A 110,129-nucleotide genomic window follows, 5' to 3' on the forward strand; every position below is an offset into this window, starting at 1 on the left:
GTGCTGGCGCACATCACTGGAGGTGCCAAGGTGAGCCGCGCCTTCGGCTTGGTTGGCTTCTCGGTGTTTCTCTTGGCTTTTACCCTCCATCTAGCATCAAGGAGGCACCCCTGTTTCTCACTCAGCACAATAACATTACAAGAAGGCAGAGAACCCCTCCATTCCAGCCTCTCAAACAAGCAGGCTGAGATTCACTCTGATTGGAACTCCGTCAAGTGCTTATCTCTGAAGCAATGACTGTTGCAAGGGGAATGGAATGAAAGATATTGATTATCTGAAGCCAGTTCCAGAGCCTGAGATTGAAGATGGTGCAGCTTCCCTCCTAGGAAGTGGGCTGCCTGGGGAAGGAATGAATCTCTGTTAGGAAAGAGGAGGGAGCAGATGGAGATGGGTAAATAACCAGAAAAATTTACTACCTCATATCCAGCTCAGACATATTGAAAAAGTTTTCCAGGAGATGTGAAAGCCATCCATGGAGGAGAAATTAATGTGTGTGCAAGAGCAGATGGGTTTTCCTTTCTGCAATGCTTCTCAGGATCTGCTAACCTGCAGACTCTAGTACTTTCACACATAGCTCATTGGTTTTTTTTGGAGACATCTAAGCAAATAACTTTTTCCTTGGGGTATAGTGATATTTAATAATCAAGATGTTACACTTCATTTATTCAAACAGTTATCAAGACCGACGTCATGTCTTTCAGGCAAAGGGAGCAGCGTGTGCAAAAGAAAAGATGTATGAGGAGAAAAGTGACAAGCTCCTCATACAAGTAGTTCGATGTCACTGGAGCATCACCTGTAGACAAGAAGCGAGAAAGATAAAATGGGATAGAAACATAAAGGTCTTTGGCCAGGCAGTTCCTGTTTCAACTTATTTATGGAAGTAAAGCACACACAACAAAGTGCGTAAGGTGCATAAACTTAAGTCAATATCAAAACAAATTTTTACGTATGTATACATCCATATACACCCAGATCTAGCGGAACATTTCCAGCATTCCAGAAGGTCCCTTTATGTGCCTTCCCAGTCATACCCAGAGGGAACTACTGTTTTGGCCTCTGTTGCTATTAATTAGTTCTACCTGTTCTTAAACTCCATGGAAGTGGAATTATACAATACATACCTGGCTTCTTTTACTCAATATAACGATCATGAGATGCCTCCATGTTGCTGTTTGCACCAGTTTGTTCATTCCATTCTCCATAGTATTCCATTGAATGAATATTTCACAATTTGTTTATGCATTCTCTAGCTGGTGGACATTTGGGTTATTTCCAGTTCTCTGCTTGTATGAATACAGCTCTTCTGAATATTCTGGTGCATGTCCTTTGGTGCACATATGCACTAATTTCTCTGGAGTGCATACCCAGAAGTGGGGGGCACATTTTCTACAGTAGATACAGTCCAACAGTTCTCCAGAGTGGTTGTATCAAGGGAGTTTTGACTGTAGCTCAAGGAAGACTGGGGGCGGTATGATGAAACTGACATTTCCCTCTGGCAGCCACTGTGGAAGACATGCCAAAAGGAGGTGAGAGTCTAGACAGGGAGATCAATAAGGAACCATGACAAGGAACAATGGACCGGGTGAGCGACGACGAGGCCCTGAGCTCAGGCAGCTTACAGGGAGGAAAAGGGTGGTGTTGAGAGACGGTAAGAAGACAGAGTTGATGCTAGTGTTTGGATGTGGTGGGAAGGGAGCGAATGAAGTCCAGGATGCCTGCCAGATCTCTGAGTTGGTGTTGGCAGAGAGGAGGTGGACTTCTCGAAGAGAGAGAGTGCAGAGCAGGAGCAGGTTTGAGGAAGACAAGCTCCCTTTTGAACACATTGAATCTGAGGGACCTGTGGGAGAGCAAGGTAGAGGCAGCAAGTAGGTAATTAGATGTTACAGGGCTGAAGCTAAGGGGGAGTTCTGAACTGGAGATTTCTATTATGGAATCAAGCAAATAGGTGAACCATGGAGAAGAGAGTGTGGAAGGGGGATCCCAAGATGGTCAAGAAGGCTTTTCCTGAGAGGTCGGAGGAAAACCGGGAGCTTGCCTCCTGTGATGAAAATGCAGGGGAGGGAGGTTTTCTAAAAGCAGTTTCCAGAGGCTACTGAGGGGGAAAAGAGATGGTCATTGAAAGGTGTCCTACGGATACAGAGTTTAACCTAGTCACTCGCAGTACGGGGCACCCAGGATTCTCTGTTTCAAAAGTCTCTCTGGTGTCAGAAGCCCACACCAATGAGACAGGGCTGGCTGGCCGGGCTGCCTCTCCCCTTCAGCCAGTTTCAGGGAGAGGGAGATTGAGCCTCAGTCCAGGGGCAGTGCCTGGTGGCCTTTCAGAGAAGTTTGTGGGGACCTCAGCTGGACGATAGAGGGCAGATAGCCACTTGTGCGTGGCCCAAGTCCCTCCTGACATCAGAACACTGAAAACACTGACATCTGAACGCAAATTTCCCCTGCAGCCTCTCCCCTTTGGAAATTGCCAGTTGTAAACCATATTGACTTTAGTCTGAAGTGTCAGAAAGGTTGTCCAGGAGTCTGGGGGCCACCCGGCTGAAAGCCCGTTTGTATGAAGGTTAGCGCAAACAAAATAGAATTCAGAACACTTTTAAAGATCTGTGCCAGTGGTGAATTTTCCAGGAAACATGACAAAAATGGACCCTCTTAGGCAAAATACACTGGATCTTATCATTATTCACTTGTATTCTTACTGAAATATAAACTTGGGGAAATGCTGAAGAGAAAGAACAGCACATATCTTATTTCTTTACCAGGCACAAGGGGCTGGAGGAGGCTCCCGTCGAGTTTAATGGGTGCTTTATATATTTATATGCTTTGACTGGAGCTAAAGAGCTCTGTGTCACACAATGGGCAGTTTCTAGTTGGATTTTAAAAGAAAATAACTTTGATCATTTCAAAAGCAATGAAGCCTGATGCAGTGAAGAGAAAAGAGGGCGGTAATTTATGGCTACCATTAAGGACACAAAGACAAAGGCAGAGAGAACGTTTCACTAAGTGAAGATTTACAAATGTGTAAAAACCACCCTTCTGCCTAGAAATAGCTTAGTGTCTCTCTCTCTCTCTCTCTCTTTCTCTCTCTCTCTCTTTCTCTCTCTGCCTACGGAACAAAAGGGGAGATGAGGGAGGGGCAGAAGACAGAAAAAGGGATGTAACCTGCCTGCCTTCACTGGGGATGGAAAGGTCAAAAGAAAAACACAGAAAAGCACAGAAAAGTTATTTTCTCAGGTTCTCTCCAGCAGCAGCACTAGCACGAAGGCCCACAGAGGCAGTCCCCGCCGGACACCTGGGCAGGGGAGGGACACCGACAGCGGCGGCGAGGTGCGGAGGAGGGAGCTCTGGGAAGGGGCGGACCCTAGCAAGATGTTTTTTGTGCATGAGCTAGGCGGGGCCTTTTTTGTGATGTTTATTTTTTTCTGATTGTCAAAGGAATGACTAGCTAGCTATAGATGCAGGCACATTATAGAAACAAATAAAGATACATAGAAATGCACATGTATGGATATGCAAATATCCACAGGAGAAAACAACAAATACAGAGAAGCTCAAAGGACACCAGAGTCCCTGAGTGTGGTGCGTGTGGCCTCTAGGAATTGTTGCTACATTTGTTCCTAGAGTGATGCTGAGTGTGGTGGGATCCAGCCACCTGTGCCTAGGCTGGTGTGTCCTCTTTTAAGGATGTCTTGCTTGGTAGGCCGGGTGACAGGCACTCCCTGTGTTTGTAGCTGGCCAGACCTGATGTTGTTGAGTTTGGGTGGTCACAGATACCACCTGCGCCCCAGGCAGAATCAGGGCTCTCTCTTGTCCCTTGTGGCTCGCCCTTGACCTCTAGCCCCCTTTCCCTTCGCCTTTTAGGCTGCCCCGAAGATACATTTAACTGGTTTTCCGTGAAGTGAACATTTTCTGCTGCGATTCTGGGGGCACTAAGGTACCATTACAGCCTCAGCGTGCCCCGTGGTGGGACTAGTGGGCCACTGCCTTCAGAGGGCTATGGGGTGGGCAACCGGGGGCCCTGGGTTGGGTAGAATGAGAAGGGTGCAGAAGGTGTGCTGGGGTGAGCAGAGAAGCTGGGGTTACCCTCTTCAGTGAGTTCTCCCGAGGGTCAGATGTCCGTGGAGTCCCCCGCCCCCCCCTTCCGTCCGCACTTGCCCCTCCCAAGAGAAGAGGCGGGAAAGCCCCGTAGGTGGCTTTGGGGTTTGGGGACTCTAGGACTCTGAGCTTCCCAGGATACTTTCTGGGTGCCCCATGTCCTAATATTTCAGGCTAGAAGGGCGGCTTGTCCTCACAAGTGGGACTGGGTCAAGTTGCAGGACACTGCAAACTGGCAGAACCAGAGGCTCTCGGAGGGCTGGAGCGGGATAGGCGTGCGGGAGCAGCGGGTTTGGCGCGGGGGCCTGCGTTGGGGTCGAGGCCCGCCCCCGGCGGGCTGACAGCAGCCCTCGGGCCACCTTGGCCGCGCCTCCTGTGCCCCGACCGAGGGGGAAGGGAAGGGGCCGGGAGGGGCGGCACTGCCCCCGCGCCGCCCGCCCCCGACCGGGGAGGACCGTGTGAAAATGAGGCCGGGGCTCGGGGGCCGGGCGGGGCCAGGCCGGGGGTGTCAGAGCGCGGCGGGCACGGCGCCCGCACACACCTCCCGGAGCCGCTGCCGTGCTCGCCGCCCGCGCACCGCAGCCTCTGCCCGCAGCCGCCGCGCCTTCCATGGGGGTCGCGGGCCGCGGCTGTCCGGGGGCGGCCCGGGCGCTGCTACCGCTGCTGCTGCCGCTGCTGCTGACGGCAGCCGTCCTGCCCGGCCCGGGCCGCGCCCCGGGGCCGCCGGAGGGTGAGTGTCCCGCCGTGGGGCGCACCTGGCAGGCGGGGTGGCGCCGGGGAGGGCGTCCTGGGCCCCCGAGTGGGGTCGCCCTGGGCGGGCGGGGCTGCCGGAGCCCCGCGTGGCCCCCGCTCCCCTGGGGCCCTCACCCGCCGGCCAGGCCAAGGCGCCACCGCCGCTGGGGCTAGAGGCCCAGGGCCTGGGTGCCGCGGCCGGCCTCGGACCCGGACCCGGGGCTGATGACAGTTCCTGCCTCGTCCCTGCCTCCTGGGGTCCCCGGAGAGCTCCTGTTAGTCAGACTCTCCCCCTGCTGAGCAGGAAGGAGGGCATTGGAGTCTTGGGGTCCAGATCCTCCACGTCTAGATGGGGAAACTGAGGGCCTCAGCCAGGGTACATCATTAGTTCGTGGCAGCTTTGTTCCTGCTCTTTTCTGGGGTGTCCGGTAAGTTCTCCCGAGGGCTTCAGGGTCGGCTCCCGGGATTTTTCTGTTTGCGGAACAGCCACCGTTTGAGGATCCGGGAATAACCATAAGCAGCAACCAGCCTGGCTTTTGGCCAGACGTAGATAAGTACTCTAACTGGACTTGCAATACTTTCAAAACTTTTGTTTTTAATTAACATCCTGGGTTAGCCTCAACCTAGGACATACTTCTGCCAAGCCCGTGTCCAGGTTGAGAGGGTGAGCAATGGTGGCCGGGGTGGGTGCCATTCACCTCTTGTCACCATCTGAGAGCTCAGGAAGGTGTGCTCTCATACTCCATACTCCAAGAGAAAGCTGACAGGCACCGCTCAAGTTTTCCCAACTTGATTGTTCTTTCAGCAGGCATTTACTGTTGCCTACACATGTGCTGGGCAACAGGGACACAAGCCAGTCTGTAATCGAGGCACCTTCTAGAGATAGAGACAGGCAGGAAAAAGTGGCAACCCTGTGTGATATGTGCTTACGAAAGGAGATAAATGTAGGGGCACATTTTGGGGGATACCTCACCTGGATTCGGGGGTCATGGTAGGCTTCCTGGAGGAGGTGGATCTGAGCTGAGTCCCAAAGGCACCTGGAAAGGGTGGGGAGTATTTCAGTCAGAGTGTCAGGCTGTTTCTAAAACTGTGCCCGTTCATCCCGCGGGCTCCCCAGCAGTTCAGCTGGCAAGAAGTAAAGGGGAGCGGGCTGGAGGGAGATGGTGATGGAGAGGGGCCAAGGTCAGGTCACACGGGGCTTGGGCACCGTGCCAGGAGCGGCTGTGCTCTTTTGCAGATGTGGATGAGTGTGCCCAAGGGCTAGATGACTGCCACACCAATGCCCTGTGTCAGAACACACTCACCTCCTACAAGTGCTCCTGCAAGCCTGGCTACCAAGGGGAGGGCAGGCAGTGTGAGGGTAAGTGTTTTGGGGACCAGGGGTGGGTGGGCCAGCAAGGGAAGATCCCCACCTTCCCCGCTCTTATAGTGGCTTCTAACGTTGGTAAAAGCGCTGCCCCTTCCCCCAAGTCATATTCCCCCCTCCCTGAAATGCATTTCAGATCCTTAAAAAACTGGAGACATCAGGTCTTCCCTAGAGCTGATTATACAGTGTTACCTGGCTCTGAAATGTCCTTTGTATCTAGCTTCTAAAAAATAAAAGAGGTGTTTCATTATCTTTAGTATCACCCAGTTTGGGGGTAGAAAATCAGCAGCCACTATACTAATCAGGAGGGCTGTGCCTGCCAAGGCAGGGCGGATCCTACCCTTCCCGGGGGCAGTTTGCCCTTTCTCTCTGGAGTCTGCGTGCCAGAGTTCCGCCCTCCCCTGCAGGCTCTGGAGGCTCCTTCTGGTCCATGGCTCTGGGCAGTTTTGCATTGTGACCTGCCAAGTTTTAGAGCTACCCCAAGGGTCTGCCTCATTTGGAGCTGCAAGTTCACCCTGGAAAGACGTGTGCAAGATTTTTTAAGCCTTAAGAGCTCCAGATCTGGGAGCCTGATATCCGGACTCTGCCATTTTGAATTTTGGGCCACTGGAAGTTTAGCTCCTTGTCATGAAGTTCAGAACTAGCTGGAGAGGACTGTTCCTGAGGGGACTGTTCCTGAGGATGGAAATCGTAGCCTGTTGGAGTTGGCAGGGCTTCTCAGGGAGCTCTGAGCCAATCCCATCCTTCATTTTACAGATGAGAACACTGAGGCCCAGGGGAATTGGGAAAGGGACTTGTGGCTCTGCTCAGTTAGCCTGCAGGTAAAGGCAAGCCAGGTCTCCACTCTAGCTCTGTCGCTGGCCCCACATCTCTTATTCACTCAGCCTCCTGATGTCCCTCTTCAGCTGGGTGAGAAATCCTAATATTTGCGGTCTCCTTTTTGCTGAGGAGCAAAACTCCTGCCTCTTCCATCAGAGGAGGCGCGCTCTCCTGATCAGGTTCACAGCAAGCAGGGTTGGTGGTCCATCCATAAAGCCCTCTGTTTCTCCGTGTTCCTATTTTCCCAGAGACAGATGAACATCTCTCTACCTGCCCTCCATCCAGGGAAGCCAGAGGCTACCTCTCCCTGAAACATCTGCCGATTCCTACACACCACACCCCCACCATATTAAATATCTTATATACTGTTATGGAATTCACACATATAGATCCGCTGGGGGAAAACTGTTTAATTTTTCACTGTGTCTTCTGGTCACCGTGTCCTCTCTGGGCGCAGGAACTGTGCCATGGTTTCTTTTGGATGAAGTGCATATTTAGTAAATGATGTTGAAGCGGCAAATGGCAAGAGTTTCCTTATTCTTAGCTGTTAGGTTTGACATACCGCAAATAAAATGGAATTGCTAACAGTTTATAGTTGAAAAATCTACTATTTAGTTTAAAATGACTAATGATTCACTGGCATTGTTGCTTTTATATATTTAATTTGCTTATACAAAGTCAAACAATATAAAACTATAAAAACCAGAAAATTTAAGATCCTCCTCTTCCTTTATCCACAGGTAATCATCATTAACAAACAGCGTATATTCTTTGCATTTTAAACTAAAATCCTAGGAGCATTTGCTCTTTGAATACTTGTAGTATTTATAAATCTCGTGAGTAAGGATGTCCCTGTTTAGTTTGGATTTCTTGGTCCAGAAGTAGAAAGATTGCAGAGATTCAAAGATGTAACTCCTTTATATCTGTTTCTTGGTTTATTAGTTTTTAAGCCTCTTGGGTCCAACCCATTTGCTTCTGTCAAAGTTCAAGGATGGGAACTGGGTTTTTCTAGAGTGAACAGAATTTTATCCTCTACCAAGTTTCTTCTACCAAAATGTTGGAGATATGAAAGTTTGGGGCCTGGATAATATTTTAAAATAATATGATTCATAAGTGGCTTTAAATAAAATATATTTTATTCTACATGATCTTTGCTAATATGCCAGACTTCGGGGAGGGGATCGGTATTCATTACATGGTCCTTATTTCTCAGTTTTGGGAACTGAATTAAGTTTAAGAAAGATGAATCTAAACCTGGCCTTTGTATAGGAGCTGTATTTTTAAAAAACTTTTCACTTAAAAATTATTTCAGGCTTCAGAGATTTTGCAAAAATAGTGCAGAATTTATGTGCCCTTCACTGAATCTTACCCACTCAAATATTAACAGCTTATGTAACCATAACACAGTATCAAAACCAGGAAATTAAATTTCCGCGATATTATTAACTAAACTATAGACCTTATTCAAATTTCATCAGTGTTTTTTTTAATGACCCCTCCTGCACCCCCGCCCCCGCCCCACGATCCAACTCATTACATTGATCTTTTTCTCCTTCGTCTCCTCCAGTCTGTGTCAGTCCTTCCTCTTTCCTGGGCTTCCACGAGATGGGCACTTTTGATGGGTACTCTTACTTCTTTTGTTTTGCCTTACGTTTTCTCATGATAAGAATTGATATGGCAGGAATTAAAAAGATAAGAGAATTATCTATGTTTTCTCACGATAAGGTTGAGGTTACACATTTGTAGTCACAGAAAAGTAAAGCTTTGACAAGGCTGCTACAGAAGCGCTGTTACGGGGGACACGATGTCAGCATGTTAATGGGCGATCTTAACACTGACCACCTGGTTAAGACAGTGTATTCTGGGTTTCTCCACCGCAGTTAGTTTTTTTTCTCTTTCTGTAGATACTTGTCTTGGGGCCAATGCTTTCAGCCTATGCTAATATCTTGTGTCTCCTCAAATCTTTGCCCACTGACTTTAGCATCCAATTGTGGGTCTTACCTGCAACAACTATTACTGTGATAAGTGCTTCTTGGTAATTTGTATTTCCCTTGTCCCTTATACATCTATTAAATTGGGTTTCTTCTGTAAGGAACATTCCTTCTCCCCCATTTATTTATGCATTGATGTATATGTTTATATATTTATACCAGTATGTATTTGTGCATATTTATTTAATTATATGTACAGTTAACTTATTTTTGGTTCAAGTTGTTTCAGCTTTGGCCATTGGGGGCTCCATCACATTGTCTTCTGGGTCCTTTTTACATGCCACTGTCTTTTTTTATGAGAAATTCCTCATTTTCTGGTACCAGAAGATGCTTCAGACTCGACTTTTATTTTCCCCTCCCCAACCATAGACTCAACCACTTCTCCAAGGAACTATGGTTCCTTTTATTGCAAAATGGTGTATAGAAACCAAGATCTGGATGTTTGATGTTTTTGTTGTTACTGGAGTGATTATTCCTATGTCCTCTCAATGGACAGAGCTAGAAAATACATACATATTTCTATTTCATCTATCTATCTATCTATCTATCTATCTATCTATCTATCTATCTGTCTAATCGTGAATTACACAGATACTTTGGGTTCCACAGCAATACCACAAGATCCATTCTAACCTCCCTCTTCGCTTACTAACAACTTCCTTCTTCAGCAGTGAGAAACTTGGCTCTCATTATCTGCAATATATTTACCTGTTTATTCAGTCCTACTATACAAATGAAGTACTTACAGAATTACCAATCTATAACCCTGTAACACAGGTTTACTAATTAGAGTACAGTATTTGTATGCAACTGTTTTTGTTTTTAACCTTACAACAAGTCAAAATATTGTTTTCCAAAGTTACTTGAGCTAGCACTTTTCTTCCTCATTCCCTTCAGTGTGGTTATATTATTCATTTATAATACAGTATATTCACTTGCTTCTCTTTGTATTCCATTTTTAATATATTATATTGATTATTTCAGTTGTCCCAATGTTTCCCCCTTTGCCCCCCTCCACCTAGTACCCCCCCATTCCCTCCATCAATCCCCCTGCTTAGTTCATGTCCATGGGTGGTGCTTATAAGTTCTTTGGCTTCTCCATTTCCTATGCTGTACTTAACATCCCCCTGTCTCTTCTGCACCTACCAATTTGTACTTCTTAATGCCAGCACCTTTTCCCCCACCCCGTTCTCCCTCTTTCCCTTCCCAACTGATAACCCTCCAAATGATCTCCATACCTTTGATTCTGTTTCTGTTTTGCTTGTTTGCATAGTTTGTTTTTTAGATTCAATTGTTGATAGTTGTGAATTTATTGCCATTTTAATGTTTATAGTTTTGATCTTTTTCTTAAATAAGGCCCTTTAACATTTCATATAATAATGGCTTGGTGATGATGAACTCCTTTAGCTTTACCTTGTCTGGGAAAGACTTTATCTGCCCTTCTATTCTAAACAATAGCTTTGCTGGATAGAGTAATCTTTTACTCTAGCACTTTGCTTTTCATCACTTTGAATAATTCTTGCCAGTCCCTTCTAGCCTGCAAAGTATCTTTTGAGAAATCAGTTGACAGTCTTACAGGAACTCCTTTGTAGGTAACTCTCTGCTTTTCTCTTGCTGCTTTTAAGATTCTCTTTGTCTTTAACCTTTGGCATTTTAATTATGATGTGTCTCAGTGTGGTCCTCTGTGGGTCCATCTTGTTTGGGACTCTCTGTGCTTCCTGGACTTGTATGTCTATTTCTTTCACAAAATTAGGGAAGTTTTCTTTCATTCTTTTTTCTTTTTAAAAAATTTCCATCTTTATGGTTTTTCCATTACCATTTACTCCCTTTATACCTCTCTCTCCCCAGCAATCATCATACTGTTGTCTATGTCTATGAGTCCTTTTTCTTTTTTGCTCAATCCCTCCACCCGCTAATCTTCCCCCACCCCACTAGCCTGTCATCTGCTCTCCATCTATGAGTCTGTCTCTGTTTTTTTTTTGTTTTGTTTTTTTGCTTGTTAGTTCAGTTTGTTCATTAGATTCTACAAATGAGTGAAATCATATGGTATTTGTCTTTCTCTGACTGGCTTATTTCACTTAGCATAATATTCCCCAGGACCATCCATACTGTTGCAAAGGTTAAAATTTTATTCTTTTTTATGAATGAGAAATATTCCACTGTGTAAAAGTTCCATAGTTGTTTTATCCACTCATCTATTGATGGACACATGGGCTGCTTCCATATCTTGGCGACTGTAAATAATGTTGCAATGAACATAGGAGTACTTATGTTTTTTTCAAATTAATATTTTGGGTTCCTTCAGATATATTCCCAGGAGTAGGATTGCTGGGTCAAAAGGCAGATCTATTTTTAATTTTTTGAGGTATCTCCATACTGTTCTCCGCAGTGGCTACACCAATCTGCACTCCCACCAACAGTGAAAAAGGGTCCCCCTTTCTCCACATCCTCGCCAGAACTTGTTGATTTCAGGCAGGTGTGAGATTATATCTCATTGTGGTTTTAATTTGCATTTCTCTGATGATTAGTGACATTGAGCATCTTTCCATATGTCTATTGGCTGTGCGTGTGTCCTCTTTGGAGAAGTGTCTATTCTGGTCCTTTGCCCATTTTTTAATTGGGTTGTTTGTTTTGTTGGTGTTGAGTTTTGTGAGTCCTTTACAAATTTTGGATATTAACCTCTTATCAGATATATTGACAAATATGTTCTCCCAATCTGTGTGTTGTCTTTTTATTTTGTTGATTATTTCCTTTGCTGTGCAAAAACTTTTTAGTTTGATATAGTCCCATTTGGTTTTTTGTTTTGTTTTGTTTTTCCCTTTGTTTTCCTTGCCTGGGGAGATATATCCGATAAAAAATTGCTACAAGCAATGTCTGAGATTTTGCTGCCCATGTTTTCTTCTAGGAGTTTTATGGTTTCAGGTCTAACATTTAAGTCTTTGATTCATTTTGAATTTATTCTTGTGTGTGATGTAAGAAGGTGATCTAGTTTCATTTTTCTGCATGTATCTGTCCAATTTTCTAAACACCATTTACTGAATAAACTATCTTTAGCCCATTGCATGTGCTTGCTTTCTCTGTCAAATATTAATTGACTATCATTATTTTTTCAAATAAGTTTTCAGTTTCTTGCTCTTTCTCTTCTCCTTCCAGCACCCCTATGATTCAGATGTTGGTACACTGAAGATGTCCCAGAGACTCCTTAGCCTATCCTCATTTTTTTGGACACTTTTTTCTTCTTGCTGTTCTGATGGAATGTTTTTTCTTCCTTATGTACCAAGTCATTGATTTGATTCTCGTTTTCATCCCCTTCACTGTAGGTTCCCTGTAGAATTTTCTTTATTTCACTTAGTGTAACCTTCATAAATACCTGGGTATTTTTTATGCTGTTGAAGTACCCAACAAGTTCCTTGAGCATCCTTATAACCAGTGTTTTGGACTCTGCACCTGATAGATTGCTTATTTCCATTTTGTTTAGTTCTTTTGCTGGAGTTTTGTTTTGTTCTTTCATTTGGGCCATATTAATTTGTCTTCTCATTTTGGCAGCTTCCCTGTATTTGTTTCTATGTATCAGGTAGAGGTGCCTTGACTCCCTGTCTTAGTAGTGTGGCCCATCTAGATTAATGTGGCTTCTTTCATTCCTTGGTTGCTGAACTTCCACACAGCTAGATTTTCTGTTGGTTCTGGGTGTTAATTGTTTTGAGTTCTAGTTGTAATTTTTGCTGTGGTTGTGCAAGGAGGCAAATCACGTGTCCCTATGCCTCCATCTTGACTGGAAATCTGTATTCTATTTTTTATTCCTCTGTTTACCTCACCCCTGCTTCCTGGTTAATTGTATGTACATTTGTATGTAGGTATGTATGTATTTGTGTGTGTATGTAAACTATCATTATGGTTCTGAGAGTCAAAGTTATACAAAAACTCAGAGAAGAGTTACCCCCTCCTCCTATTCTCATTACCCTGTTCCCATTTCTCCTTCTTTCCACCCTTTTTCTCACACACTGTGGGCCATCACCTCTGTAGTTTCTGGTATCTTTCCTATATTCTTTTACACAAATAAGCAGCTAAATGTGTGTTTTATTTTAATTACTTTAATGTTATAATTTGCATACTATAAAATTCACCAATTTAAAGTAAGTGTACAAACTAATGATTTTGGATAAATTAGCTGAGTTGTGCAATCATTACATAGTATAGTTTTCAAACATTTTCCTCATTTCAGTCAGATCCCTCATGCGCGTGTACCATTAATCTTTGTTCTCAGCCCCAGCTCCAGGGGCAACCACTAATCTATGTTCTCTCTCTATAGATTTGCCTTTTCTGGACATTTTATATAAATGGAGTGATACAATATGTGTGGTCTTTTGTAGTTGTCTTTTTTCACATAGCATAATATTTCTGAGGTTCATCTATGTTGTAGCCTTGTTGGCATTTCATTCCTTTTAATTGTTGACTAGTATTCCATTGTATGGATATGCATATTTTGTATATATGGATATACATTCACCAGTTGATAGATATTTAGGTTACTTTTACTTTTGAGCCATTATAAATACTGTCGCTATGAATATTCATCTGCAAGTGATTGTGGGGACATAATTTTATATTTCTCTTGGATATATACCTAGGAGCAGAGTTTCTGGATTACATAGTAAATTTATGTTCAGCCTTTTTAAGGAACTGCCAAATTGCTTTTCAAAGTGGTTGTGCCATCTTATATTATTATCAGCAATGTATGAGGATTCCTATTTCTCCATATCCATGCCAATGTTTGTCATTGTCTGTCTTTTTAATTATAACTATTCGAGTGATTGTGAAATGGTATCTCATTGTGGTTTTAATTTGAATTACCCTAGTAATTAATGATTTTGAGCATCTTTTGATGTGCTTATTAGTCATTCACATGTCTTCTTTGGTAAAATGTCTATTCAAATCTTTGCCCATTCTAAAATTGAGTTGTTTGTTTTATTATTGAGTTGTAAGAGTTCTATGTAAGTGCTTTATAAAACATGTGATTTGCAAATATTTTCTACCAATCTGTGGCCTGTCTTCATTTTCTTAATGATGTCTTTTGAAGTGCAAAATTTTTAATTTTGATAAAGTCCAATTTATAAATTTTTAAATGTATGGATTTTGTGTTTGGTGTTGTATCTAAGAAACCTTTACCTAACCCAAGGTCTCAAACATTTTCTCATAAAAGCTTTATATGTTTCCTTAAAAGCTTTATAGTTTTAACTCTTATATTTAATCCATTTTGAGTTGATTTTTGTATATCGTGTAAGGTAAGGGCATAAATTAACCTTTTGGCATGTGGATATCTAATAGCTTCAGCTCCATTTGTTGAAAAGGCTATAATTTCTCCTGACAAATTGTCTCAGCACTTTTGTCTACAATCAAGTGAACATAAATGTAAGTGTTTATTTCTTGACTCTGAGTTCAGGTCCATTGATCTATATGTCTGTCTTTATGCCCATACCACACACTGTCTTGATAACTGTAACTATATAGTAAGTGAAAGTCCTCCAATTTTCCTTTTTGAAAATTGTTTTGGTTCTTCTGAGCCTTTGCATTGCCATATAAATTTTAGGATAATCTTATCAAGTTCTACAAAAAAAAGAAGCATGTTGGAATTTCATGTGTACTTTTTTTGTATTCCCTTATTTTTTACACAAAGGTAACATACCATAGATACACTTTCATTTTTCTTTTACTTAATAGTATATCCTAGAAATCACTCCAAATCAGGTCATAGGGATCTTATTCATTGTTTTTTTAACAGCTGCATAGAATTTCATTGAGTAAATGTACCATAATTATTCAAAACTCTGCTGTGCAAGGGCATTTAGGTTGTTTTTAGTATTTTGTAATTACAAATGCGGCAGTGAATAATCTTTTGTATATTTATTTTCCGGTTGTTGAAGATGTATCTTCAGAGTAGATTCCTAGAAGTCGATGGCTGGTTGAAAGGTAAATGTATATTTCTTCATAGTAAAGAAATAGCATCTGTCTTGTTTACTTCTCTTTTATTTCTCAGACATTGATGAATGTGAAAACGAACTCAAAGGAGGCTGTGTCCATGACTGTTTGAATATTCCAGGCAATTACCGCTGCACTTGTTTTGATGGCTTCATGTTGGCTCATGACGGACATAATTGTCTTGGTAAGGAAAACGGTTGGAAATGGCAGTTCTCCTTCACCCTCTGGCACCCCCACCCTGTTTTTCCTTTGATGAAATACTCATTAAAACAAAAAGGGGATCAGAGACTTGTGTTTTCTAGCCCCTCAGAAATCACACTCTCTGACAGAAAACCAGCACAGGGTTTTAGTTTTTATTGTGATCATTCATAATGTGAATCCTCCATTAGTCCAAGGAGGTGGGCGAGCATTGTCTTTACTACTTGTTGACTTACTAGCATTGACTTGTCACCTTCAGATCTTTGATTTTGTGATAAAAAGGTCTGGACTTATAACCATTTCTTTAATGCTGTTAAGTATCTCTATTCTAGAATCTGGTAACCCTACTTTGTCTGGAAGACTCCCAGTGTCTGCTTGAATCTCATCCAGGTAGAGCCCCCCCGCCCTTTTTTCTTGAAATAGAGAGGAGTTCAAACAGCACCTTTCCATCAACATCCTCCTAGTGTTCCACTAAACAGAAACATCTGTAGCCCCTGAGTTAGGGACTGCAAAGAGCGGTGTTTACATTGGTTTCTTCTGCCAGGACTAAAACAGAATTTAGAAATAGCAAGCAATTGGATTGGGTTGAGTGTTGGATAGTTTTAGAGGACGCCGTCCACCTGGCAGGCAGGTATTTGTGGTCTGTTTGCATTTTAAGCCTGGTGTCATTCGTCCTACGGAGGACATCAGGGGAGACAGATGGCATCAGATTCCTTTGACACCGATGACCCTCCATGTGGCTGACCACCAATGTCCCCTTGGTCGGCCAAGGAGCAACTTAAGCCAGGCCCTGATTCTGTGCGCCCTCACAGTGCAGTGGGAAGAGCCACTTGATCAAACGCGCAGATCAGTGCCAAAGTCACAGATAAGCGTGGGCAGAGCTTGTGTTTTTTGTGAAATATTTTCCTTTGGGACTCACTCCTCATATGACCTTTATCCACTTCAGTGTCATCTGGAGCCTCATCCTGCTGTAAACTCTGTCCCTTCCTGTCTAAGAGGTCAGACTTTGGGTCAGACCGCTCGGCTCCATTGAGGGCCAGAGGATCACTAAGCCCTTTTCAGACTTTCTAGGCCGTCAGTCCCACAAAAAGGCACATTAGGGCAACAGTCCCGAGAGCGGCGACACACTGAGATTAATGAGAACTCAAAACCAGGAAATCACTTTTAGTATTTAATTTGTTGGGACGCATAACAGTGTATTTGTGTGGGATTTTGGGGGGGTTTATTTATTTATTTTTTTGGTCGTCAATTTTCATTTTGTTTTACCGTTTTCTTGGGGGGAATCTCACATATCCTTGATTTGCCTGCAGTGGCATTTTGAGGATTGGTCTCCGATGGCAGACCCCGCCGTCACAGTTGCGGTCAAACCTGTAGCCTGGAGAAGTGTGAGCTCCCAAAGGACGAGGTGCCACACCGGCCAGGAGCTAAGGGCGGGAGCCAGGGTTGGGTGGGGAGGCTCTGAGCGCAGGCCTGCTCTGAGTCCTGGGCCGCTGAGCCTTCCTTGCCTGGCCGCGAACACATATGTCAGCAGACTCTCTCCATTTCCCGTCCGTGGGGGTCTCTCTGTGGGTTTGGTAGCAAGGATCCATGTTGCAGAAAGACCCGGAGCACCCACTGGCTGTATCTCAATAGGCTAAGGATTCTTTTAATAAAAGCCCTGAGAAAATAAAGTGGTACATTAAGAAGAGCAGGGCCAGCATACCCAGAGACTTCTCTGCCAGTTAGACTTGAAAGGGTTGAAGCATTTTGTGACCAGAAAGAAGCTCAGGGCCAGGGCTTCTGAGGAGTGGCAGTATCCTGTGTTCTCTGGGAAGAGCCCTCACTTCTCCTCGGCCCCCGTAACCACACATTAGCCACAAATATATTAGCCAGAATCTACAGAGTGCAAACGCCACTTAGTTCTGGCACTAGCCCCAGAGCCCTCCAGCATCTGAATGCCTGGGAGCCTGAGAAACTAAACACAGCCCTTCCACGCCGCTCACCCCACCTGAATCCAGCTTCTGTTTACTGAGTGTCTGGAAGCAGGGCATAGCTCTTCGGCTTTGTGGCAGTGGCTCTCCACGCTGGCTGCACGTTGAAAGCACTTAGGAAGTTTAAAACAACACTGTGGCTGAGGTCTCATCCAGGACTTCTTCTACTGGTGTCTCAGGATGTGGGTCCAGGCCGCAGGGTTCTAAACTGCAGCCAAGGTTGTAAAATACTGTTTTACAGTCTGGAGAAACTCACCAGCCTAGTGATATGTGCGTTTGCCTGTGAACACACACACTTTGTATTAATTCAGCCAGCGTGCATCACCCAAGTTAGTGACACATTGCTAATTGCCCTGGAGAAAAGGAATAGTGATTAAACGTGGGATGGGGCGTGGCAGCTCAGAGGGGAGCACAGTTTTACCCAAAAGCGATCCAGGAGTTGGTGTTCAGGGAAGCAGATCTCTCCGGGGCACCGTGAGTCCTCGCCGAGGAACACCTAGGCCAGGTGTGTCCCAGCGTGGCTCATCCTCTGGAATGTGCTCCCTTCGCCCTTTGGAACAAAGGAGGGCAAGTTTGTTAGGCTTTAGGGGATGGCTCAAGTCCCATCAGTTTAGAAAAACATCTGCTCAGCAGTGTGGGAAGACCTATGACTGTAAGATCTGAAGCTTGAAACCAGATAACAGATATTTAGATGCGGATTTTCTTGTTACGGATGTGCCCAGGAGCTAGTGATAGGCATGTGGGCAATCAGCCTGGAGAAAATAAATTGCTTTTGTATCAGCCTTCTCCTTGAGCCTCTGTCATATCTCAGACTTTTCTGGAAGTTTCCTCATCTTTGGCTCTGGTGATGCTGTGCTCTCCTGCTTGCTCGTTGGTGCATTGAACAGTTCAGTGCAGCTGCAGGTTCCAGTAAATAAACAAGTTCTGGTAAATAAAACTCAAACCTTGGTCCTCAAGGAGTTTGCAGTCTGGTGGAAACAGAGAAGTAAAAAATTCTGAGGGGTCAAAAGGTACAAATTCAAAGAAAACGATTTTGAGAAGACAATGCGATAAGTATATTGATAGAACCATGTGCGTGTGACTCAGTGGCAGGAAAGTCCCCTAACCCCACCCTGGGGGCAGGACACTGGGCCAGGCGTCTCCTTCCCTGTGTTTCTGACAGTCCTTTCTCAGGGGCTCCTGCTCGCTCCTCTCCGTCCTCCTGCCCCTGGTATTTTCCCAGATGCTACCTCTGGTGCCCACTTTCTGCTCCCCTCTCTCCCTCCCCACCCTCCTGCCGTTGGCTTTCTCAGGCACATTCACCTACATCAGACCATCACAGGTAAATGGTTTTCAGAGCTGTCTTTACAACACAGGGGTAGGTTTCCCACCACCTGCCAGGCCTAGGCCCGAATGCCGGCATCTCACACTGTCGCCTCCCGAGTGGGACCCTGGGGCCAAGCACACCTCCTCCCCCATCTCTTCAGGCAGAGCTGCTCTTGCCCATGTTTCTTGGCCAGCCCGCCACAGGCCCACGTGGTTCCCCGGCCTGCAGGCACCTGTCCACAGTGCTCTTTTGGGTCCTCTTGCCTAGGCATCCCCACTGCCAGGCCCTGGGTCCAGTGCCCCGCTGGTACCAGGCGTGGCTATTTCAGATGCTCCAGTGAAACCAGACTCCCAGGCTTTCGATTTTTTCCGCTCCTCCTGTCCTTCCCTCAGCGGCTGCCTTGTTCTTACCCACACGGGGGTGTGACCGTGTCACCCTTGCTCCACGTGGTTCCCAAGGACCTCCCAAATGAAGTCGGTCTTTCTTTGCTTGTTACTCAAGGTCCTCTGCAGTGTGACCCCCAAATCGATCTTCCCAGCTCTGTCTGCTGTAACTTCCCTGCTTGCACCCAGGCTGCAGCCCAGGAAACAACCCCCTGTTATGGGAACCGACACCGTGCCCCCGGGCCTTCGCACCAGCGCTCACTTCCTTCCGCCTAGAATCCCTCCTCCTGGTTTGCAGCGGAAGGAATCCCGCAGGGCCCATCCTTCATCAGCTTTTCCATAAAATCCATCCTGATACCCCACAAACACACGTGACCTCCCTTTCCTTTGTGCTACCTTTTACCGTATCTCATAATTACTTGTGAGTTTGTCTCTTTCCCTCTCCTGAAGGTCGTGTGCCTAGAGTTCAGGGATTTGCTCTTTGTTTTACTGCCTCCCTGAGCACTGGGCCCTGTGCTTTGGAAAGAGAAGGCGTTCAATCAATATTTACGGACCTGATGATCTTGTGTGCATGTGGAAGGCCTTTTTGAAGTGAGCCCCACACCCGTGAAGGTCGGTTAATCATCCGAGGGTGGGTCCCACTAGCTTCAATTCTTGGAGCTTCTGTGATGCAGGGACTGGAAAAGGAAGCTTATCTCTGCTGGTAGGAGTCCCTGCGCCGCTGGGCTGGGCGGGGTATTTGAAACAGCCGCAAAAGCAAAGGCTAAGCCCTCTCCCCCTCCAGATGTGGACGAGTGCCTGGAGAACAACGGCGGCTGCCAGCAAACCTGTGTCAACGTCATGGGGAGCTACAGGTGCCACTGCAAGGAGGGGTTTTTCCTGAGTGACAATCAGCACACTTGCATTCACCGCTCAGAAGGTACCTTTGCTCTGTTGTGGGCGGGGCGTGGGGGTGGGGGGAAAGGTCACACCTGAGGATCCCCTCCACCCTCAGTCACTTTAGAAGGGAAGTGTGGACTATAGAAGTGGTCCAGGCTCTGCTACTGGGGAACCGTTCATCTTCGTCCCCTGGCAAAATAAGTGGCTGAGCTCTGAGGTCTCTTCAAACTCTCACAATCTCTGATTCTAATCTTTAAATAGAGTACATTTCAAACATGACTAGATGTCTCAGGAGAAATGGACAATCTGCCAAGTTTTTCAAAAGCGTGCTGCAAACCACAGCACCAAGTGCGAGCCTGCTCCTTGCTCAGGGTGGGTGGGGAAGGGCTGGAGCCGTCCTGTGGAGACTTCCAGAGCTTTGCCGTGTTATCACCCCCAGCTAGACCGGGCCTTTCCTGTGTTTTGCATTTTGAACTCCAAGCCTCTGAGGCTCCAGGGGGCCGGGGATCCCTCCCCAGACTTGGGCTCTATGTCACCACTTACCATTCCTCCCTAAATTTGCAGAAAACTCTTCTCTTTTAACGACTTTTTTTCTTCTCTCTATTTGAGTTTATACCTTTTTTTATTCCTCTGTTAGTTCAGTAGACTCTCAAGAAGGGGAGGCATTGAGTACGTGTCCAATCAGCCACTTTTCACCGAATGACATGCTTTTAATTCTTCTTTGCTCTTTCCTAAGCTCAATAATCACATTTTTGGTGGCTGCACGTCTTCTCCCGGGGTTGCCTGTGCCTATTTTCAAAAGAAGTGCCCTAAATATTAGACTATTAACTCCTTTTGGTATATGCTACTTATTTATTTTCTTAACTTAAAACAAGGCCATTTTAAGGTCTTCTATTATTTAATCACAGATTTGTAAGCTTATCATTTTAATTGTGGTTACAGTGCCTCTTAAAAGGTTTCTTGGTGGAAGGAGGTTTTTACCTCATTTCCTAAGAACGATGGCTCCTTCCTTACACATACCGAGAAAGCCTGTTACACCGGGGCTGGAGGGTTTGAGGCTCTTGCCACCCCAGCCTGCTCGCTGTCGCATCTGAGCAGGGTGTTCACACACTGCCTCTAATCAAGCAGATCTCTGTCTCGTGCAGGCTTGACAGAGTAGCAGTGGGGTTTCATTTTCCTGCTGGTCTGTCTGGACTCTTGCGTGAGCTCTGCCTCTGGTCTGGGGCCGACCGATGAGGCCAGCAGCCCTTGTGATCCGAGCTCAGGGCATCTTCCCTTCGGTTGCTCAAAGCAGCTTCCTGAGAAGTCAGTCTGGCTCTCCTTCCTGGCAGCGAGGAGGCCGGTGGGGACCTGTAGGTCAAGCCATTGCTTGAACACCCCCGGTGTAGATCCCACCCACTCACAAAGCCACACTCACCCCTTAGCACTTCCAGAGCTGTGGTCCCTTTTTCCCCTCCAGCAAGCCCCCTAGACCGATTATAGACACAGGCTCCTCGTAATAGAAGTAAATACAAAAGCAGTTCCCTTCCACAATCTGTGTTTTCTAAATTTTCTACAATTCAGACATTCTTGGAACCCCTGAAGAGTATTTAAAATGAACGTACTTGTCTGGAGCTAAAACCAAAATCCAAGAATTTGTGTTGTGGTCTGGAAGCGCTCCCTGTGATTTTCTGTTGTGTTTCAACCTGATGGCTTGGCAAGCCCACATCAGCGAGAGCCAGCAGATCCCCGCGCTCTGTCGCCGCGACCCTCCCACCCAGTTCTGAGCTCTTCCAACAGAACAACCCTGAAACAGCGTTCCGTTAGGATCTCCTCCCTGCCATGCACAGTAAACCCTTAGAGACTGTATTAAAATAGACTTTAAAACCCACAGTGGATATTCAAAAAAAAAAAAAAAAAAAAAAAAAGACTAAAAGAAGGTAACACTGCAAGCTAGTATTTTCTAGTGTAGCTGTTATTTTTAATAATTAGTTACTAAATGTTCCTCATAGGGGATTCTAATAGCTGATTCTGAGGGAAAACTCAAGCCATTGATTTTTTAAAAAAATTCTTAGAGACCCCGAAGCTCTGACAGAGAGACTGTGTGTTTTCACCCATGTAATGGGGGTAGGCTGGAGAGAGACATTGCCCCGCCTGCCTTTGTCCCTGTTCACGGGTGCTCGGGCTCTCAAAATGAGCATTCCTCTTTTGTTTTGTCTGCTCTGAGAATATTTTTAGATGTTTGCCCTGCCGCCTTTTCAGAGCAGTGGGGAAGGTGTCAGGGTCGTGAGGAAGGGGCTGTGCTCTCAGCGGGGCCTGTTTCCCCCTTTGTGCGATGTTTCTCGCCCCGTTGGCAAGGCATATTTTTATTTCGTTTCCAGAAGTATTTTTCATTGAGACTCAGAGCGTGGGGACCACCAAATGGGGCATTTCTAATGTTTTTGAGCTGTTTCCCTCCCGGTGAACTAACAACCCCGAACACAACTGCCAGGCCGGTCCCTGGGGAAGCAGGGCCATGGGTTGCGGGCCTCCCGGCTTGGACCAGACCCTTTGGCCTCCCCTAGCAGTGGCCTTGTTTTGAGTCAGGGTAGTTTGAAAAGCTTCAGGTCACCTCTTGAAAAGCCCTCAGCATCTCCAGAGACATTCAAACCTCCATTATCTCCTGGTAAGTTTGGGTCTAGCTTGCTCTGGTATAGCATCAGGGGCAACTTTTGGTTGTATCTCCACAGCTTCTGGCACATGGTTCTGATGAAACATTTCTTGTGTAAATGAACTGCTCTGAAGCAGTAAAGGTCACTTTGCAAATGTCCCAATAGACTTGTAAACAGAATGAAAAAGAAGAAAAAGAAGCAGCTGACCTTTTTGGGAGGGTACTTTGCAAGTGTTACTGCCGCATTTCCTTGGGTGCTGTTACACATACCTCTAAGTGTTCCTGGCACCTGTTTTTGTTCTTTTTTTAAATTTGTTTTTTATTCTCTCCTGAGGGCATTTTTTTCATTGCTTTTAGAGAGAAAGGGAGGGAGAGAGAGAAACATCCAGTGGTTGCCTCTCACACATGCCCCAAACATGGATCGAACCCGCAATCTGAGTATGTGCCCTGACTGGTAATCAAACCCACGACCTTTCAGTCTACCAGACAATGCTCCAGCCAAATGAGCCACACCAGCCAGGGTTTGGCGCCTGTTTTTCAAATAGTCTGCTGACCCAAGGACAAATGTAATGCTGAGGAAGGCAAGTGTAATGCCCAGGTGTCCTGTCCTTCCCGGGAGGCAGCTCTTGCTTCCTGTGCCATCTCGGCACCAGGAGAAAATAACATCTTCAGAAATCACCAGCCAGACCAAAGAGAGGTTTCCACTGATCCAGTGCAAGCCTGTTTCTGAATTAATTGACAGCAGCCCTTGGCATGGGTGACTGAGTCCCAGCACCTTCCAGCAGATTGAGTGCCGGCGTTCAAACAGCTCATAACTGTCTGATAAAAACCAAGATAGTTTTAGGAGAGTATGGGATGTATTAACTGTTGCGCTATCTTTTGGAATAGGAATGACATCTGTTTGTATGAAAACGATTTACCCCGTTCAACATAGATCAATGGGTCTGTGGTAGAATGGGAGAGAGGTGACTTTTGACCTCATTAGAACCGAATAGCTAAGGTTCCCGGGGCACAATACAGAACAGTGTGGGATCCTAGAGGAGCTGAATGAAAACTTTTTGTTTGTAGGTTTAAAACGGTTACTTCCAATATAGAAAGTGTCTTGTTAGTAGAGAGTCAATGAGAACAAAATCCCTACTTTCAAAGATGTTTTAGAGTTGCACTGTACAAATTCAAAGAAGCGTCACATTGGTAACGCACTACAAACTCTGCCCACGTTTTGAGAATGCTCTTGGGGATGGTAACAGTTCCTTCAGAGTGCTGGCAGGCGTCAGGGTCTCAGTGGGTTTTGAGATGAGGCACAATGCTGGCAAACGACATGGGTGTATACTTTGCTATGGTCCCGTCATTTCTATGCATTGTAAACCAGCCAGGAAGATAACCATCCTTCCCCCGTCCTTGCCACTGTTACCGCAAGACTGGGCCTAAGGAAAGCTTAGAGCACACCCGAAAGAATTACGCAGCAGCCAAAGCAAACCGCATGTAGGCGGTCTCCTTCTGTTCTCTTTGTCATCATGTTATTGTTGTATGACACTGTCAGAGGCTTGTGCCCCAAGCTTGCTGGGAGAAGGGCCCAGGGACTAACTAGGGTGGTCACAAGAGAGAAGCGCCTGGGCGGGGGTCCATGCAGTGGTGCCAAAACCACAGCAATCACAGTCACCACCCAAGTGTGGATTTGGTGTGGGTAGAGAGGAGGGTGGAAATTTTCTGAAAATCATCTTCAAGAGTACGTGAAAGCATTGGGACCCTCCCTCAGTCCAGCTGCAGGCCTTCTCGGGCGCTTTCGTCTTCTCTTTGCACTCTTGATAGCACTGGTCACCAGTTCCTGGGGCCAGCAGGCTCTGATTCCACGCTCAGAGAGCTCCTGATGGGAGCTTTCTTTTCAGTTTCTTGGTGGGGGCTCCTACCTTTTGGGGGGCATTGAGACATCTTATCTCTTGGGTGACATAAGAAATTTTTCATGTTTCTGTTCATTGACCTGCCTTGATTTTAATGACATGTTTTTTAAAAAAAATATGGGGCTGCTGGAGACTCAGGCAGGCAGGCGGGTCTGTGGCTCACCCCTGGTCACGTGCTGCTCTGTTTTGCAGAGGGTCTGAGCTGCATGAATAAGAATCATGGCTGTAGTCACATCTGCAAGGAGGCTCCAAGGGGCAGCGTTGCCTGCGAATGCAGGCCTGGCTTCGAGCTGGCCAAGAACCAGAGAGACTGCATCTGTAAGTATAGGCTGGTGCACACCTGTGCTGGGAACCTTCCTGCCCCAGGGCTTGTAGTTGGCAGCCCAGCATCAGGAACGCCACCTCATGGCAGAGCACTGACCTCCACTGAGCACTCAGCTCATTGCGCAGGCGCAAGCAAGTGTAGTCCCCCAAAGGGAAGGGAGATGGTGTTTTTAAAAGGAGGCAATCAGAAGGAAATAAAATTCAGGAGGAAGGAGTGTGAATGTTGGGGGCTGGGTAGCCCCATTCCTACAGAACAAAATCAAATCTCATCTGGCAATCACAGCTCTTTGCTACCTGGTTCCTGTTTCTTTTATAAGCTCTATCTACCTCTCTCCCCAGACACCAACTCTTTGTCTTTCAGAGGACAGCCCATATACTTTCATGCCCACAAGCCTTTTCCACGCACCTCTCCCTTCCTGGCTTCTCACTCAATGTTTAATATCCTGCGTAACTTCTAATAATGATAAGAGTAATGTCTACCTTTGGGGAAGCATTTATTATGTGCACAGTCTTGTCTGAAGATGTACCATGTCCTATTTCATTCTTACAATCACCACCCTAAGAACAAAGTATTATTATCCTCATTTTTAGTTGAGAAAACTGTGGAGAAGGTAAAACAACAAGGTCACGCAGAGATTGAGTGAAGAAATTAGGATTCAGGTGTGGTCTGCCTGACAGTAGGGCTTGAGCTCTTAGCCGCCATGCTGCCCTGCCTCAGAACCCTTCTCGATGGCCTCAGGAAAGCAACCGTTTGGTATTTTGACTCCCACAGCAGAGAGTCATTTCTAGGATCTGACCCTCTGGGTTAAAATGTATATTTATGTGTGTCTCCCCAACTATGAGCCCTCCAAGTCCGGGACCTTGTCTTATTTTCACCTCTCAGTCTTCCGGTGCCTATCACAGGATGTGCTCAATCCACATTTTTAAAATTATGGATCAATAAATGGTGTACAGAGTCTGGACACAGCTGCCACACAGTGATGAAATACAGTAATGAAACGCCAATGGATAATAGGAAACAACTGGCCATTAAAGATATTCTTGAACCATGATTTATGGATAAAGATATTCTTGAACCAGGAAATGCTGAGGGCTTCCCTGTGGGAACTCTTCCCAAAGGCGTGGACCTTCTAGAAGACCCCTGCAGTTTGCTAGGGATGATAGTTTACAGTGAGCAAGCAGCCTCAGTGGTTGGCAGACGAGGAGACTGTTGTTTGGGTTGTTTTTTTTTTTAAGTCACTGCATTCCTTTTTATTTTTTAAATTAAGGTATAATTGACATAAAACATATTAGTTTCAGGTGTACAATATAATGATTTGAGATGAGACAGTTTCACAGGTAAGAGACATCTTTCCATTGTCTCCATTACAAAGCCGAGCACAGCCTCGAACCTACCAAACCAGGGCTGGTGCCACCAGCACAAACAAGCTCTGACAGGCTCTTGGGATCCTTAAAAGCGGGGCTGCTCCTGGGGGCTGCCAGTGACTGGGCAGCGTGAAGACCCCTGCTCCTGGCTCCAGTGTCTTCGGAGGAGGACCCAGATCCCCCAAGACCTGTGCAGTGAGACTCTCAGCAAGCATTTCAGTCTTTTCAGGGGCCAGTAGAATACCTGAAAGCTTATTTTTAAAAATTTTAAATGTTTTTAAGATGGCACTGCTCAAATAAGATAATCATACCTGAAAGAAAAAAAAAGAGGTTTAGAATTCTGCCATACAACCAGCTGTTTCACTTTTTTCATATTCTTATTTGTTGTTCCTATGCATAACACAATTTTTACATAACTATAATCACAGAGCAGTTTCTTTCTCATACCACAAATATGCATTTAGTTCTTTTAAATGAGAAAAACTGCAATGTCTACATAAGAATTCAAACAGTCCAAAGTGTGGAAATAAAATACAAGGTCTGGCACAAGTAACGCCCCCTCTTTTTATTAGTCTTTTATTACAAAATCATCAGTATGTAATTCTGTAATGTAACAGTATCACACTGAAGCACACCATATGACATGTTAGGTGAAATGTTAAAATTAAAACTATAAATTATTACACCCATATTGTTACCCTACCAACCATACTCAAGCAGGCCTTACTTCTGCCGGACCCTGTATAACCTTCCTCCTCCCATTTCCTTTGCCAGAGGCCACCACTGTTCAGTTTGATGAACAGATAGTTTTGTAGTTGGTTTTTTTCTCTTTTGGCTTGTCATCAATGCATTCATACATAGTCTTTGTAATTACTGGTTAATATTGCATTAATTGTGTGCAAAGAATCATCATTTTCTCTAATTACCCACCCTTCCTTCCAACTAATCCAGGAGGAATCTGATGAGTGAAATCCTATACATATGTACAAATTAAATATTGTCTGTTTGTTCTAGACATAAAGTGCTATTGCACTTCCCAGAGCCCCAGCACAGCTGTGTTAATATGCAACTGTCTCCTGAGAGATCAAAGCAAGTAGTCTAGAATCTTTTGTCCTAAGTTTCCTTAAATGGTGAAAATCTACACTCCGCCCACCTCTCCATCTCCACCTTCTACACAGTTTTGCTCAAATCTGTCATTCAGCAGTTCCACATTCCTTACTGTGACTATCTGTTTACATAGACAGAGAGAGGGTCTGAGTCAGGGTCATCGCTTTCGTGCGCAGTACCCAGCATGTACTAGGTGCTCAGATACTTGCTGAATGAAAATCAGAGTTCTCCTGGCGTAGACACAGCCCTGGCTGTAGAAATCTCAGTGCTTCATGCATTGATTCATTTTCCTCTCAGTGACTTGTAACCATGGAAACGGTGGGTGTCAGCACTCCTGTGAGGACACAGCGGAAGGTCCAGAGTGTAGCTGCCATCCACAGTACAAGATGCACACAGATGGGAGGAGCTGCCTTGGTGAGTGGAGACCCCCAAACTTGGTGAGAGTCTACCCCAACCTGTCCCACACTAACTAACTAACTCGAACCCTAACCCTAACCAACTATTAAGGGTGTTTAGCACCAGATGCACGTGTTTCCAGTGTAATTGGCCCCAATTGGATCCCGTGCTGCTTCACAGGTGGCAGTGGGAGTGGTCAGGAATGGGGTCCCTCCCTCCGTGTGTGACCTTGGAAAGCCCTTTCACTTCTCCTGGACTAGGCTTCTCCTGAAGCTAGTATTCGGGAGACTGGACAACACATCCCGAGGGGCTAGGGTGACACAAAGTGAGATGAAGCCGTTTGTGGCGACACAGTAGCCTTTAGTCAGCAGGAGCCAGGGCTGCATGTTCCCGACGGGGGGCTGCCCCGCCTGTCATGGCATGTCCTTTGTTAACTCCATTTCATAAGATTCTCTTCCTCTTGGACTAAGGGTGCTGGCGTGAATCTGAAGCTTGCATTCCCCAGTGTCTCTTTGGTCAGTGCAACGTGCTTCAAAAATCTTTTCCATATTTAATGGTTACTAAGGCTCTGCATGCACTTTGCATGCCGTGTTTCCCACAGAGCCTCATTACAACACATTTTTATGGAGTGAACAGTCACATATCTCACATTGTTCTCATGTCTGGGGTTTCAGCAGAAGTGGTTGTGCTGGGGATGAATAATCTGACTCATTCGGTCTGAGAACTGTGCTCTTTTGTGTTTCTTGTAGAGCGAGAGGACACTGCCTTGGAGGTGACAGAGAGCAATGCCACATCCGTGGCAGATGGGGATAAACGGGTGAAGCGGCGGCTGCTCATGGGTAGGTGCCTCGCCCACGCTTCCCTGGCCACTGTCATTGTTCATTTCCCCATCCCCAACTACGTCAGGCCTGAACCTGGGACCCAGGCGCCCTCAGACCAGCTGGACCAGGGTCAGCAGCTCCTGTCAATTCAGGGTGTGTCTGATCTTCACCCACCACTGTTGCTTCATCACCATCCGAGCCCCTGGTATTGTGGAAAGAGCATGGTTATCCTTGGTCAGGATAACCAACTTAACGTCCTAGTGGCCGCCCCAGTTAGCTGTGGCACCCAGGAAACCTGCCCTGAGCCTCCGTTTCCTAGTCTTTCTTTAAAATACATGTAATACATGTGGCTTGGTTGGAGCGTTGTCCTGTAAACCAAAAGGTTGCAAGTTCAGTTCCTGGTCAAGGCATACACCTAGGTTGTGGGTTCAATTCCCCATCAGAGCACATACAAAGGTTGCAGGTTCATCCCCGGCCAGGGCACATGAGAGGTAACCAATCGATGTTTCTCTCTTACTTGATGTTTCTCTTCCTCTCTCCCTCCCTTCCTCTCTCTCTGAAATCAATAAGCATGTCCTCGGGTGAGGATTAAAAAAAAATAAAATTAAATAGATGTAGTAAGACCTACCTCTTCGGGTTGTCAGGAAGCTCAGTTAAGATAATAACATGCACAAGTGCACAGAGTCCAATGCCTGGGACTTAGTGGGTGGTCAGTCACATTCCGTTCCCATCCTTCTCAGTAACTGGGACCAGAGCGGCACTTTGTGTGCCCCTAGCTTAGCATGGTGATGTGTCTGTTATTTTTGTCCACTGAGTCTCCTCTTTCTGACTTCAGCCCATGTTAATGTCAGGAGAGATGAATGGAGAAGAGTGGCACTTGGCTGTGGGACATGGGAGGGTCTGCCAGCAGGTCCGACAGTGCAGCTGGAGATGACAGCAGAAGTAGAGGCCGTGGCTGTGGGCGTGGGAATCAGATCCTCTGCCACATTTTTATTCTGGAGGAAGTTTGGCTTGACTTAAAATCTATCTTTTGGTAGCTTGTGGATTTAGCAGTCAGGTAAGATATTGAGCAGCGATTGGTCAACAGGCAGGTAACACTTCTGAGCTCTTTTCTGCCCTATTAAAACTATTGTTTTTGATTGCCTTAAATCAAAACCATACATATGAATAATGTAAAAACTTTAAAAAACTTAATTAGTACTATGCAGCTTGTAATGGAATACATCATTTCTTTGTCTCCTACCTTGCCATTTCCTCATCCCCTTTGTGAGAGGCAACAATTTTTAATTCTTCTAGTTGTTTCTTCTTCTGACTCCCCTTCTCCATATATCTGAAAAGGGAGGTCTATGCAGTTACTTCTTTTTCCCTGTTTTGTTGAGATGTTCTACAGTTATTTATTGATGTGTCAGTTTTAGGAATTAGCTTTTGACTTCCTACCACAGAACACTAAGTTTAAGTTCTCTTCTGCTCCCTCCCCTTTCTCTCTCTCTCCCCTGATATCCTTAATATGGTTTTATCATGATTTAAACACTATTACATCTTTACATTATTGTGACTATAAATGTCTAAATATAATTCACCTGAGAGTCACGTAATGTACTATGATTATATTTTTTTCATTTGCTTAGTTTTCTAAGTATCTCTTACCAGTTCTTTTGCAAACTTCTGGCAGAGCTCTAGGACCCTTTTCAATGTGTTCAAATACAGCAGCTAACTTATCAATTCTGTTTTCTTCTTAAAGAGTCTGGTCTGAGGTTCCCACTGGCTCTGGTGGAGCCTGTCTCTGGGTTGGCTGTGCATTGCTCATCTGAGCTTTCCCTTCACTACTCTCCTGTTTTGGCAGGTCCCACATCTTCTCTTTTGTTCATTTACATGGGTAATATAGACTTTTTAAAAACTTGGCATGCCTGAAAATGCCTTTTATTCCATTTATTCCTCTTTCACCCTTTATTGAGAATTTGGCTCAGGGAAGACTTCCAGTCAAGATGGCGGCATAGGTAAACGTGGCTCACCTCTTTGCACAATCACATCAAAATTACAACTCAAATATACAACAGCCATCACTTAGAACCATCAGAAATCAAGCTGAATGGAAGTCTGACACCTACGGAATTAAACCACGTATGTCCAGACTGGTAGGAGGGGCAGAAATGCACAATTGGCTGGTCCCACATCAACGTGTGATGAATAAAAATTTGGGAGGGATATCTCTGGAGTGAGGAGTCCCAGCCCCATACCAGACACCCTAGCCCAGTATTCCAGTGTCAGGAAGATAAGTCCCAATAACTTCTGGCTGAAAAAACCAGTGGGGATTGAGTTGGTGGGAGAAACTTTTAGAGTTCCCCTTATCCAAGCAGTTCCCCTTAAAGATCCCACATATGGACTTGCTCAGATTCACTCCCTCTGAGCTCCAGCACTGGGGCAGCAGCTTGAAAGGTACCAGTGGCATACAGGGACCAACTGAAGTGACTGGCATCAAGGCAGGAGCTGGAGGAGAGTTTTCTCTCAGACATAATGGTGGGAAGAGGCCATTGTCCCTTTTCTGAGCCCTCCCACCACAGAGCCACAGAGCCAGCAGGCGGCTGCCATATCTGACTCCATCAACCTGGCTAACAATGTTTGCCCTTCCCTGGACGTCCCCTGAGACTCTATCCCACCCAACTATGGTCACACCCAAACTGTTAACTGTGACTTTTCCATATGAATGGCTCATTTTGGCCCATGCTTCACAACTTCCTAAATCCTGTCAAGCAAGCAACAGCTGACCTTAGTGAGTCCCCAGCCCCCGTATTTCTTGCTAAGTAACCCCAGGCCTGGCACTGGCGGCAGCCAGTCTAGATTTGCAGCTTGGTTTCACCTGGGAATCTCCAAGCCCAGCACAAGTAGCAGCCATCTCAGATTGCTTTATAGCTCATGCAGGGTGCCCCAGGCAGAACACAGGTGAGGGGCTGACCTTGGCCTGCACCACCCAGGAAATCATAGAGCCTGCACACCCAGTGGACAGCTACAGATCACGTTAGAGCACCAGCACCCTGTCCCTGCACAGCTGATTCACCATGAAGTGCGGAGTGGTCAGTGGTCACAGACAGTCCTTGCAGCTGACTGGCCTGGGTAAATCCTTTCCATTGACCTGCTAACAGCAACCAAGGCTCAACTACAAGAGGAGGGTATACTCAGCCCATATGGACGGTGACAGGGGAGGCTGTGCCACTGGACCCTATAGCACATCTACTACATTAGACCACACTAACAAGACACAGAGTCAAAGCAGCTTTCCTTAATACAGAGAAACTAACACAGGGAGGCTGCCAAAATGAGGAGACAAAGAAACATGGTCCAAATGAAAGAACAGATCAAAACTCCAGAAAGAGAACCAAACAAAATGGAGATAAGCAATCAATCAGATGCTGAGTTCAAAACACTGGTTATAAGAATGCTCAAGGAACTTAGTGAGGACCTCAGCAGCATAAAAAAGACCCAGTCAGAAATGAAGGATACACTAATTGAAATAAAGACAATTTACAGGAAAACAACAGTAGAGTGGATGAAGCCAAGAATCAGATCAATGATTTGGAACATAAGGAAGCAAAAAACAATCATGCAGAACAACAAGAAGAAAAAAGAATCCAAAAACAAAAAAACGAGGATATTGTAAGTAGCCTCCTGGGACAACTTTGAGAGGTCCAACATTTGCCTCATGGGGTGCCAGACAGAGAAGAGAAATAGCAAGATATTGGAAATCTATTTGAAAAAACAATGAAAGAAAACTTCCCTAATTTGTGAAGGAAATAAACATGCAAGACCAGGAAGCACAGGGAGTCCCAAACAAGATGGATCCAAAGAGGCCCACTCCAAGACACATCACAATTAAAATGCCAAAGGTTAAAGATAAAGAGAGAATCTTAAAAGCAGTAAGGGAAAAGAAGTTAATTACCTACAGGGAAATTCCGATAAGACTCTCAGTTGATTTCTCAAAAGAAACTTTGTAGACTAGAAGGGATCAGCAAGCAGTATTCAAAGTCATGAAAAGCAGGAACCTATAGACAAGACTGCTCTACCCAGCAAAACTATCATTTAGAATTGAAGGGCAGATATATAGCTTCCCAGACAAAATATCTAAAGGAGTTAACCATCACCACACTGTTATTATGAAATGTTAAAGGGACTTAAGAAAAATATCAAAACTATGAACAGTAAATGGCAATAAATACTTCTCTATCAACAATTGAATCTAAAAACAAACTAAGCAAACAAGAAAAACAGAGACAAAATCATGGATACAGAGAGTGTTTTGATGGTTGTCAGATGGGAAGGGGGTAAGGGGGAATGGGTGAAGAGCTAAGCGGACTAAGAAATACAAATAGGTAGTTCAGAATAGCCATGGGGATGTAAAGTACAGCATAGGAAATGGAGTAGACAAAGAACTTATACGTATGACCCATGGACATGAACTACCAGGAAGGTGTGGAGACTTCCTGAGGGAGTGGGTGGCGCTGGGTGGAGGGGAGCAAAGGGGGAAATTGGGACAACTGTAACAGCATAATCAATAAAGTATAATTAAAAAAAGAAAATTGACTCAGTATAGAATTCAGAGTTAGAAATAATATTCCATGAGAATTTTGAATAGTGTTCTATTGTTTTCAAGCATTCAGTGTTGTTTCAAGAAGTCTGAAGTCATATTTATTCTTGATCTTTTATATGGAACCTAAGAAAGCTTCTCTTAGATGTTTCTAGGGTCTTCTCCTTTTTCCTGGGGATCTGAAATTTCACAATAATGTCCCTCAGTGTAGGGCTTCTCCTTCCTGTTATGTTGAGCAGTCTGTTGGCCTTTTCAATATGGACATTCAAGTCCCCTGGTTCTGTTAAGTTTTCTCATATTTTTCTTTGATAGTTTTCTTCACTCCATTTTCCCTGTTCTTTCTCTCTGGAACTCCTAGTAGCTGGCTGTTGTAACTCCTGTATTGATCCTCTAATTTTCTTCTCTTTTCTGTTTATATTTTTGTTTTACTTTCTAGAAGATTTTTGTTTTCTTTGTTTTTTATCCCCTAATTCTTCTGCCGGATTCTTTTTAAATTTCTGCTTTCAAGAATTCCAAGAATTTTGGCCTGACTGGTGTGGTTTAGTTGTTCGGACATCATCCCACAAAACAAAAGTTCGCCGGTTCCATTCTTGGTTGGGGCACATGCCTGGGTTTTGGGTTTGGTCCCTAGTTAGGGCACATACAAGAAGCAATCAATCAATGTTTCTCTCTTACATCAATGTTTCTCTCCCTCTCTACCTCCCTCCCTTCACCTGTCTCTAAAAATAAATAAATAAAATCTTTTAAAAAATAACAGCTTTGGCTGGTGTGGCTCATTGGGTTGAGTGCCAGCCTGGGAACAGAAAGGTTGCCAGTTGGATTCCCAGTCAGGGCATATGCCTGGGTTGTGGGCCAGGTCCCCAGTTGCGGGCGTGGCAAGTGAGAGGTAGGACGCAACTGATCAATGTTTCTCTCACACATTGATGTTTCTCTCCCTCTCTCCTTTCCGTCCCCTCTATCTAAAAAATAAAAATTCAAATTAAAAAAAGAATTTTCAAGAATTTTACTTTGGTCTTTTGTTGTAGGAAACTGTTTTTGTTTCATGGATGTTTTTCTTATTCCTCTAAGGAAATTAATTATAAGATTTTAAAAAACTTCTCTTTTGTTTTCTGTATTATCTTTGTTTCCTCCAGGTTTCCTGTTTGTTTGATTTGGTGTATTTACTTCATATTAGAGGCTTTCCTGAAATGTCTGGTGACTCTTGACTGACTTTTCATATTTGATAGTGAAATACTGTAAAGCCAATTGAATATTCCGTCAACTGGTGGGCTTACTTAGCCAGTGCATTTCGAGATCTTCAAATGCCAATATCTATAGGTCTTTCACTTGGGCAGGTCGGTTTATCTGGAGAGGAGTCTTTCAATCTCCTGCTGGGGGGACGTAGGCTTGACTGCCAGCCTTCTGGCAGTTGCGTAGGGGGTAAGAATTTGCCATCTCTCTTTTCAGGGTATAGACCAGGAGTGTCCAATCTGCAGCCCGTGGACCGCATGTGGCCCGGGATGGCTATGAGTGCAGCCCAGCACAAAATTGTAAATTTACTTAAACGCCCCCCCCTTTTTTTTTTTTTTTGCTCATCAGTTTTCGTTAGTGATTCTATATTTAACATGTGGCCCAAAAGGCTGGACACCCCAGGATAGGCTTTCACTGACATTATCTCCCCATCCCCCCCGTTATTGCTTATGCCCTTGAGTCCAGTTCTTCTCTGGTCCCACTTCTCCAGGATACATTTCTCTATTGTAGCCCAGTAAGGGGGAGGGGTAGTCATCTGGCTGTGGAATTTAGTAGGGAGTCTGGGACTTACTTGTTTGTTACATAGACTCTCAGTCAGTCTTCCTGTTTTTACCTCCATCCTCACCCCTGCCTCTAGAGTAACTTAGCACCTGCTATGGCAGTGAGTGCCCCTGCACTGACATGCCACTTCCCGCACACCTGACATCTCTCATCCATTTTCTCCATCCTTAAGGATTTGTTCTTTGAAACATCGTTTTAGTGAGGTTTTGAGAGGAAACAGATACACATGTATGTCCTGCCTGTCATATCTACTCAGAACCAAGCCCGTGCTCCCAGGCTCTACAATGGGGCCGCTACGGCAGTGAAATCAGGCTTCTGCCTGCCTGCGTGCTAACAACTGAATGAGTGCTGAGGAGCATTTATCTATTCCTTGGAGTAACTGTGTGAAACGGAGAACTACAAGGCCATTTTGCTTATTGTTCCTCCTCTCTATAGGTGCTATTTAACAACTGTGGCTAATTTTTTTTATGTAGTTCTGACAGCTCTTTCTCCTTTCATGGAACATAAACTCCTAATCTGAGTTAACTGGCAGTCGCAAGGAAGAAGCCATTGGTCTGCAACAAGAGAATGGTTGGGGTGGGCAAGGCTTAGCTTCTCTTGCTTTGCCCATTACTAATATTGAAGGGGGAGAGTTCAGGATTAAAAAAAGACCCCCACCCCTCATTTTCCCTGTTCTGTATTCTCATCTAATTTGCCAGGTGTGTCATACTTAGCAGGTCACTAGCTGTGGATCAACAGGGAGTTTGAGTGGCTTCAAGTCAGTCAGTGGAGGGAAAGGCTCAGCAGGTTGGAAGGAGCATCTTAACCCCTCTGGTCATCCATCAAGCTGCCCTGGGACATGTTACTTATTTACATAGGTGGGAGGAGCTGCACCCGCCCTCCCTCTATCTCATTTGCAGGCGGCAGAGACCTAGGGGTAAAACCGTGACTACCCTGCCATGCTTCTTGGCTTTTATGAACTTCGTTTTGTATGAATACTGCACTCAATCCCTTCCCTCACACCTGTACTGGCACCTCTTTAGGAAGCTAACTGAACTTTTTCTTACCTCCTTGTCAGAAACGTGTGCTGTCAACAATGGAGGCTGCGATCGCACCTGTAAGGATACCTCGACAGGTGTTCATTGCAGTTGTCCTGTTGGATTCACTCTCCAGTTGGATGGGAAGACCTGTAAAGGTAGCCTGTGCCTCTTCATGCTGCTAATGTGTGGGGATAAAGCCACCGCTTCCCCTCCACACCTCCTGCGTGACTCCAGATTTGCTTATGGTTTATGTTGATGGGAGCTTTTCTTCCCTAGGCTAGGGGAAGGTTATAATTGAATGAGCTTAACTAGAACAAACTTAATTACACTAACTGTTGAGAAAGTCAGCTTCTCCAAGTATCAAATAAACCATTTCAGGCAGCAACCTTATTAGAAAAAGGCAGAAGTTAAGGGGAACATTTGCAGGAGATAATATCAACATATCTAAATAATAGCCAAGATTGTTATCCAGAGAACAACTGTACTTTTTAATGAATAACTGTACCTTTAACTTTTATTGATGAATAGAGACCCCAGTGACCTGCTAATATTTCATGGGCAAGACTACAAAGGCTTAGTTCTTCAACATGATAAAAAGTAGATAACCAGTTACTAGATGAAACTGAGAGAAGATAAGATTAATTTGAGTATCAGAATCATTTAAAAGCATTAAGGCTATTTGATCATTGTGTAATTTGCCAAAACAAATGTTCTACTTCCTTATAACTTTAATGATTAAACTGGAATGGAAAGTATACCAGAGGGAGCCACGTTATCTTAAGAGAGCAGAGCAAGGATGAGAATATAACAGGACATCAGCCTTCTATCCCATGGATTGTTTCCTCGTGCTGGTCAAGGGCAACCCAAGCCACAGTTCTCTAGGGGACTAGTCTCTTGTCTTTTAAAATTGGTTAAGCCAGGCAAGAAAACATGTGTTCGATTAAAAACATCAGCGAACATTCTTAAATGCTTCTATGGGTCTGTTTTTGTTTCAGAGAATAATGAAGCACACAGAATAGTACTTCAGGGATTTGTGGAAAACGAGGCAAGTATGGCTGTCTGATTTGCCGATGCTTGCCTGTTACAGATATTGATGAGTGCCAGACCCGCAATGGAGGTTGTGATCATTTCTGCAAAAACACCGTGGGCAGTTTTGACTGCAGCTGCAAAAAGGGATTTAAATTATTAACAGATGAGAAGTCTTGCCAAGGTATGTGCTGAAATGTAGCTGTGCTGTGCAATGCCCGCTGGTTGGCGTGGAGAACATGAGACCCCACCCTAGCAGCGACTGGCATGTGGGGCTTCTCAACCGAGTCGTTAATCCCACCTCCAACCTGTGTCTCACTTATTTCATCTATTAGGTAGAGTGAAAACACTGAGGTAGCTCACAGGTATATTTTGGAAATTAAATGTGAATGATTAGAGAACACCTCAAAGAACCATCTGGTGTGATTAGAGCAGAGCTCTCTGCTAGGAATGCATTGGATCTCAGAATGCAAACCAGGTTACATTAGAGTGTTGCGATAATGAATAATTTTCCTTTTCTTTAATGATTAACTGGAATGGAAAGTATACCAAAGGGAGCCACCTTATAAATTTCCTTTAATGTTATGGATTTTATAACAGAATTTGGTGGCAAAATATGTAGATTTAGTTAACATACCTTTTCCCAGCAAAAAGTTGAGGTCAACCTTTAATCAGGATCATGTACCAATTGACTCTTCCTTGTAGCCCTTGTTTGAATAACCAGGCTTTGGAGCTTGGTGGGAGGGAGCAGGGATTGAGAGGAGGGGAGGCTGGTCAGCCCTTGGGCAGGATTGCAGACCCCTTCTCAGATGCCTCCCTCCCACATCAGGGTGTGGCAAGGGAACTTCTCTGGATGGCAGTTGATACATTAATAACTGGGTGATGGTAAACTCTTTTCAGTAGGGGGCACCATTTATATTTTCAGGAAGTAGGTCTCAGAAAAGACCTGCTATCATTTATTCCTGTTCCATTTTTAGAAATAAGAACAGCCTAACTTAATTTTGTTAGAATCCCCAGAATTAAAATCAGAAAATAATATCTGACTCTACTTCAGATACTAAAGATGTAACAATACCTTTTTTCTTTTTAATATAACTTTACAGTGCAAATTAGGTGTCTCTCTTGGAATCTTCTTCTTAATATGTATTTTGTCAGGCAATTCAAACATTGTCCCCTTTAAATTCAGTGAGTTCATTCTAGACGATTACTGCCGGTTTTCATCCATTTGGCTTGGAAAGCAAATTTGCTGTTCTACATAATGTTTCATAATGTTTCATAATGTATAGAGCAAGAAATACTATTTAAGCTGTGTAAACACATTAAAAAGAAATTAGAAAAGTGATCTCATTATTTTTGGCAAAGCAAAAACCCGTCACGAGCAGCCAAAGTCAGCTACTGGAAGAGTCCACCCTCTCGACAACTGGCTGATGTTAATAACAGAATTCATGGCGTGACATCAATTACTAGGGAAGAAACAGACTTTTTCTCATTTTTCACTGATCAGTCTTGGTAGAACAAATATTTGCACAGAACAAATTTACTGAAGAAATTGCCAGGATTTCTGGGAAAAGCTAGGGAAGAAGAGGTGTTGCAAGAATTTGCCCTTTTTATTTCACTTTTTTATTCTTCTAGTTCGTCCCAAATGTTTTATTTTTTATTTTTTTATTAACATAGTTTCTTGCAGCACATTTGATATTGAAAAGAGATATAGCAATGGTCTAGTTGGCTTCCACTGAGCTACACACTGGTCCTGGTTTATTCATTTGGAGACGTAAGTCATAACTCTGTCAAAGCCTCACCAAGAGCTGAGGAAGCGAAGCTCTGAAATTCTAGTCTGCAGGAAAGATGTGAGGGCCAGACCAGGAAAGAAGAGATGGTTAGATCCACAAACACAGTCTTGAGGCTAGTTTTTGGGACCTCAGCAGAAGCCAGAGATGTCTGCACACTGAACCAGGACAGGAGGGGCCCCGCGGGACTGAACCATGGGGAGGGAAACCAAGGAATTGGCCAAGAGGATCCATCTTGGAGCTTTAACACCAAATTTCAGTGTCTGCAATAGAAAACTACTGAGGATGTTAGCGTTAATGTATTCTTTTAGAGCAGGAGGCATTAAAACCAGGATCAACTGGCCATCTGGGGCCAGAAGACTCATTCTGGAAAAACCAGAAAGAGAGGAACTAGATTTATCTCCAGTCCAAGTGTATTCTCCTTTCACTTTTCCCTAGCTTATAAAATTACTATGGCTCTTTTACCAATAGTAGTATAACAATAATAAAGCACAGGTTGTGCCTTATCACTTCCAAACCCTTTTTAGGTATGTTATCTCATTTGGCTTTAATTAAATATTTTAAATTACTCAGCCCTACAAATAAGCGTGGGTGTGAGAGACCAACTGACCTTTTAGGCAAATGCAGTTTGCAACAGAATTTGGAAAGAAGGGTCCTGGCAGTGAGGATACTTATTGTGGGCTGCTCAATACTGTCTTTAACACAAGTGAGTGGGAGAACTGATAGATAATGTTTTATTCTGTTTGTGTTGTTTTCCCCAGTAACTGGTGTTATTATAAACATGTTCTCTCCACTCATCCTTCAGAATTGGTTTCAGATCCCCTCTCCCTTTACCATTACAGATGTGGATGAATGCTCTTTGGACAGGACCTGTGACCACAGCTGCATTAACCACCCTGGCACATTCACATGTGCTTGCAACAAAGGCTACACCCTCTATGGCTTTACCCACTGTGGAGGTGAGCAGAATGCCCCAGTTGGAGTCAGATGAAACTGGGCCTGTAGCGGAACAGGCCTACCCCTAAGTTCTCCCCATTGGGGGATGAGGGGGACATTCCAGTCCCTGTACATTAGTACTGAGTCCATCGACTCACGGGAAACATCTGTAAAGGGAAATCTGCTCCCATTTTTCCCTTTAACACATCAGGTATGAAAGGGAGCAGAGAGGAGAGCTAAGCTCTTCAGCTGTGAATTCTGTATAGACTTTACTGATGTGGTTATACTCAGAGAATGGGAGGGTCTCTCAGGAGCTGATACTCTATCCGCTGGAACTTCTCAGCAGATAGTAAAGTCCCAGCCCTCGGAGAGGCTTGGCAGGACACCAACAATGTCACAGCCTTACTGTGTATAGGAACTGACTGCAAAGCCTTGTTCAAGCCCTTTAGTTGGTCTTTGAGCAGGTCTTTGAGCTGGAAGCTGGACCATTGACTTTTTCTCACTGCTCGGTGCCCATGTAGCAATGTGTTCTGATGTTATTTGTCCTTATGGTCAAGTAGACTATGGCATAAATCAGTTTGGCACCAAATGACTCCCACTCTGCTCCCCTGATCATCACTTTCATTCAGCCGTATTTGAGACTAGAGATTCAGATTCTGACTCAGAATACCTGGGGCTTCTAAGGTGAGGCTGAGGATCTGAGGATTTGGGAACACTGGCCTAAATACTTTCTGCCCAGCCTTTGTGTCCTGTGCTTAGGAAGAATGGAGAGTAGTGATTTGCTATAGACTGTGTTATCTTTCCACTTTTTTTTTGACACATTCTTGGCATTGCTAAAAATATAGTCTTTCAGTCCATCAGGAAACCCCAAGGGCATGTTCCTTTGAATACAGATGTGTATCTGGGTTTTAGTTAGAGCCGCCTTTGACTTGGACTCAGTCTCAGGTCAATGGAGATTCCTTCTCTACACTTCCACTACCTGAGCTCTCAAGTGGGGAGAACCAATTCTGTCTGTCTGCTTTAGCATGTAGATCAGGAGGATGGCAGAGTTTTAAGTCGGAAGCCTGTGCTGCATCTGAGTTCAGACATCTGAAAGTAGAGTGTGGCCCTCTCTGAGTGTCCCTATCGGAGAATGGTTGGTCAAGAATGGAACTTGAGACTGTCCTGGCGAGACTCATGCGGGGAAATCCCCTGCGTGGAGAAGGGGGTCGGCTGGGGCCAAAGACACGTCCTAAAGGCAGTCAGCGTCTTCCCTTTGTTTAGTGAATTCCAACCACGTGCTCCCCTCCTGCTCCTTCCTCAAGCAAAGGGTAGTGTCTGCCAGGTCAGCGATGGGCTGCTGTGACAGGAGCGTGTTTTGTTTCCCAGACACCAACGAGTGCAGCATCAACAACGGAGGCTGTCAGCAGGTCTGCGTGAACACAGTGGGCAGCTACGAATGCCAGTGCCACCCTGCATACAAGCTCCACTGGAATAAAAAAGACTGTGTGGGTAAGACTCAGTCAGGGGGCTCACCATGGCCCAGCGGCGCCCTCCCACATCTGACTGGACCCGGAGCGTTGGCTGACCATCCCGCCCCTGAATTCTCCTCCCCTCAGCTGTAGCAGCCACTCTTGAAATAGTTCAAAAACAGGAGATACTTTGCAGGCTCTTTGGTGTTGCTTCTGTGCTTCTGCGTAGGTTGGAACTTCCGTCTGTTTTTCTGGTTCCTTTTCTGCATGAATCAAACAGCATACAAGTAGCTCCTTTACCCTGGTGGGAAACGGTGCCCGGTGCCTTGTGTTCTTTGCTGGGTGTCAGCGCTACCTTCTTTGCTTGGGGCCTTTGATACATGGGACCCAGACATCCTTGTCACACCTGGAAGTGTCCCTCTCTTTCTGTAAGTGACTGTATTTTGTCCTGTCTAGAAGTGAAGGGGGCCCTGCCCACTAGCGTATCACCCCACGTGTCCCTGCATTGCGGGAAGAGTGGCGGAGGAGACAGGTGCTTCCTCAGATGTCACTCTGGCATTCACCTCTCTTCAGGTGAGTGGGTCCCAGCCTCTGGCGCAGGTCCTCTGCCAGGGCTCGACCTTCCGGCCTTTAGGTGTTAGATGACCTCCAAGGGCTTCCCCCGATCACCTGAGACCGCTGTTTTGAGACCCCACATGCTGGGTGTTTTCCTAGTGGTCCATGTGGAGTAGGGTTGGGGGGTGATTTCGTTTGCCACCAGGAGAAACTGTAACCTTGTTTCCATGTTGACAATCCACGTTCTGTCTGTCAGGACTGCAAGAGGCCTACTCTGTTACCTGCGGCAGTTCCTCTCCTCTCAGGAACAAACAGCAAAAATCAAATGACTCTGCTTTCGGGGGTAATTACCAAATCTGTGTGTCCTCTGTGGGGCTCACTGTGTGCAACGAGCTTCATTCTTGGGGTGCTGCTCTTGGGTGTTGGCTCTGTTTTCTCTTTATGTCCTCCATGCTGTGAGCGCGTTACAGGACGTTCTTGCCTGCAGCCTTGACACCTCCAATCGGACTTACCGTGTAATGGACACTTACTCGGTGTCCCTGTGTGTCGGGCGGCTCCGTGTTCAGCCCTGGTGGGTTCATTCTATTGGGCAGAGGCCTACAGAGCTCTGGGACCAGAGACTCAGGTCTCCCAAACTCCCTATACCTAGGGCACCTCAAAGGCCCAGCGGGAAAGTGTGCCTGGGTGCATGGCGTTGGTGGAGAGAGACATGGTTTTGGCAGGCGGAGCAAGAATTCTGTCCAGAGAAAGGACCTTGAATGCTTTCTGTTTTGTCAAAAGACAAAGAAAGCAATTAAAGCTTTTAGGAAGCCTTGTCTTCCTAGATTTAGATATCTGTATGATTATGTCATGAGAACATGTAAATGAAGAAGCGGTTCTTAATGTCCATATTACATATGTGAGCAAAGCTAGAAACCCAAAGCCCAATAACAGCTTGCATATATTGGTCATATAGTTAAAATATGCCAGCCACTCTATTTCCTGTATAAGCTGGTTTAATCCACATTACAACTCTCTAGGGCAGTTTTATTGTTAATTGTCATTAATCAGATGAAGAAACTGAGGTTCAGAGAAGTGAAATAATGTACTCAAAGTGGCTCAGACAAGAAATAGTGGAGCAGGGACTTTAACCAGGCAGTCCGCATCCAGCATCGTAAGCATCATCCTTTACTGCTCCTCTTGCCTGACCTGTGGGCCAAGCCAGAGCAGACATCATGCCGTGTTTCACCAGATCCCTCGGTGAAGGTCCCTTGGACAATTAGGCCACCCCAAGGACGTGCAAGCAGATAGTTAACAGTAATTCAACTCTTACTCTGTGCCAGATGGTAGGCTAAACGATCTCATTTAATCCTTACAACAGCCTGGTAATGTAGGTACCCCAGTTAGGTCTATTTTATAGATGAGAAACCTAAGAATTGGGGAGACTAAATTCTCATCACAAGATGAAGAGCTAGATAGAGTTTGAAGGATTGAGAGTCATTGGCTCCAGAGCTTAACCTATGGTTAAGACTGACCGTGGGCAGAGAGCAGACTTTTGCCCATGAGCGCCTCAGGGTGGGGGCCTCCCTGATCCTGAAAGCCCTAGCCACGTTCCGCGAGCGCCATTCTGTCTGGACTAGTGGCTCCCTTAGCCTTGTCCTCCCAGGACAGCCTTATGTGGAGAATCTGCCCTTCACCCTTTGCCTCTTCAGTCTTGCTCAAATTGGAACTAGGGGAGTTTGGTCTTCTTTCTTGGGAAGGCACTAGAAAGACCTCCTATCTTATCTCACTGTTGAGGTGGTTTCAGGCCCTCCCTTTGTTATATTTGAGCACGGGATTCATCTCAGATGGAGGATTAAGTGAAGCTCATAGGACGCTCCCGTTGTCCCCAGGCCCAGGGTGATGGGCACTCCATGATCCAAACCTTTCTTGGTCTCAGGGTAAGAGGAGGCTCAGGATATGCAGCGTGTGGTGGGGTCCAGCCAATGGATAGCTCGCCATCGCCCACCTGGTGTTTCCAATCCTTTGCCTCTGAAGGTAACATCTCTTACTTGTTTCTTTCTGAAGATGTCGCCACCGTCAGGACAAGTGTAACCTTTAAGCTAAATGAAGGCAAGTGTAGTTTGAAAAAGGCTGAGCTGTTTCCCGAGGGCCTGCGACCAGCACTACCAGGTACGGACTCAGATGGCTAGTGCAGGGAGCTCGCCTGCATGTTGGGAGAGGGGCCCAGAGCACGTTCGAGCCGTTCAGATGGGGTTGAACAGTTCAGACTTTCCAAGGACTCTCTTCCCAGAAGAGGAGCCTAGCCTAGCATCCTGTGTAGTTCTGGGCTTAGACTGCAGAGCTTCCTTTGCGAGGTACCGATGGTGAAGCTGTGGGGAAACCTGTAAGTTCACATGAATCAGTAAGGGCTTTCGGATGCATTAGCACTGTATGATCATATTGGGTTAAATTTTCTAGATCTTCAAGTTTGCTTGAAATATACGCCAAAGAATGAAAAGAGGTTTGGCTCAGAAGGGGCAATCTTCGATGAACAAAGATGTAACACCCAGCTTTCCTGCTGGATCTAGTTCTTGGAGGCTTCAGCAGAACAAATACCATCCAGCTGGCCTTACTGAGAAAAGCAGAGCCCAACGCTCCCCTTTCACCTCCAGCTCACATTTCCAGAATTGTTTCAAAAAATAGTTTCAGAGATTTAAAAAAAAAATCAGAATTCAAGTATTAGAGAGGCTTCTTTCCCCAATCTTCCCTCAAATAGGTTATACAAACATATGCTCACTGTAGTTACTTCAGGCTGCCTATTTTAAGTAACTAACCAAGATTAATTTTGGTTCCTCCATTTGAGGGAATACTATGCAGCTATTAATTCTATATTTCAATGAATGTGTAATGGCATAGAAAAATGTTCTTGTTATAATGCTAAGATGGGAAAAGGGAGAAGAACACTTTGTATATCCAATATAGCCCAAATTGTATAAAAACAAAAGGGTATGTAGAAAAAAACTCACCATATCATTTGTAGTGGTTAGAGCTGGCTGGGAGGATGAGAGATGCTTTTAACTTTTTCCTGCACTTTCCAAATTCTCCACAGTGGGCATTAATACTTTTAGATCAGGAGGAAAAAGCATTATTTAAAAACATATTTGGTCTTTGGTTAACTTAATGCTGTTGTACTAATGTTAATTTCTTAGTTTTGATCAGTGCACATGTTAATGGAAGATATTAGTTAATATCAGGGGGAACCTGGTGGAAAGTATATGAGAACTCTCAGTATTATCTTCACAACTTTCCTGTAGATCTAAACTTATTCTAAAATAAAAAATTTAAAAAATAGATATGGGAAAAGTGAAAGGGAGAAGATTGAAAACAAACATGTTTACTTTGAGATTTAAAGTTAGCCTTTTGAAAAGGTAAGAAAGATCTTAGGGGAAGTATATAGAGGACCCCTGGTGAACTGTTGAGCTTTGAACATCCTTTTAATGGTAAAGAAGATGATGCGTCAGTTCAGTAAAGCAAGATTTTAAAATAGAGACAAATCAATTTTGTGGATGACATATGGACCAGCTCTTTGGTTTGGTCAACAATCATTAGTTAAAAGGTTCTCTGGAAGCCATGGGGGGAGGGGTGACGGTCAAAGTCAGGCATATGGAGAGGGGCAAAGCCCTGCCTTTCCCAACACCTGCCCGTCCTGTATGCTTTGATGATACTGTTTGGTTCTGTTGATTCTTTGTGCCCTGTATTGCTCCTGGTTATTTTAGAATGAGACATCACTGTTGATGTGCTTCCCAGCTTTCCCTTTGGGTTGAATTTACCTCAAGGTCAGTTTGCCTGAAAGCTGGAGTCGGTTTCCTTTCTACTCCTGTGCTCATTCCTTATTTGAAGCCTCAGCCCCTGCTTGGCACACTCCAGGCCAGCTTTAAGGAAACCAACTGCAAGAACACGAGTGCATCTTAGCAAACCATCAGTCAGAGACACACGACGACACTGGTTCCTGTCTGCCACACATGTGGCTTGTCAGTCAAAAACATCCAGCTTCTGTCCATGAAAATAACTTCCAAGCACTAAAGCATTAGAAACACTTCCAAGCATTAAGTTATATAGGAGGCACTACTGGCTCTTCCAAATCAAAATGTCATCGTGCTCGAAGCTGAGGGCTTTCAACGTCTTGGCATCTAGAATTAATCATTTAGTCCCTAAGGGTTGTTTTAATGAAATGTTTACTGAGCTCTAGCAAATGTTCAACTGAGTGCTTTGCCAGAATTTGGCTTCCGATCATTTTGTTTCTTCATACAGAGAAGCACAGCTCAGTAAAAGAGAGCTTCCGCTACGCAAACCTTACATGCAGCTCCGGCAAGCAAGTCCCAGGAGCCCCAGGCCGACCCAGCACCACTAAGGAAATGTTTATCACTGTTGAGTTTGAGCTTGAAACTAACCAAAAGGAGGTGACAGGTTGGTTTGAAAACAGTCTATGGCGCCAGGCTTCTCACAGCTTGCTCCTTATTCCTTTGCCTTTCACTTTCCATCATTCTTGGGGTGGAGGGGGAACGTAGTGCAACCACTGAAGTATCTCCTGTTTTGTTTTTTTTTTTACCCCCAAACTAAACTGAATTGGTTTGGAACCTGATGATTTTATCTGTTTCATGAAAACCCAAAGTTACCATGTTGGCCAATAAATTTCTGTTGGCATCGAATGCTGCCCAGCCTGCTGAGTGCTCAGCTCCAGGTTTCTCCCATCCTGACCACAGGGAACCGTGGGGACGGGTGGGTCCTGCAGCCAGTCTCATCATCCTCACGTGCTGCGGCCTGACGTCCTCCCCCACTGCTGTCCCTCTTGTTTCCATAGCTTCTTGTGATCTCAGCTGCATCGTAAAACGAACAGAGAAGAGGCTCCGGAAGGCCATCCGCACGCTCCGGAAGGCTGCCCACAGAGAGCAGTTTCACCTCCAGCTCTCAGGCATGGACCTTGAAGTGGCTAAAAAGTCTCCTAGGGCATCTGAGCACCGGACACAGTCCTGTGGAGTGGGCCAGAGCCACGTAGGAAACAAATGCGGTGAGTGGCCTGCTGGCCAGAACTTTCTTGCTAACAGAACTGTCTTCAGTTCCATAAACGCTAAGGTAACCCAAAGTCTGACCCATCCTTCCCTCTCTGGACTCCCTCCAGAGAACACCCTGGCCATCCACTTATTTAGGAACTACATGGAGGTGTCTGTCACGTCTGCTGGACCAGGAGCACCCCAGCACCTGGCATCGTACCTGGCTTGTGGAGGGCACTGAATAAATGTTGGCTGAATTGAGGTGCAGAAAGGAAGAGGCAGGGTTGATGAGAAGAGGGAATGTTGCCCTTTAAGGGTCCTAGGGACAGTGGTCTTCAGGCAACTGTGGTCTCCTGGCTAGGGCAGAACTGTAGGTATAAGACACCATAAGCCTTCTGCACACCCCAGTATCCCAATTCCCCTCTTATCTGCCTCTGGCTCAACTGATGGTGGCAATGAACAATCTCCTGCTCACAGTTTGGTGCAGAGGTGAGGCTGGGGGCTGCTCAGCTGCCTTATGAGATCCCTGAGCTTCAGCCCAAGGTTCCTCACAGTGTCAGCTTCATGTATATTGGCGGGGGAAATGTGTGTGTGTATTAAGTTTGAGCAACATCAATTCTCTCCCTTGGATGAAGTTCCAGGCAAGAGGAACCTGGGCAAGTGGTTCTAGGGTGGTCAGTCTCCAGATTTGTTTATTTTAAAAGATTGTTCTGGGCAATTATGAGAGTTTCTATCTGATAAGTCTTAGATGGAGGAGATTGGGAGGCTCACTGTATAGTAATAATGGTAATGATTTATTGAGTTCTCACCTGTCACAAGTATAGCACCATATCTAAGCACTGTAGCTGCATTATCCTGTTTAATCCTAACAGGAATCTTACCAGGTAGGTGTTATTATGTCCATTCAACAGAGGAACAAACGAGCTCAGGGGGCTAAGTTCTCTTGCTCAAGATCGCATTGATGGGCTGGCCCCGAAGCCTGTGCTCTTGTCACAATCAAGATGAATTTTGATAACCAGACCCCTCCAGAATAAACTGATGTCTTTTCTGAGTGTCCTTAGAATCACATGTCTCGAGAAATGAAGCTTGAGCTAAGGAGTAATAAATCAGCGTTTGTGAAGAAGCAAAGCTGGACTACCGGGTGCTTGTTCAGGAGAATTGTTAGCTAGAGCCCCACAGCCCAAATCTGTTGCTTTGCCAAAATATGGGAAAAATCAAGTGTAACTGTCCACCAGAGGCTGGTTCTCAAATAGTCTTGACTTCTATTCCAGCTGACTCTTAAAAAGGAAAAAAAAAAAGGCAGTAAAACACAGCTGGTTGGCTTGTTCTCATTTAAAATTCGAAGAGTTCCAGTTTCTCTACAAAAATGGTGATGAGAGTTGGCTCTTGGTGCCCCACTTTCCTGGGTGAGTTGCAGAAACTTACAGGGATGGGCAGGCGTGTCGTCCTGGCCCCTCAGAGCTAAATTGCACCCCTTTCCCCAGTCGCTACCTGTTAGGGAGAGGCCTGGTAGGCTTGCCAGGGGGGCCTTGTGGCCAGATAGAAACTCAGGGGAACTAGTGTCAAGGGCCTCGTGGACCAGCTTTCAGTGAGAGTATTACTGATGCTGCCACGAGTGTGCTTCCGGGAATGACGGCCTGAAGGTGAGGATCAGTGACTCTGATTGTGATGGCTTATAAAGGACACTCGGTAGGGGGTTTCTGTAGTTGCTGTGTGTTTGTGAATGTGTCCTAAATGCTTGTCATGCGGAGTTAGTTTGGAGTTGTTGCCGAGGGAGGCAAATTGTCTTGTCTCAAGAGCTCCCTCTAGCAATGGATGGATTTTGTAGCCCTTACGGGACCAAACCCGTTTCACTGTGTCCAACAGCGACGTTGAAGATTTTACTCTGGAGAGGAAACAACACAAAGAATTAGGTACCAGTGAAAATCCTTCCTCCTGCTGGAGCGAGGAATTGGTGTAAGGAGCGGCGCAGTATGTTAAGTAGAAAGGCTTTTTACCCAGCAGACTCATGGCACAGGCAAGCCCGTGTGTGTGTGTGTGTGTGTGTGTGTGTGTGTGTGTGTGTGTGTATGTGTGTATCAGTCTGGCTGACCCAGCAGACTCATGGCACAGGCAAGCCCCTGTGTGTGTGTGTGTGTGTGTGTGTGTGTGTGTGTGTGTATCTTCTGACCCCCAAAGCCCCTGTGTGTGTGTGTGTGTGTGTGTGTGTGTGTGTGTGTGTATCAGTCTGGCTGACCCAGCAGACTCATGGCACAGGCAAGCCCCTGTGTGTGTGTGTGTGTGTGTGTGTGTGTGTGTGTGTATCAGTCTGGCTGTCTGTCTTATATGCCTGTCTATTTGATGGCATTAGAACTTTATAAACACCAGGCTTGTTGGTAGTTTCTGAACTCTGAGTGGTACACGCATAGAGACAAGTCCAAGATAGTTATTTTTTGGAAATTATTTTCAGTGTCCGCAGAAGAGACTTCATGTTTCACATAGTACAGAAATGTATACAGTAAAGTGAGCGTTCCCGTGGCTCCCAGTCCTCTTCCCCAGAGTAGTCACTGTTAGTAGCTTGCTGTGTATTTTTCCAATGTCTGTTTTCATGCACATATAAAAACAAAATTTTATTTATTTATTCAATAAATATTTGTGGGGTGCCTACTGTATGCAAGGTACTACTGGAGGTACTGAGAATCCAGTAATGAGACAAAAGAGCAGCAGTCTCAGCCTCTCAGTGTGTGATGCTAGAGGAGGGAGATAGACCACCATCCAATAAACAGGGAGATATACCTTGTGGCAGGTGGTGCTGAGGGTGTGAAGAGCAGGTGAGCAGGGAGCTGGAAGAGAAAGTGCCAGGGCAAAGGGGCGGGATGAGAAGGTGTGTGCTCTCCCAAATGCAGACTATGGTCAAGGTTTATGGTCTTGCAAAATGTCATTCGGGAAGAGAAGTTAAGGACCGAGGAAGCAAACCCTGGGGATGGGTGCCTGGGAGAAGTCCCAGGCAAAGGCACCAGCAAAGGCAAGAACCTTGAGGCCTTGGGAAAAAGGCCAGGACAGTGAGGGCGGAGGGAGGGGAAAGGGAAGGAGTCAGAGTAGCCACCGAGGGCCAGATCTCCCGGGGAATGGAAATGGAAGTGAGGGCCACCGACTTTGAACCTGAGAAATGAAGCCAATGAAGGATTTTGAGCAGAGGAATAACAGAGTTCTGACTTGTGTCTTAAACGGACAATGTGACTGCTGTGTGGGAAATAGATTATAGGTTTATGTGTGAAAAAACATTTAAAAGTATATCAATATAATTTGATTAGTGCTATATATAACTATAGAGTAGATCACTACACCCTTCCATGAGGGCGGAGGGAGGGGAAAGGGAAGGAGTCAGAGTAGCCACCGAGGGCCAGATCTCCCGGGGAATGGAAATGGAAGTGAGGGCCACCGACTTTGAACCTGAGAAATGAAGCCAATGAAGGATTTTGAGCAGAGGAATAACAGAGTTCTGACTTGTGTCTTAAACGGACAATGTGACTGCTGTGTGGGAAATAGATTATAGGTTTATGTGTGAAAAAACATTTAAAAGTATATCAATATAATTTGATTAGTGCTATATATAACTATAGAGTAGATCACTACACCCTTCCATGCTAATAGAGGAGCTAACATTTCTTTTAAAGCTTCCTAGTCCTTTTTTAAGGCACCATTTATTAGCCATATGAAATAGCTATCCATTGCCACCCTATTGGTGGATGTTTAAACTTCTCATAATTTTTCTATTGTAAACAATGTTGCAGTGAATATTTTTTTTGTGTGCAAATGGCTGATATTTCTGAAGGAAAGACTTATAGTAGCCAATTACTGGGTCAAAGGACATGCATATTTAAAACTTGAATAGATTCTTCCAAATTACCCTTCAAAAAGACCACCCTAATATATACTCCCACTAGCATTGCATCTGAGTGTTTATTGCCTCACATCATTGCTAACATGGGTTCGCTATTACTGATCTTTTTAATTTTTGTAAATCTCATAAGCAAAAATGATGAAGTCATTTTAACTGTTTTTCTGTGATTATTAGTATGACTGAGCATGCTGTCATAGATCTGTGTCCATTTGTATTTCTTTTTCTGAGAGTGTCCATATTCTTTGCTTATTTTTCCATTGAATTGTTTGTTTTTCCAATATCATTTAAGAAATAAAATTTAAAGTCTCAAATTACTGCCCTGACTGGGTGGCTCAGTTGGTTAGACTGCCATCCCATGCACCAAAAAAAGGCTTTGGGTTTGATTCCTGGTCAGGGCACATATCTACGTTTTGGGTTTGATCCCCTGGGTTGGCGTCAGGGGCAGGGGACAACAGCCGACTGATGTTTCCTTCTCACCTTGATGTTTCTCTCCCCTCGCAAAAAAAAATCAAGGAACATGTCCGACACCAAGGATTTTTAGAAAGTTCCAAGTTACCTCAAACAACAGTTACTTCTGACCAATTAAATACTTTCTTCTAGTCATTTTTACATAGTAACATCTCATTAATTTGTCATTTAGGGACTTTTGGGGCAGCGTGCTCCACAGGTGACTTTTGTATCTACTATCTGCGATCAATTTTAGCAAGATGGGGAAAAAAGATAGCAATTATATTCTTCAAAGAACAAATTCCTCAAGCTCCATTGTAATTCATAAAGTCCTTAATAGCTAAAGAAAAATTAATGATGACATGGATTTCTAGCTACGTTTTGTTCATAGCTATTTGTCCTTTCATAACAAAAAAATTATTTAAGAAATATACTTGCTATTATATACAAGTATATTTTTGTATTTGACTATTCTTAAAACTTGCTGAGATTTTTAAAAGACACAATCCAGGCAGCTGGCAAACTAGGAAGTATTTTAGAGCCTGGGTTCTTGGGAGACTAGAAAAGTCTAACTCACGTTTTAAGTGCGGTAGCTTTCCTCTGCAGCAGTAGAGAAAAATCAATTCAATAAGTATTTAACAATATACCATTCTGTGCCACTCTATGAACTTAGGATGAAGCATGAGAATATAATGGGTGAAGAGCCTGCTCTTATGAAGTTCACATTCTAACAGGCAAGGACAATAAAAAAGTAAAGAAGAGCGATCAGCCCTGGCCAGCAGCGCAGCTGGTTGGAGCATCGTCCTGTATACCAGAAGCTTGCGGGTTGGATCCCAGTCAGGGCATCTGTGGGAGGCAACCGATCGATGTTTCTCTCTCACATAGATCTTTCTCCCTCTTTCTCCCTTCTTCTCCTCTAAAATCAATAAACATATCATTGGGTGAGACTTAAAAGAAGAAAGATAATTTTAGGAGTCGTGAGTGCTATGAAGACACTAAAGCAGAGAGTGCCAGAGTGGGTAAGGGCTCCTCTCCATAGGGCGTTCGGGGAGGCTCTCAGAGCAGCTGACATCGGAGCTAAGCCCCAAGTGGGAAGAAGGGTCATGCCCTTTTTACAGATGAGGAAACTAAGGCAGAGGAAGGAAAGCCATTTACCCAGTGTCACCCAGCAATACGTGGCAGAGCCAGGATTCAAATTCAGACCTGACTTAAGAGCCTATGTTCCCAACTCGCTCGCTTTGAAGACGCTCACTCCGCTGGGTACAGCCTGTGCCCTGTGACTGTCTCACTCATGCTGCACCCACATGGAGAACTCCCTGGGGGCCAGCTCTGTGCTGGGTGCTGAGGAGGCCTGGATAAACGTGGCAGCATCCCTGAGGTCGCACTTAGCCCTCCCCGGGAAGGGTCCGAAAGCCTCCCCAAAAGAGAGAGAGCCTGGGCTGAGGTTTGAAGAATGCGCACGTGGCTCGTACATGGAGAGGGGCTTTTGAGCATCGGAACAGCCTTGGGGAATGAGACCGAGGACGGTGTGTACGGGGGTTACTGACATTGCAGCATTACCGAGCTTGGAGTGCGGGGGGGATGTGGTGGGCCGTGAGGCTGGTGGGGAAAGCATGGCCAGTCGCGAGAGACCTTGGCTATGTTGCTAAGGAGCCTTGACTTTATGTCTAGGTGGCGAGGTACCATTAGAGGATTTAGCCAGGGAACGTCCTTGTCTCTGACTGGATTGTGGGTTCAGGACTGGACACTGAAAAACCAGTTTGGGAGCTTTTAAATTCTTCCCATGAGAAATATTGAGAACATGAAGGCTGTAGAAAAGAAGCAATGGATTAGGGAAATATTTAGAAGGAGCTCTAAGTAGCATTTGGTGATATATTGAATTGGGGACCAAGAAGAGGAAAGAGTTGGGTGAAACCCGAGGTTTCTGACTTGGCCTCTGATCCGGGCACTGACTTCCCAGATGTCGCTCATCTCATGCAGCCCTGTTTCCTACGCAGGAGGCACCGAGAAAGAGCCTGTGGGCTGCTTGAATAGATAGATGAATGTGGTCACTGGGGAAGAAATAATCAGAAAAGATTTATAGGAAAAGCAGAAAAAAATAGGCTCTTGAGAGGGCATGAGAAAGAATGAACTCAGATATAGAAAAGGCAACTAAGGACTGAGTTTTGAGTTAAAGACACTGAGAGAAGTGCAGGGAGTCAAGTCAAAGAGGTTTCTGAGCCTGAGAGAGAACCCATCACAGAAGCACTTTGGAAAGGTGATGCTGGTGGCGTAACAGAGCTGAGGCAGGGGGGAGCAGAAGGCACGGGAAATAGTTGGAAGGTTTTTGCAGTGATTTACTTAAGAAATGGTGAGGATCAAAGGACACTGGTGCCACAGGGATGAAGACTAAGAGACAGACAAAAGGGACACATCTGATGCTGCAGCTGACTGATGGAGCAGGGAGGAGAGATGTCTGGGATGATAACTGCGGGTTAGACTCCAAAGGTTGGAGTCTTGGTGACTGGGAGAGTAGGGATGCATTTATAAAAAGGGTGAAGCCAGCCTGGGCTGGTGTGGCTCAGTGGATCGAGTGCCGGCCTGCAAACCAAAGGGTCGCTGGTTTGATTCCCAGTCAGGTCACATGCCTGGGTTGCAGGCCAGGTCCCCAGTAGGGGGTGCGCAACAGGCAACCACACATTGATATTTCTCTCCCTCTCTTCCTTCCTCCCTTCCCCTCTCTCTAAAAAGAAATGAATAAAATCTTTAAAAAATAAAAACGTAAAGCCAGAGGGGTAGGAAGGCCTGGGCAAGAAAGGAAAGAGAAGCATTCCTTTGGGCAAGTTGAATTTAAGTTGTAACAAGACTTTCAGATAGAGATGTCTATGGGTGCCTGGGAGTCTAGGGAAACAGCTTCATCTCTCCGTGTCCAGACCAACTCCCGTGCATCTGTCTACACGCACTCTGACTTGCATCCTGCTAATGTGGAGGATCATCAGCCCATGCTCCTGTCTAAGGCCACCTCCACCTGGGCCCCGGAGCCCATACTCTCTCACCTTCTGAAGAACATTGCTCCTGCTATTGCCCCCCTTAACCACACCCCTGTCTTTGATTTCTTTTTTTCTACTTGATCGTTTCCAACAGCACACAAACCTATCTCTTGTCTTAAAAAACAAACCCTCATTTGACTTCGTGTTCCTCTCCAATTCTTTGATCCTCATGGAGCAAAACTCTTTGAAACAGTTGCCTAAACGCACTGTCTTTGCTCCCTCACCTCCAACTTTCTTCTCAACTGTAGCCAGTCTGGTTTTCATTTCTGACTCCCTTGGCTAAAATTGCTTTTTCCAAGATTTCTGACAACCTTCACGTTACCAAATCCAGCTGCCAAAACGCAGTCAGACACTGTTGATCACTCCTTCCTTCTGGAAACACTTTCTTCTCATGGGATTCAGACATACTTCTGGTTCTCCTCCTGCCTCACTGGCTGCTCCTTTTTTATTTTCCATGCTGGTTCTCCTCTAATTTTTGATCTTCCAATATCAGTTAATCCAGGGCGTAGTCCTCTATCCCCCTCCTCTGCCGTCCTACTCTCCTAGGTGACCCGATCCAGGGCCATAGCTTTAAATACCACCACATGCTGGCAACTCCAAAACTGGCCTGTCCAGCTCTGACTTCTGTTTTGAGTTATGGATTTCTCTATCCCAGCAATGTTGAACATTCTTGATCATGCATGCACAGTAAAATATTTTTAAATTTATGAATGCTTACTTATTTAAAACTTACATTGTACTATCGGCCAATCTATTATGTCCATTATAAAGACAGAAGTATGAGGTGCACATTAAACAAACAAAAAAGTTCAATAGCTGGCTAGCTTTTTACAATTTGGTGAGGTTCATTGCTAACAGTCATGGTCCTAACTCCATTTTTCAAATGGCCTTTTTGTTAATTGCTGGTATTTTGGCTCAACTCCTGTCAGATCCCATTACATCATCACCATTTCTATCTCTTGATGTGGTTTGACAAAGAACACGCACCAGGTGGACAAGCTGCGCCAGCCCTGGCACCTCCGTGTCGCTCACCGTGCTGCATCACTGGTGCTCCCTGTGGCCCGGGGTTCTGCAGGAATTGCTCAAAGTGCTATGGGACAGTGGCTGAAACTAGATAATATGATCAGGAAATCTATTCAATCAGGCACAGTTAAACTGTCATTTTTCCTCATATGTTGCAAAGGCGTGAGTCAGTTAGTACCCTCCACCCCCGGAGCATGGAACGCTTGCTTCGTTCTTGAAGACCTCGTGTCTTCACATGCATCTGTGACTCTCGGAACTGTGTACTGACCGAGGGGTCGGTCTTATACCAGGGAACCTTTCTTTTTTATTGTTTTGGAGGTAAAAATTAACATACATAGGTATGAAAATGTTTTGCTCACACCCAGCAGATCATGTTGCACACTCCTGAGGTATAATATTCTACCTTGGAGATCAGCAGTATAACCAATGTCTTTTTAATATCAAACTTGCATGGCAAATAAGCATCCCAAGCTCAATATCTCTAAACAAAACATTTTATCCCCCTCCCCACTCTCTCCCAAGTAAAACCTGTTTCTCCCTCATCTCAGTAAATGGCACTTCTATTTACCGAGTTGCTCAAGATGAAAACCTCCAAGGTCTTCTTGACCTCTCTCATTCTGTCACACTCCCCATCCAATCTGTTAGCACATCCTGTCAGCTCTGCCTTCAGATTATATGCCGAACCTAACTCCTTTCTCCTCCTCCGTGCGGACCGCTCTATTCCAAACCACCCCCGTCTCCTGTCCAGCCAGTTGTGATACGCTCTGGGTTCCTCTTCTTACCCTTGCCTGCCTTTAGTCTGTCCTCCAAGCAGCAGTCAGAAGACCATTTAAAAACATGTTGCATTGGGTCACTCCCCTATCCAAACCTCCAACAGGCCGAGAATAAGGTCTCATTTCCTTACCACGACTTTCAAGGACCTCTGTGATAGGGCCCTTGCTTGCTTTTAAAAATTCATCTATCATCTCCTTGCCCCTTTCACTGTGTTCCTGCTACACTGGCCTTTTTGTTATTAGGCAGTGCATTTGCATGTCTATTTCCCTCCAGTCTCTGCTCCAAGAGGCCTTTCCTGACTACTCTTAACATGGCACACACACACTTCACTCCAACCACTCTTTGTCTTCTCCTGTTTTTTTTTCTTTTTTGTTCATCACTCTTACCACTAGTTAGCATTCTACTATATACTTATTTGCTTGCTCGTTGATTGTCTACCTTCTTCACTAGAATGAGAGCCCCTTTAGGGTGGGGCCGTGTCTGTCTTCTGTGCTGTATCTTCAGCTCCTAAAACAGTGCCCAGCACATACTCATTGCTCGTCAATATTTAACTGAAAGAGTAAATGCATCTTCAGAGAGACAACAGATAAAATCCCAAGGATGGTTGCCCACATTAAGAGAAAAGAGGGCAGAAGGCAGATCTTTGGGGAAATATTTTAACTGGGGGCCAAGAGGCACCCCAAAGGAAGTGAAACCTCGGCCCCATTTAACTGAGCATGAAGAGAACATAGCATGCACTGAGGAACCCAGTGAGGAAGGCGTCAAGCTGGGCTCATCCCTGTGCCCCAGCTTTAAGAATGTTTTCAAATGGCAAACCCGAACACACTCTGAAAACCTGGACAGATGTGACAACCCAGCGGGTTGCTCCTGTTATCCTGAAAGCCTCACTTGAAAGTGGCTCAAACTAGGATCCCGAGGCCACAGCACTGCTGAGAGCACCCTCGCCCCTGAGCTGTGACAAAGCACAGCTCCAGGACGCCCTGGGAATCCCTGTGGGCTCCTTGTGCCTTTCCTTCAGAAGTCAAGGCGTGATTCTTAAGAAAACAGTCAGATGCTTGAGAGTGACCTCTTTTATTAGGTTCACCATCTTAGCTACAGAGACACCATAGTGTTTGTCCATAGCCCGAAACACTCAAAGGCAGGAGCGTTGAAAAGAGGGCAAGCCTTCAGGTCTCTTTGTCGCCATTAATCCTGGTCCCGCTGGTCCTCTCCCTTTTGCATCAGAAAAGCTTTCTTGTATTTTTTTTTTTTTTTAAGAGAAGGAGAAAACAGCTGTGTGGGATTTGAGAATGGGATTTTAATGGTCACTGAAGACACACAAAAGCTTTGCTGTGATCACGAAGTATTCTGGGGGCAATTGACTCCTTTGTCTGGGGCAGCGAAACAAGCTGGCTGCTCGCGGAGAAATGAGGTCTCTTCAGGCCAGGTCTGCAGCGCATTTGCAAAGAGCTGTTTTCAGGCATCTGTTCCTAACATTTCGGAATCCCGTTTTAGTGTTTAGCTCATTTTTACCTTGTGAAAAGAAACAGATTAATGTGGAAGGTGCTTGGCATGAATTATTCCCGCAGATCTTTCTCTCTGGAAGGAAAATGGAAACTGTGAGTGACAGTAGGAGTTTGTTCATGTGAAGCAGGCCTTTCACCGCGAGAGAAAAGAACCAGCGCCCTCTTTTCCGCAGGGCAGCCCAAGGGGCATTCCTCAGCCCCTTTGCTCAGTTGAGAAATTGCAACAGATGTGGGATATTGTGAGGCTTCTCAAAGTGTAACCTTGAAAAGGCTTTGGGAGGTGGGGGTTAAATAGTTCTAAGGAGGACTGGACGCCCCGAGCAGCAGGAGCCCATCCAGTTAATCTCCTCAGTGAGACCCAGGGCCATTGCCGTCTGCGTGGAGGGGATCCATTTTCTGCCAGAGGGACCGCAATGGAACAGACTGTGCTGATCTGACCCTAAGTCCCAACGAACGGGGCTGCTGCCGTCATTGCCATCGGATGCACACGTTCCATGTAGGTGAACGAGTGTTAAAAAACAACTCTTCCCAACGTGGACATGGCTTGGACTAGCGGGGTTCCAGACAGCCTCGGTTTTATTTACTTTCTGCCAGTCTTCATGGCAGTTGGCTTGTTAGAGGTGTGAAGGGACTGTTCTCTCATTTACTAGCCTGCTGTAAGCACTGGCATAGTCCGGTGGGACATAGAGTAGAAAGTCATAAATTTTTAGTACATAATTCAGCCCGGCTTTTCAGGGGAGATGAGCTGAAACCAGAGCAATTATGGAAACCATTATCCGGTAGGGCTGCATCTAAAGAAAAGGTCTGGAATTATAGGCTTTGTCTGCCACAGATCTATGCATACACTCATTATAATGTTGTGTGCCAGGAAAGCAAGAGTTTGGTTCACTTTTAATTTTTAAAAAATCATAAAATTAAATAAAAATGATATGGGAATATGGTAAAAGAATATCCAAACAATATACAAAGGCATTAAGACTTAGAGTTTAGAGTAGCCCCCATTGATTGATTGCATTTAATTTTAGAAATAATATTTGAAATGTGGCTTCTTTTGGCTTACTATGATTTTTTAAAAGCCTCATTTAAGAAAAACTGGAGTGAATAATGAAAAGACATTTTCATTACTGACAATAAACAGGACTTTGTCATGTTTAACCCTAAAAGTGTATGTATTTGCAGATCACATTTGTAGGATGCAATGAGAACAGACATTCCCCATAACAGACATTCAAGAGGTATAATAGCTAATTTGTTGTGTGATATATTGTTACATATTTCTTGGTATCTTAAATATAAAAGAGAATGTCTTTATTCCAGTTAAACTTCCTTAATGCCCCATAGAGAATCCTTGGCAAAGTCTTGAATTGCTACTTAGTCTGCATTTAAAAAAATTTTATTTTAGAGAGAGGAGAGTCGGGGGAAAGAGGAGAGAAACATCGATGTGTGAAAGAAACATCAATTGGTTGTCTTGCGTATGTGCCCCAGCTAGGGACCAAACCTGCAACCCAGGCATGTGCCCTGACCAGGGATCCAACTGGTGACCTTTCAGTTTATAGGATGGCACCCACCAACTGCTTGGTCTGAATTTTTGTTAAATGACCCTCTTTTCCCTTAAACTGAAAGTTCTTGATCTCACCATAAATGTATTTCTTAGATTAGCTGTGGGAACTTGGCCTAATTATTTAAGGTTTCTAAGCCTCTTTTTCTGTAAAATGGAGCTAATAATAGCACTTAACTTCTTATGGTTGTTTTTAGGAATAAATGAGATGATGTGTGTAAAGCTTTTGGCGTGGTATCTAGTAGATTGTAAGTACTGAACAAAATAGAAAGCCATTAGAAAGGTTATCTGATGGTTATGGTGATGATGTTTGAATATTATACTAGGGAACTCAATTTAGTGTACTTACTTTACATTCATATTCTAAAATGAAATATAAATAGATCCACATTTAACACCAGAAATATGATCAGAAACATAGTTTATTAATTTCCTTGTAGTTTATTCTTGCAGGAGATATTGACAAGGGTTTACTCTTTGTAACCTGTTATTTTTATTACAAATGTGAAGTGCGCTATTTTGAAGAGTTATCTGTAAGACTCTTGAGATCACTCTCCCCACTGCTGCCAGACAGTGAGCTTTTCCTCACATAGCTCCTGGTTGTATTCCTTTCCTTTCAATGGCTCCTTTACCTGCAGAGGAAAATCCAAATGCTTGGCATTCAGGAACTTTTCCAATCTATTCCCAACCTTTCTTTCTTCCCTCTTCCCTCCTCTTTACAACCTGCCCCTCTCCTACGTGGTGAGATTCTACTCATCTTTCAAGGCCCAACACAAATGTGGCCTCCTCTAGGAAGTCTTCTAGGATGCCACCAGCCAGAATGAAAAGCACCCTCTCCTCTATTCTTCCATTACTAGGCCCGTGTTCAATGATGACTTTCAACTTTATTATCCTTTGGTGGCAGCCTTGTGCAGTAGGGAGAATCGTCAAGTGCTTGTGCTCAAAAATAATTAGGGCCACTGTGATCCCCGCCCCAAAGCTCATGGTCTAGGGAGAGAAGACCTGTGAATGCCCCTAACAGTGACGGGGTGGGGGGTGTATGCACAGAGAACCCAGAGGGGCTGCCCATTCTGTATTCAGGGGTTGGTGTGGGGGAGTTTATGGTCGATGCCATCTGTTTTCCTTCTTCTCTAGCATTCACATTGCTCTTCCTTGGCCTCTGTACCCTCACTGACCAGATTGTTTCTGCCTTTGGCTAGTCAGTTGCAGGGCTGGGACATATTATGATGGATCGCAAGAACGCTGTGTTTTATGTCCAAATGGAACCTTCCAAAATGAGGAAGGACAGATCACATGTGAACCATGCCCAAGACCAGAAAATCCAGGGGCCCTGAAGACCCCAGAAGCTTGGAATGTGTCTGAGTGTGGAGGTAAGGATTCACCTGAGCCTTTTTACCCTTCCATCTCCAATATCATTGGACAGGAGGCATAAGTGGGTTTCAATAGAGACAGTGCACACTGCACCAAAGGCTTCCCACAAGCAGGGCCCACATTGGGTCCCTCTTTGGCTTTCCAGTGCCTGACACATACCTGGAGATGCTCACTTGAATAAATAAATGAAAAACTGATGGAGTACTTTGGCAGAAAAAAAGGTATAAATGTTGCAAGTGCATGCTTTATTCACTGTAAATAAATATACCCTGAGACCTCAGTGATCTGCCAGCACGTAGGGACTATTGAAAGTGTTACAACGGAGGAGGTAGTTCTGATTATTTTTCCAGCTTTGGTTTCAAATTTATAGCGTATTGATTTTTTAAAAGTATCCATCTTGTTATTTTGTTGAAAACTGCAAAGAGTTTTTAATCGCCTCTTAAAAAACGTTTTCTGGTGCCAAGCTCACTTAGGTTCAGTGGGCTTTTTTTCTACTTATTTGTATTAGTAAATGTCTTCCCTTTTAGTAAATGGAATACAGACCAGCTGTGTGGACACCGTGGGCCCAGGTGGAAGGTGTGATCTGACCTGGCGATTCGCAGGTGATGTCTGCGGAAGGTGCCCAGGACCCCGGCGCCCCGCCTCTCCTGTGACTCCCAGAACCAGCTTCAGTTTCCACCTTAGTGACTCGCAACTCAACTGCAGCCCCTGTTCTGGTTTAAAAATCAGGTCCTCACGTTGGGTGTGACACACTCACACCCTAGAACTAGCTATAAAACCCTAGAACTAGCTGCAAAGTTGATAAGGAAGCATTTTGGGGCATCTGTTCACACTTGCATGTGACCTTATTAAGATATATTTATATATTATTATTATTATATTATAATAATAATTATTATTAGTGAATATTATTATTAGTAGTAACAATAATAATTGCTAACTCCATTTACTGAATATTTACCTATGCCAGGCATCATGGTAAGGGTATACATGAATTTTTCATGTGATTGTATCACCTTTCCAAGGTTAAAGGAGTCATTCAAGGTCACACAGACAAGGAGTGGAGTTGGAATCAGACGCCCGTTCTGACAGATGCCAGCTCCTCCTTTGGGGATGTGTTTGTTAAAGCCATTATAGTATAACTTTTAGGTAGAAAGTAGACCATGAAAATTAATAGAGGAGAGATGATTAGGAATACAAGAGAAAACAGATTTTTATAGCATCTTGCCAATGACAAGCTAATTTCTAAGGAACATGTACTTTTAGAAATCCTTTTGTTTATGGCTGTGCTTGTTGTCATAAACTTAAAAAATAATAATAAAGTAAAGTGCTTAAAGTAAAGGCCACTGGGTTTTAATGTCAATGTGGACTGGGTTTAGTAGTCTTATTGAGGGAGGACAGAACACACCTCAGGGTAAGGAGATGGGATCTAATAAATGTAACCGGTAAAACAATCACTGGGATGCAACCATCCGGGTGAGGGTGGACTTCTGCGTCGCATAACCAAACTGACTTGAGAGAGCTCTCTCCCTGGCTGCTCCTGCATTGCAGGGACTGCCTGAGTTCCATGCAGCCTAAGCCCGATGCGCACCCCGAGGCCTGCTGACACTTTGGAAGCAGCTGACACTTGGGTCCTTGATCTCCATCTTTGCACTGGGTCTCTATCTTTGCACTGTGTAACCCTGTGTGTCAAGCTACCTACTCACGTTCAGCAGGACAGGACAGGACAGGACAGGACAGAGCTTCTCTCACTGAAGTGGGAGCCGAGGTCAGCACCGGTGACAGGCCTGCCCAGAGCCTGATCTCATCGACAGAGAAATGAGAAAGGGTCCGCCCCGGGGGCCTTGCTCACCCAAGGTCATTGGTCCCCCAGGTCTGTGCCAACCTGGTGAATATTCTGCAGATGGCTTTGCACCCTGCCAGCTCTGTGCCCTGGGCACATTCCAGCCTGAAGCCGGCCGTACTTCCTGCTTCTCCTGTGGGGGAGGCCTCCCCACCAAACACCTGGGAGCCACTTCCTTCCAGGACTGTGAAACCAAAGGTGAGGATGTGGTGGCTTGCTTTTTTTCAGAACTGTGTTTCCTTTGTGAGAACCATGGGAGTCTGAGAAAGCTCAAATCAAGCCCAGCCCAGAGGTGCCCCGTGTGGTGCCCCAGTGGCTGGGAGGTCAGGTCCTGCTCTATCCACCCCATAGGATGTACACAGAGCACGGGAACCCCCTAGACATGGTCTCCCCACCAGCCAGCCACCTGGGCCCCTTCAGACAGGGCTGGCTGCAGGGACCACCAGGGAGAGATGAGCAGGCGTACACGTGTTCCTCAGCTCCTTCCTCCCACTCTCCCAACATCTCGGCACTCCCACCTAGAGCGGCACCCCCCACCCCCAACCAGAGCTCTTGCAGGAGCCCAGCTCCACTCCCAGGGTCAGCTCTGCGCCTGCACCAGCCACGGGCAGACTCAAGCTGTGACTGCTTCTGCCTGACTCTGCATGGACCATAAACTCTCCCAAACACACTCGTACTTTGTTCTCTTTACATTTTTCGCAGCGACATGAATCACGAGTCCCACCCAAGCTGGCTCTTTAGGGAATTAAGTGTTAATTACCCCAGATTAGTAAGAAAGCAGTACTTCCTTTGGGACAGAAATTTATTATACTAACTATGAAACCTTTTATGTTGCATTGGATGAAAAGTTTTGCTCTTTTTTGTTTTTTTTTTTTGTTTGTTTTTTTAATTCTCTCCACCCTCTCCTCCCCCACAGTTCAATGCTCACCGGGACATTTCTACAACACCACCACTCACCGATGTATTCGTTGCCCAGCGGGAACATACCAGCCTGAATTTGGAAAAAATAATTGTGTTTCTTGCCCAGGAAATACTACCACTGACTTTGATGGCTCTACGAACATAACCCAGTGTAAAAGTAGGTCTCTCTGTAAGGCTGTTCAGTCCTGATTATGAGGGCAAGTGCCTGGCGGTGGTGTGCACAGTGCATGTGGTTGCAGAGGGGTGTCCCAAGTACATTCTGAACCATGCAGATGTCATTGGCCCTGCTCATGGCTCTGCGGACCTGCGCTGAAGGAGAGTAGGGCTTGAGCCGCAGGCAGTCACCTTCGTTGACACTGGCTACTTCCCCAGGCACATGCACAGGCCACACTTGCTGTAATCTCAGTTGCGCCCTGTTGGCCAGCATTGTTTGAGGACTGCTGTGTGCCAGGCACTCCAAGCAGAGCAAGCCCCTGTCCCTGCAGGCAGTGCGGGCTGGGGGATTGCAGAGGAGGGAGCAATTCATTCTGGCTGGAGAGCTGAGGAAAGGCTGCCGGAGGGTGTGAGAAGGTGTGATGGAGGGGGGGCGGCGGGGGGACACAGCCTTAGAAAAGAAAAAGGCTTTTAGGGAAGAGACCCCTGAACCTGATCATGAAACAGGCTGAAGGGAGTTTGAGGTTGACCAGGTAGGGAAGCCTTGGATGCCACACTAAGGAATTTGATTTGTATCTTATGGGAATGAGGAAGCAAATCATTCAATGACTCGCAGTGTGGTTGGTTGGTTGGTTTTTAACCATCATGTAAAGTGCTCTAGTAAAGTAAATCTCAGCTGATTCAGTTTGTTAAGGCAGCGGTATAGGGGAGCAAGGAGGCTTCCCCAAGCTGGAGGAGTTTGGGACTGAAGGGGGCAGTGAATCATTTGAATTTTGATTGGAAGTTTATGTAGTTTCCTCTCTATTCCAATGAAGTCCTATTAACAGTAGCCTCACAAGTAGACCTCTGGTCTCTTCTTGAATACCACCATGACAAGAAGCTTACTACCTCTCATAATATCCTGGACTGTTGGTGGACTAGAGTTGGGGACGTTCACAGTGTCACAGGATCCTTCCCCCTCCAACATGATATCTGTTTCCACACCTGCTCCTTGGTTGGTTCTTAGGAGCCACATGGCTGGCTCCTCAGGCAGCCCTGCAGGCTTGGAGGCAGTTTTCTCCACTCCACACCTCTCTGCTCCCCCTCTTCTCTTCAAAGAAAGAAAGCCTGTTCATTTTTTTTCTACTGGGAATAATAAATTCCAATTACAATTAGAGAGGATAAAGGTAACCCCTTCAATATCTTCTGTTGCACGGGTTCACCTGATCGTTTCAAACGGTAAGTAGCTTGAGGATAAGGACTGTGTCTTTCTCATTTCTGAACCCCCAGAGGGTTTTTTAAAAAATAACATTTGTTGGATGAGCGGAGAGTCAAAGAATGAAGATATGGCTGAGGTGGAGTGTGTGTGCATGCGTGTGTGTGTACCAGATGTGCAAGCTTCGTGCCTCTGCTGCCAGAGGTAAATGTCCAGCCTGCCCCATACTGACTGATAGCTAACTGGAATCTCTTCCCACCTTAAAAATAAGACTTGGTCTTGACCAGGGAGAAAAGAGAAAGAAAATGGCTGTCACATCTTCATCAGAGATCTCTAGGAAAGGGCCAAATATCCTCTACTGAGCCGTAAGCTCTGTTCCCCCTGTTTTGACAGACCTAGAAGTTCAATGTCATGGTTACCTCATCACTTGTATTTGGTTAACAAAATTTTGAAAACTAAAGTTATCCTTTCATTTCACAAATGCCTGCGCCTGATCTTGAGCGCTTTCAAGCTAATGAGAAAACAGTGCCTGGGAACTCGGAGGGGTGGGCTCTGTGTGGGGAGTTAATGTAGCCGGGCTCCCAGCGAGGACCTGGGCATTACAGGACAGACTCATTCCTAGGATGGTGTCATTTCGAGGCCATCCCCCGATCCTGCCTTGATGGCAGCAGAGATGCAGGGGTTCTCTTAAGCTGAGTTGCTGGTGGCTGTTACAGAACGATGGCTGTGCTGTGCCTTCATAACTCACGACATTTCCTCTTCCAGACAGAAGATGTGGAGGGGAGCTGGGAGAGTTCACTGGGTACATTGAATCCCCGAACTATCCAGGCAATTACCCGGCCAACACCGAATGCACGTGGACTATCAACCCACCCCCCAAGCGCCGCATCTTGATCGTGGTCCCTGAGATCTTCCTGCCCATAGAGGACGACTGTGGGGACTATCTGGTGATGCGGAAAACCTGTGCGTCCTTCCCCTCTGCACCCCTCCCCTTCTAAAGCTGGCCGGGAAGCCTCAGGGCACACTCCCAGCTTTGAACGTGAGAACCAAGCCTAGCAGGTTACCTTTGTATTAGAACAGAGGTGGGACCTGAGTTTTCAGTGTTTTACAAGAAAAAAATTTTCACAAATCCCCCTCATTGAGGCCTCTTGCTGAGGCCCCAGAGGTGGGGTTCCCACAGGCCAGCCTTCCCCTCTGTGCTCACTGGGGACACAGAGAGCCAATGAAACTCATGCAGGGCTGGCCCTGGACACCTGCCTCACCCTGGGACACAACTGATAGCTTGGGGGCTGACCAAGGCGAAGGGCATGGTCCAGTGAGGAAGGACCCCCTCCCATCCCGTCCCGTGGCCCAGTGTCCATAAGTGACACCACCATTAACACAGCTTTGAGGCAGTGCTCTGGGTGGCTCTGCAGCCACATGGCCCAGATCTGCATCCCAGCTCCACCTCTTAGGAGTTCTGTGGTCTTGGACATACATGCTGGATTTTTTGCGCCTCAGTTTCCTCATCTGTTAATGGGGATATTAATAGTTGCTACCTCATAGGGTTATCATGAGGAATAAATCCGATCCTACTCAGAAGGCAGTGAGGAAAATACTGACACTTGGAGCCGCTATGTATTTGCTATTCTTATTAGCGGTTACAGTGCCTGAAGTCAGAGGTGGGTCTGAATCCTGACTTTCCCACATACTGGTTGTGTGACCCTGGTCAGGTGACAACAGCACTAACTTCCTATGGTTTTCGGAGGGTTAGTGGAGTCAAGTTTATAAAGGGCATAGTACACTGCCTGGTCCTAGGAAGCTCGCAGTAAATGGTGATAATTACTGGATTCCAGCATGTCAGCTCTGGGACGTAAGGGCCCCTCCTCAGCTCCAGCAGTGACTGCTGCAGGCTGGCCGTGGGCCTTTCGGTCAGCCTCCTTGGGGGGCCCACATCACCAGATGCGTCTCCTCGATTTCCGGGTCTTTGGCTCTTATATTGGCTCAGCTGGGCCTGAAGAGCTCTTGAGTATAACTTGTTAAATGGTGTCAGCATTTGACAAGATGAGTGTTCATCGCCTGCCTGCTCAGCAATGGGTCTTGAACCCCACCCCCCTCCAACTTCCCTTGGCAGCTTCGTCCAATTCTGTGACCACGTATGAAACCTGCCAGACCTACGAACGCCCCATCGCCTTCACCTCCAGATCAAAGAAGTTGTGGATTCAGTTTAAGTCCAACGAAGGGAACAGCGCCAGAGGGTTCCAGGTCCCGTACGTGACCTATGATGGTAAGTGCTGTGAAGCTCACGCTGCGGGATGTGGAAGGAGCGCCTCTGCTTTGGACAGAACCGACTTCTGGGCCAGCTGGTGGATTGCTGACATGCACGTGTGCACAGAGAGGCAGGCAGGATAGGGAGAAAGGACGTCGCTGACTCACAAGTGCCAAATTTTAAACAGGCATTTGGGGACACTGACTGCAAGGATGAAAAGACGTTCCAAAAAATAAAAGTTCACATGCATTTCCTTTTGTGGCTCAGGACAGAGAAAACCTAATCCATAAGATTTCCCTTCTGTTACAAGTAGAGATTTATAGATCAGCATTATTTTTAAAAGATTACAAAAACCGTTCTGCATAGGATTGGAAAGAATAAAGACATCTAGTTTTTAGTTTATTCCTCCAGTTCAGTCAGAACCAAGGCCAAACTGCTTTGACAGGGTTATATTGCCTGTGCTCAGATTTATACTTTTCACTGAATTAAAATTTTGAAATATTTACTTATAAAATAATGTCTTTGAAATTAAGCAGTAATGAAGAAATTAAATAGGTTTTCCACATACATTCACATTTAATTACTACTATAAAAAAGATACTCATAATTTCTCCAGCTTCAATCTAAACATATAATTTGGAATAATAAGATACAGGTGCTAGCACAGATTTTCTAATTTATTGTATGGCTCTGGGTAAGCCATTCTGGATCCCTGCCTTTACCCACACTTAACAGGGATTATAATACTTTTTTTTAAAACTAACCTTATAGGCAAATTAGGCATAGATTTATGTGACAACATTTTGTTTAAGTTGCTAAACAAAGTAAAATATATAACATTTTATCATATTAACTATCTTCTAGTATTTGATCTGATTTTTATAATTTAACAAAAATAAAGGTTGCATATTTTCAGAACTACAAATAAATAAATAAAATAAAAGTGAGCATCGCTTGGTAGGCGGGAACATGGGTCAGCCAGTCTGGGTATAATCTCTGCTGTGACTCTGTGTACATTACCATCTCTAAGCCTCACTTTCTTTGTATGTAAGTGATGGTAATCATTAAACTTAATTTAAGAGTTCAATGGTATAATCTATAGTGGATTTGGTGCAGTGCCCAGTGCATAGTAAATGCACAATGAATATTAACTCATTATGACTGTGGCTTTTGTTAAATGGAATCCTAAGTGGGGAGAAGGGAAGTTGCAACTTCTGGCCCTGTCTCTGCCATAACTAACTGTGTGGTTTTGGGCGAATCAGATGACTTCTCTGGTTTCATTTTCTTCTTGTTAAATAAAGGGGTGGCCCCGGTCAGCCTGAGACTTCATTGACAAACATTTATGAGGAATGCAAAATGAACTGGACCTTGTCCTGGAAAACCTCATAAGCTAGTGGGGGAAGAGCCGTTTGTTCCTTTGTGAACTTATTCATTTATACATCCGACAAAGGTTTAATGAACATCTACTGTGCTAGACATTGGACTAAGTGCTGGAGGCAACATTGTTAGTGACAGAAACACAGAACAGTATATGTTGTCCTAGATGCTATAATGACGCATGTACAAAGCTCTATGTGAGCACAGAAGAAGGGGCAGCGGGTAATTTTGCATGGGTTTTTGGGAAGAATAGAGCACAGTTTCAAGAGATTTGGGTCTTAAAGAATATAAGTTTGTTTGTTTTTTAGTAAACAGAAGGAAGAACATCTAGGAAGAAGGAAATATATAGGTCAAAGAATGGAGTACCTGGCATGTGTGGGGTCTGATGATTTGACCCCTTGGTAGGGTGCATGGGGGGCTTAGCCCTGAAAGATGAGATTAGAAGGAATGGGGTGAGTTAGGCTGTGAGGAGCTTCAAGTGCCAAACCCAGAAGGGTAGATCTAATCTTGTAGGGGGCCACCGAAGGCATTTAGACAGGTGCCAAAAGTAGGTCTTTTGGAAAGACAGTATTGTATGGATTTTTAAAAAACACTTCACATAGTTTCTGTCTAACATGTTCCTAAAGGTAGGATCATCCTCCCTGTACCTGAAACCATGTCCAACACCCACGACAAGGGCTCTTCGAATGAGTCCTAGGAGGACATGAGCGCCTCGCGCGGGGCTCCGCCGAGCGAGGCAGGGCCTCCTGTACCTGCTGGCAGCCAGCTGACCGCCTCCCCTCGGGAAGCAGGAAGGAAGCGAAGAAGACACGGAGACTCCAGAATAAGTGTTTCTCTGCCCTCCACTCTGCCGTTGTGACAGAAGAATCCATCTTGATTTTTTTATTATTGTTCAAATAAAGAATCAGGTGAAATTACACATAATCCTGGTTAGACCCACGAGAGTATGTCATAGCAGAAAATAGTTGAAAACTGCTGCTTTGGTCATACAGAAGCCTTTTAGGTCTTTACTCAGAGCCTACTTAATCTTTACTGTTTAAACATATATTTCAGATAAGTTTGATATCTGGTTTCCAAGCCTAGCAGAACAGAAATCACAGTTTGAATGGGCAGGCGACGCCTCTTACTACAGACTGTTCCCTGAGGGGAGAACTGTGGTCCTGACTAACACGGACTGAGCGCCACTGAGTGCCAGGCCCGCGCTGAGTGCCTCTGACACAGCGTGTTCCTCATAGTCGCCCTTGAGGAGGCGGTGACTCTGTCCTGATTCTGGCCCCTCAGGCTGAGATGTAAATAACTGCCCTGAGCTCACAGCAAGACAAAGTTGCAGAGGCCTTTGGGACTCCAGGGCCTGAGTTTTTACCCACAGCACCAGCCTGCTTTTCTCAGGACTCTTAGAGCAAGTGAGGAGACTACAGTCATCCTTAAAGGCAGAGAAAGTATTTTTTTGAAAGACAGTGGTCAGGAAGCATTTGGTGGAGAGGCAAACAGCGCTCCGGTTCCCTCTGGCACCAGAAGGCAGGCCGGCACTGGCGCTCCCTGTGGGGACTGCCCACCATCAGAAGGAGCTAGTTCTCTCTGGTAGAGACTCTGCTGCAGGGGAATTCAAGATAAATAACATGTGCCCTGTTGATGTAAGAAATGTCCAAGCTGGTAAAGAATTTTGATGAGTTGATCTGAGCCAAACTGATGACAATTGCTGGGAAGAAAATCTCAAAGGATTGAGAAAATGCTCCAGAGAATGGCAGTTTCTCACCTTACTTTATACATTACAATCAAAGGAGGGGACATAAGGAGGGCTATGTGAAATCCATTGGTGGCAGATTAAGGGGGCAGGAGAAAGCAAAGCAAGGAAATCTCTGAGACTGGATAAAGCTAAGCAAAATGGAGAGACACATGCTTCTTTTACTTTGGTGGGTATAGGATAGTTAACAACACTTACAGCACATAGAGATGGTATTTGGGGAGCAAGAAAACAATGAGGAGTCGTGGTCTTGTGGTCTGGTGTACCCTGAGGGGGTCCAGAAAAAGGAGATTACTCACTCTGACGTTCCAAGGGTATATCATCTTAGATGCAAAAAGACAATAGACAGTCTTGCTTAAGGTAAAGATTGACTTTTGTCAAGGAAGCTACAGGCCTGGGATGTGACTGCCCACCATGACCCACTTTTAGTTAGGAATTTTTATATTCAGACCATCCTACGTGGCTTCTTTCAGGCTCTGAGTTTGTAAGTCCACCATGCAGGCCTCCCCGAGGTTGTCAGGTTCAGTATGTGGCCCCTTTTTCATCCACAGCCCTTACTTATTTTATATTCACTAAAATAAAAGAACAAGAAAAAAGATACCACATGAATAGAGTACAAGTGACACTGCACCTGTGTTGAATTAGTTGTTATGGTAATTCTACTATTAATTTCCATTTACCATCACTTGGCTCGGGAAACGTCTTCAGGAACTCCTCCCACACAGTTCCAATGATGTTCTTATGATTTGTTTGGTTTTGCTGCACACGATAGGCATATAAAGAGGTGATTTTTTTTTTTGTCCTGGAATTTGGAAAAGATTGTGTTTTGCATGTGCTTGATTTGAATTATGACTGTAGGAAAGAGAGTAGATTTGGAAGGGGGAGTTTACATTTGGAGAAGGCTCGCACTGAGTGCTCTGCATTTAATGTGGATGTCAGGACCCAAAATCATTAATGAGAAAATGAGCATAGCTTTCTTCCCAGTGAATATAGTTTCTTACCTTCTCCAACCAGCCAAATTCTCTCCATCTCTAACCCCATCCCCCGCCAAAAAAGGAGAGAAGAGTCTTGCTAGATAGGTAAGAAGCCTGATTGTTTTACATATTACAAGGACAGGGGGGAAAAGGGAGAAGGAGAAAAGGAGAGAGGGAGAGAGGAGCTGTGAGCCTGGGCGAGCTCACCAGGGAGTGAGCACAGAGAAGAGATGACAGCCAAGCCCTGAGCCCTGGGACCCTCCTGCAGTAAGAGGTCAGGAAGAAAAGGAGGGAAAGCAACAGAGTCTCAGACGGAGAAACCAGTTGGGTAGGAGGAAAGCCAAAGAGCGTGGTGTCTTGGAAGACAAAGGAGTGGATCGGGACGGGTGACTGGCCAGGTCACATGCTACTGATACATCAGAGAAGATAAGGACTGAGAGTTGACCTTTGGGATTTAGCAACATAAAGGTCCTTGGTGATTCTGATGTGTTTTGGGTGAAGTGGTAGAGGGCAAAGTGGACTGGACTGGGTTTGTGAGAGAAAAAAAGGAGAGGAATCAGAGCCAGTGAGCATTGGCAATTTTTTCAAGGAGTTTTGCTACACAGGGAGCAGAGATGCAGGATGGATGCTGGAAGGAAAAATGAGATCAAGAGAGAAACTTTAAAAAAAAAATCAGAGACATAACAGCATGTTTGTGTGTTGATGGCAAAGATCAGTAGAAAGAGAAAATTTTGCCCTCCAGAGAAGAAAGGGCAGAATTACTGCAATTCTTGATTTGGTGAGAGAAAATAGAGCCAGTGAGCAAAGTGGGTGCACAGGGGGTTTATCTGAGAAAGACGGAACAGGATGGATGGGTGCGGATGCTGGTAGATGAGAGTAGTGAGGGGTAGTCTGTGGATGTTCCCTTCTGATTGCTTTCTGAGTATCAGAGTGCTCATTGTTCTGACAGCAGCTACAGAAGGGTCATTTCTCAGAACCTTATAAAAAAATGAAAGAAAGAGTGAGTTGGAAAATAACTAAACCATCCAATGCAATATATGTCCTTTATTCCAACAGAGGATTATCAGGAACTCATTGAAGACATAGTTCGAGATGGCAGGCTCTATGCATCTGAGAACCATCAGGAAATACTTAAGGTAAGTATATACTTAAGGTGGATCCACAGAGCTCCCCAAGCACCATCGGAGGAAGGTTTTCCTCTTGTTCCATATTACCACCTTTCAGAGGCTCTGGCCAAGTGGCTCAGTTGGTTGGAGCATCATCCTATAGCTGAGAGATTAAGGGTTCTATTCCAGGTCAGGGCACATAGCTACAGGTTTGATCACTGGTCTGGGCTCATGGGGTAGGTAACTGTTCGATGTTTCTCTCTTACATCAATGTTTCTCTCTTTCTCTCTCTTCCTTCCCCTCTCTCGAAAGTCAATAAGTGTGTCCTCAGGTGGAGATTTAAGAAAATATTCAGGAGACTGCCTTTAGTGTTGTCAAGTGAAGTTGTATTTTTTAATTTGGAAATGTGTGGTGGAAGAGCAGTGGGCAACTTATTTATTATAAATTCAAGCCAGCAGCAAATTGTGTTTTCATGTTTCTTCTCCAAATAGTTGTTTTCATGTTTATTCTCCAAACAGTTGAAGATCCTTGGCTCTTTTATCTTTCAAGGGTGAAGTTCACCAAATTTTAGATACTTATAAGTAATTATCAGTAACACTTGCCATATTACTAAACCAATAAATATTCCCCAAGATTCCAGTGTTGTTTCTCATCTAGTTTAGAAAAAGAAAACAGTTTTTTATATATTAAATTTTCCTTTTTAAAAGTAATACATTTTTTTTGGTAGATAATTAGGAAAAATAAAAACTGAAAGAAAGATAAAAATTGGAGGAAACCATTTTTCACAAATTGTTTTTCAGCTAATCAGCTTACCCCTGGGTCATTATAGTTCTATTGGAAAAATGTCAAAATATTTAAATATTTTGGCCCAGTAATAAAAATTCTGTTCTTTTTAGGATAAGAAACTGATCAAGGCGCTGTTTGATGTCCTGGCCCACCCCCAGAACTATTTCAAGTACACGGCCCAGGAGTCCCGGGAGATGTTTCCAAGATCCTTCATTCGATTGCTACGCTCCAAAGTGTCCAGGTTTTTGAGGCCTTACAAATGAGCCTGCCCACATGCCACTCATACTGTGTTCCGCCTGTGGGCTGGTGGGATGCAGCTGTCTGCTTCTGCAGCCAGCCTCGTTGGATAGTGCTGCCTCCAGTGGCAGTGACTCATTAGAGTTCAATTTTTATAGATAATACAGATATTTTGGTAAATTGAACTTGGTTTTTCTTTCCCAGCATTGGGATGTGGACTGAGAATGGCTTTGAGTCTCACCTGCTTCTCATTGCTGTGGGCACATGTCTTGGATACATCAAGGGCTGGCTGAGCTGGACCTCAGTCAGCTCAGGTGAGACTCACTTCTCCTTCCTGGTTCTCACTCCCCAAGTGACCTGTGATGGTAAAGAGGCCACAGAAGGGGCTGCCTTGTCTGAAACTTCAGCTTCCTCCAGCCCAGCCCTCCCTGAGGAAACCCTCTGCGCCCAGGTGCAGTCTCTGACCAGGCAGCGGAGGAAAGGTGGAAGGGAGGGAGGGAGGCAGGTAGAGCCCTTTAGGCACCATCCACACACACCTGATACCTGGGAGGACTGCATTTCTCCACAGCCTTCTCCTTCAGCCTGTGTGACCTAAGTGTGATCCCAGGAGCTTAAGTTCTAAGCATTGATCGTTAAAAAAATACTTAAAGCAGAAAGAATTAGAAATAAAAAGATAAAAAGCTAACCACTTCCCCAGGCAATAGGCCTATTGACATCTTCCTCCTGGCCAGCCTCCACCCTGTAGCAAATGCACAGCGTGGGTTTTAGCACCAGCTGTGCCTGTGGACACTCTGCTGGGCACAGCGTTAGGGCCTGGAGGGTTCAGGTTGGATGTGATCTACTTAACGGATGAGAATCATCCACCCTCATGAAAAGGAAATTTCACACACCCTGAGTCAGTACTGCCAAGGCTCCTATTTCCACAGTGGGCTTCCCACTACAGGCGTCCGAGGTCCATGTGGGACACGGTGCAGACCAGCCTATTACGTGTGCTTTCCTTCCCCACTCTCCAAGGTCGGAGACTGACTCAGCTCCACGGACAAGAACAGCACCACCGAGGGTGGTCTCGCCTGCCTAATGGTCACACCACTGCCAGAGGCGGCTGCACAGATCCCGGCCTCTCAGTGTCTCGGCATCACCTCACTTCCGGTCAGCGGCAGGGCCCCACTGTCATTTTCTCCCACAGGAACTTGAATTTTCAATATTATTAAAATTTTTAAAAATTTAAATCCATAGGCAAAAAAATCTCATTACAGTAAATAAAAAAGATTTCTATCAAACAAGTTACCGGTTCCCTAATAAATGGGCTGACTACACACAGCCATAGAGTTTTGGTATTTCATAAAAAACTAACTGTACCTACAATTCTCTATACCAAAGTACTAAAAAATGATTAACAAATATTTTTTGAAGAAAATGAAGACTACTTCATTATTGTTGAACTCACTTTTAACGTCCATGGTTTTTTAAAACATATTAATAACATTGATCTTTAAAAAATCCTAATCAAACTTTTCTTCTTTATTTGGATGCATCCTAAATACCTATTTCCAAATTTCTCTTCAAAAATTTGAGTATCTTTATTTACAAAATAATTATTCAAGAAAGCACTTGGGCCCTGACCAGCGTTGCTCAGTTGGTTGAGCATCGTCGCTCAAAGCAGAAGGTCACTGGTTCTATTCCCAGGCAGGGCACATACCTGGGTTGCAGGCCAGGTCCCCTGTAGGGACATGTGTGAGAGGCAACCAATTGATGTTTCTCTCCCTCTCTTTCTCCTTCCCTTCTCCTCTCTGTAAAAATAAATAAATAAAATCTTTTTAAAAGACAGACAGAAAGCACCTGGAATTTGTAACCCCAGACCTTTGCCTCCATTTCTCAGTCTAACTGTAAGATGAAAATTCAAATGGAATATAACCTGAGTCAGTGACCTGACCACTGTGGAGGTGGGGTGAGCTAAACTCGGCCATCCTCGTCCGAGCACATTAGTAACTCTGTGTGACTGTATGACTCCGAATCTGTATTGCTGATTTCACGAGCAGTCTGGGAATGGGAATATGCTGGGGGGTGGAAGGGGACTGCATAAACCTGGCCTCTTGGTTTGAAGCAGCCTCCAGGAGCAGGCTCATGCACCGGCGCTGAGCTCCTACTACAAGCGCGGCTGCTGAGGCCCTCCTGGAGCTTCCTCTCTATACCAGTCAACCACCTAAGTGATGCTAGGGTCCTGGTGGAAGGGTGGCTGGCTGGGGCTACTGTTGCTACCTGCTAAATCAAATATTTATTGAACATCTGCTCTGTGCCAGGCACTCTCTAGGCCCCAGGGATGCACAGTGACAAGACAGACAAGGTTCTTGGCCCTCATGGCACTTACATTTTAGAGGGAAGGGGCAGGCAATAAACAAATCGCCAATGAAAAGTATCAGCTGGTAGTAAGTGTTATGTTGAAAATTAGAAGAAGTTAATGTAACAGATGATTGCACGGCTGTTTGAGGACTGTGGATTACGGATGGCTTCTTTGGGGGAATGGCATTTCAACTGAAAACTAAATGGCAAGAAGGAAGCAGGCTTGGGAGAATCAGGGGGAAGAGGATTCCAGATAGAGGAAGGCCAAGTGCAAAGGCTGTCCGGCAGGAACAAGCATGTGTATGGATCACAGTCTAGAAGGTGAGTGGTTAGAGATGAGGCCAGGGAGCACACAGGGGCCAAAGTGCATCAGGCTTTGGAATCCAGAACGAGACATTCAGGCTTAGTTCTAACGTGCTGTGAAGCTTTTAGGAGGTTTTAAACAGAGATGTGGGACAATATAATGAATGTTCTTAAAAGATATCTCTGTATGAGGAATAGATTTTAAAAAGCAGACATGGGGGCAGAGAGCAGCTAACAAGCTATCGCTCCCAACCAAGCAGTCCTCTAGGTGGGAGATGAGGTTGCCTGGGCCAAGGGGGTGGTAGTGAAGATGAGAGAACAGAAGGATTCTGGGCACGTTTCAGGGGAGAGCCAACTGAACTTGCGGATGAGGACTGGATGGAAGGGGACGGAGAATACGGCAACCAAAGATGACTCCTAGTTGCCTGAGCAAGTGACAGATGGAGAAGACTGCCGGGAGGAGCAGGTCTGGGATATCTGAAAGTTTTAAAACATGTCTGAAAATTCTTTGATGCTCTTTCCATGAACAGTTGGGGGTCTTTCTCCCTTACTCTTGAATCCAGGCTCTGTGATTACTGATTGCCTAATATTATGTGACAGAAGTAACACTTTACCAGTTTCTGAGCCCAGGACTTAAGACACAGGCAATTTCCATTTCCTCTCCTTGGAAAGCTCACACTGGGAACTCAGTCACTTTACCTTGAGGCAGCCATAGCAGCTTGTGGGGAGCCTATGGGGAAAGGAACCGTGGCCCACTGCCCATATCCCAGCTGAGCTCCCAGGTGACGGCAGCAGAACTTGCCGGTTCTGTGATGAACCCTCCTGGGAATGGATTCTCCAGCCCCAAGCTGAGCAGCCACAGTTGATGTTTCATGGAGCAATCCCCATTGAGCCAAAATTACAGACTTGTGAGCAAAATCTATGATTATTGTCACTTTAAGTTACTTTAAGTCAAAGGGGGTGACTTCTTATGCAATAATAAGATGTTGGCAAAAAAAAAAAAAAGAAAAAGAGAGAGAGAGAGAGAAGATTGATAGTTCAGTTTTGGCCATTCCAAACATGAGATGCCATTCTATTTGAATGGAAGTTCAAACAGGCAACTGGTTCTCTGAAGCTCCAGTCAGGGACAGAATAAAGATTCAAAACTGGTTGACACCGGGAAAAGGCATATTGGTAAAAGAAAACCAGGGAGCTCTGAGTTCTGGGACTCCTTGGGTGGGCACAGGGACCAGGACTTGGAAAAGCTGCTCATTAAATAAACAGGAAGAGGTCACAGCTGAGTCTCACCTTCCCTCCAAGAGAGCTGATTCTGTAGGAGAACTCTGCGTGGGAGTGGAATCCGTGCAAGTCCTTCCTTCCAGCTGTGGATATTGTTCTTAAGCCATTTACTCAAATGCTGCATCTATGGATGTAACAACATTGCCCTTGAGTTTCCTATGCTAATTAAAGAGTGTTTGCCTTTTCACACTAACAGATGATTTTCTTCACTGTGGAAAATTGCTTCCTCTGACTCATTCTCCTGCTGTTAAGTGTATTGTCTGCAGGCACTCACTGGATTAGGTTTGCAGGTGATTTTTAAATTGTCATGTAACTTGGGAAAGGCGGCTGCTGTACCACGCAAAGCACAGGGTTGCTTGCCCTTGGGCAGATCTTTGCAGGAAGATGCACCAGGGCTGTTGCCTGCTGCAGGCCTCTGGGACAGTCAGGGGCCACACCCAGCCCAGCCGCCCTCTCCTCCTCAACCCAGAAAAGATGCCTCTTACTAGGGCTATCGGCATCTCTACTTCCTGTCACATAGCAGGATGGGTCCTGAGAGCCCTACCCAGTCTACATCACTCTTAGCCTGTATTTGAGATGCACAGTGGGTTGGGTGAGGCTGGAGTGAGGCCGTTCCTCACCGAGGCAAGGGAGCCTTGTTAACTATGGCCTTCTGGCTAAGCAAGCTACCCTCCAAATCCAGGCCCTGGGTGTGGCCAGTAGAGACCCATCCACAGGAAGTGAGAAGCCTCGGTGCGCTTTCCTTTCTGGGACACCTACTCCAAGGGCTCATGGTACCCTGCTTCCTTCTCCCTTCAGACAGTCCAGGGGACCACCCTGAGGGGCCTAATGGCCCAGCAAGGCTGCTTCTGTGATCAACAGCCACATAGACATAACTACTCAGCAGGGATAACTTTCCAGAGAACAAAGTAGGATTAAAATAAGTCTAGAAAATGAAGCCACTCTCATTCACAGGCAAGTTTTTCTAGCTGAATAAATGGGATACAAACTAAATACACCTACCATAAACAACAAAGTAACTCGGTATTGCTTGTTTTTCCGAGTAAGTTATTGGAGAATGCAGCCACATACCTTAGTAACTAATAATTCTTTGTTATGTGTTTGCTCATTCATTCATTTATGTACCATATTTATTGAGAACTTACTAAGTGCTTGATATTATAGGAGCTGGTGATACTGTAATGAGCAAAATAAAGTCTCTGCTCTTGTGGAGTTTAGAGTCTAGTAGAGGGAGACAGAAAATAAACACATAAACATATATTCTAAAGTCAAGTGTAATATCTGTTATAAATAAAATAAATAAGATTGAAAGAATAGAGGATGAGGAGGTAGTGGGAAGGAGTTGCTGTTTTACATGGGGTGAGCTCATCATTAAAGCCATAAATCCAGGCTCCTCCTGGCAATTGGCTCCTCAAACCAAGCCTGGAAGCACTGGCTCTGTTACCTACCCAGTAAGAACTTGACATTTCATCGGAGGGCGGGGCTGATCAAAGAGCTCCAAGTTGTGAACAGCCATTATGCAGTTCCTAGAACAGGCGCCGCCTAGTGCTTGTAAATGTAATTAGCCTGTGTTTCAATCATCCCAGGGCCTTGGAGCTTGGAGTTTAAATGCCCATAGTTCAAGACAAAAATGTTACCAATGCGGTGTTGGGGACCAGGGCTGTGGTTTGCCATCTGATTGATTGCATGTTGTTTCATGAAGACCCATGGAATGTATCTGTTTAGATCTTTTTCTTCCCTCTGCCTGGACTAATGACTAATGACCAGGTAGAAAGTCATTGAGTTAGGTCCTTTCAAACCGTCGACAATGCACTGAATCATGTCCAAACACACACACACCCCTCCCCCCACATTCATTTGTTCATTCATTCATTGTTATAGTTTAGGCACATGCTAGGATGAAGAGATATATATGTATGCATGCCATAAATTATATGTATGCCATACATACATATGTATGTATGTATAATTTATGTTTCTATTGCTGAGACAGAAGGAAAAGGAGTTGAAAGAATGAGGGGAAAAATCACCCCAAATTGTAATGTTGTGTAATGTTTCACCATATGTAATTCTAAGGGATACCATATCCACCTGATTTGGACTGTCCTCTGATCCTATATTCTATCTTACAACCGAAGGACAACATTGAGGCACAGTTTGGAGTTTTCTGTCTTTTCCCTACACAATGCAAAAAGCAGAAATACAAACCTACCTCAAATCTATGCTTGGTGCTGGCTTTGCCTTATACACACTTTGTGGTTGAAAATAAATTAACTTTTAATTAATTAAAAGTTGCTGATCAGGAAATGGAACGCATGCCCCAGGGAGGACAGAGCCCAGCAATGTGTGACTGACGCAGCCATAGCCAGCAGAAGAGAGTGGTGATGAAGAGCGTGAGCTCGGGCTGTTTCTGGGTCTTGGCTATTGTAAACAATGCTGCAGTGAGCATACCACATGATTGCACTTATATGTGGAATCTAATAAACAAAATGAACTAACAAAATAGAAACAGAGGCATGGATACATGGAATATAGACCGACAGCTTTCAGAGGGGGAAGGGGTGTTAGAAGACTGGATAAAAGGAGAAGGGATTAAGCTAAAAAACAAGTGTGTGTGTGTGTGTGTGTGTGTGTGTGTGTATTTATTTATTTATTTATAACACAAAGACACAGATAACGGAGTGGTGATAGCCAGAGGGCAAGCGAGGAGAAGGGGTAGGTGGAGGTAGGCCAAGGGGGAAAAGGGAATGGGGATGAAAAGAGACTTTGAGGCAATGGGAGCACAATGCAGTGTGAAGGTGATGTTTTATTAGTTGTACACTTGAAACTTACATGGTTTTACAAACCAATGTCACCCAGTAAATTCAATTAAAAAAAAAAAAAGTCAGCTTGTGGTGAACCCTGGTCCGGCCAGCATGCTCAGCCCTCTGCAGCCTGTGGGTAGCCTGCTGTGCATGATGACGAACTACTCATCGTCACACGGTGTCAATGCAGTTGCATGTATATGGTGCCTGTCCGTTGTATCAAACTGCGTACAACACAGCAATATGGTAATGGTGGCAAAGCAAGAATATGAGCCTGGAACCCTGATGTCAGATCGAGGTGGCCTGGCTTGAGGAAGGCAGCTTTTAGCAGCCACATCAGGTACCAAAACTGGAGTTTTGGGTGTTGTGGGTAACAAATATGAGACTTGATAGACCTTTACTCAGGGCTTCCAATGAGGAACCACGGTGACTCAGGCAGCATCCCTCACCCAATACCCCGCTCCCAGTGTTCCCTATACACTTTTCTAAGAATGCATTCTCTCTGTTGATCTTAGTAAAAGATTTAGCTAAGATTTATATTTCATAATGCTCATTTTCTCCAAGGCTCCAATCATGTTCTCTGCAGTAGCTGGATTTATATCCTAGGTCTGCCACTTAATAGCCATGTGATCCTGCACAAGTCTCTTAACTTCTCTGTGCCTCAGTTTCCTCATATGGTTAATATAGGTGATGATAGTACCTACTGGATAGGGTTATTGTGAGATTAAATGAGATCACACATATGAAAAACTCTTGGAACATTGCTTAGAATGTAGAAAGAACTTAATAAATGTTAACTTTCTTTTTTTTTAAATCTCATCCAGGGACATGTGTACTTGATTTTAGAGAGAGAGGAAGGGCAGGGGAGAGAGAGGGAGAGAAACGTCAATCAGTTGCCTCTCATACATGCCCCAACTAGGGACCGAACTTGCCAGCCAGGCATGTGTTCTGACTGGGAATTGAACCCAGACCAGGGCGATAAATGTTAACTATCATCATCATCATTATTTTCCACTTCTTGAGACTTGAGAAATTAAATCTAAAATACATTTTTAAAAAACGGATTCACACTTTGCTGTTTTTTCTCCATTTCACTGAAACAGAAAGTCTTTCAGTTACAGGCTTTCTAGTGAAATGTGTTCTAGGAACTGAAGAATTAAAGCTTAATGAAAAGCAAGCCACAATGCCTGACTTGGGTTCTAACAAGACTTTCTGAAAAGCCCTATCCTCCTAAATTGGGAAGGTGAAACGCACTTTTCCAGTCTCCTAAACTGTTTTCCTCTGGTCAGGAACAGCACATGCTCAGAGAGACTTGTCAGTGCTTCATCTTTCCTCATTTCCAACCCTCAGCCCCAGATGTGTGGAGATGGCAGCATATCTTGCTGAGCTCAGAATCAGGCATCCTCCAGAAAGGCTCCTCTCCGCCTTCATGTCCAGCATGACAAAGTCTAACCTCTGACTCCAGGGAAGCAGTACTCAGGGTTGCAAAGCATTCTGAGCGGCTTCCTGTCTCTGGAGGTCTGTACCCAGGCAGAAGAGGCCTCCGCAGGCCTCTGAGGGCCTGTCGTTTCCAGGTTCTCTACCCATCTTGGATTAGGGAGGAAAAGAGAAAGATGATACCCTATTGATTGAGGGCTCGCTTTGTGCCAGGCCTCCTGCTTTATGTGTTATCTTATTTAAACCACACAGAGTCCCGCCAGGTGGGTAAAGTGAGGCTGAGAAAGCTGCAGTAACTTGGCCAAAGTAATACAGCAAACGAGGGGCAGAGCCAGATTCAAAGCCAAGCATAGACTCCTCTCTTTCCAACAGACACTCTTCAGATACTGAGATGTTTTCCCCTCCTGTCTCTCTTCTTTGCTGTCTGATTTGAGGTCACAGCCTGTCTTCATCCCAGGAAGTGAGACAAAATCATTGCTGACAGGACGGATCCAAAAGGCCCAGCCAACTTTAGAAAACACCAGTGGGGCTGCCATCAGCCCTGTTTTACGAGGCTGGTGATATCAGGAATCACTCTGAAGGAAGAAGACAGAAATATCTCTTGTCTTTGCTTTAACCTGCCAAAGTTGACACAGTTTTCAGGGCTGGGTACCAAGTTGTGGGCACCCGCGCAGCCAGAAATCCTCACACACATATGGCACCTGCAGCAGACAGCTGTTTGATGAATCTTCCTGCCGGAGGGAGTTGGGGAGGTGGTGAGGGCACCTGACAAAGAAAGGGGACTCTGCAGCTGCAAGGGTGGGAGTGGGAACAACGTGGGATCCAGGAAGCGGTCCTGACCTCCAGGTGGGCCCAAGGGCACAAAGTCAGAGCAAAATATGCATGAGTGGGAAGGGGCGGGGGTGAAGCCTCATTGGCCATCTCCACTTTCTTGCTTTCTCTTGCACTCTTATTTTTTTTTCCGGCTTCCCAGCTCCGGCACTCATTCTGTATCCCATTCTCAAAGTCTTCCTGTTAGCTGAAGACCCAAAGGAGGGTTGCTGGGAGAATAAATTGTAACCTTGAAGCTGCTGACAGCCATGAGACAGGAAGAGCCTGCCTACCGCGGCATCAGCTCAGGGCAGGAACAGTGACAATGTCGCTTGAACCTTTCAATTCTGCCATGCCTGAATCCCCTGTGCTTTTTAAATTAGGGACCAAAAACTTTGCATTTTGGCTTAAGAAATTTTCAACTGGGCTTCTGCCACTTAAAATAAAAACACCACAAATAAAATCCTAACTGAAACAGCATCAGCTTGTCTAGTATAATTTTCAAGGACAGATTCTTTACAGCAGCCAAGGAAAGATGCTGAGAGCTTTAGGACAAAGCCACCGGACAGGGTAAACTCAGAATCTGGAGACACCAGGTGTGCACCAAGTTGGCTAGCCCCTGCCTCAGGAGGCCTTGGCTCCAAGGGGCAGGCGTTGGGGGAGTGTGTGTAAAAGATTCTCAGGTTTAAATCACATTGCCTGCAGCTCTGTAGGGAGGCTTGGAGGAGGCATCGGCAAGGGCCTATTCTGAGGCTCAGCAACCTACAGGATTTCCTGAAGCTGTCCCAAGTAATGATGCAGAGCCCTTCCTATGTACCATGATGTGCTATCCCCACAGCAGCCCTGAGAGGTAGGTATGTTACTGGCATAATTTTTTAGATGAGGAATGGAAATTCACGGGGATGAAGTAACTTACTAATCACATAGATGGTAAGTGACAGAAACCTAGTATATTGGACTCCGAAATCTGTGGTTTTAACAACAACATATTTCTTGCGAGATGGGTCAATGGGGGTAGGGGAGCTTGGCTATATGGAGAATAATGATCTTTTCTGTTGGTACAGCCCTCCAGAGTTTACAAAGCCCAATTTTATATGCAATCTCGCTGCACCCATTTTACAGATGTGGAAACCAAGGCTTAGAGGTAGGAAGGGATTCACTCACAGTCATTTGGGCAAACTGGATAAACTACCCAGAAGTGATGCTCCTCATATGGGAGTGGCCAGTGTGCAGTCTGCAGAAATCCATAGTGTGTTTGTGCAGGGGGTGGGGTCGGCCTCACGACACTGGCTTAAGGGTCAGTCTGGCTAAGGACGATCTCTGACAGATGAGGGGACCAACAGGTGTGTGGCCACAGATCCGATTGCAGGACACAGATCCCAAGACAGCAAAGAGCTCTGCACTCACAAAAAGATTCCCAGCTCCAGCCAAGGCCCTATTTATTTTTCAGCGACAATTGATATGGACAAATTCCAGTTCAACCAGAGAGACTGAGCTCCCTGGTGTTCCCAGGGAGGCAGGGGGTGGGGCACTCCAGCAATGAAAGCAGCCCCTTTCTTCCATTGGGCCATCTTCAGCAAAAAGGGCTGCAAGACTGAGCTGAGCTGCCTGAGGAGTAGGGAGTTGGAATCTGCCTGCCTGGCTTCCTCCCAGAGGAGAGTAGCTGTCCCAGCCTGAGCCCCAGGGGCCTTCACTATTGGGCCTGTCCTGATGCTTTGCAGAGCTCAGTGGCACCTGTCCTAGAGAGACAAGGCAAGGCTGTCTTTCACTGTTCCCTGGGTGACTCTCGTTTGGAGGAGTGACCAGGCAGGGATCCAGGTGACAGGATAGAAGGGGCCAGAGCAGTCACTGTTGTTCACTGCTGGGAGTGTGCCAGGGGGCTGGAAGGTAAGCTGCGATCCCACCCCCCTCCTCACCTTCCCCTCCAGGAGATACTGCTCTCTGTGCAGTTTTTTGGGGGGCGGGGTGGAGGGGGGCAATCCTTGAAGCCTGGTGAGCAGCCTTCTGGATTTATTTTCCCAAGAGCTATCTGTGAGCTCTGAATCTAGGGCAAGTGTTGAAGGCAGGAAAGGAGGGGGAAAAGCAGGTTCATGAAGTCAAACCAAGCCCTCCCAGGTCTGGAAGGTCCAGCACAGGTTCTGGGGGAGCAGACAGTAGGTCCTAAGTTAAAAGGCCCAACTCTACCACTTGCTTCCCTTGGGTGAGACTGTAACTCTTGACATACTTAGTATTTATTGAGAGCCTCCTACACGCTTGGGCTTTAATAGTAAGAAAAAAATAAAAGAGTTGTCTTCTTGGAACTTCCAATTAGTGACGGGGATGGAGATAAATATTAATCAAACAACTAATAACAGCCTCCCACTGCCACCACCATACCAAAAAAAAAAAAAAGGGAAATCTCCAGGAGAGATGCATAGTATATGATTTGAGAGGATGCACCCTTTCTGAAAGGTTAGAGAAGACTTTGCTAAAGAAATAATGGAGCTGAGGTCTGGAAAGAATAATGAAGCCAAGGGCTGTCTTAACTGAACAGAGTCAGAGGGGCATTCCATGCAGAGTAACAGGATATACAAAGGTAGAATATTTGGCAAAAGGGAGAATGGATCCTCTAAGGAACTGGGAGAAGGCTCATGAGACTGAAGTACAGAGTGTAGAAGCAGGTGGGAGGGAGCAGACAGTGCAAGAATGTGGGTCTTTGTCTTAAGAGTAATAGGAAGACTTCTGAGGCACTTTAAGCAGGGAGGTGAGATGATTACACTTGCCGTTTGAAAAGATGACTCTGGCAGTAGCAAAGAAAGAATTGGAAGGGAATCAAAATTCAGAAGACCAGTGAAGAGGTCTCAGGTGTTTGCCTGTAAAATGTGGATAATGATAACACTACTTCATAAACTGTTGCCAAGATTCAACGAGCTACTACATTTTAACTATTCCAATACCTGGCACATGGGAAATGGTTTAGTAAATGTCTCTATTGTTACTTTCATTATTACTTTCTACAGAAAGTAGATCTTCCTGCTTCACGGCTATTCCAGTAAAATGGTCTGGGAAAGGGTAGTGGTGGTTCTTGGGATGGAAATGTAGTTTGCACGAGTCACAACGTTGAGGCCAGAACCCAGGATGCCCTAAGGCCCCATCAGAATGGCTTGAGAGTATGATTCACGAAAAAAACAGGGTTCCAATTGCCCCTGGAAACATGTTGGAGAGATGGTAACCCCTAGTGTTGGCTGAGAAAACGTGCTTTTCTGCCAGGTGTTCCAAAGAGCAGGTGTAAGGCTTGCATTCGTGTGCAGTCGCGCGGAGGGACCCTCGCTGCTCCTCAGCCCTAGGCTGACCCGCAGGCTTCCGCCCAGCCCGGTTTCCCGGGCACAGGGTGCCAGGAGGAGGGAGGGTCTCCGGAAGGCCAGCTCCAACCCGCCCGCAGGCGCTGCCCCCTCCCCAGTCACGTGGCTTGGTGGGTGGGAACCGACCTGAAGTTAAAGAAATTCTGAGCGATCCCAACTTCTGAGTGCGCCGCGCGTACTCCCGAGCCCGGGCTGTGGGCGCGGGGGCTTCGGAAGGAGGCGCGGAGGTGGCAATTTGCGAAGCCCAGCGGCAGCGCGGACGGCGGGACTCGGGGCATGGCCCAGCTGTCGGTGATCCCGGGGTCAGCCACTGCGTGGACTGGTGAGCGGGAACTCGGGGGAGGCAGCGGCTAGGGTCTGAGAGGTTGCTCTGGCATTGGGCACCACACCCCGTCCCGGTCTACGGGATGCGGTTACCCACAACGGGAGGGGCAGTGGGGTAAAGCGACTGCGGTGTACACTTGGCGCTTCGGGTCACTGCCGCCTGCTCCACTCTTGGACCGTTCCTACCCCCAGCCAGGGTAACGCCGAGATGCTCTGCAGACGTCGACGCTGGGAGCCGCGCGCCGGCTGGGGGCGCTGTGTCGGCTCCGGGCCTCGGGTCGACCCCACCCCCCGCGCGCGCAGTGGCTGCCCTCTGTGACGTCATGCTCGGCTATAAAGAGCCCGGCGCGCGGGTTCTCAAGGCGCTGGAGGAGCTCGAGGATCAGGGTGGCTGGGGATCCGGGAGCGGGGCGGACGTCGGGCAGCGGGAGCTTCAGCGATGTTTTACTCAGGGCTCCTCACTGAGGGCGGCCGCAAGGAGACGGATATGCGGGAGGCAGCGTCGCTGCGGCAGCAGCGCCGGATGAAGCAAGCTGTGCAGTTCATCCACAAAGACTCGGCCGACCTACTGCCCCTGGACGGCCTCAAGAAGCTCGGCTCGTCCAAGGACACGGTGAGCCTCGCGACCGCGCCCGCCTCGGGATCCCCTCGCGCGGCGGCCTCCCGGGGCCCGCCCATTGCCGCCGCTTGCCGCTTTCACTGAGTCACCGCCCCGGCCCGGCGCTGCCCTCTGTCTCTCTATTTCTATTTCGGATTCCTCTCCATCCATCCCCTTGCTTCAGTGTCTTTCAGGATTCCATCGTAGCCTTTCTAGCTCGCGCCTCTCATCGGCTCTGCCTCCTCTCTCGGAGTCTGTTCTCCAGTAGTAAAGACCCTGCCCCGCCTTCTTGCCCCTAAGTCGCCTTTCCTTCCCATTATTCGCAGTACGGATTTTGATCGCATGGGGCTGGAGCCTCGCAGCCAGGGCAGCGCCACAGGCAGCTTGGCCGGTACTATGACCTCCTCGTGGGTGTGAGGAGAGGACGAAGTGGGAAGCGGGGCGGGGGGTTCTTGGCAGTCACCACACCAGAGGACTTCTGTTAAATCAGTCTTCCCCCATGCAAAATTTTCTCTGCTTGAGTTGGATCTTACCTACCTTTGACCTTGCATCCTGAAGTGGGACAGGAAAAGAAGGTTAGAACGTGAAGGTTTCCTGAACTTCAGGCATCTCTTCATCATAATCATCTCTCCTCCTACTCCACCCCTTCGCCCCAAAGAGGGGATAGATGGTGGAAGCCAGGCTGCTCCCTCTCACTGACCAGCTAACGTGTGTGGGGCTGCCGATGGCGCTGGTGCAGGCTTTTTCTAGGACGGCTGTTGTTCGCTGGCATTAAGCAGAATGCCCAGGACTGGAGGTCTGGGTTCAAAGACCATGCTGCCCTCTAGCTATAGAAGGGGGATGGATGGCTAAGGGTCAATAATTTAAAGAACTGTATTTGAGTCTCATCCTTCAGTCGCTGTAGTGACGCTGGGCCAAATTTATGTTTAGCTATGTAGTTTTATCTGGAGTTTTCTTGTAGTTGACTTGTTTTCTTAAATTCCAAGACCATTTTATTCATAGGGGTAATAACTTACGAAACATTAATTAAATGTCTTTTAAATGAAATAGGTATTCTATAATTTTTCCAGTTTTTTTTTTTTAAAGCTTTGGGAATGTTTAATTTGGGGTGGGGTGCATCTCAGTCTGTTTCACTGAAATTGCCATTTCCAGCTCAGGTCAGAGCTTCTGAATCTGTTTAAAAAAAAAACCAAACAACAACAAAAAAACAACCCTGATGATACACATATACCAATATCAGATTTACCCTCTTCCATTGTGATAGTCATTCTTAGTTATTTATGTGTGGGAAGGTCTACCCAGTTATCTTGCTTTATTTTTTCAAAGGTATTTTTCTTGCATAAGTCACTGGATTGCCAGTCTGATTCATGTTCACTCAGAGTGGTGACTGAAATGTATTCCTAGAAAAAAAGATAAGTCTTCTTTCTTCCCTTCTTTCACTTTAAAGCAGTCTAGATTTATTTAGCAAATCAGGTCCACATCTTCTCACATTCAGGTGAAAATAATCCTAGCTCTTGGAAGCCACGGGAACCAATGAAGAAGAAAGTATTAGGAAAATAAGTAAAATGTGGAATATATTTCTTCCCTTCATCCTGGATTTAAGATATAATTGGCATTTGGTTGTTCCGAGCTGTCAAGGAGTTTCCTATCCTTGAGAAAATACCTCTCCATCCTTCTGCCTCGCATTCCTTATACTGCTTCATCCTGTGTAGGAAGAATTCCATCTGCGTGTTTGACTCTGGTCTGTCTCAGTTGCACCACGCAGAAGCTGATTAGCGGTAGACAGTAGGCTGGAAGGAGGAAGCAGCCTCAGAAAGCAGGTTATTGCCATGGATGTGACACACAGCAGTTTACTGTGAGACCCTGAACCATGGTTCACACTTTCTCCGCCTCTACCTGCCATTGCCAGGGAGTATCTCTCTCTCGCTGTTCCCACACCTTTAATGTGCAGATGATTGCACAGAAGAGTTAGAACAGGCCACAGCCAGGCCGACTATGGTCAGGCTAGGAGAGCTGTGAGTACCGGAGAGAGGTGGCATGCTTAGCTCTCCTTGAAGTGATTTTCTGCCTCAACTTAATCTTGGAACAACCTTAGAAGTACTCTGTCACTTCACTTTATGGGTATATCTGGTAATACGGACCGGTGTTGACTCAGTTTTTTTCACACTAACATGAAATGTTGAGGATGCCAAAATTGATTGAAGAGGTATATAGAACAAACTCAATAGAAGGAAGACACGAATAGGGAGGGGAGGGCACCAGGGAAACGGGGAGAAAAGTAAATTAGGTATAATTGACTCGGTCTGTGCCAGTGAGACGATGTGGGTTGTTTTTTTCCTACTAGTGACCTATGTTAGAATGATATTGCTGGGTTTTCCAAATTACCTACCTTTTACCAAGCTGTGTCTGTAACTTTTGCTATTTGATACTAGTCTGCCAACTTTTTTTGGATTGGCAAAGAGCACCCATTGACAGTCAAATGTGGTCTTGTTCTCTTGGCCCCAGGGAAGTGTCTTTGCCCTCTTTCCATTTGTGTGTAGTTGGCTGCTACTAAGTCTGCTATGCAAATTAATTGCATAATTAACTTATTTCTTATGTCTGGCTCTCTTATTTTGTTTATCCTTTCATCTTGTGCTATTTTTTTTCTTGTCTAATGTTAAGAGCCAAAATGAGAAGTATGAGTTATCTTTTATTTGAGTTATTGTTTTTTAAAAGTTGATAAACCTGGAGGAAAATAACTTCATTCTAGGCATTTCTTTCGTTTTAGCTACCAGGTTCATAAATGTTTTTTTCATCGAGGTAAGGACTTTTAATTTTTAAAAGTAGTCTTACCATAGGATAATATGCAGTCTTTCCAATATAATAATATTAGTGATCATCAGGCCAAATCCATAGTTGTCTAGCAATAGAAAGAGTTTTGTTTTTCTCTCTATGATTGATTCTGCTTATAGCCAAATGCTTTGGCAAAAATCACTAGATTTAGGAATGAAGGCCAGGAGAAAGATGGTGGAACACAGCAAAGCCAACTGACCATGAAATGACTAGCCCTGTCCTCTGAGTATCTATCTACCTGATCAGAATCTCTGTCAGTTAGAGCAGCCATGGGTGGTACCCTATAGTTTAGCTATACATCCGTAGTGCTACAGGTTTTGGACCAAATCACTTTGGCATCTTGGAAAAGGAGCATGAAATACCAGTATAACACCAGGGTCTGGTACAAACTGAAGATTTTCAGAGCCATGATTGCAGCCTAATTATAGCAAACATTGTTTGAAAACTTGCTGTGGTCAGGACACTTGCTAGGTCCTAGAACCACAAATAAAAAGACAGCAAAATTTCTCTCAGAGTTTACAGATTAGAGGAAGGACAGAAGAGATTAATTTGTTCTACAAATATTTATTGAACATATACTATGTGTCAGGCAATAATACAGGCATTCAAGATATAATAGTGAACCAAAATAGAGTTCCTGCCCTTACGAAACTTGCATTCTTGTTAGAGGGAAGGCAGAAAATAAAAACAAATAAATATATGACAAGTAGTGATAGGTGCTATGGGGAAAATAAACCAGGGTAAAGGGAATAGGAGATGCAGTGAGTGGCCAGGGTAGGGTAGAGTGGGACCTTGTTATTTAGTAACAGTGGAAATAAACCAGGGTAGGGTGGTCAGGGAAGGTCTCTCTGATTAGGTTGCATTTTAGGAGATACTGAAGGAAATTAGCAAAATATCTTGGCAAAGAATGTTCTAGGCAGAAGGAACAGCAAGTGCAAAGGCCTGAATTATCAGTGTGCTTGATGTGATTGAAGAATTATGAGAAGGTCATTCCGGCCAGAGCAGAATGAGCAAGAGGGAGGATGACAGAAGATAACATTAGAGAGGTAGTGGGAGGTCAGAGTACTTAGGTCACTGTGTAGATATTTGGCTTTTCATCCAATTTGGAAAGCCAGTATAAGACTTTGGGCAGAGGAGTGACAGACATGACTTACTTTGTAAAAATATCACTGAGATCGCTGTGTGGATCAGGCTGTAGAGGGGCAAGAGTGGAAGCCAGGAGGCTGATGAGCTGAAAGATGAAGGCGGCTCGCAGCAGTGTGATGACAGTGCAGCGGGCAAGAAAGGTCAGGTTCTGGATGTATTTTGAAGTGACAAATTGACTTGATTAATTGGATGAAAGATCTGAAAGAAAGAGTAGTCATGAATGACCTCAAGGTTTTTGATCTAACCATTGGAAGAATCAAATTGTCATTTACTGAAATGGGTAAGACTACAGGAGGAGCGGGTTAGGGATAGAGAATAAGAATTGGGAGGAGGGCAAAGGGGGAAAAATTGGGGCAACAGTAACAGAATAACAATAAGTTTTTTAAAAAGAATCAGGAATTTGATTTTTGAACAAGCTACGTTTGAGGTGTCTATTAGTTATTTAAGTGTAGCTGTAGACAGTTCCCAAGAAGGTAGGTAACACCACCAGGAAGCCTGTGCTGGTTGCCAAGATGTTAGTCATTAAATGCTAGAGGAGTTCGGTGGAAGAAGAGATTACTCTGGCGTGGTGTGACAATAGTGTTGGAGACCAGCATCTGATTATAGCTTCTTCATTCCCTGGTGAGGAAATGGACTCTGAGATGGTTTGGAGAGAAGGCTGCCTCCATAGTATGCCCTATAGAACCTCAGAGTAAGCTGAACTTAATTACAGGTTATCTGTTCCAATTTGCTGCCTGTATGTGCATCCTTTCTAACAAAAATACAGCCTTCCATGGCAGCTGAGAAACCACCACCTCAGACCAATCCACAGGCAGGTAACAATCAGGAATAAGGCTGTTCTCTTTGAAATAATGTGTCCTTTGGGTCACAAGGCAAAGGCAAAGAGACAGAAGGCCTGGGGCAGTGTGACAGCCTGCCTTACATAGGTCCCCATGTGTTTTTGAGCAACTGCAAGCCTAAGGCCAACCTGTCTATATTCCCACAGGGTAGAATGGGTCACATGTTGTATATTTAGCTAGTAAACAAAGAAGAGGCATAGATATTAGTGCCCTTTTACATTTTCAAGGTCAGATAGAGACATATATTGGGCTTGAAGTGAGAGTCAATCAGGAGTCTATGTTTATCTGCAGAGTAGAATGATTTCATTCTCTTTTAGGGGGAAAAAATGAATGGTAATTGGCTTCAATTTTAGGCTGAGCGTAAAAATTTAATGTGTATACACATACATACACACTTACTAACATTTGAGTGCTTTATATAGATCACATCATTTAATCCTCACAAAAGCACTACGAGGTATTTACTAACTTGACCTCAGCTCTGTCTGACTGCAAAGCATATATTTTTAAATACTACTCCAAGTCAGGCGTTGGGGAACCTTTTCTGTAAAGGACCAGATAGTAACTCTTTCTTTTTTTGTTTTGCTTTATAGGCTGAACAGTCTCTGTCTCAACTACTCAACTCTGCTGTTGTGCAAAAGCAGCCATAGACAGTTTACAAGTTTCATTTACAAAAACAGGCAGCGGACTGGATTTGGTTTGAGGGCTGTATTTACTGACCCCTATTCCTATGTGGTTCTAGCTGTGGTTCTATTCCTAGCTAGAAACCTCGGGTTTCTCCTCTGGGTGTAAATGCTACAAAGAAGGTGGGCTTCTGTCATCCTCCCTATTTTCCACTCTGGTCCATTCTGTGGACCACAAAATTCTACTAGTTTGATCCTCTCTGGGTTCAGTGCAGCATAGGTACAGGGGTTGAGAAAGTAGCCTTAGAAGTTCTTGCTCAAATCATGATTGTGTGACATCATGCAGTATAATCTATTTCCTTGCCCCTCGTTTTCTTCCCACCAACAGCCTGACTAGAAGAGACATTTAAGCAAACTGTATGTCCGATTGAGGAACCTCAGCTATTTCCACCCAGAAAACAGCACTGCCCACCGGGCCCATTTTCTTCAGGAGCCCCTGATGATGATGGCGGCGGCACATTTGAGCTCGCTCGATTAGAGCTTAGGTCCCTAAACCCTGGTTAGGGTTTAGCCGCAACATTTCAGAAACGGTAGAGAACCAGGGACTGCTTAGGTTAGTAGTTGCCTTGTTGAGCTAAAGCACGAAGAAGGATTCATGTCAGGAGGATGACTTGAGAATTATGCCCAAAAGGCCACCGGAGTACCTGCAGCACCTGCCTAGCTAATCACTAGTGGGTATCTGGAAGGCTTGTCAGGGGTAGAAGACAGTCCTTGGAAAGCCATTCCTTCAATAAACATAAAAATAAACGACTTAAGCAAATTTACAAAGCAACAGTCATGGAGTGGGAACTCAAGTAGTATAAACTATGTAATGTACAAGAACTGAAGGGATTCTGAAAGAGAGAACCAAATGATGTTCATCAAAAAAGGCGTGACGGTTAGAGATTGGTTTGTTCACTGCTATGTTAGGAGTTGGGGATAGAGCTGTGATCAGGACAATCGAGATCCCTGCCCTTGTGGAATTAACACTCTAGCTGGGGGAATGGAATCGTGAACAAGTAAACCGACGTTTGGATTTATTGATTTTATCATTACCTATTGATTTTTCTATTGTAATAGATGAAGTTGAAGTTTGATTCTCCTACACCTCTCCATCATGTCCCTCTCCTCTATTATACCAATATTCTGTTAAATAATTGGTTTGGGTCAGATCAGCATTTACTGCTTACATTATTATGACTACATTCGTGTTAGTCACAGCTGAGTCAAATAATGTATTATAATTATGTCTACTTTCTCACACACACATTTATTTTTCTCACAATTACTAATTGCCTATTTATTTATTCAATTTTCTTTGTAAAATTTAAATCTACTTCAAATACCTTAAAACTGCAGATGACCTAACAGGTCTATTTCTTTTCTTTTGTTTTTCCCCCTTGGAGACATCCTTCCTGGAGCCCTCTATCTTCCCATTTCATTTTGGACTGGTTGCTCTCAAGGCCTGCTACACAGCCCATGTCCTCGACTTTTCCTTCATCACTGTTCTCAGGATTTCCTTTGCCTGTCTTCTCTATCGGATTCTTTATATCTTGGATCCTATGCTTTTCTCCCTTGTTCTTCGATTTCCCTCACTTTGGTGGAACACATCCTTCAGGAGCTTCCTGAGGATGTATGGGAAGTACCTGCTGAGTCTTGATTGATAGTTTGGCTAGGCTTAGAAATTATATACTGTCGGGTTTTTAAAAGGCATTATTTCATTGTCTTTTAGCTTCCGTTATTACCATTGAGCAGTCCTGTGCCATTCTGGTTCCTAATCCTTTGTGTTTGGATCATTTTCTCTTTGGAAGCTTTTAGAATCTTTGTCATCTGTAATACTCCAGAAATTCATAGTGATGTGAAATCTTGGTGTGGGTCTTTTTTATTTCATTATGCAAGGTTCAGTGTGCGCCCTTTCAATCTTTAAACTCATAGCCTTCAGTTCTGGCTTAGTATGCTATGCCATCCTCACTCTTAGTTGTTTTAGAAATCTGACAGTGCATAATTTCTAAGCCTAGCCAAACTCTCAAACTCTCTTACAAAAAAAGAATAAACTTTTGGCATTCTTCCCAGTTGTCTGGGTCAAGTGGGAATATTATGCAGGCTTTACACTAATTTATTTCCTACCTTACTCATACCCTCCAACTATAGAGGTTATAATACCTCTAGCTCCACAGCCTTTCTAGGGTTTTAGTTTGAGTAGGAAATATGCTTTCACAGCTAGACCCCAAAATATATAGTAGCTCAAACACAATAGTGTATTTTTTTAAATGTTTTATTTATTTTTAGAGTGAGGGGAACGGAGGGAGAAAGAGAGGGAGAGAAACATTAATGTCTGGTTGCCTCTCGCATGCACCCAGCTGGGAACCTGGCCTGTAACCCAGGCATGTGCCCTAACTGGGAACTGAACCAGTGACCCTTTGGTTTGCAGGCTGGCGCTCAATCCACTGAGCCACACCAGCTAGGGCTAATAGTATATTTTTTCTTAAGTAACAGTACTTGTGGAAAGGTCTGCCCTCTCATGGTCATTTAGGGACCCAGGCTGACAGTGACTCTTGTATCTTCAACATGTGACCTTCAAGAAGCCTGCGGATACGGAGGGCTGACTGTAGTCAGCAGGGCCAAAGGCCCTAGGGTAGTCAAGTAAAATGAAGGCTGAAGCATATCTACCAGATTTGGAAATTAGGACATTGTTATTGGTGGTATGGGATCCAAAGTAACCCAGTGAAGAAAATATAGGATAGCAGGAACTAGACATAATGATTTCAGCTTTTCTTTAAAAAGACTACTCAAAATCAAAGGTATGATTAGAGAGGGGCGTAGAGTTGAGGATACAGGGTCTGAGTTTTTCTCCCCAAAATATGAGAACTTTTAGTATGTTTTGTAGCCTGTGGAGGAAGGATCCAGTAGGAGGGAGGAAAATTCAAAAGGGACAACCTCAAGGAAAATAATTTTAGAATGTTCCTCATTTGCCTCATCTGTCCAGTTGTGATTAGACTCCTCTGCAAGATTAAGAGTAACCAGATACAGTGCTGTTCAGCAAACCAATATAAAATAGAAGGAAAGCCCCAAACTTTGGGCCAACTTTTGATGAGATGGCCTTTGAAACCCCTTGCAATTTCGGTTCTGCACAATTTACCTGAGTTGGTCCTACTAAGCATGGACTTGGCAGACGCAAACGCCGCAGCATTAGTGTGAGTTAGGAATCCAGGCGCATTAGCGAGAGAGAGAAGAATGAAGAATTTCTGTTTCTTTTGAGGAGCAAAGCATTCTCCCAGTGGCACAACAGGAAATCTGACCGAGTTAGCACTTCTTCTAACTCCTTATCAATTTAGGAAGCTCATTTTCTTTAAAGTGCCTCTTTCTCTCCTTTTCTCGAGGATACTAATTTAGAATCTGCTTTGCCAAGAATCAGTGTATTTTGGGAATACGTTTCTTCGCCTCACCAGGGTTACAGTGAGTCATGGCTCTGACTCCATCCTTCCCCCTTCCCTGGGAAAGTTCTAGGCTCTGGGCTTCTAAGAGTATCTCTTTTCCCCTAGTACTGGAGTGCCATCTGGTATGTGTTACATAAAAACTAAGGGTTAGACCCTATTCTGTGAGGGATTTTGAATGATAATGTAAACTGGGAATAAGATGCATTGTGTAGAAATTTCTCAAGTCAACAACTGCTTATCAAGAGGTAGCTTATACTTTCCGGAGGCCCCTTTGGGTGGAGACAGTAGAGCACGGACATAGCTGCCCGGGGAACTCTCTCCTCAGCTCAGTCAAAGAGCAGGCTTGAAATCACCTTCCTCACTCTGCCTTCTCCCAGCAGGTGTCCTGACACAGATATAAGGTCAAATTAAGTCCCCTTCCTCCTGGTCAGTCTCTGCCCCTTTCACACTCCCACTTTGGGGCCCATTGAAGAGAGGGGAGAGGATGACAAGCAGATGGCAGGGGTTGTCTTATACTTCTTGAGATTTCGAAGATGTCAGTAAGGATGACTCCTGTGGGTTCGGCCACTTCCAAAGTGTGTCTCCCGAGAGGGTTGCTCAGGAGGTCTGAATTCCTGTCTTCTCACCGCATCTACCCATGTAACTCAGCCCTCACTAAGGCATAGATATACACAGACTGGGTCCAAAATATAGAACTGTAAGGGAGTGAGACTTAAAATAGAAATAGGCAGAGCTTCTCACAAACAGTCCTAGTTAGGCTTCTTCAGCCTGTGAAAATAAGCTGCCCCTTCTGTAAGTCCCCCATTCCACATAGAGTAAGGCCACTTTTCTCCTGAAATGCCCTGTAAGGGATGGGAAGGTCCAAATCAAAAGGGTCCCTCCGCTCTCTGTAGCCATTGACTATTCATTGGCCCTAGCCACCGATTTCAGTGTCCTGCCTTGCTCTTTTCACTCAGGGTGGCCTACTGCAAAGTGGTTTATAGTACCTGCTCTGACAATACCAGTGAAGTCCCTACTTGAAGGAAGAATAAATAAGAAGCAAAGGTAGAGCTCAGTTATGTGAGGCTCCTTCATTATTGCAGTGGCACCTGGGGGACAAGGGGAGAAGGAAAAATGACTTGTCATTAAGAAGCCTCTGCTTTCTCTTCCTCAAGCAACCACATAACATCCTGCAGAGGCGCCTCATGGAAACCAACCTGTCTAAGCTCCGGAGCAGTCGTGTCCCTTGGACCTCCAAGACCAACAAACTCTATCAGGCTAAGTCTGAGGGACTGAAGAAGTCCGAGGATGATGACATGATTCTAGTTTCTTGCCAGGTAGTGTTCTGAGAACAGCTTTTCCAGGGTTTTCTGGCAAGTAGGATTTGGGCTTATGATCCCAATAGTGAGTTTCTCACCTCCAAATTGTAGCATGTGGGTCTTACCGTAGAATTCATGAGTGAGTTTCAAGGAAGGCACTCCATGCAACAGAGAAAGCGTATGCAGTATTTTGTATGCATGAGCATCCTTATGGAAAAAAGAAAAAAATATTCATCAGATTTGCATAGGGCTATGTGATACACATGTACATACACAGACACAAAATCTACTTGATATATACAATGAAACACCCAAATTCCTTTGGATCTTCTGTCAGCTCTAGGTTCAGCAGGAAAACGAGCCCCTCAAAGGAGACTCAGCAGTGGGTAGAGATGGGACAGTACCAACCCATATCGTGAAGATGCTGTCCAACCCTGCCTTTCATATGACACCTGCTGCTTGCTCTCTGGACCTCCCTTCCCTTGCTCCTGTTGAACAGTGTGTTTCTTCTCCACAGTGTGCTGGAAAGGATGTGAAAGCCCTGATTGACACAGGCTGTCAATATAATCTCATCTCGTCATCCTGTGTGTACAGACTGGGGTAAGTAGCTAGTTGTACCTGGTGGAATTCAGGTGCTAATCACTTTTTGCCTTAATCTGTTTTGAGGTTAGAGATGTGAGGGTCTCCACAGAGGCTCCAAGAGAAGTATGCAAAGCTCACCTATCAGCTGGACCCAGTCCTTAGTCGAGGGACAGAGTGGGGGTCCTCAGGCACCTGGGAGAAATCAGTGAGCCAGGAAAGCCTCAGACTTTCCATTAACTCCCACCTATTAAGTTTTGAGAAAAGACCACTGGGCTCTGGAAGGAGAGAATGTGAGATTCTTGGCTGCTCGTGTGCCATGCCCTGATCCTGATTTGTGCCCTGCCCAGACGACAAATTAGAAGGAGCTGTCCTGTTGGTTTAACCTTGATGAGTAAAAGCAGGGAATGTGGTTGGCATTAGCTTACTCAGGGTCCTCCTGAAGGTCACACTGCCTGTCCCAAGAAGCATCAGTCTGAACTTGGAACAGGACTGCTATTGCTGGCAGGCCTGGATCATCATAGGGAACATTAAACAAAAGTTCCTTAGTGTGTTTTCTCTCTGTGAATAACATGTAAAGTGAGATCTTACCGCTATGCCTGCTGGGTATTAGGTGAGAGAGGCCGATACCTCGTGTATTGAATGTCTTCAGTTCTCTAACAGGTAATGGGTTCTCCCTCTTTTAGTCAGAAAAGCCATTTTATATCCTTCCTCCCTTTCACTCGATCTGTACCTTCATTTCTTCTTTCTTCCCTTCTAAAGTACCAGATGGGCCCTGAGATCTAGCCCAGAGTTGGGAGGATCAACCCAGCGTTCTTTTCTACTTCTGTATCCTTATGTAGAACAAATCGTTCCCTAGTCCAAATCTCTGCATTGACATAATCACTAGGGTAGATATAATGGCCCATTTGAAACTACTTTCAAGATGTTCATATTCTTAGGTAGGGCTTGCACAAGATTTGATTTGCAGAATCAGTGACCTCTGCTACATGATCTGTTCCGTCTTGTTTCTACCCTGTCCTCCACCTTCACATGACTGTGACTCCTTGAAGCTGTCTCTGTGGGTTTTGCACATTGCTATACAGGGTGGTAGGGGGAGCGCAGAATGCAAGCGCTCTTGTGGGAATAACCCTGGGCTTTTTAATGTGGTAAAGAGATGAGATAAAGTGCAACATGATGGTTCCAGAAAGACTAACAATGTCCTGGTGCATAATTAGGCAGCAGACTGCCATGATTCCAGAGGAATTAATAACCATCTGTAAAGCTGCAATTATTTTTCTTTTGGATGGGCTATAACACCAAAAGAGAAGAAATGGAGTAAAGCAGAAGTACTGGCACAGAAAGTCCATAATTTTTATCTACCAACCTATAATAATTCGGGTGCTAGCTGTTCTCATCATGTTACATAACTGTGAAATCTTGGTGCTGTTTCTTTCCTTCCTCCCCTGCACAGACAAGTTAAGTTAGTTGGGACTTTCTCTATGATATTCCTTGCTGATATCAGTATCAATGCACTTACCGACACTACACTTAGAGCCTAAGACTAACTGATGAGGGTAGACTGAAATAAAAAAGACAGAGAAAAATTAGACATTGAACAAAGTATCTTCTAAAATTAGAATTGCCCTGCCCTCAGCGAGATCTGTTACGCACAGATGGGTACAAGGACATGTTAACTAAACTGCCTTGCACATGAGTGGGGATGTTAGGATGCAGACAGCATTCTCCGAGTGTGTCAGCTCTTACTAATGCATATAGTGGCTGTATCTCTTTACAAACAGGAGCTGAATTTTTAGTTTTTTTTACTATCCCCTGGACAAATGTTTAGGACAAAGTGCTCAGACAGGAAGTGTAGACTGGCTAGCACTTCTTTTGTAAATTAACCTCAGGAAATCCCTGGAAAATTTCAACTATGGATCAGAAGGTAGACATTGCCAGATTTCATCAGAAACCTCTGCCAAGGGGATTCTGGTATCTTCTCCTCTGATGCAGACTCAAGGATCATGTCAAATCTCACAAGCATGAAGGAGAGAAGCTTTCTCTACCCCGGCATCTGAAAGTAGTGGGCCAGATTGAGCACCTCGTGATCACACTGGGCTCCCTCCGCCTGGACTGCCCGGCGGCTGTGGTTGGTGAGTAGAATTGGGGACTGGACCTGTGGGCCCTAATGTAAATCCTCTTCCTACTCATGAGATCTTATGCCTGTAAGTACTGACTTCTTCAAAATCCCAGGTTTCCACTTTTCTATACTATAGACCTTGTTCCAATGCCTTCCAAAGTACCAGTTGGACCCTAGGCTACAGTCAAGGCAAGCTGAGAATTACTCTTAAGAAAAAGGGTGGGGGAAAACAACAAACATTTTGTGTGCCAGTGAAAATGACCCCTGAGAGCTTTCTATGAGCTAGTTTGAGGTAGAGGGCAAGGTCCTCTTACTCCTTTGCTGTAAAACTCTTGATAATTTCCCAACATCTCATACTTTCTCTAATGCACCCTATTCTAAACTACTCTAAGTGCCTGGTTTTTATAAAGTTAAAAAGACCTAGGTTTGCCCTGGCCAGGTGGATCAGTTGGTTGGAGTGTCATCCCATACACCAGAAGTTTGTGGGTTTGATTCCCAGTCAGAGCACATACCTAGGTTGCAGGTTCAATCCCTAGTGAGGGTGCATATGGGAGACAACTGATGTTTCTCTCTCACATCAATGTTTCTTTCCCTCTCTCTCCCCCACCCCCCGCCTCTCTCTTTAAAATCAATAAGTATATCCTCAGGTGAGGATTAAAAAAAAAAGAATAGACCTCATTTTGAATCTTGATTAAAAAGACCAGGGTTTGAATCTTGATTCCTTTGGCCTTTCACTATAATGATCTGGGGAAATTACTTAAAATAATAAATGCACAAAAGATGTTTATTAGATGGATGGAACAGATATTTATTGGATGGATGGATGGTTGGATGGAAGCTAATGGTGATAAGGCTGACTTCTAAACCAGTATGGAAATGGCTGAAATTTAATTTTTTTTATTAGAGGACAATGAGAAAAACTTGTCCCTTGGTCTCCAGACTCTCCGATCCCTGAAGGTAGGATTGGTTCTACTTTCCTTTTGATACTTCCTCCCTGAGGAAGCAGTCATCTTATATGGACACATCCAAAGTGAAATCATTTATAGTAACCAGTGATTCTCCTTTGCTTTCAGTGCATCATAAACTTGGATAAGCACCAGCTGATCATGGGGAAAACAGACAAAGAAGAAATCCCTTTTGTGGAGACAGTTTCCTTGAATGAAGATAAGTGAGTGTCCAAATGGGTCAGATCAAGTCAAATTCATTTGCCATTAACTGGAGCGGTTCTTGTACTGGATGTTGGGTCGTGTTCTGCCTTTGGCCTTCAATCATACCACAGATACACCCTTTCCCACCCTGCATTTCACCATCTTATGAAACTTTCTAGCTCACATTTCAGAATGAGCAGTGGTGATGCTGCACAGAATGGTGGAGAAAATGAGTAGCTTTTAAGCTAAACTTGTACTTGCCTTCTTAACCTCCTTGAATTTGTTATCATTTCTTCTGTTTCTTTCTCATTTCAGCACTTCAGAAGCATAACTACAGCCTGCAGCGTGTCTGCACATACGCACACACACCAGGTTGACAGATTGAGAAAACTGGGTTTGAACCAAATGCAGTAGCAACTTGCTGTGGACCAAGTCCTTTCCTCTAATAGAAGCTACAGGAGCTCTTTCCCACCCAGACCTCTCTAGACTTTAGTCTGTGCTTAGAGATCTTGTCTGGTGATAGCCATTGTTTTCTACTCCTTTGACACTGCCAGGTCTCACTTGTGGCCTATTTCTCTGCTTCTTCCAGGAATTTGCTTTTATTAGTCAAATATAGGGGCTGCCAGATTCCATTTCTCCATAAGTTTACTTGCTACTTTTCCTATAGCTAAAATGTATAATAAACAGGAACCTGACCTTTATCTCCTTTCAGCTATTTCAGAGAAGTGCAGGATATGTCACAGAATTAATATTTCTTTTAATTCATTCATTGATTTCTCAAGTATGAATAGACCTGAAATCTGAAAGATTCCAGAGAGATAATGTAATTCAACCCTTTCATTTAAAGGTCCAGAGAGGCAAGTGAATTGTCTGAGCTCCTATACAGAGTCAGTAGCAGAAGGGATCTAGACCTCAGAACTGACAAGCCAAGGCTGTGTTCATTGTCCCATGCTGCTTCATTTGTCTTCAAGACTTGAGAGGAAGATGAAGAGATGAGGGTTTCTAAAAAGGCAGAGTAGGGGGAGGCAAGTGCTTTGGGGATGGATGGAAGGAGGATCTGGGTATCTCTCCCTCTGTGAGCTGAGCCCACTAAAATTCCCCTGCCCCAAATTGTCACATGTAGGCCCTTGCCTTGGTACCTAAAAGCTGAGGGTACAAAGATCCACGAGATGGTCTTTCACCTTAATTTCTTGGAGGGGAGGAGAGGAAGGAACCACAGACAGAAGAACATTCATCACTCTTGAGACAGAATTGAAGGCTTCAGTGAACACCGGTAACCTGGGTATCGCTGTCAGACATCAATACTCCCAAGATCCAGTCACTGTCTCCGCCTAGCCTGTTATTTGTCCGCCATGGACTCAAGTAACTGAGAACAGGAGTAGGTAAAGAGGGTGAAAAAACCGAGAGCAGGTCCATAATGGAAGGGAGGACTAGATGGAATCAGTTGGTGGGAAGACCTCCACAGGGAAATTTTTCTGAGATGGTCAGGAAGGAGACTTCCAGGAAGGGATTCGAGGGTTTGGAAACTCTTCAGCTCTGCCCTGGTATGAGGAAAGAGGCAAGGCAGCAGCTGACAGTGTTCAGGGAAACTTCCTAAGTGCCCAGTATTCCCTGACCCCTCTCAAAGAGCCGAAGATCACAGGGACTCCTTGAAACTTTTTGTTGGGGGTGTCAGCTTGGGCACACAGATGCCCACCTTGGGCACTCCTGTAATGGCGTTTCCTCTTCAATTTGGCCATAGGAGTGCCTGGAGAAGTCAGAAAAATAGCCAACTGGGGATATCTTTTTAGGAGATTCCCAAGTCTACCCTTGATTCATAACATTGGCTCCCAGAGTGTTTAATGGGTCCCACTTGCAACTTTGCCAGGTCCCACCAGCAGTCTCCTCTAGCACTCAGCTGCTGTCCCTGCCAAACAACCCTTTGGAACTCTGAATGTTTCAGCCTTACAGAAGCTCCTCAAGACTGGAAACTTGGTGACCTCCATTGGAACAGCTGCAGCCAGTTATCACTGGGTCATTCGCAGGCTCCACTCCTTTCAGCCCCTATAGAGGAAGTAAGACAGAAGGCTAAGCACAGCCACAGTAGAGGAGGTCACACTTGAAGCTTCAGCAACGGTGCTTCCAGGTTACCAGGCTTCGTTGCCCCCTCCTCCTCCCCCCCATTTTCTTACCTAGGGGACTGCTGCCTTTCCATTGAGGCCTCTCCACCCTTCTCCCCTACCTGTCATGGCAGCACTTCGGTCTGCTTCTTATCCCAGACCTGAGATGAAATACTTCACTCCTTCCTTCCCTAGCTGAGAGTTCCACTCTGAGCCTTGGCTCTTGGCTACGAGTGAGGCTTGTTGGAAATTCCTTGGCCTGGTTTATCCTCATACAGATTCCCTGTGGACCAGTGAGATCAGGAATTCTCAGGTGCTAGAAAGATGTGACTGATTCGGGCTGAGCTCAGGATTATATGGTGTCTGGGGAAGATAGATGACCTTTAGTGACCTTTCTGCCTCTGAGAATTAGTACTTTCCAATATTGGAATAGAAACAATTGGGGCAATTTGAGTTTAGGGTATCATAACCTCAATGCAGTCAAATCATCTGAATTTACTAACCAAATAATTGTGTTTTAAACCTCATGCTTGATAGAGGTACCTTAAAATGTCTAAAGACAATTATGGGAAATCTTGAGCTTCATTAATGTTTAAACGCTGCCAAGTCGATTACTCTGGCAGCCCATATCTCCTTTTTATCCATTCGGGAGCACTGGGTCTGCTTTTTGGGGGATTGCAAAGTAAGCAGGTAAGGTCAGTTCTTCCCAGAATCCTAGAAAATTCTCTCTGGCACCTCTGATTGAGTTTATCGGAAAGAGTGTCCACTGAGGTCACAGTTCTGAAGATAGGCAGTAGCAAGAAGTAGCCCTTAGAACTGGTGCCTCCCTCCTTCCTTATTAGATGTTCTTCTCAAACACAGGAAGTTTGGAAAAGACTGTTTTTGTCATTTGGTATTTCTGTGTCTGACTTATTTGAGGAACAAATGTTTTCTGACCTTTCTATTTCCTTGCCCTGTACAGATCCCATCTGGTAAGATTTTCTGTTCCTTAGCTCAAAGTGTCTATAGAGTGATTGCTTGGTATGTCAGCTATCCTCGCTCTTGTGTAATAGAAATATCTTTCCAGGTTGGGGACATGGAGGAGACAAACTGGATTACTCCCTCCCTCTGTTGCCAGGCCTATGCATTAGCACTTTATCTGCTCAGTGTTTCTGGCTGTGTTGGGTTTATTTGTGAGATTGGTGTAACAATAAAGTGAAATCTTCCCCTCTGTGTGCTTGTCTGACAAAGTGTCTGTGTCAGGGCCCCTGGAGGTGGGGGAAACCTGGGAACAGCCTAATCGCTGTGTCAGTGTTTGTCACATAGGGTTTTCTGAACACAAGGCTTTGCTGTCCTCATTTCCTCTATTGCTACTGGCCCTTCAGCTCTCCCTCTTACTGGTTGTATGTCCTCAGGCAAATTAATGAACTTTTCTGAGCTTGGTTTTGCAATCTATAAAACAACTGATAATAGTACTTACTTTATAGTGTCAAGTGAGATAATCCATGTAAAGTGGTTGGCATATGGTATCCCCTCAAAGCTTTTTTTTTTTTTTTTTTTTTAAGATTTATGAGAGAAGAAGGGAGGAAGAAAGGGAGAGAAAATCATTAATTGGCTGTCTCTGGCATGCCCTGATCTGGGGACCTGGCCCGCAACCCAGGCATGTGTCCTGATGGGGAGTCAAACCAGCAACCCTTTAGATTCGCAGCCTAGCACTCAATTCACTGAGCCACACCAACCAGGGCTCCCTCAAAGCTTTAGTTGTATTTGAGAACAAACTTTTATAGAGACTCATCAGTACAAGAACACTTATAGAAAAGGAAATATTTATTTAGTTAAAACAAATAGGAGAGGTTTGGGAAGGGGAAGGGCTTAATGAACCCAAAAAAATAGTTAAAGTCATTGTCTATATGACATTCCAAATAAATGCATTTTACAGATGATAACTTTGTGTTAATATTTTAAATATTTAAACAGTATGAGTAAATAGTCAATAAGAAATAATCTTTATGGCAGTGGTTATCATAATATAGAATTATGGTTCTATTGCTACTCACATGACTATCATTCTACCTCAAAAGGTTTTCTCCACTTATTTGAAATATTAAAAATGTAAAAAGACTTACCCAACCTGACTCTTAAGCAATGAGGGACAGAATCAAGATTCATAATCATCTTAATAGAATGGAACGAACAGTATTAAGTTTTAATGGAGTAAAAAAAATACACTTGGATTTTCATTTTTAAAAATTATTGCACTTGCACAGTGAGAGACAATTTGGATTAAGACAAGTTCATGTGAAGATGACATTAGTGTTTTAGTTGATTAATCTAAGTGTGGAAATATTAAGTACTGTGTGGAGAAGATGCCATTTGTAAGCCAAGGACATGTATATAATATGTGGAGCATCCAGAAAAGGACAATGGCAACATGATTATTCAGAGCTGTCATGTGGCGAGTTCCTAGCATGAGAAAGCAAGCATTTCCAGTAGGTGGAGGTTGTAGAGAGGCATATCCTGACTCAACTGGAAGGCAGCATCTGCTATAAACCAGGGACTATACTAATCCCAGCAAAGAAACTAGTATTGTTCACAGTTTTGCAGAAGGAAAAGTTAAGGCTCTTTGTAGTATAAAGATACAAGCATTTAGCACACTTAAATGGATTGTCTTCTAAATTCCCTTTCTCCGAAAGTGAAAGGTGGAATTAACCTTTTTAAAGCGATTTCTGCATTGGGTAGAAGGTTGGAAAAGGAGACCTACAAAGTCATTCCTAATGCTAAAATTGTTAGATTGATTCTAGGGCATTTTTATTAAATGGCATTGTGAATCAAATGTAGTTTGTTGTTGAGTTATTGCCATCACTACAAACATAGACTCATTAATTATGAGCCTTTTACCCAGCTTTGAAGGATTGCAAGCTGCTGTTCTCAAGAAAATGGAAAGCTGAGAAAAACTAGTCTGTGTGTTATAGCTTGGACTCCCCTGTGAGCTATTGCTACTTTTTTCCATTGTCAGTGCATCCTCAGCTATACTATTCTACTGTCTTATTTTATGCACACTTAGCGGGCTGATGACTTGTAGCTATTTGTCACATGGTGTCAAGCATACAGGCATTGTGACAACTGTTTTCTCAAAGATCTTTTTAATTCAAGTGTTGTGGTATGTTCTGGAAGATCGGGGCTCTCAGATGCTGACCAGAACGGAGGTAAATCTGAGTCTTTACCTGCTTTCAGGTACTGACTTGCTCAAAGTTTCTAGCAGTTTGATGACTATAAGCCTTGTCCTTTCTTTCCAACATCTTTACATACTCTTTCCTGGACATATGCCCCTAACCAGCAAATCCCAGCCACCAAAATCAAGAAGGGGAATTCAATCCTGGCATTGCTGTTTACTGGAGCCAGAGTAGCCTCCCAATTTGTAATACAGAAAACCTAATTCTCCAGGGAGCCCATACACACTCCAGTGTTAACATACTCAAACCCTGTCAGTTCCCTTGAACAGGACAAACAGGTTGGGAAGAGGAAGTGTGGCTGATCTAGTAGAGAAACTTGTGTGTGCCAGAGGAGATGCTTGGAGGGCAGAGGGAGTGGGGCATATACTCTTCCGTACTGTGATCCTGGATAACAGGAATTTAACTTTGCTTTCATCATTTGGCAAACTAACGTGGGATATCTTGAGATTTTGTTATGAAACACTGGACTCCTGGATATACTGAATGACCTTATTCTTGGGGGCTGGTGTAGTGGTTCTTACCTTATTTTTTAAATGGGTAAGGACATGAAAATCTGATTAGTGCTGAGGAAGCAATTACTCTATTTTGAAAGTTCTTTAGAAACTGTCCCCCACCAGTCTGAATTCATAATAGTTTCTTTGTGGTATCCATGAACCAGTTGGGGGATAGTAAAGTGAACAGGTTTCATAAGGACCAATTAGACCACACGGGTGGGTGGAGAGAGCCTGTTCTAAGGTCTGAAGAAGGGCAGCCAGAGAGGAGTTTCCAGCTGTGTATGCCCCATTGAGAATTTCAGAAATAGTAAGGCTCAGTGTGAGCAGGTAAGGAGTGAAGGGAAGGGCAGGAATTGAAAAGAATGACAACTAAAGGAAGGAAATATGGGGTGGAAGTCCCGGTATCAGCCTAAGGTGACGCCACCACTGGAATTCAGATCCTTCTGTGTATACCAGAAGGGTGGGCCAGGTGGGAACCTGTATGTTTGAGGGACCGAGAAGCCTCCTGAGAATACCAAGCTGATCAGGCATGTCTATCTCTAACACCTTCCATATTCCCGCTCTCAGATGATGACCTTGCTTTTTACTTCATGAAATAATCAGAACATTCACTACTCCCGCATCATCTGTCCTTTAACCAACATCTATATGCAGATATTCAGTTTTTCCCTTCTATTATTGTTATCATCGCACAATATCCAAACTTATTGTGTAACTTATTGTCCGTGTAACTTATTGTCTGTCTTTCCCTCTAAAATCTTAGTTCTGAAAGGATAAATCCCAGAAAAGATAGCTAAAAAATAAGAAGTATCTGGGGAGTAGAAATTGATTGTGAGAGGGCAGGACCTGCTGTGAAATACTATTTTTTTTAATGTTCTATATTCATAAAAATAAAAATGAATAAAAGTAATGTAGTATTTCATTTATTTGAAAATCTTAGGGCTGCAAAAGGATGGTTGTTTTTCTTAAGTATTTCCTTAAGACACTGGGAAACCAACAATACTGATTTGGCACTCCTCTGAAAGAAACTTTAAAAATTCTCTCAGCTTTGGTACTAAATTTGCATTGCTTTGTTGTTTTGGGGTCTGCAGTAACTTGTCAGCGATAGGGATGCCAAAATCTCAAGGAACAGAGAATATTCTCACCTCATACACTGTTGTCATCATGGCGGGTACTAGCAAGCAAAGGCACGGCACACGGCTGTAGCATTACAGGCAGCAGAGGACAGAAAATCTAACCAAAGGGGTCAGTAGAGGGGAGCGTCCTGGCGATGCACACAGTAAAGGAGAGGGCTCATCAGAGAGGATATTCCCAGGTATGCCCAGAAGTAACGGAAAGAACGGGGGGGGGGGGGGGGGCGGGGTTGGGGGGTGTGTGTGTGTGTGTGTGTGTGTGTGTGTGTGTGTGTGTGCGTGCGCGCTGACGTAACCACTAGAGGCACAATCAAGGGAAACACTAATCAGGGATGCTGTGTGCCTTTCCATCTGTTCTGGTGTTCCCAGGCCACACTCCCTGGTGTGGCCTGGGAAAGTGCTGGGCAGATCAGAAAGGATGGGGTAGAGAAATAAGAAAGAGCTATTTGATCACTGGAGGGGAAAGGGGTCCAGAGCTGGCAAAACCTTGGTCCCAGATACATAAATTGTCACTCTGCTTCCTAATCTTCTAACTTTCACACTTAAGTTTAGAAGCAGCTCTTTTTACCCTCCCCCATCAGGGAATTTTTCCAGGCCTCACAAAGAAGTGAGAGGGCCCAGCTGGACCTGTGCTGCTCCTTAAGGGGAATGAAGTAGGGAACCTAGCCACAGGGAAACAAGGAAAAGGGAGGGGGGAAAGTGGGCACTGACCAAGGCCTTTCTTGACTGTAAATAGAACAGCTCTGATGCGACATGAGGATCTAGGAGGAACGAAGGAGAGATCCCCCCTCTCCTGCCTATTGCGGTGCCCAGATCCCCTCTGTACTTCTTCAGGCATCTCAGTTTCGTCCTGTCATGGTCAGAAAGGAATCAAGTAGGGATTCAAGAAATAGGACCCCACAAATATTTACTGGTTTTTACTATATCCCAGTCTCCAGGTACAAAGATAATAGACAAGGTCCCTGCCCTCAAAGAGCTCAAAATATTTTGGAGGTTGGGACTATAGAGGTACATATGAAAACAATTTTACTATGATGGGCTAAATTAGGAAAGAGATGTGAACAAATACAGAAGGGAGTGCACTTAAATCAGGGAAGGCTTTCTGGCTTAGATAACCCCTGAGCTAAGGGGGAAAAAAAAAAAAGAGTTATCTAGGTAAGAGCTGGGCAGAACAAGAGGAACTGACCCCTCCAGTCCTACTGCATCACCTAAAATTGCATTCATTTTTTGACAGACACGTACTGCTCCCAAACCCTTGGTTCCAGCTATGCAGGTTCCTGCCTGTCACCTCTCCTTTCTAGGCTTCTTCATTCAGGCTCCAGACTGGCAACCATCTCAGTCACACTCCACTCACTCATGGTGTTTAGACTAGACAGGGAACCTGGACCTGAACAGGTCTGCCTAGGGCCAGCCGGTAGCGTGTGGGTTCTTGACATCATGTAGGAAAAGTGGAGGTGTCTAGGAAGAAACGTTTATTAAAGCTGGAGGCAGTATAAGAAAGGGCTTAGCACAGAAGAAGCAACAGGAGAGCCTTGCCTGGGCCGTTTTAGCCCACTGGGAAGTCAGAGAAAATAGGGCCTTGGAGACAGGGATCGGCCTGGGATGAGCTGCTGCTGCCCATTGTTTTCCTGGTCTCGTGGGCCCTCCTAGAGTCTAGGAGATACATGCCCATCAGGGATGAAGACAGGGAAAAAGAGGGGAAAGGGAATGGCTCAGGGAGAGCATGTGCTGGGCTTTTATTTCTCTCTTGCAGGTGGAAATCTTAGGGGAGGTCTTAGGGGGTGATTTCATGATTTCTACATAACATTCTTTAGTCTTCCAGTTGTGCTCTTTCAGGGTCATGGTTTCCACTGATTGATTGGTCAGTGCCAGCTGCTCAGAGGATCCTTAATCACTGCAGCTGGTCTTGGCCTTGCCCACCTGGTTTTGCTGTTTTTCTGGGTCTGGAGCTGAAATACAACTGAGGCCTAAACGCTATCTCAAGGGAGGTGACCTGTATCTGGCTGTAAATTGCTTGGCCAGTTTGTTCAGCTATCTGTCTCAGTTTCCCTGTTCCACTTGTCTGGGCTTACTGGCCTATCTCAATGGCAGCCACATTCTATATTCTAGAACAGTGATGCCTAATATAAATACTAAATTTTCTAATGGCCACATTTATGATGTAAAAAAAGAAACAAGCAAAATTATTTTAATAGTGTATCCAAAATATTTCAACCTTAATATAAACACATTGAGGGGTTTTTTTGTATTAAGCCTTTGAAATCCATGTGTATTTTACACTTACAGCATATATCAATTCACACTAGCCACATTTCAAGTGCTTAATTGCCACACGTGGCTAATGGCTACTGCATTGGACAGTTAGCTCTAAAGTTCTGCCTAGACAGAGTGTACTTGGTGTTTCTGCATTAAACAGAGGCCTGTGAGACTGAGGCATTACTATGTATTTTCTCTACCAAGACCCCTGAAAACAATTTTGGAAGAAGCCCATGAGGATTCAACTAGGGAGTGGGCACTCTCTTTAGATACCAGGCCTAGACAACTAAACCCAAATTGATCCCAAAGTTGCTGATGAGTCAGCTTTTAGCAATCACAGGTCCATAGAGCCTCAGTCAGACACATCTGACCCCAGGTATCTCCAGATTGTCCTCTGGCCAGCAGAACACCCACTACAAAGACATGAAATTTCACTAATGTGACAGCATCTTTATAAGGCAGCCTGCAGGGGCCTGGGTGAAAGATCATCTAGTTCTGCCCCTCTGGTTCTGATTGGGACTGGCCACCACTTGTCACTTGGGACATGGGGCTCCTTCCTATGATTCTAGCATCAAGAATCATAGGAGAAAAATAACATAAAAAGGCTGTTAATCAAAGCATTTCCACAAATAAGACCATATTTTAAAAATATTTATGAAATACTGGTATTCCATGGGAGAACTTGAAATCCATAGATAAAAATTAAAATCTCATACTGAGCCCAGAACCAGAGACCCAGTGACAGGGAAGTTTTGCCCCAGGTCATCAGCAAAGCTGTAGTGGTTGTCATGAGCCTTATATCCTTTACCGTCTCCACTAACTGAAAAATACTTTACTGGGAACACTGCTATCTCTACAGTCCTCCTAAATTACCTGCGGAAGAGGACCCGCACTGGAAAGACGGGTCAGCCCTCACCCGGATTTAGGGGCCGCCATCCCCACCCTCTAGTCCGAGACGGAAGAGGCTACTAGGGCGGTTCTTTCGCCAACTCCACCTGCAGCAGGCTGGACCTCGGCGGCCAGCCCCTAGCGGGAGGCAAGCAGGAAAGCCACAAGGTACA

General features: G+C 45.0%; 2 protein-coding genes across 3 annotated transcripts; both read left to right on the forward strand.

Moving 5' to 3' along the window:
- Positions 1-4,698: 4,698 nt before the first annotated feature.
- SCUBE2 (signal peptide, CUB domain and EGF like domain containing 2) lies at positions 4,699-73,226 on the forward strand. Of its 2 annotated transcripts, XM_054582981.1 has the most exons (23): positions 4,699-4,819; positions 6,059-6,181; positions 15,032-15,157; positions 19,615-19,749; positions 24,429-24,554; positions 27,330-27,446; positions 28,178-28,267; positions 35,677-35,793; positions 36,726-36,848; positions 39,294-39,410; positions 40,756-40,878; positions 41,295-41,411; positions 41,650-41,736; positions 43,440-43,544; positions 45,666-45,821; positions 46,216-46,422; positions 59,824-59,994; positions 61,869-62,036; positions 62,755-62,916; positions 64,873-65,070; positions 66,221-66,373; positions 71,507-71,586; positions 72,453-73,226. In XM_054582981.1, exons 1-23 carry the CDS (start codon positions 4,699-4,701, stop codon positions 72,603-72,605), a joined length of 3,075 nt encoding a protein of 1,024 aa, XP_054438956.1. In that variant the 3' UTR covers positions 72,606-73,226. The 2 variants fall into 2 exon arrangements, with proteins under 2 accessions (XP_054438956.1, XP_054438965.1); XM_054582990.1 differs by lacking the exons at positions 41,295-41,411; positions 41,650-41,736; positions 43,440-43,544; positions 45,666-45,821.
- Positions 73,227-85,621: 12,395 nt separating this feature from the next.
- NRIP3 (nuclear receptor interacting protein 3) lies at positions 85,622-103,147 on the forward strand. Its single transcript, XM_054583004.1, has 7 exons — positions 85,622-85,829; positions 95,885-96,046; positions 96,546-96,628; positions 98,600-98,739; positions 99,631-99,683; positions 99,800-99,894; positions 100,190-103,147. Exons 1-7 carry the CDS (start codon positions 85,656-85,658, stop codon positions 100,203-100,205), a joined length of 723 nt encoding a protein of 240 aa, XP_054438979.1. The 5' UTR covers positions 85,622-85,655; the 3' UTR covers positions 100,206-103,147.
- Positions 103,148-110,129: the final 6,982 nt, after the last annotated feature.

This window comes from Pteronotus mesoamericanus, unplaced genomic scaffold, assembly GCF_021234165.1.
Source record: "Pteronotus mesoamericanus isolate MK-2021 breed Mesoamerican mustached bat unplaced genomic scaffold, CSHL_Meso_final contig_1189, whole genome shotgun sequence".
In the NCBI taxonomy this organism is placed as follows: domain Eukaryota; kingdom Metazoa; phylum Chordata; class Mammalia; order Chiroptera; family Mormoopidae; genus Pteronotus; species Pteronotus mesoamericanus.

Excerpts from the sequence above, each read along its gene's own strand:
- SCUBE2 (XM_054582981.1), top strand. The coding sequence starts at position 4,699 with ATGGGGGTCGCGGGCCGCGGCTGTCCGGGGGCGGCCCGGGCGCTGCTA. Across the intron at positions 40,879-41,294 it reads GAATAAAAAAGACTGTGTGG|AAGTGAAGGGGGCCCTGCCC; the intron begins GTAAGACTCAGT and ends TGTCCTGTCTAG. Across the intron at positions 71,587-72,452 it reads ACCATCAGGAAATACTTAAG|GATAAGAAACTGATCAAGGC; the intron begins GTAAGTATATAC and ends TGTTCTTTTTAG.
- NRIP3 (XM_054583004.1), top strand. The coding sequence starts at position 85,656 with ATGTTTTACTCAGGGCTCCTCACTGAGGGCGGCCGCAAGGAGACGGAT. Across the intron at positions 85,830-95,884 it reads TCGGCTCGTCCAAGGACACG|CAACCACATAACATCCTGCA; the intron begins GTGAGCCTCGCG and ends CTCTTCCTCAAG. Across the intron at positions 96,629-98,599 it reads TCCTGTGTGTACAGACTGGG|ACTCAAGGATCATGTCAAAT; the intron begins GTAAGTAGCTAG and ends CCTCTGATGCAG.